The sequence below is a fragment of the Sphaerodactylus townsendi genome, linkage group LG15, assembly GCF_021028975.2.
Source record: "Sphaerodactylus townsendi isolate TG3544 linkage group LG15, MPM_Stown_v2.3, whole genome shotgun sequence".
In the NCBI taxonomy this organism is placed as follows: domain Eukaryota; kingdom Metazoa; phylum Chordata; class Lepidosauria; order Squamata; family Sphaerodactylidae; genus Sphaerodactylus; species Sphaerodactylus townsendi.
Window position 1 is genome coordinate 4635386 of NC_059439.1, and position 111445 is coordinate 4746830.

Below are 111445 nucleotides of genomic sequence, written 5' to 3' on the forward strand. Positions count from 1 at the left end.
GGGGCAATGTTTTTAGCATTTGCCCCTCGCCTTTCTGTACGGCACCACAAGCAACACAAAACAAAACTCCGCAGGCGTCTGAAAGACCAACAACAGTAGCTTTTCCAGCTTCCCCTCCTCTCAAGGCAGGCGGACTCCAGCATCGCCCCTCTTGGCGGACTCAACTTCTCCCTCTCGTTGACTCCCCAAGACGGAAGTGGCCCTTCTGGCTCTCCCCTCTCTCTCCGGAAGTGCTCTACAGTACTTCCGGCCCCCTTCTCTCTTTCTCTCCGTGCCTCTCTTCCCGGCTTGGCGGCCGCGGGTTGCGGCGGTGAGGAAGCAAGATGGCGGCGGCGGGCGGTGATTGCGACGTGATCATGTCTCCCGCGGCGGCCTCCGTGCCGCGCCCCGAAGCGCCGGGAATGTTCAGCGGCGAGGACGAGGACGCGGGCACGCGCAGGTAGAAGTCCCGCCCATCCGTCATAGTGGCTGAGGGGGGAGGGGCTCTTCTGGGGCCACAAAGGGCGGGGGGCTGGGCGGGGGGGAGCGGACCCTAGTTTTAGGACAGACAAAAGTCACTGCGCATGAGTGGCTGTGATTGGTTAGATTGTTCATGGGACTCATGAATGAGGGTATAGAGAGTTGAAGTTCATGAGTGAGAACTGTGTAGAAGAGCCTTCCATGCCAGGGGCAGTGTATCTCTGAAGTAACTTGGCACTGAATATGTTATGGAGGAAAGGGAGCTGTGTTCTGGTGCACTGGACCTCTGAAGTAGCTAGTGTTGCACATGTTGTGGAACAAGGGGAGCTATGTGGAGACTCCATGCTCAGGGGCAATTTATCTAAACTGACACTGAGTATATTGAGGAGGAAGGGAAACTGGAGACGTTGCTCAGGGGCAGTGCACCTGTGAAGTAGCCAGTTCTGCTGGTCACAGAGAAGGGGATCTTGGTGGAGGGTCTGTGTTCAATGGTGGTAGTTTTCTGAAACAGTATATGCTGGGAAGTTACAGCCGAGAAACAGGAGCTGTGTGGAGTCAGCATGCAGGGCAGCATATCTTTGAAGTAACTGGTGCGGAGGCACATATAGCCCAGGAAGCCCTGATTCTGCTGGAGCATCTGTTTTGCACGAGGAAATCCTAGATCCCTGGTATTCCTGATTAAATGAATCATAAGAACAGCCTCAGGCCAAAGGCCCATCACATTCAGCATTCTATTGTCAAAGGCTTTCACGGCCGGAACCGCTGGGGTGCTTTGTGGTTTCCGGGCTGTACGGCCGTGTTCTAGCAGCTTTCTCTCTTTAGAGGATCTTCCGCTGAAGATGCCAGCCACAGATGCAGGCGAAACGTCAGGAGAGAATGCTGCTAGAACACAGCCATACAGCCCGGAAACCACACAGCACCGCAATTCAGCATTCTGATCACACAGTGGTCAACTTGATGCCTCTAGGAAGCAAACAAGCAGCATTATCCTGCTTCTGTTCTACCACAACCAATATAATAGGCATGCTCCTCTGAAACTGGAGAGAATCAATAAGTAAAATCTCAAAAACTGCATTTGTTTCTTGGGCTGGGACAGAAATCTATCCCTTTGATGGGAGGTCATAAGAAGTAGAGCAGTGGTTCTCAACCTTCCTAATGGCATGACCCTTTAATACAGTTCATGTTGTGGTGACCCCCAACCCTAATATTTATCCATTTTACAGATGGAGAACACTGATGCAGAGTCATAGGCAATCCCTGTGAAAGGGTCATTTGACCCACAAAGGGGTCCCGACCCGCAGGTTGAGAACCACTGAAGTAGAGCAAAGGGATGATACAGACATGAGACAGGTTCTTCTTAAGGCCTCTATTGGAAGGACTTGGTCCAGATTTTGATATGGAGTCTCTTATGGTATAGGATTCTTTGCCAGAAACTTGGAATTCATTAGAAGTAGTCTTGACTGGTTTCATCCAAGCTAGATAACTGTTCCCTTTTGCAAGTCGAGAAAATGCTAGCTTTAGGGAACTTTGAGGCAAAACTGAGGCTGATTCACTGTAGTTCAGCTGCAATCTGTTTTCTTCCTTGCCCTCAGGTAGCGGTAAAGGAAGGCCTGGTGATAATAGCTCAGCAGTCAGTGACTTGTCTGGGGGTGTGAACTTCCTTACTTCTGGAAGGCCTGACTGGGTCGGTGGCTGGCTGAAGGAGAAGGGAGGGGGAGCCTTTGGAGTAAGGTGTGGTTTTGTGGTGCTGCTGTTGCTCAAAATAATATTTTGGGTTTCTTGCTTATTGCATTCACTAGCTGTAAATAACAACAACATAGCCATCCTGCCCTTGCTGGTTGGGCTTCTTAACCCTTCAGAAGCTGGTAATGAGAAAGGAGGAGATTATCCTCAAGGAAACTCTGGGGAAATGGAGTTAGGGGTCAAGAGAGTGATTTGCACTCAGAGTGCTCTGCAACTTGGGGTGGAGGTGGATTTGAGTTTCCGTCCTGCAAAGTAGAGCTTATTGTGCTAAAGGAGCAGCAGGCCTAGGTTGATGGCCTCAGGACTGAAGCCTGCCTGCCTGCCTGCCTGCCTTCCTTCCTCATCCCACAAGAATTGCCAGTTTTCCTCCAGGTTGCCAGCACGAGGTAAGGGACATATTTGGGAATAGCGATTCTGAGATATTGGGGTGGGGGGGGAGAGAAATGGGGCCAGAGAGATCTCTATCTCCAGCCGCTGGAAATACAGACTGTTTGATCAGGTATTCGGCTAGCATGGTTGTATATATCAAAGCTCTCTCAATGAGAAGACCAATAAAGATGAGCAAGTTCCCCAGGAAAACAGCGTAACTTGTCTTCCCTTGCTGTATGTCGGCACGGGCTAGTGGCTGGGTTGATGTGATTGCTTATTTTCTTCATTTATGCCCCACCCCTTTCCTCAATGGGAACTGGTAGTAGTTTACCTCATTCTCATCTCCTCCATTTTATCTTCACAAAGAACCTGTAAAGTAGGTTAGGCTGAGAGTGTGTGACTGGTCCAAGGCCTCCCAGAAAGTTTCCATGACACTGTGGGGATTTGAACCTGATCCCAGATCAGGTCTCCGAGATCTTATTCTAACACTCAAATTGCTGTGCCGTGCTGGCTGTCTGCAGTCCTCTGCAACATGTCAGGGTTGCATTGTGGGTGCACATGAAGTCATTAGCAGACCACGCAGTATGGAAAGGATACGCTGAAAAAAGTTAGTTTGAAAACCATACCGGCGAAAATGGCAAAGCTTGACCGAACCTACACTCAGCCCTCAAGTATCACGTACATATTGCTCACCATGTTCACGATAGTTGTGGTCAGTATCTGCCCCTTCAAATTATTTTTTTAGAAGGGCAGACTATGAATAATGTCCATTAATAACTACCATATTTGTCTTTTCTTCTTCTTTTCTCTTACTCTCTCTATTAAGAATCAATATGCTCACTAATATCATTGTTATTTGTTTCTGTATTTTGTGACCTTGTTTCTATATTCAATTCTGTATTTTAAAGTTTGTTTCTTTCTAATAATTTTTTTTTAAAAAATTAAATAACTGCCAGGCTCTCAGAACCCTCAAAACACTCTGCCACTGCTAACAAAACAGATAACAGCATAGGTAAGGTGGGGGGGAAAGAAGACATCTCTGCAGAAAGCGTGAATTTCCCCACACACATACTAATATCACATATCATCATCAATATCATCACACAATTTGCCAGGGTGCCTAGAGCTCCTGGCAGTGCATTGGCCATTGCTAATAAACATAATGAAAGGGAAGAACCAGGAACAGAGCATTCTGCTGTCCTTCCTTAAATATCCTGATCTGGCTGAGCTAGACGGGTTACTTGCTGTGACCCCGTGGCGGGTTTGGTATATCAGTTAGATATTTATTTTATTATATTTATATGCTGCCCTTCCCCTTGTGGGCTCAGGGCAGCTTCCAACATTTATGATGCAGTCAACGTAAAACTATAATAACAACAATTAAAACACAGGTGGCGAATAAGATCAGTTTCCATTAAGATATTCCCACAAATATCAACAGTAGAGAAGAGGGAGTCCATTGAGATGGTTACAGCTGTTGAGGGAGAGTCAGATCCAAAGCAGGGGACTGACAGAGCTGGCTACGACATGGCATCTGGGTACAGCTGATTTGGGCAATAAATAATGAGTGTCAGAGTAGTAGCGCATGTGGGAGGTCAGAGAGCTGGCAAGTCATCTCTGTCACCCTGACTGAGGTCATCCTGAAAAGCAATTTGATCATCAGAAGTCATGAAGCTCTGTGAATACTGAAAAAAACACCCAGTGTCAATCTGAGATGATTTAGGTGTGCCACCAAAAAGGTGGGGGAGTGGAGATCGTATTGTACCTGTACCTGTCTCCCATGCAGCTAGCCCCGAATTATGCTGCTGGGTGGAGAACTGCCCGTCCCCCTTAAGATGGTCTGCTATGCTGCTGTCTCATATGTGTTCTGGTCGCTCCTCTCCCTGCCATCGATCTTTTCTGCATGTTGTGTTTCATCATTTAGTGGTGGTTTCAGGGAGGAGCTAGATGTATGGATCTGAACAGCATCTAGAAGAGGAATATTTTCTTGAATTAGTGTGGACTTCTTGGTAGCATAACATGGAGTTAGAAGCAGCTTTCCACGAGTTGCAGCCCTTATAGCAGCAGAACTGTGTCAGTCACCATTCACAGGGCCATTCAAGACCTAACACGTTCAACTGGAGGTAGTGATAGTTGACAATTGGCTAAGGTGAATCTCTCTCTCTCAAAATTCTCATGTTCTAGACCAGGGGTCTGCAACCTGCGGCTCTCCAGATGTTCATGGGCTACAAATCCCGTCAGCCCCTGCCTAGCCACCTTCAAACATCTGATGAAAGACTGTGAGTCCTGGCACCTTTCTTATGTATGCTGGAACAACAGCCTTCTCCTCCAAAACAATATACATACAGACTTCTAAAGTCTAGAATAGGGGTCTGCAACCTGCGGCTCTCCAGATGTTAATGGACTACAATTCCCATCAGCCCCTGCCAGCATGGCCAATTGGCTGATGGGAATTGTAGTCCATGAACATCTGGAGAGCCGCAGGTTGCAGACCCCTATTCTAGACTTTAGAAGTCTGTATGTATATTGTTTTGGAGGAGAAGGCTGTTGTTCCAGCATACATAAGAAAGGTGCCAGGACTCACAGTCTTTCATCAGATGTTTGAAGGTGGCTAGGCTTACTGTTTGATGATAGGGAAAGTACTTTGTGCATCAGAAATGCAATTAAATGTTCAAAGAATAGCATACTCCAAGACCTCAGGACAACCATTAGAATAACGTACAGGGTTTTTTTTCTGAACTGTTAGTGATCTGAAGCACAATTACTACTTTCTGAGTTCATGAAAGTCAGTGGGCATAGAAGTGCCCAACTCTCTTTAGGATTTCTGTATCACTTCGTATTGCCAGCGTCACCCTGTTTGTGGAATTCACTATGACACAAATAGAAGGTCTGAACAATTTTGGCAGTAAGAGAGACTGTAGTCATGCAGTCATCTGTGTGCTGATTCTGTTACTAGTTTAACACATGACAGAGTTCAGACACTTGCAAAATTAATTTTAGCCATATGCAAGGACATTCCCAACGCCACAGCCTTAGGGGGGTGGGGGTGGTAGAAAGTGCCGTCCAGTCACAACTGGCCTATGGTGACCTTGTTTTCAAGGAAAGAGACCATTTGGAGATGGGTTGCCATTGCCTGCCTCTGCATGGGCTTAGAGAGTTCTGAGAGAACTTGTGACAGGCCCAGGGTCACCCAATAGGCTTCATGTGGAAGAGTAGGGAACCAAACCCAGTTCTCTAGATCAGTGTCTACCACTTTTAACCACTACACAGTCTGGTTTCTGTAGGATAATTCCACCAACATAGCAAGTGTCGTGGGAGATTGAATTAGGACCGCGCCTTGTGTTTAGTCCTACTAAATAACGGATTGGTGCTTTTAATGCAACCTAACATTGTGTGAGAGCAAAACATTCCTATGTGTCTCAGTTTCTGGTATTTACTTTATTATGTCTAATGTTTGATACATGATAACAAATCAAATTGAGTTGTGCACTGAATTTAGTGAACCATTTGGTCAGATTATGTTTGAAAAGCGAGCCCATTGCATAGAATATCAAGAGCCAAGTCTTGAGGTCTAAAGGCACAGGCAGGAACATGGTCTAATTCACTGACACAGATTTGTGTCCTGTATGCTGTTAGGCCATCTGTTTGCACACAAATTAATTTTCCTACCCCTCCCCCAAGGAGCTCAGCATGGCAATGAACACGCAAAACCCTAAGCAGAGGAATGCATGTTATCTCTGGTGCAGGCAAGCAGGTGTACCGAACAGGATCCTTCGGGGGAGGCAGAGTGCTCCAAGATTCCGTTCATTGATTGTAGTTGAGAGAAAATCCTTTCCTGATTGGCGTCAGCCCATCTCTCCAGCCCTTCTGCGTGCCATTTAACATATCACAGGATAAACATGGGCTGCCAGGTTCAGATTGGGAAATTCCTGGGGATTTGGGGAGTGGAGCCTGGGAAGGCCAAGTTTTAGGGAGAAGGACCCCAGCTCGATTTGATGCCATGGAGTCCACCTTCCAAGGCAGTTGTTTTCTTCAGGGGATCTGATATCTGTAATTCTGGGAGATTCGCTGTAATCCTAAAAGTTGATAATCTGGCAACTCCTGCAATGTATGGAGAGGGGAAGTAGGATTCAAAAGCATCTGGTGAGTACAGCCCAAGAGCAGGATCCACTGAGGAGCCCAGATGAAGTAATCTCTTGTCTCTTAGCATAAGGCCATTCTGTCTGGTGTTCTGTCCCTACTTGTGGCAAATTTTGGAGCTCTGGAAACTCACTGAAGTTTGGCTGTGTTGGGAGCCCTTCCTGACCGCAGTAGACCGCCGTGGAAGCTGCTGTTACAGTTAAAAGTAGTAGTAATTTCCACACTCCCAGCTTCCTCTGCACTCCAGCTACCTGGATGGGATCTTTTAACCACTTTTCCCCCAAAGATAGTATGGACTAGGATGGTGGTAAAGAACTGTTCTTTTCCCCAGCTGTTGTACAAAATGCATTTGCTATGCCCTGTTCAGGGTAAAGATGAAAGGAGATTTGTGAATTCATCCACCATTTCCTGGACCGTATTTGTTCTACAATGCTCCACTTGGGTCTTGGCGCCTGCCCAGTTCTGTCCCCAAGGCACTAGGGCCCAAGCTATACAAGGTATAGCTTGACCCCTGCTCCCTGGCAGACAGCTCTAAAGGTGTCTTGAGAGAAGAACCGGGGGAGGGGGAGGGCGTTTGGTGGGAGAATCTAAGCCAAGGAATTCCCCTGGCCAGACTTAATTTAGCTTGGGAATGCACTTCATGGACCTCTAATGGTTTGTTTCCTTGGAAAGGGGAACCAAAATGTACAGAATTTGTGACAGGGCAACAGGCTGCGGCTGAGATTCAATAAAATATCTTGACCTGCTCACAACGGTACCTTTAAGGGCAAGCAGAGTGCCAGGAACGCAGTCTTATTTCTGGTTCCAGTTCTGCAGTCCTTTGTTGTCCTGATGCCGTTGGCTCTTCTGTGCCCTCATTGAACACTGGAGGGCACTATGGGAAAGGTGAATATTTCCCCAGGGTGCCACAATAACTGCATTGTGTGCCATTTGATCTGCTTTGTATAGTTGGGGCTGGAGGAGACATACAGATCATCTCCAGACAGACCGTTCTTACAGGGCCCATTCTCCCGCTTTGCAGCAGTTCATGTCCCTCGCACATTAACTCGTCATTGAACTGTCACTGCAAGGAGGGAGCCAGGCTGCCCCATGCCAGTCGTACATATAACATTCCAGGGGGAAAGTCTGAGAAGCTCAGGAGAAAAAAGAATTCAGAGCTGGAGAGCCAGAGTGAGGTAGTGATTAAGAATGTTAGACTAGGAGCAGCAGTGGCGTAGGAGGTTAAGAGCGCGTGTATCTAATCTGGAGGAACCGGGTTTGATTCCCCGCTCTGCCACTTGAGCTGTGGAGGCTTATCTGGGGAATTCAGATTAGCCTGTGCACTCCCACACACACCAGCTGGGTGACCTTGGGCTAGTCACAGCTTCTCGGCGCTCTCTCAGCCCCACCTACCTCACAGGGTGTTGTGTGGGGGGAAGGGCAAGGAGATTGTAAGCCTCTTTGAGTCTCCTGCAGGAAAGAAAGGGGGGATATAAATCCAAACTCTTCTTCTTCTTCTAGGAACTGGGAGAGAGACGGGTTCAAATTGCCATTGATACCATGGAAGCTTGCTTTGCGATCTTGGGCCAATCATATCTTTTCAGCCTAACTTCACAGAGCTATTTTGAGGATAAAACAGAGGAGAGAGTATGATGTACGCTGCTTTGGGTTCCCACTGGGTAGAAAGATGGGGTACCAATGAATGATAGGCAGTGTGAGGTCCCTGGCATGAAGCATTGTGGGTTCACTGTGGTGTTGTGTGGTTTCCAGGCTGTATGGCCGTGTTCTAGTAGCATTTTCTCCTGACGTTTCGCCTGCATCTGTGGCTGGATCCTCTGAAGACACCAGCCACAGTTGCAGGCAAAACGTCAAGAGTAAATGCTACTAGAACACAGCCATACAGCCCGGAAACCACACAACACCCTTGTGATTCTGGCTGTGAAAGCCTTCGACAACACAGTGTGGGTTCACTTTTACTTGCTCCTCAGCTGGGGTTCAGTCAAGTTTTAGTGGCTTGGAAAGGTTGTGGGCAGCATCAGTGTTCAGGGAACTTTTGTCCGCACTGATTCTTCTGCAGAGGAGCTTTTGTGCGTTGCAGAGGATCCTGGGACGTATTATAGATCACTTGCCGGGTTCATGCAGGGGACTAGCCAGAGCTCTGGGCCTCACAGTTGCCCTCTTGAGCTGAGAATGTGACCTGGAGCACATCCAACACTTCCTGGCAATTTTAAAGGACAGGAAAAGAATCATAGCAGGTGGTCACTAACAGAGCTTCTCCCCTATAACTGGGAGACCCCAGGGTATCTGGAATGCACTTTGGGCTCCTCTGTCTAATTCCATGAGGTCTTAACCTGCGTCTGAGTGTGCACTGTGGTGTGAAAGTCAAAATTCTGCATCAGGAAAATCTTCATTCTGTAAGCTGTATAAAATTAAGCAAAGCAAGCAAGATCCGCTGCTTCTATGGGACACTTTATTGACCACAAATGAGTCCTAATGATCAGACCGCTGGTGATCTTGCCGCACACGGATTTCTCCTGATGGGGACCTGCCTGCAAAGGCCAGTGCATGTTCTCCTGCTTTAACATGTGCAGTGATCTTTCTGATTGACGGGTGTCCAAGAGACCTTGTCAGCCCTTGAGATTGATCTTGAGCTAGAAACTTGCAGGGAAGTCAGCACAGTAGAGTGGCTAAGAGCGGCAGACCCTAATTGGGAGAACTGGGTTCAATTACTCATTCCTCTACATGCAGCCTACTGGGTGACCTCGGGTCAGTCCCAGTTCTCTCCGTACTCTCGGCTCATGGAGAGGCAGGCAATAGCAACCCACCTAAAACATCTTGAAAACCCTGCGGGATCGTCATAAGCCACTTTCCATCACCACAAAAACTTGCAAGCTTTAAGCGTTGAAAAAATGGAGTTCAGCTGGACTGACCTTCATTTCTTTATTTTCCAAACTAGTGTGTATTTTGCTATTAACGGTTTGTGCCTAAGCAGACCCACCCCTTATTCTGTTAAGAGCCAGTCTGTAAGGAGCCAGGTACTGCTTGCAAGCCAAACCTTTGGCCAAAGCTCCTTGGTTGTCTCTGGGCCTTCAAAATGACTTGTAGGAGTTCTGTGTTTGGCTCATTCCGCACATGCAGAATAATGCACTTTCAAACTGCTTTCAGTGCTCTTTGAAGCTGTGCGGAATGGCAAAATCCACTTGCAAACAGTTGTGAAAGTGGTTTGAAAACGCATTATTTTGTGTGTGCGGAAGGGGCCTTTGTATATGCTGGTCCATCTGGCTAGAGAGCAGGGAATGGTGGTTGAGCTTTCCTTGTACCTGCTGCCTTGCTGGTGGTGGATGGAAATGTGTGGCAGACCCAGGGTCCTCCCAAGCTCAGCTGTGCATCATCCTAGAGCTTGGTGGTGGGTGGAGACTGCTTGGGCTCTTCTTGTAATTCTGTCCAGCCCTTCCCCGGGTTCACTGAAGCGGGGCGCCAACTCCTCGCCTGACAAAGGGACTCATTCAGGAAGAGGGCTTGTATTTTTAGCCAAGCCAGATTCTTTCTCCAGCTTCAAAAGTAGCAAGTGGGGAGCGCAGCCTACATCAGCACGGGCCCTATAGAATGACCTCATTCAGGCTGTGGCATCTGTTCGGAGCAGAAACAATCACTCGGGATAACAGGAGATTGCATTTTTCCCCTTGTTGTGGCAATCAGCCCTTAGTAAACAAGTACAGTTCTGGCTTTGAAAACCCCCCTCTGTTGTGTGCCTGTGTGTGTCTTCATACTGATGAAATGCAGCAGACCCGACGCCTGTTCAATTGAGGTGTTTGACCTAAAAGTCTCCAGACCCCCCAATTTACGTTTTCTTGGATCCATGCAAAATGTACTGTGCTTCCCGCGCCCAAAGGAAACTAAAGCCAGGCAGAGCAATGGCAGATGAAAACACATAGCACTGTAGCTTTCAGGTTGTGTTCCTTAGAAACTTGCAAGAGGTTTCCTCAGTGAGGAGATCTGTCAGGATGGGTGAGCCTTCCTGAAAAACAGCTTGTTCATCACTGCTGGCATTGCCCTGTTCTGTAGCATACGCCCAGTTCACATGGGATAACGGTTAGAACCACTGGGGGTGATTTGGAGTTTGCAGAGTTCATCCAGGACATGGTCCAATATCCTCTTCAGCATGCTGGGATTCCTCTGCAAACATCACAGTGCGGACAGTGTTCCCTGTAAATAGGAAGGTTGAGAGCTACTGTTAATTTTCCTTGCTCACAAACTAACCCTTCTGCCTTTCCCCGGCCTACTGATACTTCCAGAAGGGGTTCTTCTCCTGGTCCCTTCAGATAGGCATTGTGGACTTTGTGTAAAGTGGCTGCATCCTGTTTTGTTTTTTCTTCCTTTCTAACTGACAACAAACGACTGACTCCAATTGGTGCTGGCAGGCAGAGAGAAGCAGGCGGGGAAATGCATTCTGGACTTATTTGTGCTACCCTGCATGAGCTTTTTATCTTATGCTTTTAGGGTGGTTTAACGTAGTGGTTATGGAATGAGTTGGAGGCCAGGAAGTTACCAGTTCAGTTGTCAGTGGGTGGGATTAGGTAAGCAGCTAGGTTGTCACACACACACACCCCACCCCACCTTCGTTGTATTGGGCTACTATGGGCTCATAAGAAATCCCAGCAAAGATATTGAATCCCAGTCTCTCTCTGCCACTGGAGTCTTGCTCAGGGACTTATTCTCCCGTTCCTTTAGGTCAGTGATGGAAAACCTATGGCACAGGTGCCAGAGGTGGCACTCAAAGCCCTCTCTGTGGGCACGCACAAACAGAGTTGCCCCCCCCCCACACACACACACACATCTAGGCTGGCCTGGGCCGCTGGGCTCGATTATTAGCATTAAACCTAACACCTAGTTTGGGGAAAGCAGTGTAGGTAACCCTGTTAAGCGCTATTAAACCCCACTGATTTTCATGCGAAGAACTAAAGCGCGATCCTTTACCTGGGAGTAAGCTCGGTTGCTGGCAATGAGGCTCGCTTCTGAGTAAACCCTTCTAGGGTCGTGATTCACCTGTTGGAAGAGTTGCACGGTTACTTCAAAGCAAAGCCATCGACTACCACCAAGTTTACTCACAAGTAACACACACCTCTGAGTCAACCGTTTTTTCTAAACGAAAACCTCAGTATTCAGGTTAAATTGCCGTGTTGGCACTTTGCGATAAATAAGTGGGTTTTGGGTTGCAATTTGGGCACTCGATCTCGGAAAGGTTCGCCATCGCTGCTTTAGGTTCAACCCAGGGCAAAATTTCTGCTTGCATTAGAACTCTTGTGCAAGTAGAAACATAAGAAAAAGACCACTGTAGCTGCTTGTGGTAAATCAAAATTATTGTATCCTTGCTTGTGTTCCTACTTACACAAGATTGTATGCAGTTTCAGAGCACTATAATATGCTCCAGAACCACACTAAATCCATTTCATGTTTCTGCTTGTGCATCGCTGGATCCAAGCTAGTATCCCCCAGTTACTGATTCTAAAAATTCCACCCCTTCTGTTTATTTAGTCCTCTGCATACCGTTTGTGTGCTTTTTCCCTTTTTGGTTCATTTACAAAGTCATGTTTTTTTCTTTGTCTTTGTATCGAGGAGTCTCCCAAGGAGGCAGAGATGCTTGCCTTGTCTTTGCATGACCCCATTGCATCCACAGAAGACCAGGCAGTTTATTGTTAGAGCAGTGGTACAAATGGAGACACATCACATTCTCTCCTATTTCTGGTTTGCACCTAAGCAGCGTGGTGTATTTCTGGTTTGCACCACTTCTCACAGCGTGGGGTAGAGCAGTGGACTTCGATCTGGAGAACCAGGGTTGGTTTCCCCGCTCCTCCACATGAAGCCTGCTGGATGACCTGGGCCAGCCACAGTTTTCTCAGAACTCTCTCAGCCCCACTTTCCTCACAAGGTGTCTGTTGTGGAGAGAGGAATGGAAGGAGTTTCTAAGCTGCGTTGAGACTCTACAGGAGATAAAAGCAGGGTATAAATCCAAACTCTCCTCCTCTTCTTCCACATGTTCCATTCTGAGACACACACACCCCTGCATATTTTTAAGCACAATAAATTGCAGGCACTAAGCTTTGCTTCTTGTTTTTATGTCAGTCTCCTTCCAGATTATGAAAGGTTTGGCAGGGAGTTGTTGCTGTGGGTGCTAACGTCAGACGCTCACAGCTTTTTGCCAAGCTGGGCATATAGAGAGAGGTGTTTAATTTGCAAGAGATTTCCCCGTGGGCCAAAGCCTGGAAGAGCCCCTGGAGGTCACAAGCAAACCAGCCAAGGTCACCAAGCTCTGGTGGTGCTGCAGTGGCTACCCAGTTCAGACCTGGCCAGTAGCACAAAGCGGAAGCCCACTGGCATCTTTTAAAGCAGTGGTGGCGAACCTATGGCACGGGTGCCAGGGGTGGCACTCAGAGCCCTCTCTGTGGGCACACGCAAACAGAGTTGCCCCTCCCCATCTCGGCTGGCCTGGGCCTCTGGGCTTGATTATTAGCATTGAATCTAAGACCTAGTTTTGGGGAGGCAGTGTAGTTAATCCTGTTAAGCGCTGTTAAACCCCACTGATTTTCATGCGAAGAACTAAAGCGCAATCCTTTACCTGGGAGTAAGCTCGGTTGCTGGCAATGGGGCTTGCTTCTGAGTAAACCCTCCTAGGGTTGTGATTCACCTGTTGGAAGAGTTGCACGGTTGCTTCAAAGCAAAGCCGCTGGCTACCACCAAGCTTACTCCCGAGTAACGCACGCCTCCGAGCCAACTGTTTTTTCTAAACTAAAACCTCAGTCTTCACGTTAAATCGCTGTGTTGGCACTTTGCGATAAATGTGTGGGTTTTGGGTTGCAATTTGGGCACTCGGTCTCGAAAAGGTTCGCCATCACTGTTTTAAAGACTAACTACATTCTTCCGAATTAGCTGTCACTCCAGAATAAATGTCATTGCCCTTTATGGTGACACTGGAGTTCTGTTTTGTTTTGCTATGGCTGCACCCCTTCAAGCATCATCCCACCGTGTCCCTTCTGCTCTGCCACTACTATTGGAGGGTTAGGAGGAAGGTTAACCCTACTATTGGAGGGTTTGGAGGAAGCCGAGGAAGCCAGTGCCTGTCGTCAGCGCCACTGGTCAGGGGTGAGCTGAGTGGTCCGTCAAGTGCTGACTTGTAGTCCCTTCGGAGCCGCTTATGCAGACTTTTTCCTAGGCTGTTTTAATTTTGCAGTCTGCCCCATATCTCAGTATGCGAGCCAGCCTGCTCAAACAGTCTCGAGTGACTGGCATCCTTTGCCACAGGAGTTGGCACAGTCCTGTGGAACAGTGTAAAGCCCATCTTGCTCACTGGGAGACCAGGCCCCTCTCTCTTTATAAACCCCGAGAATCTTGTTTGCTTAAGAGGGCCACGTAGTGCAGTGGTTAAGAGCAGGTGAATTCTAATCTGAAGAACCGGGTTTGATTCCCCACTCCTCCACCTCAGTGGCAGAGGCTTCCCTGGTGAACCAGATGTGTTTCCCCACTCCTGCGGTGACCTTGGGCTAGTCACAGTTCTTCAGAACTCTCTCAGCCCCACTTACCTCACAAGGTGTCTGTTGTGGGGAGAGGAAGGGGAAGGAGCTTATAAGCCACATTGAGTCTCCTTTACAGGAGAGAAAGGTGGGGTATAAATCCAAACTACTACTACTACTACTACTACTACTACTACTACTACTCTTCTTAATCTTTCCACCTTATAAAAAGTATAGGCATTTGCTTGTTGGCTTTGGGGGTCAAAGAGGTCTTCAGTTAAACAAAAATCAGTTGGAGAGGAACTAATGAAGAAAAAAAGTAACCAGCATTAGCAGTCTGTGATCTCTAATGATAAAAAGAATTGATTCCAGTGCAGTCACCTGGATTCCCAATACGTTGCTTGTGCATTGCCCCTTAAATTTGAAATCTCTTGAAGGTATGACTAGTGAAACAAACAAGGGTCGGTATCTGTCATTGCACTCCTGTGCTGTTAGATGAGCGTTTCCACCAGACCGTGGTGCTCTTAAACCTCTAGTATTTTAGCTGCGAGGAATGGTTGCCTTCGCAAAGTTACATCATATTTTGCTCTTAGGCTGCCCAGTTGGATCTGTGTATTGCAAGCACATTCTCTCCCCCCACCCCGTCCATTGGATCAAATGTAGGGAAGGGTGATCGTCAGCAGTTGGAGCTCAAGCGGATTGGCTGCCGTCAGCGTGAGCTGCATGTATCATGGTCTTGTCCTCCACGAGCCCCCTCCTTCCCAGAGCAGAAACATTCTTCGGACCCATTGTGTTTGGAGGTGATGAACTGCCCCATTCTAGTGAGAGGAGGCAGAGAGGCGGTGGCCGCCACTGGGGCCGGAATGAGGTTAAAACCATCTTAACACACCCCAACACTGCTCTCTTTTGTGCTGCATTTTCTCGTAAGGGGCTTTCCTAACATAGCTTGTATTGTCTGCTGGACAGTGGCTTCTGCTTAGCTGTTGGCGGGGCGGGGAGGGGCGATGTTCTGTGCCGCATTTTGGCCCCACTGAAGAAACTAGCAGGGAGCCATCTGCTTTGGCTGCCGGGGGCAGGCTTTTGGTTCAGTAGCTGCAAACTGGAGTACCAGCTTAGCCAGAGCATGCTTTAGGCCAGGGGCGTCCAAGTCTGGTGCCCCAGATGTTCGTGGACTATGATTCCCATCAGACAGTTGGCCATTCTGGCGGGGACTGATGGGGATTGTAGTCCATGAACAACTGGGGCGCCAGAGTTGGACACCCCTGCTCTATGGCATCATACCCTGCTGAAGTCCCTCCCCTCCCCAAACCCTGCCCTCCCCAGGTTCCATCTCCAAAATCTCCAGGTATTTCCCAGCTGAATGCCCAGTTCTCGGGAAGGAGTCCTTGCCCTATAGGGGGAAATGGGCAAGACACACAGCTGGGATTTGAAGTGCAGAGGAAAACAAAGAGGCGCAAAGTGAAGAGAGGCAGGAAATGTGTTCAATTGGCCATGCTGGCAGGGGCTGGTGGGAATCGTAGTCCATGAACATCTGGGGCACCAGAGTTGGACACCCCTGCTTTAGGTGTTAAAATGGAAACCTTTCTGGCACTTGAAAGTTGGTTCAGCAACAGACAGCCCTCACAGTATCCTGTGGAAACCCTATAGCCAGCATTCAGTTCCTTTTCCTCTCCCCTACTAATTTAATTTCTTCAAGCAGAGGAAGCAGCCAAACATCTCCTTAATTTGGAGTCCCTCCCATCTCTAGTGGGCTTGTAAGGTATTATTTTGTTAAGAGCATGTAAGCAGGTGACAAATTTCGAAGCGCTCAGTATCCTGGCCTCTCCCCACTTACTGGCCAGCCTGGAATTTTTGCATGTCGAGGGAACTCTCCGCGATACAGAAAAACAGCTTTGCACTTTTTAAAAAGAAAAAGGTGCAGATAGACTGAAAACCACCTGATGAGGACTTGAGCATTTCGTAGGAGGCGCAAAATGCTGAGAGCAGTGGAGTAGATGTTAAAGGAAAGGAGAAGGAAGCGGAGTCGGAGTGGAAGTCCATCTAGAAGAGGCATTTGGGTTTACACCCCGCTTTTCTCAACTGGGAGGAATCTCAGAGCAACTTACAAACGCCTTCCCTTCCTCTCCCCACAACAGACACCTTGTGAAATAGGTGGGGCTGAGAGAGTTTGGAGAGAACGGGGTTAACTCAAGGTCACTCAGCAGTCTTCACATGTAGGAGTGGAGAAATGAACCCAGTTCATCAAATAAGAGTCTACCGCTCCTAACCAGTACAGCACTCCGTCTCTTTTAACAGCTCTTATAACACTTTATGATGTCTTGAAGAGAGATCTGGGTCAAGGGAAGACATGCACTGTTTCTTCTTACGGAAGCTCCTCACAAACCCCCCCCCCCCCGGCTGCCTTTGTTCCATTTTTACTATTGAAATTCATGCTCTGTTAGTAGGACAGTAAAACGGGGCTACCAAAAGAACTGCTTGACTAGGGGGTTCTGCATACTTAGGGGGAATCCTCGGAGCTGTTCAGCTGCCTCGAAGCACATACAAATTCTACTGTGCCAAAGACTTGTGGATTACATGAACAGAGGCTTGGGCTTATGCCCCTGTGTCAGTGTCTGTGTGTACTCCTGCCAGTATGTCACCTGTCAGTGTATTCCTTGGCACGCGTTTACCTGAATCTTGAGGATAAAATCCAGATGGTCTTGAATTGAGCAGGAAAAGGGAAGCGGGCTCTTGGGTTGCTTCCTAGCAGCAGCCTGACTAAAGAAGAATTAAGCTTATCTTGGCCAGGTGTGTCACAGCCCCGTGTCCCTGCTTTGGTCTCTGGGTGTGGCGACCTTCCCCCTCCGGCCGTACAGGTGCAAACCTTCCCCTTTTGGAAATTGGAATCAAACTGCCTCGCTGTCCCAAAGCAAGCAGATTTCCTCCACTTCCTTGATACAGGAAGAGAACCCAAGAACTGTGCAAGGAGTTCTTATTCAGAAGCATCTGCCTTTGATGTAGGAGATTGCTTGTGATAGAGTTGTCTGCTTTTGGAGATTTGTCCTACCTCCATGGCAGCCATTTTGTGACGGCTCCTATTAGGTAAAAGTAGTCTCTTGTGCAAGCACCAGGTCATGACTGACCAATGGGGTGACATCGCATGCGACCATTCCTCAAAATTCCAGCAGCACTTACAGGTAGAGGCCCCCTGTCCTGCGTCATGCAGATCTTACCTTTAATTGCAGGACAGTATGTTTTGTTACAGCAAGCCACATGCAAACCTGGATTAAATCAGTAACTTAAAATTGCCTCTTTCTTGGGGTGGGGGTGGGGGTGATCTAAATTGCCTAGATTTAAAATCAGTCCTCTTGTGCACACTTTACTTTTAAAATCTGGGGCAGCTATTCTTGTCTTTTTCTTTGGGGGATGCAGGCGTCTAGGCCTAGAATAACACTGGCGAAATTTCAGTTCGCAGAGGAAGGAGGTGAGCAATGTTTCCATTTCCTGTGCGTTCAGGGCCACTTCCTCCTCCCCAAAGGGCATCTTGTAAATGTTTTATACAGAAGGGTAAGCATAAAAGTGCACCAAAGACTCTTGAAATGTAAACAGATACTACTCTTCAGCTGGAATGCAAATATTTGGCTGTCTTCCTAATTTTGAGAGAAGCCTGTTTGGGTTTCCCCTCTTACTTGGCAGATCCTTCCAGCAATATCCTGGAAACATTGTATTCAAGATCAGTTCCGCTTTGGTAGGCCTATGTTGGTAATTTCCTTGTATATAACAGATTCAGTGAGATTTCTCAGATTGTTGGTGCCAGAGGAAAGCAACCAAAAGACGTCCCAATTAGGGCAGGTATATGAAGGGTGAAGGGTGGGAGATCTGATTACTAATTCTGCTAAAACCAAAGCATACCTTTATTGTCACAGCTATCTTTATTCATCTGCAAATATACGTGAATTTAATTGACTCAAATCCATTTGATTAACAGACTAAGAAGTTTCCTTAATGTTCTAGGGACGCCTAGCTCACTTCCCTTTCCCTTCCTTTTTCCTTTTCCTATTAATGAATGTATGAATGCTTTGAATTATAGGGGGTTGTAGGTTAATTTGATAACGTTACTCCCCCACAAATGTAGTTTAATGGTGCTCTGGTATGAAGAGGTTTCTTGTGAAGTTATTAGATTGTTTTAATAATTTGTATGCTAATCAGGTGTGGTCAGCCGCCCTGAGCTGGTTATGTGGACAGGCAACCTATAAAATAAAGAAGTAAACCCTTGAGTGACTGCTTATAGGTAAACTGTCCATGCCTTGGTGAGATTTCTGTGTTAGAAATGTATACCAGTTTGTTTGATTTTTGCATGATGTAATAATCACAGATAGGAGCCCTGCCCAAACCTAAAGTTGTCAGTTGCTTAAATGCAAACAGCTCTCTGGAGTCTTGACGTTTTTTCACTGAACAAGGAGGGTGTACATTAAGGATAGCTACAGCCAGGTGGCCTGTATTGGGGTGGGGGTTCCTTTGTCCTTTATAGCTTTTGTGATCATATGTTCCCTGTCCTGTTGATTTCTATGTCTTTGTCCTGGTTTCTGTTACCTGTTACCAGCTGTAATGTCTTCTTTTCTTTCAGAGAGGCAGAGTCCTTCAAGGAGCAGGGAAATGCCTTTTACGCCAAGAAAGACTACAATGAAGCATATAACTATTATACAAAAGCCATAGGTGAGAACCTGGGGGACGGGAGAGTTTGATTGACATTGGTTACATCATCATTTGGCTTTCCTTCATGGACTGTTCAGGGTTCATGGCTCTCCTCTGTGTATCCTCACCACAACTTTGAGACGTAGGTTTGATTGGGAGAATGTGATTGGTCCAAGGTCAGCCATTATCGCAGAGCAAGGATTTGATTCTGGATATCTTCAGGGGTAGTCCAGCACTAACTTTTGTGCCACCCTGGCTGTCCTAGAAGGGGTTCTTTCTCAGGCTGGCTTGGCTCAGTGACAGGAGATTCAGAGCTTTGCCTGAACCCTGGTGTTGGTCACAAAGGCCTTGTTTCATCTTCACTAAGACCTCATGTTTCTACTGTAGCGCACAACATGCTCACACAAAAGCAGTGAAGTTTGTGCATAGCAGCAGGCAGTCCCAACTGAACGGGGCACAGAGAAGCCCATAATGCAGGTGTATTCAGTGCATTCCCCCTTTCAGTCTTTGCTTGTAGTTTGCCTCGCAAGAATCGGGCTATTATATTAATGTGATAGGCTAATATACATACACACATATCTTTGTGGTGCATTTGTGTCGAGCTGTTTTTCAGCTTCCCCAGGGCGCTGCAATTAAATCATGGAGTTGGAATCCCGATGTCATCAGTCTTAAGAACTGAATTGCCAACTCCTTCTTTGGGAGAACACCTTGAAAATGCTTAAGCTGTGTGAGATAACATCTTCTTGCCACCCTGGTGAAGAGAAGGGACTGCAACTTGGATTTACTAAGGGAAAAGGAAATTATTACTTTTGGGGGTTGCTTTGTTTTCTAAACTGATCTATCTTTCCTCTAAACTGATCTATCTTTCTTAAACTGATAATCTTTCTCCTGTTCCATTAAGTCCATCAGGAACAATATTAGCATTAAGATCTGCAAATTAATAATGCTCACAAATATCCAACAGTGCCTTAGTGTGAGCATTGGTCTTTAATTCTCAGTGGCTCTCTCATGTTCCTGGCAGAAAAAGGTTCTTTCCCAAGCCTTGCTGTTTGAAATCATTCAACTGTGGTTGAACCGGGGACCTTCTTCATGCAGATATATGTTCTACAACTAAGTGATGGTCCCTCCTATTTTAAAAAAAAAACCTTCACGTTTCCCCAGGCAGGACTTGACCACCTGTCTCCTGTTTTCTATTTTTCTGCTTTTCTTCTCCTGGGGATTTTTCTGTTAAGTTTTATCCAAAAACCCAAAGGAGTACAGAACAATTTGGGAACCTCTTCCTACTTCCCAAGTCGTCTTCCAGGATCCAGTTTTGCTTTCAGCGGTTGGAGTGGATTAATTCCCTTCCTCAGTCAAAAGTCTACACATGCCTCAGCATTGAAGAGATCTCTTCTCCGCGCAAGTGTGGTCTTAGTTAATTGGCTTCCTGATTGGTAGAAGAGCCAGCCTCTCTACCAATAGATCAAGTGATTGCTGAATAACAATAATTTTTAAATACCCTCTTGGACATAAAGATCTAGGAAAGTGTGGAAAATTGTGAACATATTGACTTTAACAAACAAAAAAATCCTAAAGCAAAACTTTGACACTTTGATGCCAGGGACAGGAGGGCTTTCATTCTTGTTTTACTAACTCCTGTCTTGTTACATGTCCTCAGATACATGTCCCAGCAATGCCAGTTACTATGGAAACCGAGCAGCCACTCTGATGATGCTGGGCAAATTCCGGGAGGCACTTGGGGACGCACAGCAGTCTATCAGGCTGGACGATAGCTTTTTGAGGGTATGTGATCTCCATGTGTGACTCTAGTATTCCACCCCCTGTTTTCAATGCCTCCAGCAAAGGGGTTTTTTTTCTTGTCTCTCCTTCTTGCCTTCTTAGGGACACCTTCGGGAGGGCAAGTGCCACCTCTGTCTGGGCAATGCCATGGCTGCCAGCCGCTGCTTCCAACGAGTTCTAGAACTGGATCACAAAAATGCACAAGCACAGCAAGAGGTAAAGGCTCAGTATGTTTGGAAAGAAATAGACAACCCCCTCCTGGGGACTGTGCCGTGGCAGCAGGATAAAGTTAACAACTCCTGTTTGAACATTACACCGTGTCAAGATGTGATAGTCTGTGATTATGTGAACTTAGTTTGTTAAACGTGTCTGGTTGCCTTTGAATGAATATGAAGTTCAGTGCGAGTTGGATCTTTCCAGCATTTCTGGTGATAAGAAAGGCAACAAGATTCCTTTGCCTTTAGGTGTGTGATGTGCCATCAAATCACCTCTGTCTTACGGCAACCCTATACATTTATGACCTGCAAAACATCCTGTCATGAACAGCCTTGCTCAGATCTTTTAAACAGAGGGTGTGGCTTTCTTGATTGGGTCAGTTCATCTCATGCTGGAGCTTTCTTTTTTCCTTCCGCTGTCTACTTTTCCTAGCACAGGGGTCTGCAACCTGTGGCTCTCCAGATGTTCATGGTCTACAAATCACAATTGGCCATGCTGGCAGGGGCTGATGGGAATTGTAGTCCATGAACATCTGGAGAGCCACAGGTTGCAGACCCCTGTCCTAGCATTATTGTCTTTTCCAGTTATTTTTATCTCCTCATAATGTGACCAAAGTATGATAGCCTTAGTTTGGTCATTTTAGATTCTAGGGAGAATTCAGGCTTGTTTTGATCTAGAACCCATTGATGTGTCATTTTAATAGTCCATGATATCAGTAAAACTCTCCTCCAACATCACATTTCAAATGAATCAGCCTTCTTTCAGAGTTGTTCATTTTCCAGCATTCCCACCCATACATAGGAAAAGGGAATACTATGGCATGAATTAACTTGATCTTGGTTGCCAATAACATATCCTTACATTTAAGAATATTTCCTAGCTCCTTCATGGCTGCCCTTCCTAGTTTCAATCTCTTTCTCATTTCTTAGTTGTCTTCTCTGGTCTTCTCTTTCAGTTGGACAACGCCAGAACTGTCCTGGAGTATGAGAAAATTGCAGAAGTGGACTTTGAGAAGCGAGATTTCCGGAAGGTGTGTATAAAACTGTTTTGCTTTACATTGATGTATAATCTGCCCCACCCAGTATCATCTACTGATTGGCCATGGTTCTCCAAGGGGGAGGCCCTTCATAGCTCTGCCGCCTGACATCCTTTTAACTAGAAATGGTAGGGAATGAGCATGTACCGTACTAGTGCTGAGCTGTGACAATACCCTATAGCTTAAAAAACGAGGTTGGTGACTGCAGATAGTATCCGTAACGATTTAAAGTGTTAAATGAGGAAGTCACGGAAGAAAGAGGGGGATGAGAGAGTGAGGTGATCAGTTGATACTGGAAAGAGACTGTGAAGGGAGAGAGGAGGCTGTCAGTTGGGGTGGAAAAGGGGGCTGAAGGAAGGAGAGAAATAGACAGCAGTATGATGTTAACAGCTTAGATGGGGGAGCAGATTTCTGACTTCCTAATGTTATATGAAGGTATAAACTTGGGGTGGCCAACCTATGGTGCTCCAGATGTTCATGGACTACAACTCCCATCAGCCCCTGCCAGCATGGCCAATTGGCAGAGCCTGATGGGAATTGTAGTCCGTGAACATCTGGAGCACCATAGGTTGGCCACCCCTGTTATAAACAATCAAAAGAAACAATTAGAATACACATAGAAGACATTGGGAGACCAAAAGGGTAGTCAAATTTTAATATGGACACAGAGTTATAAGAGTTAAATGAGTGAAAGAGACCAGTACTTTAAAAATTAGACACGGTAGATATCTGAAGGAAAAAGGTAAATGAAGTCGAGAGTGAGAGCGGGGGGTTGTGTGAAGAGAAAGTGTGGGTCACGACAGCCAGCAGTTAATGCCACCCATTGTAGAGATTGGATATATCACCTGTTATAACTGTTCAGCAGGAAAAAATTATATAAATCAGGTTTTAATTTGTTTAACTTAACCAGGATTCCTACTCCAGTGACATACGAGGGTTTCTTCCTTTGAAACCGCTTTAGAGCTTGGACACAATGCTTTGAGAGAAATTAAAAAGGGGTTTGGAATTAAATTCCTGGTGGCAGCATTAGATACCTTGGAAAGAAAGGAAGGAGTAATCAGTATTTTGCACATATCATATTTATTCACAAAACAAGAAGAGAGTGGTCCTCACAGAGTCTGTGCCTACAAGTGAGGCCAGTAGACCCTTCTCTCCAATGTGAAGTCTCCTCTCCCTACAAATGCTTTTCTAAACGGTGGGAGTAAATCTAAAAGGCCAATCAGAAGTCTGGGTACACAGGCATCCTCCTCGCAAACTCAGGAGTTTCTCATTTTCACATGAAGGAAGGGGGAAGCTCTCCATCCCTCCTTAAATATAAATTGGGTCTGTTCATCTTACGAAGGTTCTTCAGTGGGGGAGGGGGGGAGGACAAGCGGACATCAAGGAGGAGAGGGACTTCATGTGTACCCAAACATCACTACGAGGAGAAGAGGAAGAGTTGGATTTATATCCCCCCTTTCTCTCCTGTAAGGAGACTCAAAGGGGCTTTCCCTTCCCCCCCCCCCCTCAGAACAAACACACTGTGAGGTAGGTGGGGCTGAGAGAGAGCTCCAAAGAACTGTGACTAGCCCAGGGGTAGGGAACCTGCGGCTCTCCAGATGTTCAGGAACTACAATTCCCATCAGCCTCTGTCAGCATGGCCAATTGGCCATGCTGACAGAGGCTGATGGGAATTGTAGTTCCTGAACATCTGGAGAGCCGCAGGTTCCCTACCCCTGGACTAGCCCAAGGTCACCCAGCTGGCATGTGTTGGAGCGCACAAGCTAATCTAGTTCCCCAGATAAGCCTCCACAGCTCAAGTGGGGAATCAAACCTGGTTCTCCAGATTAGAGTGCACCTGCTCTTAACCACTACACCTCTCTGGCTCAAAGGCTTGGGCATGGCCATTCTCCCTCTCCTCACACCCACCACCCTGCCCTCTGTAATGCTCTTGAGCCACGACTGTGGTTTTTGCATCAGAGCCTTCTGGGTTCAGCGTGTTAATGTCAAAGGGCCTCTTGCAGCTGAGACGTTGTTTTCGAAGGCTAGTTTCGAGAAATCCTTTCAGTATGAACTTGTTTGCCAAAGAACCAAAATAAGTTACAGAGGGTGCTGGAGGAGTACTCTTTGGCATGATCTGGGTAGGGCACCAGCCAGTCCAGTTGAGTCTTGTTGTTCTCAACATGAACTGAGAGGGAGACCGGAACGCACCTAGATCTCCCCTGTGACTGCATATTGTAGGAGGGATGTCACTCAAGAGAAAATTGTGGGGGGGGGGGGGGGGAGCTCTTTGGGTTGGCTGCAGAGGATAGGACTCAATAACAAGTATAAATTATGGGTGGAAGGATATTGGCTGAGCACAGGGTGGCCTTCAGCATTTTGTATAGAACAGTAAAATCAATTTGAAAGCTACCTAAAAAGGAACATATAAACCCCATTTAAAACTAAATAAATTGGTGATGGCCGTTCATTAAAATATAATACTAAAACCATGGAAGGAAAGAGGGTGGAAAAGGATGGAAGAGGGGGGGAGGCCTAGTTGGAAAAAAAAACCCCATGACCGTATCAACTGTGTGCCTGGTGGGACACCTCTGACTTACAGGCCCTGCAGAACTGCATGAAGTCCAGAAGTGGAGTCAGCTGCCTACGGAGGTGGTAAGCTTCTCCTCTCTGACTGTCTTCAAGCAGCACCTGAACAAACACTTGTCAGGGATGCTGTAGGCCACATGTGTCAAACTCGTGGCCCTCCAGATGTTATGGACTACAGTTCCCATCATCCCCTGCAGCATCATGCTGGCAGGGGATGATGGGAACTGTAGTCCACAACATCTGGAGGGCCACAAGTTTGACACCTATGCTGTAGGCTGACCAGTGCAGGGAGCTGCACCCGCATGGCCTCTTCCAACTTTGTGATTCTGTCTGTCAGGGAAGCTTCCCTATTGATTTTATTGAGGATATCAGGATAAGCTACTAAGAAATTTTCCTTCAGAAATTAGTGAGCTTAAGGGATTCTGCTTAGGGGAGATGCTACCAGTTACCTTCAGGCCCCTTCTGCACACGCAAAATAATGCATTTTCAAACCACTTTCACAACTGTTTGCAAGTGGATTTTTCGCACAGCTTCAAAGAGCACTGAAAGCAGTTTGAAAGTGCATTATTCTGCAGGTGCGGAATGAGCCTTAGTGTTTTGAGAAAAGTCCAAGTTCTGCAACTGTGACCTGGGTTGTTCTTAAAGGCCATTTCAGTTCCTCCTAAAAATATCCATTTGCAAACACTTACTTGCATTTTATGACCAGTTAGTAAATAGAAAACAGTCATGTGAGATCAAATGCAGCGAGGAATCCCTTTCTTCACAGACAGCATTCCTGTTTTGCAGAGTGGAGAAATGGATTCTCATGAGAGGCAGGGGACATATTTCAACAGTGTACCTGAGGTTAGACAGGACTTCATCTTCCAGGTTTAAAGCCCAAAGCCCAATCCCATATCCACAACAACAAACTTGTTTTTTTCAGTTAATAAAGGTGATTCCTTCCCAGGTCTGAATCTTCTGGGTTTTCCTCTTGTAGCTCCATCGAGGAACAGTGAAGTCTGCCTCAGTGGCTCTTGCTTGTCCTCACTTGCCCTCTGTGCACAGTCAGAATACTTTTCAGCTCCTCAGCCTCCATTTTAGAGCTCCTGGTGAATTCCTGCTTCACTGCCTCCAGATTGCAAAGAGCAGCTGGGTTGCCAGGGACAATCTGAAGTTTGTCTTGAAGGAAGAACCCTGCCTTGTCTGAGGCTCGGGCTGGCTCTCCCCAGCATTCTCCATCCCTTGGGGAGGCATCAAACGTGCCCTTTGTTTCCAAAGAAGCACCTTCTTCCCATGGCCCTCCATCATCTGGAATGTCTCAGTGCTTCCCACAGTGCTCGATGGTGATGTCACCTGAGGGAAAGAGAGGGCTGGGGGAGAGCGGACAACCCAGCTGAGCCTGGAGCCACACAATGGCCCCCTTCTTGTGCAGCTGTCTCTAGCCAGGAGCAGCAAGCTTGGTTGTGAAGTCACCCATTGAGGCCTGCAGTGTGAGCAGCCCATTTGTCATCTATGTTTCATACCCCCTCACACATATACATGCACACTGGCTTGAATACCCTTAGCTTGCTGAATTGTTCTTGCTTCTCTTCATGGTCAGAGTGGGAGACACTTGGGGCAGGGTGCTTCTTCCTGTGGCAAGGGGGCTCCTTCCTGTTACCTCAAAACACACCAAAGCACAGGGTGGGCACACAGTGCCACTCTTGATAAAATCTATGCAGTTAGACCACATTGGCTCAGGTTGTGTAGAATGCGGAAAGAGTTGGGGTCTGATGTAGTGGGAAAAGCTCCCTGGTGATAGGCGCAGAACCTTCCATCTGTGTGTCCCCCCCCCCCCCCCCCCCGCACAACATGGGCCATTTACCTCCCCGCCGCCCCGCATGCCAGGTCCCAAAAAAATTAATTTTGTTAAAAGAAGATTACAGGGGAAAAAAGGAAGTAAGCAGTAAGGATAATAACAACAGTAAGGACAATAAAGCATTTTTTAAAAAAAATCATTAAATGGGAGAAGATAAGAGGGGAGGAAAGGACTAAGGCAGGGGTAGGGAACCTGTGGCTCTCCAGATGTTTAGGAACTACAATTCCCATCAGCCTCTGTCAGCATGGCCAATTGGTCCAGGGGTAGGGAACCTGCGGCTCTCCAGATGTTGGCCAATTGGCCATGCTGGTAGGGGCTGATGGGAATTGTAGTTCCTGAACATCTGGAGAGCCGCAGGTTCCCTACCCCTGGACTAAGGAGAAGACAAAGAAAAAGAAGGGAGAGACTGTTTCCAGGAGCACAGTGGCTCACTCGCACTGCTGATCTGGTTTTACTAAGAACTCGCAGGTCTAACACGCAGACCCTTCCAGTCCACCTTTCAGAGTCCAGGTCCCCACTAATTGGGGAACAGAGAGCTAAGAAAAACTCCGCTCTCGGCTGGCCAAGTAGCCCCCATCCCCATTGTGTAGTCTGGGACCTCTCAGAGGCTCAGTCAGCTTGAAAAGCCATTCCGCTGGAAGTCCTCAATTTTATGCTGCTTTGATGTTTTACCCAACACCTTAACTCCACATTGGAACACTGGATGGTGTGTTTCTTAGAGCCAACCTAGTTGTGACGATGTCCTTGTGACAACTGCAGTCTGAGGCAACCTGTGGAGGCGATACAGGACTGGACCAGTTCATTTATCTGGTGTCTGGAGAAGGGAACCTTGACTCTTGGAAATTCATGCCTCAAAACATCTTGTTGGTGTCTAAGGTGCTACTGGACTTCAGTGTAGCAGCTCACATACATCGTTTAACAAACAAGTAGTCGGCAACCCACAAAGTCTTTAGGAGTGATCATTCTCTGCAAACATGAGACAGCACAAATTCTTTGTCATCATCATCAATTTTATTGAAAGCCATAGGCCATTACAGTATTACAATATTGTTACATTACAACTTCTGAGCCAACTTGTTATTCCAACAGGTAAGAAAAAAAAGAAAAAAAATTCACTAAAAATCCATCATTGAACACTAAATCTTTCACTTTCCCCCCTACAATATGTCTGAATTGTATTCCCACCTAACTTAAACCAGTTTAGGTTTGATCATTTGCTTTATTACGTTGTTGGAGCGAATCTTTGTAGCTGCCAAGGCGAATAGGCCAACCCTATAGGATATATAGGGATCCAAATCCGCAAGGAGAAGGTATAATTTGTCTGAGTCATAATATACCTGGGACAGGGATATAAAACTATTCAAAAACTTAGCCCTAGGCTCTGCGTACAGGGGGCAGTTCAGAACATAATGAGGTAAATCCTCTACTTCCTGTTTGCAGATACAAATTCGTTGTTCAGCTGGTATTTTGGCATATCTGCCTTCTAAATAATTTGTTGGCATTGTTTGAAATCGCAATGCTGTCATAGCGTTCCTTATCTTAAACTGAGTAATGCCAGCAAGATAGGGGGCTCTGTGATGATCCTTTTTAAGGTGACTATACCAGGGAGCAAACTTGGAATGTAAAATTATATCTCTGTCCATACAGTTATCCCCTTTGAATATCCAGTCCCGAAGGTCGTGATTTAAAATTGGTGAAGAGAATAAATGATCTGGAACAGAATAACTGAGCAATATATTATTTAGGGAGGTATTATGTAATTCCGAGGCCTTAAGTAGTATCTGCAAACTTTGATTCCCAAACGAAGTTGGTTTTAGTGAACTCTTTTTAACGTATTTCAAGATTGCCAATTCAGCTCGAGCTTTAATAGAAGGCAAACCGAGTTCTGCCCTGAGGAGGGCCGCTGGCGTTCCTTTGGGAAGTAGCAGAATTCGTTTAAGGAAGAAGTTTTGAATAGTTTCTATTTTATGTAGGACTTGTACATTCCATCCCCAAATCTCTATAGCATAGAGTAGCATAGGTATAACTTTAATTTTAAAAATTTTTAGGGCTGGATCAACTAAATGACCTCCTTTTGTATGATAAAATCTCACTATTGCCCCAACAGATTTTTGAGCAGCTGCTTTGACCACTGCTAAATGGGCATTCCAATTCCAAAAGCATATTCTAGATGCCAATGGGAAGCACTGGCCCAAGCCGTGACCGAGAAAAACGAAGCCCATTTTTGGGCATTGGTCTCATCTGGGATGGGTTCATGCTGCACAGTTTTAAATGCACAGATACCTGGTGACATTTGGTTTAAGCATTTCTCCCAAATTTTCGATTCCTCCTTGATCCCTAAGTTACTCCCAGACTTAACAAGAAAGGGTGCTTTTGATGACCTGCGCCTATCTCCAAATTGGCCTTCAGTAAGGGAGAAAGAAATAGAGAACTTGATCAGTTCTATTAAAACCGGGAAAGCTCCCGGTGAAGATCTGATTCCGAATGATGTGTTCAAAACATTTCCATCCTGGTGGGTACCAATTCTTGCCAAACTTTTCACCCAGATTAACAATACTGGCAATTTCCCTAGTGGATGGAAAACCAGCATAATTGTCCCTATACATAAAAAAGGAGACAAAAATGACCCAAAGAACTATAAGCTAATAAGCCTATTGAACACGGCCTCTAAAATATATGGCAAATATCTCATTGGAAGGGAGTAGAAGATTGGGAGAATTGAAAATCACATAATACACCCACAACAGGCAGGATTTAGGAAGGGACAAGCTACAGTTGATCACTGCCTTGTATTATACCAACTAGCTCGCATTCAATAGCCATAAGAGGCCCAACGAAAGCCTTATATACGGCATTTGTTGATTTGGCCTCTGCTTTTGACTCAGTAATGTAGAGAAAGACTCTGGGTGGAAACTGCTGAACACAAAATATGGATAAGCGCTTACTTTTCCTTATTAGAGAGCTGCACGAGGACACCATGGATCAAAGAATCAGAGGAAATAAATACATCAGGCTCTCTAACAGATGGGTTTAGAGCAGGGAAAGGAGTCAAGCAGGGCTGTTTACTTGCCCCCACCTTATTCAGCAACTTTATATTAATGACATAATTCCCAAACTGACCGACCATGAATTTGTTGCCCCCTCGCTAGGAAAACAGAAAATTTCAATTCTGCTATACGCAGATGATATGGTCCTAGTTTCACTTACAAGGAATGGTTTAAGGAGACTCCTATATGGTTTGGGTGAGTATTGCAGAGAGGAGGCCCTCTCCATAAACTATTCCAAAACTAAGGTAATGGTGTTCAAGAAAAGACCAAGAAAATACAGTTGGAACATCCATAATATTCCTATAGAGCAATGCAAATTCTTTGTCCTCTGTGTGTATGTTGCTGATGTTTGCAGGAACGAGTCTTCTTTTCCCTCCTTGGTGCTAGATTAGAGCGAATATGTGGACGCTTGCATATTTTATACTGGGTTCTATGTTGGCATTTTTTGGCGTGACTCGTTGCAGGATACTGATCTACTGTTACATAAAACAGCATGTAGATCTCTTCCTCTAACCCAGGGGTAGGGAACCTGCGGCTCTCCAGATGTTCAGGAACTACAATTCCCATCAGCCTCTGTCAGCATGGCCAATTGGCCATGCTGGTAGGGGCTGATGGGAATTGTAGTTCCTGAACATCTGGAGAGCCGCAGGTTCCCTACCCCTGCTCTAACCAATCTGTAGTGGTCCAGATGTTCATGGGCTACAATTCCCATCAGCCGCTGATGGGAATTGTAGTCCATGAACATCTGGACCACCATAGTTTGGCCACCCCTGCTCTAACCCATCCAGCTCTGTCTGTCCCCAATATCAGGGCTGGAAGGAAAAAAGTCCCTAATTCTAGCTACAACCAGGCCTGTGTGATTAGCAGCCCTGGACCCATGCCTTCAGCTCTGCCCTCCACCCCACCCCACCCCACCCCACTCCAGGCAGCGTGGCTGTCTTTAACCACAGTTGGACATGTGATGCTTGATGTGTCCTCATGGATGCACAGAAAGGCAGGGAAGGAAAAGTGGTTTCTTTCTCACAGCCTGTAAGGGGGAAGGGGGAGCTCTGCAGCAACTTGAGATGGCGTGTGGGAGGCGGCACCACATCCCCTCCAATGGAGCTCTGGGCGATGGAACAAGCCATGGGGGGGATGAAACTGTTGCTGCCCGGAAAACCCCATTGAGAAAGGTAAGTTATGCCTCTTGTTTAGTGACCTGCACTAGGGGCATTTCTGGCCCAAAAGCCAGGTGGAAGCCAGCTACTGTCAGCTCCACCCTCAGGAACACCCCTACTCTGCCACCAGGCACCCAGGCGTTGTCCTCTACACTGGGGACAGAAGCCTTTTCTGAGTCAGGCACACATTGCTCCACAGCACTTGCTGGCTGCCCTGTGCCTTCTCCCTACCAGCATAGGTGCCACTCATGTGGGTGGGGTGGGCAGCCACGTGGCCGAGGAGCCCATGTTACTTCCACAGCCCGTTCACCTCACCTCCCCCACTCTGAACTGAGCTATTAGTCGCCTGAAATCTGAGATAATTCTCTCCAGAATATTTAAAATGTTTAACTGTTCCACGATCTAGAAGAGTCTCTACGCTGGACAGATTAAATGTGATATCTTCTCAGATGTTGTACGTTCGCTATTAGAAGCTTTTTTGCTCAGATAGAATGTGTTTGTGTCAATTGGGGGCAAACTGACACATGGGTGGGTTGTCTTTTGGAATGTGTGTTTTGCTCAGATGTTAGAGAATTATGGATTTTGTTGCTTCTTCAAGGGAGGGCAGATGTATCTGTTGGAGAAAAACTGAGAGTCCTCCTAGCAGGCATTGTATACAAGGCTGCTCTGACAGTTGCAAAGTTTTTTCCACCCAAGCCACAGCAAAATATAATAATATGAATAAATAAATGAGGCCGAGGCCGGAGTCCAGCTATCAGGATTGTTTTTAACTTATTAGTGTGATGCGGCCCAAGGCCTGTCGAATGAGTAGTTTCAATTAAATGTAAAAAGATACGGTAGAATATAAACGTTTCAAATAAATAAAATGAGTGCCCTTTGCTATCCCAACAGGACTGGGGGTGGCTCCTATATGCCACATCTGGACGTTTCCGTTGTCATTGGCTGCTGCTGTTTCTTTTCCCCCCATCAGGTGGTCTTCTGCATGGATCGTGCACTAGAGTTCGCCCCTGCCTGTCATCGGTTCAAAATCCTTAAAGCAGAATGTTTAGCGTTACTTGGTCGCTACCCTGAAGCACAGTCAGTTGCAAGGTAGGCAGTACAGCCAGTGGGAAGCAGGTATGTGTTTGGGGGAACCTCTACTTAGTAAGTGTGTTTGGCTGATGATTGTGCAGACCAGTAAGAAAGAAGATTTGTGTCAATAACACCTCCGCTGTTTGCATCACTGATTCTGCTCTTGGGGAACTTGCAAAACCCCTTGCTTTAAGGTTTCTTCTCTCTTTCTGATCTGCAGTGAGACCCTGCTGGTCTCTTTTGTCATTTGTGGCCAAAGTGATTTGCAGACTCTGACAATGGGCAGCGTAATTTGCAGACAATGATTGGTTGAGCTGCTGTGCTGTCAGAGAGTGGCAGAATAGGCAGAACCATCTCTAGCTGGCTGAGCTTCTTAAATGCTACAGAAGGGTAATGCAAGTGTACAGTAAAGCCAAGGGGCAGAAGAAGCATGAATCTGAGAAAGGCAGAGTGGGGCCTAGGAGAGTCCTGCCAAACTCCCATTAGGAATGTAAGGGAGAGGAAGAAAGATGGTGATGGGAGAGGGGTCCAGAGAAATGCGGGGAACAGAAGGCTCATTGCAGGAGTCTGGAAGGGGAAGGAAAAGGGGGGGGGGGAGAATGGCAGGCATGGAGGGCTTTTCATGGCCACGGGCTATCAAGTGGAGACATTGCATGTGATAGTGGATGCAAAGTTTGGCTGCCAAGTTCTTGGGCATGTGTGGTCAGTCCCTGCCAACCCCCATCCCTGGTGGGGGTGAAATTCGCTGCTCTTCGCTCCCCCAGTTCTTTGATTCCCCTGCTGTCTCCCATCTGCGTTTCAGTGACATCTTGCGAATAGACTCCACAAATGCCGATGCCCTCTACGTCCGAGGGCTCTGCCTTTACTACGAGGACTGCATTGAGAAGGCGGTGCAGTTCTTTGTCCAGGCCCTTCGGATGGCTCCAGACCACGAGAAGGCCTGTATTGCCTGCCGCGTAAGTACTGGGAGGAGCTGGGAGAAGGAAGGATGCCTCTGGTAGGCCCACAGGGATGTGCTGTGGAGGTACCAAGTTTACACAAGCAAGACTGCTCTGGTGAGGGGAGGGTTCAGGACCAAGAGTCCATGTTATTCAAGGACTGCCACTGAGTACAGATAGTCTGCTTCTTCTCTGGCAAGGAAGTTAGCCTGCTTCTTGTGATGTCATGAGAAAGAGGTTGGGAAGGTCGTAATTAAGGAGGCTTGTTCTTCATGCTAAAGAAAAAAAGCTAACATTGTACATGCAGGCAGTCAGAATCCCACAAAATGGGGCGGAGGGGGGGGATTACTGCTGAGATTGTCTCGCCCATCCCTGCGTCTTCTCTTCCAGAACGCCAAAGCGCTGAAAGCAAAGAAGGATGATGGCAACAAGGCCTTCAAGGAAGGGAATTACAAGCTAGCTTTTGACCTTTATACAGAGGCTCTGGCAATAGATCCAAACAACAGAAAAACCAACGCCAAACTCTACTGCAACCGGGGGACAGTGAACTCCAAAGTAAGGACAGTTCAGAGTGGGGTTTTTTTACTTCCCATCTTTCTCCTCAAATGGACTCAAAGCAGCTAAGAAGGACCTTTCTGAAGATATCTACCCCTCACAGTTTTGTGGTTAAGAAACAAAGAAGGGCCGGGGGCAGGGGGGTCTCCCTCAGTCTCTCCCATCGTGGACTGAAAAAGGACTAAATAATTTTTTGCCTAGAGACAGCCACCTCGGTTTTAAAAACCACAGAGGAGAGTGGACTCTCTCTCTCTTGGAGCCTGTTTTAAAAGGCCCCAGGGGTCAGCCTGCCCAAGTTGTTGTGTGGGTGGTTAGTCTGACCAGGCCCCCAGCCCCTTGGATCACAGAATGTTCCAGAAACATTAATTGTAAAAAATAGACAGGATCAGCACAGAGTTCTGCTGCCTGAGAACGCTCATGAACTGGGCTAATAATCATTCTGACACTGCATAATAACCAATTATGTAGCACTTTTTGAGTGAGTACCGAAAGAATTCGTACAGCAATCTTGTAAGGGGGGCCACTGCTTATCTCCATGTTTTCAGATGGGGAATTGAGGTGTAGAATAAAATTACCTTGGTTTGCATACCTTTGGGAGGGAATGGAGGGTGTGGGCTGAGACCTCCCTTTCTCAAATTGTGCTCATTCCACCCGCATACCTCCCAAGCCTCCAGTTGACTTACTTCAAACAGCTTATAACCCACCTAATTCAGTGTCCAACTACTGTACGTTTCCGTTCCACATCCCACACCCTAGCATTTGATTAACACCAGTGATCAGGGTTTCTGTTTGAAGCCTCATTTCTGGATTTCAACTGAGAGAGAATCTGAGCCTTGGGTTGTGTGTGTTTTAATTATTCATCTGCACTGCTGTCAAGGTCCCTGTCAGGTAATAAAGTAAATTATTCAGGAGCAACTTTTGGGAGCAATAGGATTTAAAATTACTTTCAAGAGAAACCAGGAGGTATGATTTGCACAAAAAGCGAATTCCTAATGAAATAAGCAATCAAGGAAATACCTGTTGATTGTTCTTCATACAAACATATGTCACTTTATAGGCCTAAAAACAAGCCTGCCTTTGAAGTGAGTGTATGTAAGGCATTTGCTGAAGAAACATTAAATTCGGGTTCTTTTAAACTGTAGAACATGGTTCTTGTGCCTGTTGATGTATACAACATCACAGGAGCTGTTCACTGTGAGTTGCTGAAGTTTGGTATGGAAACTTGATTATATGATGAAGATCCTCTTGAAAAGGTTAAGTTAACCATCAGCCTCTTCACTGTTCAAGGGTCCTGTTGAACCTATGAGCTCTTTTTACTCCACTTTAGTCTTACACATTGCCCCCATCTCTTCAATATCTTGTCTTCTGTTTTATGATGTAAATACCTTTGGCTTGTTCTGTCACTCTGTGTATTCTGACCCTTAGCATAGTGCAGTTTCTTGATTAGCTGATTATCCCTGGGAGATCACTGGCCCATTACGCATGGAACGCTTACCACAGGCCTTCTCTGTGCAGTGGGCTTGCAGAGGGTTCTCCTTGCATTTTTCCTCTTACATGCGAGGAGGCACTCCCTTGTTTCCCCAGAGTTTTTTTTTTTTTGGCAGAGAGCGCTCCAGGCCTGGTTCTCTTAACTCTACCCATCAAATGATTCTTAAAGGCATTGATCTCATGACACCCAGTAGGCAAGATTGCTGGCTTAGTCCTTTAAGCTGCACTTTAATGTTCCAAAAGTAATCCTCCCCACCCTCACTCCCCCCCCCCGCCCAAAATGAAAGAGGCAAAACAATTTCCTGGACCACAGGCTGCTAAAGAAGGGGACCATCCTAAAGCAGATATTCTTTCTCTCTCCCCTCCACACAACACTTCCTCTTGCTGCTGCTGCTGGAGGATAGAGGCTTATTATTTCCAAGCTCTCTTTATACTGATATCTTGAAATATCAGAAGGATTAGAGGTTGGTGTTGTGTGTGAGCTTTTTTTCTGTTGTTTGAAGCAGCTGGCAACATGGAAGGGGGGGGCCAAGGGGGAAGGCGTATAAAGCAGCGCAAGGGAGAGGGAAGGCTGACTGTGGGTAGAGGGAAGATCTCCGGGGCAGAACTGTGCACCCTGGCAAATCTCCCTGCTCTGGCAGCTGAGCAAATTAAAAGTCATGCTAAAAGTGGTCTGGCTTGTCCAGAGAGAATGAAAAGTGAAAGCGGGGCTTGAGATGTTGTGATATTGTGATGTGCTGGCACCACATTCTACCTGAGTCCGTAGGGATAGTGGCCTCTAAAGAATAGAATGGAGAAATTAAAAATATATGTTAGTTATTTTCCTGGGAAAAGGGCAAAATACACTGTGTGTAATCCTTGAGTCCCTCTTGAGAATGGCAGACTAGAACTCACATAAATAAACAACTCCAGGGGACCAAGATTGAAGATCTGTTGCCTTCCACCTTTAAAGGCCAAAATGGAAATAAAAAACCAAACCAGCCACAGAGTGGTTCTCTTCCTAATCTCACAGTTTGCCTTACAGCTTAGGAAGCTAGATGAAGCAATCGACGACTGCACAAATGCCATCCGACTGGACGACACATACATCAAAGCCTACCTGAGGAGAGCACAGTGGTGAGAAGATGCTTGTGAGCCCAGCTGGTACTCAAAACGTAGCAGAGGGGTCGCATGCCCACACAGCGGGCAGAATATTCCAGGTCCAGGGGCAGAACCAGGGGAAACTGCACCCAGGACGCAGGGCACCCTGCGTTCCTGTCACAGCACGCCCCCCACCACAGAACGCCCTCGCCACAACCCAGCCACAGCCCCACTACTGCTCCTCCTGGGGTGTTGCCCACCCATCCCTTTGGTGCTACGCCACTGCCCAGGTCCTATCCCTACTGTCACCAGTTAACAATTGTCAGGAAAAAGCCTTGCTTAAGACATTGGGGAAGTGATAGTGGGCTATAACAACACGTAGCCTGACATGGTATATAAGGCATCTTAACATGTTCGTGGGAAGTATGGTGGCGAGGCGGTGCATTTCCAGTCTCATGGTGGCTGCGTTGGTGACCGGTTTATGCCCACTCTGTATCTCTGAACACACAGGCCAAAATGCAGGAAGGTTTGACCCTGATAGTGACCAAAGCAATAGAAGGAAAGAAACCACAAGACGATTTGGGATTGGCATGTGGGTGGTATTGCTTTTGCTACAGATGAATGGGCTACACTAGACAGATGACTGGCTTCCTCCAATCCTGTGGTTCTGTCTTTGCTCCCATTAGATATGTGGCTGTCCCCCTCCAAAAAAATCCTGCCAACACCTCCATTAAAGCAGCAGATGGGAAGAGACCCGGAGATCGTCTGGTCCGGTCTCTGCTGCCCACTGCCAGGTTTCTCCATATGGGAATCCTTTGTCCTGTGGAATCACCTGCCCCCAAAAGTAGCAATATCTGTCTCGGAAGATTAGAGAGGGGGTCAGGTGTTCAAGAGTCAGGAACTTGGCAGCTGAACCCTTGAGGGGAAAACTGATTGTTTCCCCTTCTGTACCTGTGACACCTTCCTCCAGCTTCTGGGCCACCTCCTCTCCCCAGTAAAATCTGTTGATTGTTGTTGAGTGTGATATGTCTGCTTCTCTTTCTTAGTTACAAGGACACAGAGCAATTTGAAGATGCTGTCAGGGATTATGAAAAGGTTTACCAGACCGAGAAGACAAAAGGTAAAACGTAGCACTCAGTCACTGGCTTGGCTGGCATTTTTTTTCTAAATCTGGTTTTGCGCACGTGTCACTGTGTCTTTTGCTTGGATTTAGGACCACTTTTTCTACTCTATCCCATAATCTGGAGCTTTAGCACAAGTCTAAATATTCACAGTCTGAGCTTGTGTTTCTGACCCTCCTGAACTGGTCGAGAAATCCTGTAAGCTTGTGGATGTCTTTGTTTATACTCATGGGCATGTTGGATTTTGAGTTCCTGATATGCACACAACTCCAGCTTCTGCATTTCTGACTTGTTCGCTTATTATCTGACCAAGCGCCTGTCAGAAAGCCAGTGTTAGACTTCAATCTGGCAAACCTGGGTTCGAGTCCCCGCTCTGCCATGGAAACTTGCTGGGTGATCTTGGCCCTGGCTTACAAGAGGCATGATACGGAGGCTGGCAGTGGCAAACCACCTCTGAACGTCTCTTGCCCTGAACACGCCACAGCAGGGGTGGTCAACCTATGGTGCTTCAGATGTTCATGGACTACAATTCCCATCAGCCCCTTCCAATTGGCCATGCTGGCAGGGGCTGATGGGAATTGTAGTCCATGAACATCTGGAGCACCGTAGGTTGGCCACCCCTATCCTACAGGGTCCCATAAGTCAGTTGTCACTTGACAGCAAAATACACACACCCAAGCACCTGTTACTTTTCTAGCTGTATATTTTGGGCTTGTATAGGAAACTGTCAAGAGCAATATTGTCCATTGATGGTGTTTTCTCTTTATTGTACATTGTTGCATTTTAATTTTAAAACATTTAAAGGGGGCAGAGTGTATTCACCTTTCCTTTCTGTTAATGTGAAAGCTACTTTTTGATGCTCTTTCCCCCCTTGTCCTGTATTCCAGAACACAAGCAGCTCCTCAAGAATGCACAGATGGAACTAAAGAAAAGCAAAAGGAAAGATTATTACAAGATTCTGGGCGTGGATAAGAATGCCTCTGAAGACGAGATCAAGAAGGCATATAGGAAGCGGGCCCTGATGCATCACCCAGGTACAGGCATATTCTCTCCCCACCCCAGCTATGTCTTCAGTGGTTCCTAACTGTGAGAAAAGATGTGCTGAAAATTACCCCTCAACACTAATTTTTTTTCTCACACCTGAGCCTACCTCATATGGTTGTTGTAAGAATAAAAATGGAGGAGAGGATAATGATGTCTGTTATCCTTAGTTTTTCCAAAACATGACCTGTAAAGAGTTGTTGAAGGGATTTTGTTCAACTGTATATTGGGTTTATACACTTGATATTTCATTATTTGTGTGTGGGTATATGAATATAGATATGCACACACAAACAATACCATGTTATTCTGAGCCCTCCGGGGGAGGGCAGTCTATAAGCCTAATAATAATAATAATAATAATAATAATAATAATAATAATAATAATAATAATAATAATAATAATAATAATAATAATAATAATAATAATAATAATAATAATAATAATAATAATAATAATAATAATCTGAAGAAAACTCTTCAATGAAAATGCATTTGGTGTACATTTTTTAATCTAAATATTTTCTTATCTTGGATGACATGTTATTTCTGTTTGCTTTTTAACGTACGTCTTGTGTATTTAATAAAGCATAATTATTTTACTAGGCGTTTATTTGTTCTTGCCATAGATTTGTTATCTTTTTGTGGTATGCTGGCTGCCAGTGAATTTATCTTTCCTTCATAACACAGTTGAACTCTCTCACACTTTCTTCCCCCCCCCCCCCCTCGGGGCAGATCGGCACAGCAGCGCAAGTGCTGAAATCCAGAAGGAGGAGGAGAAGAAGTTCAAGGAGGTTGGCGAAGCGTTCACCATCCTCTCTGATCCAAAGAAAAAAGCTCGCTATGACAGTGGGCAAGATCTTGAGGAAGATGGCATGAATATGGGAGGTGAGCAAGCTGGTGGGGTTTGACCTGGGGGGGTGAAGAGAGAGAAAACAGGTGGGGAGTCGAAAGGAAAGCATGAAGTTTTCAGTTTCAAGCGTAAGTCTCGTGGGTTCCATTGGCCTGGCTGGTGGTCAGAGGCTTGGAAGTTAGGCTCACGGGCACGAGAGGAAACTCACGATGGTGTAGTCGTTAAAAGCAGCAAACTCCAAGTCGAGAGAACTGTGCTTGATTCCCCACTTCTCCTCATGAGTATAATCTATAGTAACGGATTTGATTCCCTGCTCTTCCACATAAGCAGTGGATTCTAATGTGGAGAACTGGGTTTGTTTCCCGCTCCTCCGCATGAAGTCTGCTGAGTGACCATGGGCCAGTGCCAGTTCTCTCAGAACTCTCAGCCCCACCTACCTCACGAGGTGTCTGTTGTGGAGAGAGAAAGAGAAGGAGTTTGTAAACCACTTTGAGACTCCTCGAAGGTAGAGAACAGCAGGAGACAGAAACCAACTCTTCTTTGTCTCAGGAGCTGTCAAGACTGGCAGTGCCATCCTAAGCAGAGTTGCACCCTTCCAAGCCCATTGACTGTTTAAGATGGCACCAGGAGGAGCAATGACCGGCTGCCCTGCCCTGACAGCACCACCTTTCTGCCTGTGCCATAAGTTCGTCTTTAACCCAAGCAGCTTATATGGAGTTCTTCTTTAACGGTGCTGTTCTGTTTTCTTTTTCCTGCCCCATCCCCAAAATAGATTTTGATGCTAACAATATCTTCAAGGCTTTCTTTGGAGGACCAGGAGGCTTTAGTTTTGAAGGTAAGTGGTTTGTCTACACACTATCTGTTAAAAAACTAATTTGTGCAGCATCGCACACAAGTTTAGCTCTGGCAGTGCCTAAGTTCCTGAGTGAAACAGAAATCTGTTAAATTCAGGTTGTGGGGACTAAATACTCCGTATTTCCAAAACCTTGTTTCAGTGCTGGTCCTTAAGTCACTAAAGTCACTAGGCCTCCATCCCCTTCAGGATGCCGGAGATTGCATTCTGGGCCACTGGAGACTTAGTGCCCTGGAGCTGGTCCTCAGCCTTGACATTTTTCAAGGGTCTTGACATCCTCTGTCACATTGCCCGACCATCCCCATGCACCAGTGGTTTCCCATCAAAGGAGCAGCTTTTCTGTCCTCCTTCATGCGGTGAGGCTGAACCACCCTGGTCCTCTCCGAGGTTCCTCGGCTTTGCATCTATCACCTTTTGAGATCTGAATGGCAGCAGCCACTCTGGCACTCAATATCTCAGACATGTCATGGATGGAACTTTGCCCTTTGAGGATGTCCCCTTCAGCCATGTGCTTCTTCTGTGTCTTTCAGCTTCCGGACCAGGGAATTTCTTTTTCCAGTTTGGCTAAACCACTGAAGAGGCCAACCTCCCTTTGTAAAGCCCACGTTACCTGACCTGCTTCTTTTAACCTCAACTTACGTTTGCCCTTCATCGCATCTCGCCGTTCCTTAGGGCCGTGGTGTTTTCACCGTTGGAGACCTCAGGTTTTTTGTGTGTGCTTTAGAGTGTGATGAGAAAAACCGGCTCTTGGAGAAAGAGAAGGGAAGCGGGCAGTAAAAGAGGAATATGCTTCCTTTTTTGTTGTTTGTTTAATTGTTTAATTTTATTAAAAAAAATAGCAAAACAAAATCTTTTGGGTCCTCCATGAAAATAACTTTACACTCCAAATCACCAGGATTTAACTGGGGGAACCCTCATCTTCTGAGACAGGGCTACAGTTTTCCTTATGTGCCACTCGGCTGGGACAGTGCTTCTATGTTTACACAAGTAAGGGGAACCTCATTAGCTTTTCCCCTTTGTTTTTCATCAACCCAGCAGTAGCCAAACCAAACCACATACACCAGGACATTTGCTCATTTGAGAAATCCAGGCAAAGAACAAACTTTGTGGCCCACCTCTTGGAGAATTTCACCTTTGTGAACACGAAAGGACTCCTCTTCTCTGCAACCATAAACCTTCAAAAATGCTCCTCTACTTCAGTTCCCCACTGGCAACAGTTTCTTGGGGGTTTTGTTTGCGTTTTTTTTTTTAAAAAGCATTTCAATGGGTTAGTAAGGATTAATTCACACACGCAGGTTTGCCATTTGATGGCTCCCAGCTCAACACAACAGCTGCATCCTGGAAAAAGAATAGGGTTTCTCTGGTGATGGTGATATGAACATTTGTGTTCACTTGGATCTGCAACAGCTGTTTTACACCGGCAGGTCTTTGCCGGCTGTCACAGCCACTGTTCCTTGACACACACATGTAAATTCACCCTAACTGCTGGACTCATCCTGTTTACAAACTAGGGTCTCAAAAAGGCAGTTTTTGTGGGGAAGATTGACTGTTTTCTGCCTCTTAAAAAATACCAAAAATTACAGTGTCTGCCAGGTGGTCCGTTTTATAGCATGCTTCAGAAGTGATTTACAGACTTCCAGTTATAAATCTGTGTGATGAAAGTGAAGTTTTAAAACTTCTGGATACGCTTTTGTGCTTGTCGAGCTTTAGATTGTGGCCAGCAGTAAATTGCTTGTCCTGATCTTTTCCCAGAGGTTGTCTGAAAAGGAATTTGCTGTTGAAAAAGTAGTCCCCCGAGCTTACCAGCTGCTGTGGTGCTTTACCTCTCTCTAGTGCTGATCTTCACATGCGTATGTTGGCCTCACCCAAAACAGCTGCTTCTGCACTATCCCGTTTGCTGCAAAAATAGATTGCTATTTTTGTCAGAGTGGCCAGCTGACCGATGTCACCTTTTACTCTCTTCCCCCCTCATTTGCTAGCCATTTTCACATGTGCTTGCAGTGTTCACTATACTATGAACTCGATCATCAATCTGAATTATCATCAGATGTCAAGACCCAGTTTGACATTCTGGCTCAGTGCAAAGCAGCTGAAGAAAAAGAAGATACCATGATAGATTTCGGACAGCTTTGGGCAACTTGCTGCCTGGCACTGGTCACCTAATGAACGGACCTTTGGTTTCTCACTTATTTTTGTGAAACGCGTCTCCCTCTTTTTGCCTTGTCCCTGGCCAAGGTTCCGCTGAATGTAGGTGGCCTAGAAAACTGCAAAAAAGGTTTGTGTGTTTGACCAACCATGTATGTGAGGTCTTTTGGGAGCTACTTCCCCATGCAGTCTGCAGAATCCTGTTCATGGACATTTTCATCCCTCGTCCAACCTTTTAGGAGATGTACAGGTGGGAGCCTGAGAGTTCTGTACTTCTTTCCTAGCTATTCCATTGTGGTTTCTGGGTTGGTGAAGAAAGAGTTAAAGGTGGGTTTGACTTTTCCCCTTTCCTACCTCCAAGAGCAGCCCAAGGAAGCTGGCGTAGGGGCACAAGTTCAGCCAATAAGGGAGGTGCCCAGATACTGCAGGCTTGACTGAAGTGTGGACTCAGGAAGCCTTAAGACTGAGAATCACCATGGTTCTCCTGACAGGAGCTGTGATGCTTGTTCTGTTGAAGATCTTTTTACAACCTCCTCCACCGATGCCCAGCCAACTTCCACTGCACTGTTGTATTTATTGGCTGGGTCAGGCAGGAGGGGTCAGGCAGGAGGTGCTGGGTTGTGTGCACTTATTCAGTTACAGTGAAACGCAACTGTGATAACTGCAAGTGACAAAAAGTGTCAGAGAGGATTTGGAAGCCATGGTTGCCTTCGAAGAAGGGATCATCCACAAAGGCCTGGTGTTTCCAAGGCATGGAAAAATCTTCTTATCAACTTCCTGGAATGTCTTCAGCGGGTTCAAAATAGCGTTGTCCGTAGATGGTTAAAAGCATGGCTTCCACGAATGTGGTTAATAGTTTAAATGGATCGGTTTTTGGCTTTCTCTGACCACCTGTACAAATGGGAACAGCCTCAAAGTTCCCTTTAAAAATGTCTAGGTGTTTCTCTGTGTCTGAAGCATTTTAAATCTTTGTGATTTGAAAACTAACGGTAGGGAGAAATTTCTAGATGCTTGACTTGACAGTGGGTGTAATTCTGGAAGCTGGGTGCCAATATATTTTTTAAAGGCTAGTAAGTAACATTTTGTCTTTTTACTGTTTTTTTTCTGCTGACTCGAATGTCACCGTCTGTCCTCCGGGCAGCTGCTAAGGAGCTGCTTTCCTTGGGTTAAAGTAGGGCACGTGTTGTAAAGCTTTTGGGATGTTTACCCTTTTCGTCTGATGTGGTGTTTGAAAATGTTGAATTTCATTTTAAGTCACCGGACTTTTCTCTTTGAATTAGCTCGTTATCAGCAGAAAATTATTGGCTTCTTGCTAATATCTCTGGATGATCTTTCCCTTCACCATCGCCCAGTGTTTGCCTGGTAGAACCATGCAGCTGAACGAGGGGGGGAGGTGGAGCATCCCATGTAGGAGGGCTCCCTCTACGCAGACTCCCTGCAAACGGAAAACTACCCCAGCAGATACAGACCTGCTGTATTTATTTTCCCTTTGACATGAAATTTATGCATATATATTTATATGGGAAGGGGTGTTTCCAGCGGTGCATCCCACCTGCAATCTGAATTATACTCAACTCCGCCACCTCATTCTGCTGCATATGGACGGCCAAGCTTGCGGGGGAGGGGGAGGGAAGAGGCTCAGCCGTGGAAGGCAACCTGGCTTCCACAATACTCACGAGCTGTTGGTCCGGGGCAGAAAACCCTAAGAGAAGTCCCTGTTTTGCTTCACAGGCTCCACCTTTTCTCCCTCTTGGCCATCTTTCCACGCATGCACTGAATCCTCTTTGCTGTACATTTATGAGGAGTTGTTGTGAGGAGAACAGACATGCCCTGTTGTGTAAGCTGTTTTGAGAGAGGGGTTGTTTTAGCTTGAAATACTTAACAAAGTTCTGTGTTTAAACCTCCAGTGTGAGAATCTAGCCTTCCTGTTGCGAGGTTTGTTGCATGACCTGTTCTAGAACAGCTAACCCACCTACCCCTCTTCTTCTCTTCCCCCTTTCGGGCCCTCTGTTGCAGATGGCTTCACACAAGAATAAACACACTGTCCAAATTTGAAACCCTTTCACCTTTCTGAGATGAAGGTAATTGGAGGAGAACAAAATTAAAAAAAAATACAATTGGTGACTATTTGTTAGGTGGGATTCATAATGTGTTTATATGCAGAATTTCAAACCAGACAAAAGCAAAAACCGTATGCGATTGGTATTAACTTTATTATCAACTGTATATGATGTACAAAAAATAAACACTCCAGAACTTGCTGGCGACTTTTGCCTTCTTGATTGGGGATGAGAGGTCAAGTGATGCTAAATTTTGGGGGAGTGGCTGAACCATACAAGTCCAAAGAGGCCCCCCGCCCCGCCCCCCACAAAAAACTGTAATGGTCTCTTTGAGATTGACAAGTTTGTGTGCTCAAGTTACAGCATGGATGGGGAGTTCAAACTTACCTCCAAAGAGGCCTGGACAGGGTGGTTCAGATGAGTTTGGGGGGGAATGTTAAAATTTCCAGGGGGAAACCCTAATCATGATGCTTCTTGATAATTTTTTTCCCAATAAGATAAATGTCTCTCTGACTTGTGTGAATGCAAACAGCTTCCCCACAGACTACAAGATGCATCTGGTGGCATTTCAGGTGGAACTAGTTCAAAAGAGATGGGAGCCCAGAAGACATTTCCTACAAGGAGAGATGGAAGGAAATCGTATATTGAGACGAGAAGACTGGGGTGGGGCATAATTGCCCTTTTCAAATCCCCTCAAGGGCTGTCCCATGGAAGAGGGCAGGGGCTTGCTCTCCGCTATTTCAAGGAGCAAAGCTAGATCCCCTTCAGTTACAGGAGAACAGATTTTGGTTGACCTTCATGTGGATAAAAGTGATTTGTGTCAGGGTGGAGTGGGGAATCCTCACTTGGAAATCTTTAAGCACAGGCCAGGCAGCCATTCGGTCTGAGATTCTCTGGTTCTCGAGCAGTCAGTTGGACTGGACACCCTACAAGGCTCCTACCGACTTTGTGGGCCAGTCAAGAGACCAGCCTCTTCTGCACCCAGAGTGACCAGTGTTGGGTTGGAAAATTGCAGGAGATTTTGGGGGTAGAGCTTGGGTAGGGGGTGTTTAGGGGAGGGGCTTCAATGGAGCTTAATGCCATAGAACCCACCTTTCAAAGCATCCATTTTCTCCAAGTGAGCTAGGTCGCTGTCAGCTGGAATTGTCATCCCAGGAGCTCTCTAGCCACCACTTGGAGGTTGGTAACATTATCTGCAGTTCCTTTCCAAGAGGGCAAATCTGTATTATGAAAATCACAAACTTGGGTGCCCAGTTGCAGAAACCTCTGGTTCTATCTGAGCAGGCCTGTGCAGGAAAGAAGGCAACGAGCCCCGTGTATATTTAAGTATCAAGACCAACAAACATTTCTATCTGGGTATTAATAATGGATTTATTTCAAGGTACCTTACAGTAGCTACAAGCTTCTATTTTGCCCTGAATGAGAGTTAAATTGTCTTTTTAAAAAAGATAGTTACAGCTGCAGGCAGAACCACTGTAAAACTTCCTAATAGATAAAAAACAGGCTTTTACCATACTTCAAGACAGACATATTAAAAGAAATTCGACCATTAGACAAACAGCAGGAGACATCAACATCTGGTTCAAGAATTAGGCGTTTACAAGTTAGAATGAAACTGGACTGTGTTTCCTGAGTATTATTATCACGTTAGTGTAACAAACTTCCCCTTTTGTAGCTTAAACGTTCAAGAGAATTAGACTTTGAAGCATGAGCCAAAAAAGAGTTGGATCCCTTTGCACTGGAAAGAAGCCCTATGGCAAGCAGACCAGATCCAATGGATCCAATGACAGTTTAGATTTCGGTCTCGATTCAGCTTGAGTTCATGTTTTCCATTTTAAGTCTAATAATTCTTCATTCCAAACTCCTGTGTTAAATCTCCCTGCTGATGAGGGGTGCGTTTACATGAACAGAGCATTAGCTATTTATATGAGGGTTCTTCCGGAGGGCAGGCCTTATCTGTTTGCTGTTCTCACTGCTTAGGTCTAGAAAACCCTAACCCTAACACACACACACCCCCGCCCCCGAACTGTCATGGTCAGAGAAGGCATATGAGGACATTGCGAGAGAGCTGGAAAATTCAGTGGTGGGATACAGAGTTAGATTCCAGGTATACATTCTGTATAGGTTTGAAACAAGAGTTCAAAACACCAGTTTCTAAGGCTCATTCCGCACATGCAGAATAATGCACTGCTTTCAGTGCTCTTTGAAGCTGTGCGGAATAGCAAAATCCACTTGCAAACAGTTGTGAAAGTGGTTTGAAAAAGCACTATTTTGCGTGTGCGGAAGGGGCCTAAGTGTGCTCCTGAATAGGCTGTTCTCGGTGGATTTCAGGTAAGTAAAGAATAGGTTAAACTAGCCGTACCTACTTTACAGCCATTTCCAAGGTAAGCTGGGGGGGAGGGATTTGCAGTGTTTGTGGTGACTATTCCTTGCTCCAGATGAGTGCATTGAAACAGACTACTGGAGACATTTGCTCAGAAATGTCAGGAACATGTTTTGCAGTCAAGTGGCTGTGAGGTTAATCTGTTTGTGGATCTGAAATGTTGTACCAGACCTGGAGCACAGACTAGCCATAGTTATGTGGGCCCTTGACCCTTCCCCAGCTGGAATCAATGGGATTTAGAGATGCTTCGTTTTCAGTGGATTGTACCCTTCATTTTTAGAGCATGGCTTGGATCCACTACAGTGTTTCTCTGGAGAGAAGGTTTTTTGCCTGCAGGACATGGCTTTCTTGCCTTGTGCTTCCTGTGGCACCCCAAAATGTGCCCCTACTAATGCTTGGCTACAGTGGGAGGATGAGAGAAGCAAGAAATTTGGGCGCCACGGGTAGAAATCTTTCCATCTCAGAAGCACTCTGGTGGATCCAACCCTGGCGTTTATGTGAAGACAAAAACAGGCATGCTATACACCAGAATAAATTACTGTTACTGTGTCAAAAAGGCAAGTACAAACTGTTTCTTTGTTTTATCACCCAAAGAATCCATTGGTGATTTTATATTTTCACCAGGTTCTTTGTGCACAAAAGAGCACAGAAGCATTTAAACAAGCATTTGTTAACTTCTTTGATTTACAATTTGTATTTTCCAAATATAGGCCAGTTCTGAATACTGCTGTTTTTTTCAGCCTTACTACTTTTCTGTGCCATTTTTGTGTATCAAGCACTTCACATACTTTGTCTCAGCAGTTCTTACAACAACCCTGCAAGGTAAGCAAAATCACACGCACATGTATATATAAGAAACAGTACAACCATTGGGTTGGGTTTTTTCTCTTTATCTCAACCAAGTCTCTCGACCCCCAGTTCTGCATTGCTTTTATCCAGGCAGAACTCTAGATCCTGAAATGTAGCTTTTCTGGATGCTCGCATCCTCACTTTTGCATCAGTGGAAAAACTGGTTGGATCAGTGGAAAAACTGGTTGTGAGCTCCCAAAGGCACCTGGTGGGCCACTGCGAGTAGCAGAGAGCTGGACTAGATGGACTTTGGTCTGATCCAGCTGGCTTGTTCTTATGTTCTTATCTAACCCATTCTGAAGGTTCAAACATCCCCAATCTGTTTCAGATACTTTAAGGACCTTGTTCTTCAATGACATATTTTACCGACTGGTTTCCATTGTTCCATGAGCTTCGTTTTATCCTACCCTGAAGGGAGAACATTAACTATCTCTTCCAAGAGTCTGTGTGCTTTGCAGTTTAAATTGCGCCACTAAGCACGTGCGCATTAATGACTCTGCAATTCCGAAGTGCCTAGCGTACTGGCTTTGAGCAGGTGGCCTTGCCCCCCACTTCCACCCTGGCTCCTCCTCCCATAGAAGCACCAGCGTGGGGGTGCAAGTGCCACCCACTCTCCAGAAAAGCTGCACCTGGGATCTCCCATTTTTTTGCATCAACTGCACAGCCCTGCGCAGCGGTGAGATTCGGCGCTTGTGGTTCGGAAGGCTTGTGTTTGTGTGCAGGGGGGTTGAAGAGGCTGCTGTGCGATGCCACGGGAGGGAGAAGGAAGCGAATGAGGAAGATCGCTTTGATAAATGGTGACGAGAAAAGGCAGAAGACTGAAATTGCGGGGGTGGGTTTTACTGCTTGGAATGGGAGGAGTGTGCCCAGAGATTTTTCAGCAGGCTCCTTGATGGTTGGAGAAGGGGCGGGGGGGGGGTTATCCAAAGTATTTTAGTTGTGTTTCCCTGCTTCGAACGCCAAGCTTTCCGAGGATGAAGCAGGGAAGAGCTGACTGGCTGATGTTGGAGGCAGCTGATTGTGGACTGTCTTGCAGCTCAGAATGGATGAAGCTCGATTTCACCAAGATTGCTCAACAAGATCGAAAAAGTCCTCACTGTGTTTCTGAGGTTCAGTCTATTGAACACATTTTGCTTTATTGTCCTAAATCAGTGATGGCGAACCTATGGCCCGGGTGCCAGAGGTGGCACTCAGCGCCCTCTCTGTGGGCACGCACAGAGTGCCCCCCACACACATCTAGGCTGGCCTGGGCCGCTGGGCTCGATTATTAGCATTAAACCTAAGACCTAGTTTTGGGGAAGCAGTGTAGGTAACCCTGTTAAGCGCTGTTAAACCCCAATGATTTTCATGTGAAGAACTAAAGCGCAATCCTTTACCTGGAAGTAAGCTGGGTTGCTGGAAATGGGGCTTGCTTCTGAGTAAACCCTCCTAGGGTCGTGATTCTCCCATTGGAAGAGTTGCACAGTTGCTTCAAAGCAAAGCCGCTGACTACCACCAAGCTTACTCCTGAGTAACACACGCCTCGGAGCCAACCATTTTTTCTAAACAAAAACCTCAGTATTCAGGTTAAATTGCCGTGTTGGCACTTTGCAATAAATAAGTGGGTTTTGGGTTGCAGTTTGGGCACTCAGTCTCAAAAAGGTTTGCTATCACTGTCCTAAATACAAGAGGTCTAGGACCAATATTTTTTCTTTGTTTCCTGTAAGGTTCAACGAATCACAGTAGTGTATTATTTTTGTTAAATTATTTTTGTTAAATAATTCTTCCCCTTTGATTGCAACTTCTGTAGCTAAATTTCTTCTTGACATATTGGAATAATCTATCTTGTATTGGTTTGTCTGGTACAGCAAATAATCAATTTGACTGTTAACGCTGTGGGATTTTTTTTGTTCCTCTTTTTTTCTCTTGTTAATGCCTAATAAAGGTTTGATGAAGATGATTTGTTTTTCAGGGCTGGTAAGTTCACAAAGGCACTCTTCTTTAAAATAATAGCTTTTTTGGTTGTTCAGTAATGGAATGTGTGTGCAGATTTAGATCTGATACCATGTTCCTACAACTGCTTCATAGTTGGGGAACTTTTAGGGGCCACGATCCATTCTGGGGAGAGGCTCAATCCTTGACGCTCCCATGTTGGAGCACCAGTTTTTGGTTAAGACCCTCTTCTACCTCTACACTCCAGAGAAGTACTCCCAGTCAAAGTAAACAGTATTATTTGGATCTCTTGAACTCACTTGGGAATGGGATAAGGCAGTTTTCTATGTTCGTTCTTCTGTTTCCTGAGGATCAAGTTGCAAATCATTAGCAGCTCCATATTGTATTGCATTTGCAACAGTGAAGGCAGCTGTGGTGACATGGAATGTTCAGTTGCTCAGGGCACAAAAGGTTTAGCTGGAGGCTTCTAGCAATGTAATTTCATTCATTCATATATTAGCAGTTCATTACTAATCACTGTATTGGCACATGCTCATTGCTGGAACTTTGGAGGGAGAGAAGAGTGAAGGCATTTTGTCTGGTCTACAAGGTGGCTTGAATTAAGATAGTTACCAACTTTCTCCCCTCCAAAGATGAGTTTAATTAACCTGTAAGCAGCCTAGATAGCAGAGGCACTTGAATTTTACTGAAGGAATGTCACCAATAAGACAGAAATCAGTTCCATCTCGGTGCCTGCCCAAATGAGGAATTCTCCTGTTTTTCAAGTACTTGGCGCAAGATGATCTATAGGTCCTGGATAAAAGATTTACAATCTCTAGAAGGATGAGGAAGATACAAACCCTCACTGTTCTTTTCAACAACTCAGTAGGGAAGCCAATTGAGACAGGTCTGGCTTTTCAAGTCTACTTTTCAAAAATAGAGTAGTAAGAAGAGAGGCCTTGAATCCCTTCAGTGAGTTGGTATCAATCTCAGAATGTCTGAGAACAGAGCTTTTTGCCTTTTGCCAGATTTTCAGTGGGATTCACAGACTAGGGCTGGGGTGGGCAGTGTTGCTTCATGCCAAGTCTTTAAATTCAGCAGAACAAGGGGGTAAAATGGAATGTACCGAGAACTACTACAAGGGAGCATGCTGCTTTTGAAATCCTTGTGTTTAAAAGAAATTCCTCCTTGCAAATAGACAGCTATGGGGGGGGGGGTGTAACCACAGGGAAGCACTTTAAAAAACTGCCCCCCACTCTACCCCCAGTCTGAAATGGTTTTAAAGGTGGTATTGGCTGAGGCACAAGAACTCGCCTTGGGGCTTGGTTGCCAGCTCCAGGTTGGAAAATGCCTGGAGATTTGGGGGGGGGGGGCTTGAGGAGGGTGGGATATGGGGAGAGGAGGGACTTCGACGGACTATAATAGAGTCCCCCTTCCAAAGCGGCCATTTTTCTCCAGGAGAACTGATCTCTGGCAACCATGCTTTTGGGGCTTGGCACTGGCTCAACGTCCCACATAGCTGCTTTGGGCTATGACCCGCCACACAATGAATGACCCCACCGCACAAGTCCCACAGGGGAGAGTCATTTCCTCAACCAGCACCAGCTTTCAAAGTCAGGTCCCGGGCGGTGACGTTGACTGGATGTGAGACATGGGTGCCAGCAGGAAAGATGCTCCTGCACCCCCACCCAATGCTGTGGTTTCTGTTTTTTTTTTTAACTTAAGCTGCCTCTGAATTGAAACATTTAGTTGCATTAAGCTTAACCTTTACATATAAAAAAGTGCTAGTCTTTCTATTAGAGGTGCCCCAATGGCTGGTTTCTTTCCTGAGGGTCAAAGCGGGGAGTGGGTTTGAGGGGGGGAGAGATACGTGTCCCTGCAGAAGGGGCGGGCTGTGCTTTAGTGGGAGGACAAAAATGGTAAGTTTGTTTTGTTTCTTCGTATAAAATGTGGTTTGGGGCAAGAAGGGCCCTTAGATGATCACACAGGCATTGAAAGGCGAGCCCCTTCTGCTGCCCCCTTGAGTGGGCACCAGTTTACCTTTGCCGTAGTACCCTCCAAAGATGGCCCTCACCTCAATCTTTTTAGAAAGCAGGATCATCCACATGCCGTTCCCATAGGACAAAAGCTTCCCCCCTCCAATTTCCCCAATTTCCTCGCCTTTGTTGCCTGCCTTTTCCAGTTTGACAAATTCGAGGAGGTCGAGGCCTGTCTGGACGGCTTCCGTCCCGCTGGCACAGCCCAGGGTGATGTGAGCCCGGCTGCCTTTCGGGAGGCTGCCCGTCGGCGGGAGCACGTCCACGTCCCCCGGCCACAGAAGCATCTGCTGTTCGCTCAGTTCTACTCGCGCCCCGGCCGTCCGCGGTGTGATGAAGAGGGCTGAGATGGTGAGGAAGAAAGCTTTTCCGTAAGATGACTTCACGCCCTGAGGGGGAAATTATTCCTGTAAATCTTAAGGCTGTCAGTACATCAGACTTTGGTCCCTTCCAAACCCACTTTTGGCTTCTGAAGATGAACAGGTTTTTTTTAAAGGCTTCACACATCTTAAAGATAAAAGTGCAATAACAACGATATCTGTATGAAAGCAGATTTTAGGATTAAAGCGTCACTCCCTGCAGAAAGGCAGTTTTATCCTGAAGGAGTGTGAAACATCCTTTTACACATCTGCTTAGTTTCAGAAGTCCAAACGGCGTGAAGAGCCCACATGGTCAGTTTTAACTGGTCAGTTTTCTCTCTCTGTCTTTCCCTCTTTCCTCTCCCTCGTTCTGGAGACTCTTGACAGAGAATGTCTTGATTAAAATAAACAAAACTCTCAGCTTTTCTTTGCTTAAATCAGCTTTACCAGTAAGTTCACAAAAGTTACTAGTCCACAATGGTTTTGGGGGGGTTAGCCTCATTATTCATACTTTGGGTACTAATCTAGGCCAGATCTCTGCATCTTTTCTGCCTGGTGACCTAGAGGAAAAAAATCTCACTCAAATAAGTCCGGCAAATAGCCATTTCCAACCCTGGCTGAAAATGAAGCAGTTTAATGACATACATGCATTTGCAAATATAGAAGCAGTTTAGCCAAATTTGTAAAGAAAGCTTTGGAATTCAACCCTTCTCTTTGGCTCCTAGAAATGACTATTTACTCAGTTCTAGGAACAGAAGGCCCCAAAAGAACATCTTGTTTAAAAAGTAATTCCAAAGCTGAGTATGTTTGGCAACATAGTTTATGAACAGATGTTGGTTATCTAATGCTTGAGAATGTTGAGATCAGTCTGTATAATCTCAGTTAAACAATTTGGGCAACCGGCCTCCAGCTGCCAGTGTGTAGTTTGTCAACAATGCAGTCTGTTCTCTCCTTACAAGGGCTGCCCTCCCTGCCCCTATCAGGACAGTAGAAAGAAGAACTCACCTCTTGCTGGGCATAATCCTCTGATCCCGGGGCCTTCCCAAAGTCGGTGAATTTTGTTGTGCAGTGCAAGACACCCGGAGGCCTTTTCACAAAGTAGCTGGTCAAGTCTAATTTCATTTTGGGATCTTCGATAGCTCCCCCAACTGCAAGCAAAAGGGAATGGGATGAAGCCCAACACACCCATTTTTTCTTCCCGCTGTCTCCTCCATCGTGCCTTCCCTTACCCAGGGGCCTATCTACAGAAAATGGTGCGTAAGGCAAGCACTAAAATTGTGCCCCCCTCCCAAAAGAAATCTGACAGGTCTTCCCTATCTTGATATACCAGCTCTCCAGCGGTCTACCCATTGCTTTCAATCAGAGGTAGATCAACTCTCCAGAGAGCTGGTCTACCCGCCATTAAGAACTAGTAGACCAGTTCTCCAAGCGATGGAGGGAAGCAGAGGCTGGCGAGCCGCAGCCTGGAGGAGATGGCATGGTGGCTTAACTGCCTCGCAAAGGATCAGCCAGTAAGCCCCCGGGCAAGGAGCCCCTTGGCTTGCTTCACCCTACGTACGCCAATGCCTTAACCCACACTCTAATCTTTTTTGTAACTGGCAGGGTTAGTTTACACCTGGAAAATACCTGTTGCCTCAAGTACAGACTGTGACAACCCTGCATTTTCAGAAATCTTCACAGATCCAGTTTGGGATAAGGAGAAGGGATAAGATAACTTCTAAATGTTGGCATTCGGTAGCACTTTGAAGTGCTATGGAACTGTTATAGATGTTTATATGATCTCCTGGTGAAGGGGAGCTTGGACAGCCCTCCACAAAACATTATTCTGAAAGGATGCCTCTTGCGGAGCTTCCGGCAGGTGCTGCACAGGAGAACCTACAGAAAGACTGAAAGGGCACAAGGCTCTGCCATTCTGTCTCTGATGCATTTTGGGGGCCCCTGGTGTGATGTTAACAGAAGCCCCACATCAGCTGCTGAAAGGCCCAACTTTGAACAGGATCCTTGCTCCTAGCAACAGGTTCAACAGTTCCCCATTCCAGTTCTAGGTGCACCTGGGTTTTCCCTACCATTTCAATAAGAGTGGCATGTTGGGAACCAATGGGAGAGGGTGCAGTGTGGTGGAACAGACTGCCCCCTGAGGGTGCAGAGATGGCCAAGGAGGCCGTGCCTCTTTATCAGCAGCAGGATCCTGGTGAGGCATTCCATGCATACGAAATACATTCTTCCATCGCTTGGCAGGGCAGAATTGCAGACACTCCAGGACCTCCAACCATCCTGAGGTGGTCCTCAGTACAGGAACAGCCTTCGCAGTAGGGGACTGCCTAGGGCAGCACATTTGCAGGTGCCCTCCCAGAGGGAATACTGCCTTTGGCACTGTCCTCGTGCATGTGTTTCTGCCACCCAAGAACAGCAGGAAGCAATGCAGGCAGGCCTGGGGCTGGAGACCATAAGGGGGCTAACGGCTAGTGTGGATCAGGCGCTTGGAATGAAATTAATTTACTGTGGGGATAAATGTTGCCTGTAAGTAGAAAGGCAGCTGACTCTCAAATATGCCTAAACTTGTTTTCAGGTTCATAAGTACCCGCTCCTGGTTTTTTTCTTGGCACCAGCATATTTGAGACCCTCTGCCTAGGCTGTTTGAAGGTGGCAGGGAGCAGAAATAGCAGCTCCTAGAAGGCTGGAAATGGTGTGGAAGAAGAAGAAGAGTTGGATTTAAACCCCCCCCCCCTCTCTCTCCTGTAGGAGATTCAAAGGGGCTTAAAAACTCCTTTCCTTTCCCCCCTCACAACAAACACCCTGTGAGGTAGGTGGGGCTGGGAGAGCTCAGAAGAACTGTGACTAACCCAAGGTCACCCAGCTGGTGGAGTGCACAGGCTAATCTTAATTTCCCAGATAAGCCTCCACAGCTCAAGCGGCAGAGTGGGGAATCAAACCCAGTTCCTCCAGATTAGAGTACACCTGCTCTTAACCACTATGCCTGCTGCTTCTCCTGGTGAAGGGGAGCTTGGACATCCCTCAACAAAACGTTATTCTGAAAGGATGCCTTTCCTTTCAGAAGGGAAAGGAGGACTTCTAGAAAAAGAAAAGGAGGAGTTTGGATTTATACCCACCTTTCTCTCCTATAAGAGTCTCAAAGAGTTTACAATCTCTTTCCCTTCCTCTCTTCACAACAGACAAGGGAGACTTCTGAGAGAACTGTGACAAGCCCCAGGTCACCCAGTAGACTTCGTGTAGAGGAGTGGGGAATAAAATCCAGTTCTCCAGATTAGAATCCGCCACTCTTACCCACTAGACCAGTGGTGGCAAACCTTTGGCACTCCAGATGTTATGGACTACAATTCCCATCAGCCCCTGCCAGCATGGCCCATTGGGAATTGTAGTCCATAACATCTGGGGCTGATGGGAATTGTAGTCCATAACATCTGGAGTGCCAAAGGTTCGCCACCACAGCACTAGACCATACTGGCTGTTTAGCAGACCAGAATCTTAGGAGGATTTGTAGACAGTAACTGTGAGGCAAGGATTGAAGTCCTGCGAAGATCTCTGGGGATCCCACTGCTTGTGAGACTGGGGAAGCGATATCCCACTGCTCCACAGACCCAGGCAGGAGAGCAGCCAAAGGTGCAGTGGGCCAGCTCAACAGAAGTTCCAAGAACACAAAACAGGGATCTTCTGAAGAACACACAGCAGGGATCTACTTCTGTCACTTACCTCTTTCTAAGGCAAGAGAAAACTACCCAATTCCAGCAATGTTTTTTTACCTGCAGGATAAACATTCTGAAACCCTCAATGGCCAGAATTCTGTGCTTTCTGCTCTGAAACCCCTCAGAAATTATACAGTCAGGATTGCATACTTTTGAACCCTTGGCTATTTCATTCTACTTTCTCCGCTCCCAGAACAATTTCAGATCCTTTGGGGAAAAAAACAGTGGAATGATGGGGAATTGAATTCCCCCAAGCTCTTCAACTGTCATGAGAACTAGAAAGAAAGAAAGAAAGAAAGAAAGAAAGAAAGAAAGAAAGAAAGAAAGAAAGAAAGAAAGAAAGAAAGAAAGAAAGAAAGAAAGAAAGAAAGAAAGAAAGAAAGAAAGAAAGAAGTGTGTGCTGCAAATCCTCAGACAAGGACACTGCAGTCCTATTCATGTTTACTCAGAAGAAAGTCCCACTTTATTCACTGGGGCTTTCTTCCAGGTAAGTGTGGAAAGGATTGCAACTAAGGATAGACAACTCAGGAGATACCCTGAAGCCGTTCCTCATGCATTAAGTCATAAGAGATGGTTAGTAGAAGCTGGTTTTTATTTATATAAATTTAAAAGCCTTTTGGTACCCACAGTGCTTATTAGACTCCTTTTTGAAGACTTTAATACTGGCAAGCTCATCAAGAAAGGCCTGTCCGGTCTTGCGCAAATTCTCCGAGCTCCTTTTGCTCAAAAACCATCCATAGTACAAAGGAAGGAAGTCCTTTTCTAAGGCAGGCTTCAACTTCTTCAGCTCGTCGGCTGTCAGTTTCCATTGGTTCTTATCTTTGAGCTGCAAGGTGTCCAATTTCCACAGTGTCTTTGGCTCCACTATGATGACTTCATAGCGATACTTGTCAGCGAGGTCGAAGATTTGCTCTAGTCGTTCCCGTTCATGGTGGGTGTCATCCATCACCACCACGCTGACGTCATGCTTGAAATAGTCAACTAGTTCCTCATCCACCTTCCCGTAGTCTTCAGGAACGGCGCTCCTGATAGCAGGTGTGATTTTGTAGTGGTCAGCAGAGACGACTTTGCAAGCATCCTTATACCTGTCGTGGATGGCCTGTGCCAAAGTAGATTTTCCACTGCCTGGCAGACCCCGAAGGATAAAAAGTGTTTTCGATTCCCGGATGGTAGTGATTGTATCGTCGTCATCCAGAAAGGAAAACTGCAAGCTCTCGGGGCGCTCTTTGGGCTGGGAAGCCATTTTTCTAAATATCTTGGGCAGGAATGGGTGGCTCTTCCGGGCGAAGCCTTTGTTCTGAAATTGGGAAGAAAAAAAATAGTTTGTGTGATTGCACTTGAACATTCCAGAAACAGCGAGATACCATCTTTTGGCCATTAATAAAAGATCACTGTTTTCAGTCTGCGGTGGTGAAGGGGGCTGCTGTTGGCTATTCAGATAGCACAAATGGTCCAGTGACAGCTCTAAATTATGCCATTATATCGAACAAGAACTTGGTGCATTCCACACGAGGTAGTTCTGTCAGTCCGTGGTTGCAACAACAGCAGCATCAAGACTAACACATCTCTTAGGACCAACAAAAGAGCAGGCCCCCAAGAAGAAGAAGAGTTTGGATTTATATCCCCCCTTTCTCTCCTGTAGGAGACTCAAAGGGGCTTACAATCTCCTTGCCCTTCCCCCCTCACAACAAACACCCTGTGAGGTAGGTGGGGCTGAGAGAGCTCCCAGAAGCTGTGACTAGCCCAAGGTCACCCAGCTGGCATGTGTGGGAGTGTACAGGCTAATCTGAATTCCCCAGATAAGCCTCCACAGCTCAGGCGGCAGAGCTGGGAATCAAACCTGGTTCCTCCTGTGAATGTCAGCATGGTGGTGATGGATGACACCCACCATGAACGGGCACAGCTAAAGCAACTCTTGCCTTCACACAGCTTGTATGGGACTCTCAGTGGTCCCCAAAGTCCTCATCTCCCCTAGCCCTTGCCAGAAGTTGTGAGTAGATGCTGCTGGCTTGGTCACCACTATAAAAAAGCTCATGGCACGATGTCATGCCTGCTTCCCACAGGTACTGGGCAGTGAGTTGGGGATGGGGAAATGCCTAACAGGATGGCACTTTTTCTTTAAACTAGACATCTGGTTTCAGGCACCATGTTTCCTAGCATCTACTTGCAGACTACTCAGAATCTTACTCAAGTCTATTCAAAATAAGGCTTCCTACCAGGAAAGTGGTCTTAGAATTGCACTGTTAAGTTCCTTAGCTTCATCATAAGATTCTCCCAACCAGTCACTAGGTCTTTTCAGAACCTTCACTCATAGTTAAAAATTTTGGCTGCTCCATTAAATGCATTTTTTTCCTTCAAAACATTTCCATTTACCAGTGGGAGGAAGCAGGGCTGGAGCGAGGGGGAACTGCGCCTGGGGCACACGTGAGCCCCAGAAGGCCCTGCGCCCCCGCCACGCCCCCACACCAGTGCGCACCTGTTGTGTTGCCCACCCCACATCCTTGGCCTTACGTCACTGGGAGGAAGTGAAGTTTCTGGATATATTGTGGTCTCCAGGGAAGAGGAGGGATTGGTTCTGCATTTTTATTGCACGTGATGCTCCTTCATCTTGATGGAGCAATGGAGCAATCTTGATCCTCTTTGATCTGAGATTGCAAATGCCTTAACAGACCAGGTGATCGGGAGCAACAGCTGCAGAAGGCCATTGCTTTCACCTCCTGCATGTGTGCTCCCAATGGCACCTGGTGGGCCACTGCGAGTAGCAAAGAGCTGGACTAGATGGACTCTGGACTAATCCAGCTGGCTTGTTCTTATGTTCTTATGTTCATGTGATGCTGCTGGGATGTTATAAAGGTGGGCCACCAACCGCGATACAGGTAATGAAGAATAGAAATTTAACCTTGGGCTGCTCATGTAAGTTGCTTGGGGCAAGGGCCTGCTCCTTTTGGCTGATGTTAATTTGCAAAACTGCACACAAACCTTGCAAATATGCCTACAGAAGTTGTTGGTTCATTTTTCCATTCATACCTTGTGGCAAAACAGGCGTTTGGGGTCTGGATTTCTGAAGTTTTAATCATCGACCCTGACCAGATTTCCAAGACAAGCAAAAATCCCATCCAGAGATCACTTGTTTGCTGATACTTCACAAATCTACTCTGTGCCAGTTCTTGAACTGAAAAAGCTTCAATCCTTCTACCTTCTTTTCTAAGTTTGGGCATCTGGAAAAGAGGAATTTCTTCCTACCTCCTTGCTTAGTGGCCTAGCAAACACTTGTGTAAAGCAAGGTAACCTAAGCTGCTGAACAAGTATTTGACTCAACAATACTTTCATTAGCATATTGGTTTCAGTTTTGAGGCCATGCGTAGGAAGCAGAGGGAATAGCAGCCACGTGCCTCTTGTCCTCTGTGCATATTGTGCTACTGTGTGGCTTTCTCAATTCTGAAACTCACAAACCAAAAGACTTCTTTTCACCAAATAAATCTGATCTCCCCAGCTAAATATTTTGGAACAAGATCACAGGGAAACCTGTATTCTATTTCGGATGCCTTTTGTTGCTTTTAGAATCATAGACTCATAGAATTGGAAGAGACCACAAGGACCATCGAGTCCAACCCCCTGCCATGCAAGAGTACACAATCAAAGCAACTCCAGAGAGATGGCCATCCACCCTCTGTTTAAAAACCTTCAAAAAAAGGAGACTCCACCACCCTCCGAGGCAGTAGATTCTACTGTCAAACAGCCTGTACTGTCAGAAAATTCTTCTTTTCCTGCATTTTGAATGCATTACTCTGTGTCCTGGTCTCTGGAGCAGTAGGGGGCGCCTCAAAAATCCTACAGTAGGGGGTGTCTCAAAAATCATGCCTCAAAAATTCTATAGTAGGGGGTGGCCAACCTCTGGTGCTCCAGATGCTCATGGACTACAATCTTGATCCTCCTTGATCTGAGATGGCAAATGCCTTAGCAGACCAGATGCTCAGGAGCAGCAACAGCTGCAGACAGCTTTTCTCTGGCTCAAAACACCTTCTCTTTTTCCCATTCTGAAAACCTTCTCAATCCAGAACCCCTCTTTTTTCCTGGACTGTCTGCAATGAGTTTCCATCCGCTCTTACACCTCTAGATGGGCCATCTTCCCTGTGCCACTCTGCCCGTGGTGCCCATTCAATTTAACACTCGGCTGTGTGTGCCCTTCACTCACAATCAAAACCCTTTAACAAGAAAAGCCAAGCTCTGTTATCTGTGTAAAGCATGCAGCCATCATGCAATTTTTGCATGATCTCTTCTCCTAGTTGTGGGAAGGGAGCAAAGCTTTCTATTCCCTGGTCACTGGAAATCCTATTAAGTTTTTCCAATTTCACCAGGTGTCACTCAGATCCCAAATATTATCGAGGGGCATTAGAACTTTCAGCATTTGGATTAACTCATGTTGAACAAAGAGATTTTAGTGACATTTTGAACAGTTCTGAGCCAACTGACTGCAACAGACTTACAAGGATGTAACTCTGCTTAGGACTGCAGCCCCCAAGATTCCCAGCCTCCCTCAGAGACCCAGAGTCTCACTTGACATTTAAGAGAAAGTCAAGCAACTGAAAAGTGTTCAGTATCTGTTGGCAAGACCAATAGATGACTTCCCCACCCCTCTAGTGCAGACTGGAACAGGTATATAGGACCAGTCTGTCCTGACCTCTAACTGTTTGGGATATTGGGTGGTTTCCTGGGGGAGAAAAAAGTGTGTAGTAGCCCACCAAAACTACTGAAGAGAAAAGTAAAGCGATCACCTTTTCTTCGGTTACATAACTGAGGATGGAATTTGCCAGTAACAGAGCTGCAACAATTTATCTTTAGCTGACAGGAATACCTATAATTACCGTTCCTGTAAATCCACTAATCACTACTGACAGTAGTTATTTTCTGTAGTACCTGATTTATCGACCAGATTAATGTGAACATATCTAAAGCAGGTTTATGTATGTGTCAAGTCACAGTTGACTTTTGGCAACCCTATAGAGCAGGGGTGGCCAACCTATGGTGCTCCAGATGTTCGTGGACTACAATTCCCATCAGCCCCTGCCAGCATGGGCATTGCTTTCACATCCTGCATGTGAGCTCCCAAAGGCACCTGGTGGGCCACTGCGAGTAGCAGAGTCCTGGACTAGATAGACTCTGGTCTGATCCAGCAGGCTCTTTTTTATGTTCTTATAGTGACTATAACTTATCTATGGGGAAGAGCTAGCAGCAAAGAGTCCTGTACTTCCATTGGCATAAATAGGCAAGTTTTTGAGTTGTACCAGCTAATGTGCCTGCCAAGCTCCTCCTGCTTTATCTGTTTGGTTTGTGGTGTGTGTTTTTTTTTTTGCAGGCATCTTGCTACAAGGCACAGAGAAGAGGCAGCTTGTATTGGGTCAGGACACCAGGGAATTTAATGGCTGTTACACTATTTTGACACAAACAGCTGCCTGCAGAACAGCGGCTAACAATGGCTTTTTAGAAAAAAAAATACCAGCAAAACAAAAGAACGATAATAGAGGAGGGGGGAAAGCCCACCACTGTGAGCATCAATTGTTTTGCAGCGAATCTGAAATAATAAATGCTTGTGTCAAAATGGGTGGGAGGAGACACAGACAATAGTACCACACAAGACTGTCCTAAAAGGAGAACTTGGATGGAACAATTTGTCCCATTCTACACAGAACAGGCATCCTCCCAATCTTCCTCCCTCCCACCATAAACAAGCGAAAGGGAGGGGCAGAACGACTCAGTTCAGCCTCTCCCTTCTCAATGCTGGAGACATCCAGACGCCTCCATGAGGACTAGAAATCTGCTTTTAAAGACATAATTATATTCAGATGCCCAGCCAACTCTGCCCCTGCACCAAAACTCTTAAGCCAGCCCGATTACTGTGTGCTAGTAAAGGCCTACCTTTCAATTCAGAAGCTTTTGAAAACATACATCCTCCAATTTTACTTTGAATTTTCAAAATCACTTTTCTGTTTCTAAAACCCATGGTCATGTGCAGGTATATAATCAAAGGTGTTATTTTAAAATTATAGGGAAACAGCCGTCCAAATGAATTAGTGTCTGATCCCATAAACCCTTGTTTCAAATGTATATTTGAACGAAATGCAAATGCAATATTCAAACTTTACTAGCTTTGAACTTGTTTACGTGATTTGTTCCAGGCTACAGTGTAGGTTTATCAACAGAGGTGCTTTGGAAGCTATTATCACCCATGGTACTATCCAGAATGAATCCTCTTTTACATACACATACAAAATTTCATTATTTTGGAGTGTGCCTGCTGAGATGCTGACAACAGGTATATAGAGAAAACAGAGAGTTGACCCGGACAGGATGCAGTAGTTATATAACCTTTACTGCCGACCTAGGTAGGATATCTGTGGTGCTTATGGATGTATCTCATGCCTTGATCCAGACAAGGAGTAAAACTTAAAGAGCTGGGTATGTTTAGCTTGGTAAAGAGAAGGTTAAGAGGTGACGTGATAGGAATGTTTAGATATTTGAAGGGATGTCATGTTGGTGAGGGAGCAAGCTTGTTTTCTGCTGCTCCAGACACTAGGACCGAGAGTAATGGGTTCAAGGTGAAGAGATACCACCTGAACATCAGGAAAAACTTCCTGACTGTTCAACAGTGGAACGCACTACCTTGGAGTGTGGTGGAGTCTCCTTCTTTGGAAAGGATGGATGGCCATCTGACAGGAGTGCTTTGATGGTGTGTTCCTGCATTGCAGGGGGTTGGCCTTGATGGCCCTTGGGGTCTCTTCCAACTCTGTGATGCTATGATTCATCCAAAGTTAGCAGTTCAGTCTCTCATGGGAATCAACAGAATGTGAATAATGTCTAGCTCTTGGGCCATTAATTTCAGTGCATGCAACTTTCTCTGGATCTATGTGGCAATTTGACCTCTTATTATGCTGCGTGTGACTACACTTGGTATTGTTCATGGGGTCTTCAAAGCAATTGAGCCTCTGACATATTGTCTCAGCCCTAACCCACTGTTTTTGGGGAACAATTTTTCCCCTTGTTTGGTTTCCTACAGCAAAACAGAGGTGGATGACAATTTACCGTGCCTGACTGAAGAAGTAAAGGGTAAGTGGAAAAATCCCTGGAAAAGAACCATTTGGAGATCAAAACATGTCTTCAGTTGAAGATACCTTAGAAGTGCCCAGCCAATTGTGAGGAAGGAATGCATTTGCTGGTGAATGTGAACATGATTCTTGTAAGAATGACACATATCAACTATACTCTGTCTCACGAAAAGACCTGAGGAGATTTTTTAATTAATCTGCCACCACTTCCTGGACCTTTTTTGTTGCTCCACTTGGGTCCTAGTACCTGGCACCAGCCATCCCAGCCCCCCCCCCTCCAACCCTCCCCAAAGACCAAGCTGGACAGTGGCGTGCCTAACTACAATGGTGCCTGGGGCAAGAACAGAACCTGTACCTGCCTCCATTGAATGCAAGACATTTCCTGTGAAACCACTGGAGCAATTCCCTCATTTGCCTTACACCAATGACAAAACTGTAAAATGGTGAGCCTCAGTTAAGGAGAAAGGAATAAGTGGGGAGGCGGGGGGCGGCAGAAGCTGCAGGGGTGAAGGAAAGGCCTCCCACTGCCCTGTCAGGCCCAGCACCAGCTCTCTAAAACCACCTGCTGCCCCACTGAGACTATTTTCCCAACAAAAGTTCAAAGTACGGTTAGGAATAGTTTCTATTGTGGAAGCACAGTACTTCTGCCTAACAGCTACTGGCTATGCTTAGACCTTTTAGTGAGAGCACCGGGATAGATGGATTCCATGTGGGTATAAAACAGTTGTGGCAGCACATGAGAAGATAGTTTTTGAGCTAGTCCATCTTCACAGCATACGTTTCTACATATCTCATGGCCATGTCCTGGACGGCCCCATCTGGTCTCATCTGATCTCTGAAGCTAAGCAGGGTTAACCCTGGCTAGTATTTATATGGGAGGCCTCCAAGAAATACCAGAGTCATGAAACAGAGGCCGGCAATGGCAAACCACCTCTGAAAGTCCCTTGCCTCGAAACCCCACCATGGGTTGTATAAGTCAGACTTGATAGCAAAACAAACAAACTCAAGAAAGATAAAAATAGGGGACGGGCTTCCATGCCGCAGTTTTAGCCTATTTTCAAAGAAGGAGATTTGATTGTGGAATAAAAAAGATTTGCTAACTGTAGTTGAAAAAGTCCTGGCTGCAAACATTCGTTCTCCACAGAGTTTCTCTGTGCTGGGGAAAATGTGGAGCCCAAAATCCGCCGAATGGACAAAAGCCAGTATTTCTGGTTAAGCAACTTGCAAAACAGCAGAAAGGTTAAAGACCTGCTAAAAGGACTGTGGAACTGTGCTTAAGATTTTGGTGACCTCCTGTGAGGGGTTATCACAAAGGTGATTATTATCAAACCTTCTCATACTGACAGCAGACATGCTCAGAGAGGGACAGAAACTATGCCTAAAGCTTGAAACGCACCCTTGAATACCAGACTTAAGTCATCATTCTTACTTTTCCATCTAATGCAGGTGTGATAATGAAAGCCCTCAGAGGGGAAAGTTCTGCTGTCTTTGTTTTCTGCCTCTGAGACTGAACAGCTGGCAGCTATGTGGACTCTGGGGTTAAAGGATGAATAGTTTTGAGTGAAATAATACACCAGGGTGTGCGACGTGATGATTTGGAACAGACAGGCTCAGTTCAGAAATTGCATTGCTGAGATTCTCTGTTCTCAACTGGAATCTAGGAAGTGCAGAGTTTGACCCAAACAGACTGGTGCTGTTTTAGGAGAAATAATTCTGTGCAGTTACTGCATATTCTGCTACACACTGGATCATTTCCCCGTTTCTTCTTTTACTGATTAAGCATTCTTGAGGAACTAAAAAAATGCTATTTTCATTTATGCTTGCCAGAGTAAATGCCTTTCCTTCTAAAGTTACAATCGGGAGATTTCAAGGCGTTTTATTCGCTGACAGACTATGCCCATGCTCTGTAAATGCCGTGGACACAATACAGCATATACTCCTAGAATGTCAGCTTCACTCTGCATTATGTAGTCACTATATAATCCCTATTATTAAAGCTAAAACAAATTTACCTTCAGCTTATGTAGTGAAGTATTTACTTAGTGATGCATCTTCTGAGATAACCTTTAGGGTCACTACATATCTAGCAGAAGTAATATCTCAAAGACAGTACTAAAATATGCCCCTCGATGTATCAAACCATCTAAATTACATTGATCTAATGTCTGAGGCTCAAGTCATTGTAATAAACATGAGAAGTCATTCAAATCAATTTTAATTAACATATGGATATTACAATAGGTCTCCAGAAAGTTTGTGTATAATTCATCCTAACTTAGTGTACTGGATTCCTCATTGTATTGTTGTTTATCATACAAACATACCGTATGCAGAATTATTTATGCCTAATAAAGGTTTACTGTACTGTACTGCTATTTTGTGCAGTTTTGATTGGTCTTAGTAAAAAGATATTACTGTATACAGGGGTGTTTTTTTTTGAAGTTCAGAATTATTTGAATGCTGCCCTTTTTGCCGTCAAGTCAAGGGGTTTTCAAGGCAGAGAGAGGTTCAGAGGTGGTTTGGCACTGCCTGTCTTTGTGTCACAGTCCCAATATTCCTTGGAGGTTGCCCATTCAAATACCAGCCGGGGCTTACCCAGCTCACCTTCTGAGATCTGATGAGGTCAGGCTAACTGGGGGATATCCAGGTTAGGGTGTTTCGCTTATAATAGATCCAAATGAAAGACACGCCCAGTCCTTCCCGTACAAAATGAATCCACTGATAAGTACATTCTCTGTTGAGGTCTGGAATGTCTGATAAGATGCCAACCTTAGCTATTTTTCTGCCAGCTAAGCTTGCAAACAGCCCTTTGCCTCGACTAATCGGTCTGCCAACCAGGCAGAAAAGCATTTGTGAAAGAAAAGTTTGTGTAATTGTGGTCAGCAGCTTACCAGATACACAGGAGCTTCAAAGCAGCCAATGTTTCGGTTCTTTTTGAGGCAAAAAATTCCAAAAATCGTTAAGATTGTGTGGGCAGTTTATGCAACTTCAGTGGGCAAGTACTGTTCTGTACTAATTTGCAAGACACAGGCTGCTATAATTCTTAAAAAAGAATTTACATGCTGGCAATTCCAGAATGGGGGTTGGGAGACAACTCCTTGTGTGTCTCCATATAACTTATGCCTTGCCCTTGCTGGGGCTGAAGCATTCAGCTGCTCCTGCTGTCTGGAGGCTTCCTGTTGTATCTCTGCATGTGTTACTGTTCTTGTCTGGTTTCCTTTCAATTAAGTGGCAGTTATTCAGGTAGAACAAAAATGGCTGATGGTACTGACAGCATTTCAGTTTTAGCACCACACAGAGAAAGGAAAACTTCTGGGGAAAGGGCTCTCAAACCATGGGCTGGGTCATAAAAACGAGCTGCTACTCTCTTGTAGGTGAATCACAGGGTCAGGAGGGGGAAGAAGAAATGGGGTACAAAAGGAGGGGGTGTGACAGAAAAATTGGGTTTGCTTTTAAATAACACAGTCTGTTGCTTACTTGTGTGATATATTTACTAAGCATGAAAAACAGAACATAAACTTGTTCACTGTGTGAACTGATGTGAGACTCCTCTGTGCTGGAGAAGGGGAAACTAATGTGGAATTATTTTGCAAGTGGCTCTGGTATCAACAAGTTTGAAATCCATTGCTTTAGGGAGCAGAGGTGAAGTCTGGCTCCAATTTTAATGTGAGCTGTCAAAAGTTTGGAAATGGTATATATGAATTAACATTTTCTATAGGCTTCGCCCTGCTCACGATTTGTCACTGACAGAAGGAATCTGGGGTGGGTAAAAGCCTTTGATACTGAAAGGAAAATCAAGTTGGAAATGTATGTGAAAGAATCCCATTAAAATCTGTTTCACCCTTCCACACTAATAAGCTTGCAACAAATGTGAAAATAGGGTAGTGATGTATGGGGAGAGGGGTAAGGTGTTAATATTGTCTTGTAAATAACATCATGAACTGGGCCTTACTTGATACAGAATGCAGCCCCTACCATCTCATGGGAGCTGAGTCCCAAGAAGGAATGGGTGCAATCAACATGGGCCAACCCTGTATTGTGAACAGATACAATCTCATATCTCAACAATATATTTTTAGAGCAGCTTCTAAATGAAGAATGTTAACCACCTACCTGCTTTCTCCACTTCAAAACAAGCTTTCAACACACACCTGTAAAGCCTTGCCCATACGCACAGGAGACTGTCTCTGTCAGTTGCTTGTGTAGTTTTGACAGAACTGATTTAGGAAAGTGAAACTTATTAGTAAGCCTAAATCCAGATCCAACGCTTGGGAAGTTTTACAAAAATCAAAAGAGAAATAAAGGGCAGAGACTACTTTCGGAGTTCAGTTTAGAGCTGTTTTATTTCCTCAAATTGCTTCTACAAGGGCTGCTGAGCTTCCTCGAAGACTACTGAAGGGGGAAGTGATGTTTCACAGGTGCTCGACTACCGTCCCCTGGGAGCCGAGTCCCAAGAAGGAACGGGTGCACCTTACATGGGCCAACCCTATACCATGAACAGATACAGTCTCCTATCTCAACAGTCTCAGGAACAAGAATGACAAAAAGACTCCCACTTTCTCAAAGCCAGGGTTGAAAGTAACTTACATTTCTTACGCAGACTGTCCTCCTTGCAGGGCTTGAGACAGAAACCAAGAGGTACTATTTGGGCTGTTGCCCTAACAGTGTTCTGGGTCAGCTGGCTCCCACTGATGCTCAAAAGTTCTGCTACAGTTTAAGGGAGGGAAATATCTGCCTGCGTAACTCTGCCTTCTGCATTCCTAAGATTGCCAGATCTGCAAGCCCTGTTGGGACTGTTCAAGGAAAGTCTCTCTGCTGCTTCCAGAGAATGGGAAGACGGAATGGGGTGGGGAAATATCCACATGGCAAGGAACATTCCAAGACAACCAGTAAGGGCCTGCCTCTCCAAAAAAGAACACATCATTATAACAAAACAGCTACTTCTCACCATAGTCTTTCATTTCTACTGTCTATTCCTATTTTCCTAGTTCCCATAACTGAATAATGGACAAGAACTTCCCGCTTGGCTGGGTCTGAAGTCCATGTGCTATATCGTGCAAGATGATTTAATTTTGCAGAACAGGTGATTTCTCTACAGTTCTCTACCAAGGGGAAATTCCAAACGGTGATGGTAGTGGTAAATGACTTTCCTTTCTGCATGATTTTTTTCATATATAACTGCATGTGATTTTCAAAGTTTTTTTTAAAAAACGGTGTCAGTTTCCCTATGAAAGAAAATCCCCAATAGCCGAAACCACAGTGAAGATAGGGTTGTGCCATTATCCACCTAGCAAAGTGGTGGCAGTCTGATACGTTTTCTACCAAATCCACATAAGGGTGGATGCTTTGACATTTCGTAGTGTTCATCGCAATGTTGTTGAAGAGTTCCATGTGCTTCACACCCTTTTACCCGCTTCCACCTGCCTAAATTATGCCAAATGGAGAGATAATTTTGTATGTGTTTGAAGTGCTGTGAAGTCTAAGCTGACTTGTGGCAACCCTGTAAGGTCTGAAAGGCACAAGACTAACAGGAGTGGTTAGTTATTGCTTTTTTCTACATAGCAACCCCGTACTTCCTCGGTGGTCTCCCATCCAAAAACTAGCCAGGACCAACCCTGCATAGCTCCTGAAATCTGATGAGATTTGACCTTCAATCTGCAAACCAGGTTAGGATGAAGGGAATTGAACTTACAGCTTTTAGGGGGATGCTGTCAAAGGAAACGGCGCATATTATTCTGCAACATATATGTTGTTTGAGAAAATAACATACCTCATCCTGGCAAAAACCTTCTCCCCTCCTTCAAAGGTGGGAAAGTCAGGTTCTCCTACCATTATTTTTGTGCCACCTAAAAATGTCAGGAATGTAAACTGCAGAGAGCAGCTCTGCCGTGGATCTTCCAGAATATAATTCCCGTCTGTTCCTGCACGCAGAGCCCCATCTTCAAAAAGCCCATGGCCGCCTGCCACATCTATTCCCCCCTGAAATTAGTTTTAGCACAGAGTAGATCGGGGTGCAGGCTGTAGCCCTTTTCTTGCTGAATAATGCACTTTCAATGCCCTGCAATGGTTTGTAAGTGAATTTTACCATTTCACACAATAAAATCCGCAAAGTGCATTTAAAGCGCATTATTCAGCATGTGCGAAAGCATGACCTCCTGGGATGGGAAACAGAGCAGCAAACACTTTTCAACGTTAAACTTCCATGGGGAACAGGACCCCACCCAAGCTCTTCTGACGAGGGCCATGCAGTGTTAGAGTCTTTCCTCCAAGCCTGAGCTCCTGCCCATGACAGCCCCTGAGAACCACCTTCAGATCCCCACCCACACGGTCTGCAATTTGCTCTCTGCCCTTTCCAACAAACAGCCAACCCTGCTTTAGTGCAGCTGAATTCGGAAGCTGCCCTCTCTTCTTGTCCTGCCAGAGGATGCTGTGCTTTGAAACAAAGCACCAACTCTACCTTTTGCTAAAGCAAAGCGGGAGAAAACTTTGCCTGTTGAATTTCTGCCTCTCCTGAAGTGGTTTAAAGACAGAAGAACCTCTGTTATGGGGCAGAGCTTCATCAGCATCACAAGCCCCTCTCCCAAGACAAAGAGGACATCACCGCTGGCCAGCTGTTCTTCTTTCCCAGCCTAGCAAAAAAAGAACATTTTTATAGCCGCCGCCCTGAAGCGTGGTTCTTCTGCCACCGTGAACCCCAATATCAATCCGCACTCACCATGGCAGCGCCACCGAGCGGAGAGGGCGGACGCGGCAGAATCGACGCCTCTGGCAGCGGCAAGCGCGCGGTCAGCCTCGCTTATGTTTACGCTTGGCAGGCGAGAGCCCGCGCGCACCGCCTTTTCATAGGCTCGATGGAGAAGGGAGGGGGAGGCCACGCCCCCTTTCGTCCCTGCCTGGTACAACGGTGGCAGAAGCAGGCGAAGCACCTGCTGGCGCGGCTTTTCCACGCATGCGCTTGAGGATGCGGTAAACTAAAGCATCGGCTGCCCCCTGCAGACCATCGAGGATAGCGCGCGTCTTTCTTGTACAGGGTTTTCCACCGCTTGCCTCTGCAAAGGCGCCCCAGACTTTTCCGGTGGTCTCCACTCCGAATGCTAACCAGGACTCGGATGAGATTGGACTAGCCTGGGTCGTCCGGACAAACAAATGATGCTTGCTACTGCCTGGTTTCCTTGGTAGTTCCCCCATCAGGACCAACCCTACTTAGTTTCATCAGGTTTGACAAGATTAGGGCTATCCTGAGCAAGACATAACAGCACACCTTTCATACTAGAAGTAAAAATATTAGGGTAGGGTTGACAGACCTAGTCTGGAACCTCCTGGGGAATTTTTTTTTTGGGGGGGGAGAGAACCTGGGGAAGGCAGGGACCTCAGTAGGGGATGATGCCATAAATAACCCATTTGTTTTCCCCAGGGGGACTGATCTCTGTAGTCTAGAGATGAGCTATAATCTCAGGGAATTCCTAGGTCACACCTGGAGGCTGGTGTCCTTACCCACCCATGAGGCAGTAAAAAAAAGTACCTCAAGTGAATAAATATGCTCCTCTCCCCACAACTCAGCTAGCGAGGCTGCAATAACTTCCTTGAGGTTGATGGGGTTTGACTTGGCTGCTCAAGACAGGAAGAACTTAACCCAAACACTTGCTTCTAATAGCAACTGTGGCCACTGGGAGGCGGGGGGGGGGGGGGGGGGGGTTCCATTCAGACAGGAGCCAGCTAGAAAGGTGGAGAGACAGTGCCTCAATGGGTTGGCCAAAACATTGTGGTGGGAGGAAGAGTTTCAAGGTGAGAACATGTTTGTCTGAGCTTGCACAGAGAAACCTGGCTCCATTTCTGCTGGCACTTAATATCATATTAATATCACAAGTTGCAGAGCAGTTTTTTAAACTAATACTGAGGGAAAGTTACCTGGAGGGAATCTTCTTTGTAGTGATTAATTCTTGAGAGACGATGGACTGAATAGTCTGGATCCTCTCAATGGGGACAAGTCAAAAACTCACCGTGATAGGAAAGGATGATGGGAAATGACGAAGAAGAAAAGTTGGTTTTTATACCCTGCTTTGCTCTACTTTTAACACGCCTCAAAGCAAATCACCTTCCCTTCCCACAACAGACACCTTTTCATTCATTCATTCATTCATTCATTCATTCATTCATTCATTCATTCATTCGGCATGGGATAAGACAACAGACACCTCATGAGGCAGGTGAGGCTGAGAGTTTGGAAAGAACTGCCCATAGTCATCCAGCAGACTTCAAGTGGAGGAGTCAGGAAAACAGTCGGCTCGCCAGAATAGCCCACCACTCCGGTGGAGGAGAGGGGAATCAAACCTGGTTCTACAGATTAGAGCAGGGGTAGGGAACCTGCGGCTCGAGAGCCGCATGCGGCTCTTCTGCCCTTGCACTGTGGCTCCACAAGCCGAGCCGCCGGCCCCATCCTTGCCCGCCCTGCAGGCAGCAGGGCAGGCGCACCAACTGCCCACGGTCGGCTGGGCCGCGTCGCGGGCTTCCCCTCTCGCCCGCCCCGTTGGAGCAGGGCGGGCGCTTTCCAGGCGGCTGGCAAGACCGAGTCGCCGGCTTCATCCTTGCCCGCCCTGCAGGCAGCAGGGCAGGCGCATCCATGTGCTTCTCAGAATGAGCGGAGTAAAAGGTAAAAAAAAAACCCTATATATAGTGTTATCTTTATTTTAAATGTCAAAAATTATTTGTGGCTCCAAGTGTTTTCTTTTCCTGTGGAAAACGGGTCCAAATGGCTCTTTGAGTGTTAAAGGTTCCCTACCCCTGGATTAGAGTTTGCTGCTCTGGCCATTTAAATGATAGCCATTTAAGGACGCCTAACAGCCCTGGCCTGGATAGCCCCATAGCAACCCGTTTTTGCCAGATTTCAGAAGCTAAGCAGGGTCAGCCCTACAGTGGCTAGTGTTTGGATGGGAGATCTCCAAGGAATATCAGGATCATAACATCGAGGCAGGCAGTGGCAAACCACCTCTGAATATATCTTGTCTTGAAAACCTTACAGGGTCGCCCTAAGGCAGCTGTGACATGGCTGTGACATGGCAACAAAAAGAGGCCACAGGATAAATGTGCACACCAAGTGACTTTGGAGAAGGAAAAAAACATATAGGTATGTATATGCAGGCACTAGAAGCTTGTGAGCTATGATGAGAAAGCAGGTGCAACGATTCTTCAAGAAGATAGCTTTGATGGGCATCTCAGAAACCTGGAGGGGCAGGGGAACAATCAGAGGCATCAGCCATACCAAGATACAAGTGATATAGGAAGGATGTCTTGAGTCAGCGTGGTGGCCCCATCACTCAGAGTTCAATTGGATGAAATACTTCAGGAATAGCAGACATACTCCAATCACCATTGGTGGAGAGTCCAAAACTACAATCTACTATTGCCAACTTATTAAAACTCTGAGAGTGATCTTGAAATTGAGAAAGGAGTACAGGAAGCAACCAGACGGGGGAAAACTTTTTACATGGTAATGAGTAACTTCAACTACCCTCACACTGACAGGTATATGTTCACATCTTGAGGCAGAGACAAAATTCCCAGATGCCATAAATGATTGTGTAACAATTTTAAGGTTGGACTGAAACTGTAGGTCAGTCTTTAAACTGAGTGCTACACAGGAGGGGGGGGGGGTGGCCAGAAAAAAGCAGGTGAGTCGTGATTGTTTTTTGCGAGGAGTGCCTGGATGGCGGCGGCGGCAGCATTGGGGGTGGGGGGTGGGGGAAGGAGGGTAGAGTCAGAGGGAGAGATCTCTGTGTGTATGGGGGAAACTGTGTGAGAGGAATGTTGGCTGTGTTTTTAGAAAGAGAAGGAGAAATTGAAGCTAGTTTTGAGATGTATTAATCTGCGGAATATAGAAATTGTCAAAAGTATGAGTGTCAGAACACTCTCTGAGGAAGAATTGGAGTATGTCAGAAAAGGACAGAAGCTGTATGGGTGACAGTTTCATTTTAGGAGTGAAAGGATTAAATTCTAGTCTGAGAGAACAGCATAAGGGATAGACAGAGAAGATGTGAAAAGGGTCAGAATGCAGTATTTGGTTCTCAGATTTTAATTTTACTTTTGTAAATAATTTGTTTGGAACCTTGACATTATAAATAAAATCCAGTTATAAATAAAATCTTATTTTCAATTCAATATTGGAGCTCCCTCCTGATTTTCCTGAGTACCACAAATGCCATCCGTTTGCCTTGCACCTCGTACACACTACCAAGAAAATACTTTTTAAAAAAGGGGAAATGAAAGCGTTTTTTGAATTTTGTTCCTGGTGGCAGCCCTCGAAATAAAGACAGAGAAATAAACGAAGAAGGGGGAAAAAGAGAAAAAGATACAAAGAAGAGAAAGGGAGGAGGGGGCGCTACAGATTGTGACATGGAGAAGGTGGGGGTGGAACCCACTGGGCTCCATTTCCAGCTTCTCCATGCCCTAATTATTTATGGCATCTGGGAATTTTGTGGGACTTGGCCTGGGTGGGACTTGATCCTGAGCCATGTTGCTTCAGGATTTGAGAATAGTTTTATTTATTTATTAATTCATATCTCATCCTTCTCTTCATAGAATACCCAAGGCAGCTAACAAATATAAGACATTATAATGCAAACACCAAATAATCTATCAATAATAAACAAAATACCAGCTTCCAAGTTGTTTTTTTACAGGAAGCAGGAGGGCAGCCAGCTCTGGAACAGTAAAATCCTGGAGAATTGGGGATGAAAACTGGGGAAGAGAGGGATCTCAGCAGGGCATAATGCCATAGAGTTTATCCCCCAAAGCAGGGGAATGGATCTTGATCATCTGAAGATCAACTGCAATTCTGGGAGATCTCCCGGTCCTTACCTGGAGGTTGGCAACCCTAGGTAGCAGTTGAGATGGGGCTGAGTAGGTGGAAAAGCTAAGCCCTCACTGGCAGGTTATCACCAAGCAAAATATTTTATGCAAACCACAAACTTGCCGGAAATGCAATGTGATCATTTCAGAAAAGGATGCTTCACACACAGAGAGGATGAAAAGGAAATTGAAGCTTTTTGACTCCATCTTACCCAATGCCTCTCCACACTATAGCCCCTGTCCCTCCTAGAGGCATATCTATAGAAAATGGCTTCCAGGGCAAGCTCTCAAACTGCATCCCCCCCACCCCCAGCCTCTTGCGATCTGGATGTTATGCCTCTATTGATACACCCCAAGATCGCATTAGCTTTTGTTGTTGTTGCTGCATCACACTGAGTGCTTGTATTTAACTTACTGTCTACCCATGCCCCAAGATCTTGTTCTCCCACTACTGCTGAGTAGCATATCCACCATCCAGAGAGAAAGGGAGGGGGGAGAGAGTTTGAAGAGTTGGATTTATATCCCCCCCTTTCTCTCCTGTGGGAGACTCAAAGTGGTTTACAATCTCCTTGCCCTTCCCCCCTCACAACAAACACCTTGTGAGGTGGGTGGGGCTGAGAGAGCTCCGAAAAGCTGTGACTAGCCCAAGGTCACCCAGCTGGCATGTGTGGGAGTGCACAGGCTAATCTGAATTCCCCAGATAAGCCTCCACAACTCAAGCGGCAGAGCAGGGAATCAAACCCGGTTCCTCCAGATCAGAGTGCCCCTGCTCTTAGCCACTACACCACTGAGAGAGGGTGAAGAGAGAGAAAGGGGGGGGGAGAAGAAGCTTTGGCAGCAAGGGAGCGGGGAGAAATGTTGCCCACATTCCCCCCTGCTGTCCCCACCACTTTCACAAAAGGGGTTGCTTTAAGCTTAACCAACTCTTAGCTGCGTGGCACTGTGGCTGGGACAAAATTGGGAGTGGGGACAGGCCAGGGAGGGCATTCTTTCCCTGGCCTTCTCCCTGTGCTAAGTCTCTTCCTGGCCGCAGCTTGCCTAGAAATAAACTAATCTTAATTTTAAAGCAACAAGACTTTTTTTGTGGCAGTGGGGGAGGAGCCACTCCCCACACTCACCCACTGCTGGAAAAAAAAATCCCAGTTTTTATTACAGTCCCTTCAAATTCCAGTTCTTATTCTTATCTCTTCTGTGTACAAGTGGGCCAGTGTGTACGGACCACGTATGAAAGAGGAGAACTTATCTGCCAGTTGTATCCTTACCACAACGCACATTAAGTATCTTGCTCATATGACCAGGATTCTGAAATCTATTATCCCGGGAGTGAAAATGGGCTGGGTTAAAAAGAATCCCCAAACAAATGAATGAAATCCTAAAATGAAAATGGTGTGCTGTATTCCAAGGCCAATTCATGCACGCAATTTCCCCCATTCTTGCATTCTATGGTGATCCAATTATTCTGCTCACACCCACAAAGTAACACATTTGACAAAAAGTAAACCTGAACTTATTTGTATGTATGTGTATTTGCATATACACACATACACCATCACTGAGATCTTACAGGCCTTTTTTGTCTGCTTTTATTCACCTGTTGGTTTTTCCACAAGGGCAAGAGAAAGCTTGACTGTGTCCTAACTGGATCACTCTTTTGCTACAGGGAAACTCATGTTCTGAAATTTAAATTTAGTAATTAACGCTACACAAAGCCCTTGCTGAGTTGTGGCAAAACAAAAGTTACATATTTTCCATCATTAAATGAAAGAATGCATTGACAGGTTACTCTTGCACCCCAAGGAAAGAACAAAAGGGAGTCCATTGCTCCTCTGATCTAAATCAAAGCATGTAACCGATTTGGAAATCCTTTTCATCCACTCGCTTGGCTGGCAAGTAAGTGCAATCTTAATAGATCTGGCTGGTCAGTGAGGAAAAAGGACATCTTAAAATATATCGAGAAGAATCTTTAATTATTCCTTTTATCCGATTGCCAAAACATCTTACCTAAATGACAGAATTTCCTACATTCTTGGAATCTAAGAATATATCAAAAAAGCAAAATGGTTGCTTGTTGGAATGGCTCCTGTTATTGGAGCAACCTGGCTGACTCCGGAATGAAGACTCATACAAGCCCAGCGCGTCCAAAGCACCTTATCCTGGAATGTCCTTGCTTAAGTTTTCTGGGATGTCCTTGCTTAAGTTTTCTGGGTCTTCCTCCTTCTCTGAGTCTTCTGTCCTTTCAGGCTGTCCCCCAGTTTCTCCTACCTCCTGCCCAGCTTCTCTTGGCCCCTCCTCAGAGCCACCCTGCTCTGCTCCCTCGGTGCCTGCTACCTCATTTTCGGTGCCTGCTACCTCATTTTCTCCCTCAGCTATTGCAGTCTTCTCAGCCGCCTCCTCTTCCTGTTTTTCTACTGTGGCCTCCTGCTCTTGGACAGCTACTTTTCTTTCAGCATCTCGGTCAAGGTTTTCCTCCTCCTCCTCTTCATCCTCGAACTCTGGGAAAGAAAGGGAAGGGTGATTCCGCACAGACCAAATAGAACGAGTGCAGGATGCCATAAAACCCATTTTGGGGAGGGGGGTCTTCGCACAGGTCCCATCCCCCAAATGAGACTACCCTGTTTTACTTCGAGCCCAGGCTTTTCGAAAGTCACTCAACCAGCGATCCTTTTGAAAAATCCTGGGTTGGAGCCACTGCTGTGGGAACGGCCAGACAGGAGGCACTTTATTTCACTCCCTTCTACTATGCCGTCTATGGTCAGAGAACTCGTCCACCATTGTGCGGCTGTTTCTGGGAGACCCTTTTTTTTTTTTGCGGGTTGCATCTGCATAGCAACGCAGGTACAGCCAGTCATATCGTGGGATGATCTGTGGGGGTTCATTTCTGCATGCCTGCATAGCTACGCATGTGTTGCCAGAAATTTTTTTTTTAAGAGAAGCGTCTCTGTGCAAAGGCACAAAAGCAACCCAGAAGTTCAGAGCCTCTTTAAAGCCTCATCTTAATTTCTTTAAAGCCTCATCTTCATTTCTGGACCCACTCAAGCTGAGAGGGAAAGAAGCTTGCCCAAGGCATAGGGGTTAAACTTCCCATTAGAAGCTCTCTGCAGAAGTGTGGCTAGAAGGAGGAGGAGGAGGAGGAGTTTGGATTTATATCCCCCCTTTCTCTCCTGCAGGAGACTCAAAGGGGCTTACAATCTCCTTGCCCTTCCCCCCTCACAACAAACACCCTGTGAGGTGGGTGGGGCTGAGAGAGCTCTGAGAAGCTGTGACTAGCCCAAGGTCACCCAGCTGGCGTGTGTGGGAGTGTACAGGCTAATCTGAATTCCCCAGAGAAGCCTCCACAGCTCAGGCGGCAGAGCTGGGAATCAAACCCGGTTCCTCCAGATTAGATACATGAGCTCTTAACCTCCTACGCCACTGCTGCTGAAGCCATCTTCTCTGTCCTGTGTAATACAAGTGCTCTCTGGAAGTGCTCGTGGAGGGAGGGGAAGGTGCAGAATTGAAATGTTTGGGTTTTGGGCTCAAAGATAAAGATTCTGCTTGAGACATCTGAGGCACTAAAACCTGCACCTCCCACCTCCACAGGGATTTCAAGCTTCCATTCTGAAGCCACAAAACTCATTAAAAAAAGCAAAGGGCAAAACCAGCAGAGGTGGCCCTCAGACAACATATGCCAGACTCTAAGCAGCACAACCAGAAAAAAACTGCTGTCCACTCTTTGTATTTGTTTGAATTTTGTGACATTCGGCCTCATGAAGAGCTCTGGCAAGTGTGAAAACCAGCATAATGTTTTGTGTTGATGTGGTTAATGCTAATTTTTTAAAAGTATTAATGCTGGTTCTTGGATCGCTCGACTGACCGCCTCAAGAATGACAGGAAAACCAGAAGAATGCTGCCCCCTACAGGCAAATCTTGACTCAGCACTTCAAGATACCGTCCTGTAGATGTTTCAGATTTTGCAGCCTTCCAGTGCCAACTGCAGGAAGTGTCCTGTCAGGAAAATTAGGATGCATTTCCTGATTGTTTGGAGCAGTAGTTTTCCTGCTTCGTTAATGGCTGCAACCAATCCCACTGGTGGGACATCCAAGAAACAGCAAGGAGATAGGTCTTTGCAAATTGGGCTACAGTGAATTCCAAAAGCCACCAATTTAGCAGTTGTCTTCAGATTTTGGAGCAATAGATTACATAAATGAATAGTAGAACACAGAAAACAAGTATTTTCGTTTGATTTTCTTCAACCTTATCATCAAGTGGATTTGGACCACTCAGAATTGAGGAATTAATAATCTTTCTCTCTGCCCTCACTCTGTACATATCTTTCCTTTTTTTTTTAAAGTTACATACAAAGCAATAGTTTCTTCAAATTAGCTTTAAGGAACAACTGTCTACTTTTTCTACTGCGAAATCACAGTATGAGAATCTACCTGCCCAAACAGGAAAACAAAGTCCCACAGAGTAAAAGAGGGCTGTCAAAGGGACACTTGCCACGCGGACAGAAATAATCTGTTCTGCATTTGCCACACAGCTGCTGGCTTTTCATCCTGAGAACTTTGTGGGATAGCCTTGGATTACGAGACATCTCTCTTCATGGTAGCTCCGGTGAATTTATAAATTTGGCTTACTAAAACAGTTCCTTTGTACAAGCTCCGCAAAGGGGTAAGAAAGCACAAGAGGGGCCTCCAATTGCATCCCCCCCCCCCTATGCTCAACCAGAACCAGTTGTTAAATTATTTGAATGCCACCACTGCCCCCTCCACACATTCTTTAGACAATCTGTTCACCCCACACACCAAATCTGCTGCTCAAGGAAGACCCAATTACACATCATTTCAGTAAGTGGGCAATGGAACGAGCTAACCTTCCCATCCCCTGCCCGCTTAGCAAGTTTTCTTGCTTGCACCTTGCAGAGAAAGGCAGGCATCGGGACTTTCTGGGCACCACTCAGGGGCATCAACCAACCTCTCATTTCACGCAGCCTCTCGAGACGCCGTTCTTCCTTCAGCTCCTTGATGAATCCTTTGTTGGCTTCATCCAGGGCCTGCAAACAATCGGAAGAGCCCAAAGTTGGAAACCTCAGTCAAGCCTTGCTAGCCGGACACCAAGATCAGGATGTTGAAACAGGCCTGGAAGAAGCTGAGGCCCACCAGTTAAAAAACTTGCATTTGCAGTGTGGTTTGCACAGGGTTATACAGCCATGCACCCTCTTAAGAGAGGACTACCTGGTATATGTGCCTGGGGGAGGGGGCCAAATCCTTCCTGTTTGTTTGTTCTGAGAAGCACAGAAAAGGGAAAAGTCTGGTGAAGCAAACCTGGCTGCCTGAGACTTTTCAGCAGGTGACTGAAAACTGGCAATCCACACAGTGTGGCAATCCACACAGTTTGTTGGTGGGCCGAGGAGAGCGACGTTGCCAAGTGACGGGGGCTAGAAGGGTGTCGTGGCTGCTGCAGCCTGGATGGCTGAAGGGAGAACCAATACACTGAAACCAGGGAGGTCTGCATGGGTCTGTTATTTAATCATACTCCTGGAAAAAGAAAAAGAAGAGAGCCAGTATGGTGTACTGGTTAAAATAAATAAGAGCAGTGGACTCTAACCTGGAGAACCGGGTTTGATTCTCCACGCCTTCACATGAGCAGCAGGCTCTTATCTGGTGAACTGGATTGTTTCCCCCATTCCTCCAGATGCAGCCAGCTGGGTGACCCTGGGCTAGTCACGGTTCTCTTAGAACTCCCTCAGCCCCACCTACCTCACAAGGTGTTTGTTGTGGGGAGAGGAAGGGAAAAGGAGTTTTAAGTACCCTTGAGTGTCATTACAGGAGAGAAAGGAGGGATATAAATCCAAACTCCCCCTTCTTCTTTTATACCCTGCTTTTCTCTACTGTAAGCAATTTACAAACACCTCCACCACCACTACACCAAAAAAGCAGGCACTTTGTGAAGTAGGAGGGGCTGAGGGTGTTCTGCAAGACCTGTGCTTGACCTAAGGTCACCTAGCAGGCTGCACATGGAGGAGTAGGGAATCAAACCCAGTTCTCCAGATTAGAGTCTACCACTCTTAACACAACACTATGCTGCAGAGGCGTAGTGCCAACAGGACGTGGTGGGGCGTGCCACCCCGGGCAGAGTACCGCAGTGGAGGTATGGCCAGGCTGCGGGGGGCGTGGCATGCCGGGGCAGGGGCTGCTGTGGCAGGGGTGCAGGCATCCCGGGCAGAGTTTCCCCTCGCTCTGCCTCTGCTGGCTTTTGAAGTGAGGAGCAGCAGAGGACTGTGGGGCCCTTAGTAGTCGGAAGACCCAATGCAAATGCAATGGTTGGAATGGAAGAAGGCTTCGACAGGCCTGAACCGGTTCTATCTAGTACAGCATCCTGTTTCCACTGCTTTGGAGAGGGGCACAAAGAAGGCATGAAGTCTTGAGCAAACACCCTCTCCGATTGTTTGTCCCTGTGCCCACCACTCCGGGTGTTGTTTGATCTGAGTGGCCTGAACTTACAGCAGATAGGGGAATTCTGACCCAACATCTCAGCCAGTCCACAGGAGTTGCAAACCTTGCTTTGGGCTCGCATGAAGATGGTTACCCAAAGGCGCTTTGATGGTTTTGCATCCCATACCTCTCTACAGTTCCTTTGCTCTCCCACCATATCACCCTCCCCTTCCTGGTTTCAGCCAATAAAATCGCTTACAATGATGATTGCTTGCTGAGCCGCATCGTTGTGGATGCGCTTTGCCTTCTCCAAAGCCTTCTCAAAGTGCATGACCGCCGACTGGAAATCCTCCAATTTCACTGTGAGTCAATTGTTGTCAAGTTAAAACAAAATGTACAAAAAACAACACTTTAAACCCAGATACAGCTGCCAGAGAAAAACCTCCATCTATAGGATCGTGTGTGTGTGTGTGTGTGTGTGTGTGTGTGTGTGTGTGTGTATAAAGTGCCAACAAGTCACAGTTGACTTACAGTGACCTCATAGAGTTTTTAAAGCAAGTGACGTGGAAGGTTCAAATCAACCCCCATCCCATGGGTCCTATTGTACCCTCAGCAGCGTAAAAAGGACATCAAAAGTTGACTAGGATATTAATTTTTTCCATTTATATTACCTGTGACCTCTTTACTTCTTCCTCTTTACAATTTGGTCTATGCTCTGGACCAGTATAAGGCTCTTTCAGCCTTATACTGCAGCTCCACGTGGCCTGGAGGTCAGAGGGTAGCGTGGGCGTGTCCCTCTAGCCCTCCAGAGCAGTGCAGGAAGGAAAGGTGAGTGAAGGGGCCGAACCAGAGGCAGCGTTGTGCGGAGCCGTCTCTCGGCTCGGTAGATCTTCGGGGCCATGGAAAACGGGTCCAAATGGCTCTTTGGGTGGTAAAGGTTGCCGACCGCTGCTCTGGACTGACTGGTAGAGATCAGAGGCTTTGGATTGTGTCCCAGGGAATGGAGAGGGTAGCTCAATAATTAACAAGTTGCTATGCCACGTTCTTCCCTCTCTCAAAAACATCTGCATGTTTCTACCTCAGGGGTTCAGTCCTATCTGCATTTGCAAGTGAAAGCACACAATATGATTGTAACCTCTTTCCTCACAGAGGCCCCCGTGCTGAACAGACAGCAGTTCAACAGGTGCACAGCAGCTCTGTAAGGGGCGATCCAGCCTTTGTGGGCTGTCTCTATCCTGCAGTCATCAAGGGCACACAAATATCTGTACGTTAAGATGATGCCTCCCAACTATCAATGCAGGACAATCAGAACCTTCTAAAGAAGAAAGCTATCTAGGCCGAAAGCCGTCCACCTTGTGTTTGTGCCACTAAAACGCCGGCATTCAGTTGCCACTCGACATCCCCTTCCTCCTCTGCACAGGCCAAGGATTTCTCCCCATAGTCCCGAGCCTCAGCGGCTTTGTTGATCTCTAGGTAGCACCTGCCGATTTCATGGAACAGCCAAATCTTCTCCAGGTTGCTCTTCACAAGCGGAATCTTCTGTTCCCACCTTTGCAATGGAAAATCAGAACTCTTAAAATAGTTTTCTTTTGGGGTGGGGGATTCCCCTAGACCCTTTAGGACTGCTATTACCCTTTAGGACTGCTATTACTAAGGATTACTTTAGCAAACATTTTTATTACATTTTTACTTCATCTTTATTACATTTCATGTGTCTGTATTTGTAGGAAAGCCTTTTGAGGAAAATATACATATTGATTCTCTGGAACAATCGTAAGTTAATTGGATCATTCCACTCTGCTGATGTTTGGTTACAAAATTTGAGGCTGGATCTTTGATCTGTATTCATGTCTTTAAAGGGGCGGGCCTGTTGAAGTTGCTCACAAAATCATCCCATTACCGGTGAATGACAGCTGGGGTTATTCTGTCTAGCCATTCGGCATGATTCTTTATTGTGGGTCTAATTAATTGTTTTTTCAGGTTTTGTGAGCCCAGGTTTGGGCAATTTTTTGAATGATAAAAATTGGATAATTTAGACTCATACATAAAAGTTTTGGTAAATTTATTTAAAGCTACAGGCACTGATGTACTGGGAGCCATTAAGTGTATGTATATATATTTGACTGACTTGTGGGCACCTACCCCACCCTCATAGTATTGGGGGGGGGGGGGGAGAATCAGGCTGTTCTCTGGCTATGGTTGCAAACAAGTCTGTTCCTGGCTGCATCACACAGAAAGTTTAAGCCAGTTTCCTCATGAGGGCTCGTCCCAAGAGCACCATGAGCGGCAAATCTGAGATAGTGCTGACAATTTACCACTTGAGAAGGCAAGAGCTCTCTCAAGTGACAACTCCCAGGGCCCTTTGGGAGGAGGCCAAAACAGATAAACCAGTTTCAGTTTATCAGAAGGAGGGGGATGGTTTGCCAGCTATGGGTTTGGAAATATCTGGAGATGGGGGTGGGGGGAGCCTGAGGAGGGAGGGATTTGCGGAGAGGAAGGGTGTCAGTGGGCTATAATGCCATAGGGTCCATCTGCCAAAGCAGCCTTTTTCTCTGTGTCACAAGGAGATCTATTGTAATCCCAGGAGATCTCCAGCTAGCATGAGAAGGTTGGCAACCCTGGGGGATCTAGAAAAGTACCCTTCCCCAAACCTTCCCTCAAAGATTTTCTAAACTCTCAGAAACTTATGCAGACTAAAAAACCCTTAAACACACACTTTCCCCCTTTACTGAGTCAGTCAGTCAGTCAGTCAGGTATTTATTGTTTGAGCCATTGGCTATAACAATACAGAGATACATGCAGTTAAAACAGTAACTTAGTTAAAACAATAATTTAAATTACTGAGTCTCACTTCGAGTATGCTTCAGCTTTATCAGGGATGTTTTTCTTTCAATTTATTTCCAAAGTTGCATTTTTCTAGAGAGTCTATGTCAAGCTGCCTATTTTGTTTGTGATGGGCTTTTGCTATTGTGATGGGCTTTTTGCATATTGTGATGGGTTTTGCTATTTCCCCGACTGGTACCAGAGTCAGCCAGTTTACTAGGAGATGCAGCAATGCCGCTTAAGAAAAGACAAAAGGGCTGGCTTCAGACTATCCTCACAGAAGAAAGCAAGAGGGCCTTTGCTAGGGGCCGGGAGGGGGGGGGGATTCCTTGCTGCCAAGGCTTTTACCTACGTGTCAATAGCTTCCTGGAAATGGCCTGTGCGGGCGTACACTCTGCCGATATTGTCCAGGGCCCTGGAGATGGCGTCAGTCAGGTCGCTAGAACAGAAATACAATCCAGACGTTTAGAAGTTGGATTGCCAGATTCAACTGCCCTGGCAGGCCTTTCCCATGCCTGCCCACCCCTCCTTCCCAGCTCCTGCACATCACCCACATTGACTGACTGATTTCTGTAACCCTGTCAAAATGCAGGGTGCTACAGAGTCAAGGCAACATGCCCAGCGGCATTCAGTTGAAAATTCAGCCAGGGATGAGAGTCGCATGCTGCCTTTAAAAAAAAAACCCATGTTGCTCTCTGGGGCAGGAAGGTGAGAGCACAATCATGAGAAGCCACATGACACCTGTCACAGGATTTGAACCCAAGGTCTCACAATTCCTAAAGAAAACGGTCCCTAAAGTAGCCTCAGGGGCCTTCTAACCCCTTGCCGATGGACCATGAAAGGACAGCCAAGAAACGCCCCTTGAGAACTGGAGAACAAAATAAACTCCTTGAAAATGGTACAGATTTCTCAATCTCCCCACCCCTACCCCATTTCAACCACTGGTTTCTCTGAGCATAGTTCCATTCTTACTTTTCCCTGGCAACGTCCAGATCCAGCTGGTGGCTCTGCAGAGCTGCCCCCATGTTCCCCATCTCAATGTGAGCATTTCCGATGCAGCTGTAGAGATTTCCCAGCAGCTCACTTCTATTTGGGATCTCGTCGTCAGACCAGCCATGGATCTTTTTCAGCATTTGTTCAGCCTTCTGGCAGCTTCGTTCAGGACAGCCACTTGTCAGCACTGAAAAAGAGAACAGTTGTTACATGTCCGTATTAGACAGAACTGTAATTCTCAAGTGCCTCGAAAGCAGGGGTGGCCAACCTTATGGCGCTCCAGATATTCATGGACTACAATTCCCTCCAGCCCCTGCCAGCATGGCCAACTGGCAGGGGCTGATGGGCCAATTCTTCATAGTCCATGAGGCCCTTATCTGGAGCGCCATTAATTAACCACCCCTTCTAAAGGGAAAGGGCTTCCCCACAGAAGCAATAACAAGAGATTTCCTATACTAATGCAATTCCTCAGTACTCTCACTGTTGGAAGCAACCAAAAGCCCTGTTTCAGGACATCTGCTGAGCCACTACGGGAGATCAAACTGTAGACTTCAGTAGGCCCTTAGCAGTTAGATAGGAGAAGTCATCACTTCTAGCAACAGCCCTCTGGGGTCTCAGTCACAAGTCTTTTCCAGCCTTAACACCCAAGATCTTTTGAACTGGAAATGCTAAAGATGGAACCTGAAACCTTCAGTGTGCAACACAAGGAGAACACTGCTTTTTGTCATGGTCAGTGGACAACAATTTGCCATCCCACCCACCCTCTTCTCTCCCTCCCAGGAGCACAGAGCACATTAGAGCACCTTTTTAGCCTCCCAACAACCTTTCAAGGTCAGGATTCAGGTAATCTTTTCCAGCCTTCTTTGCTCCCAGTGCTACAGTTTTTGGATTCCAAAAGATTGCCTCTTGCCCCAAGCATCAGTTGGTGTTATTATTTTAGCCTACCCTTCCTCCAAGTTAGGTTACACCATTTCCCTCTCCAGTCCACCTTTTATCCTCACAACACCCCTGGAAGTCTGAGATAAGAGAGTGTCTGGTACAAGGATGTCAGGCAAAGTCAGGATTTCAATTTGGCTTTCCCTGGTCAAAATTTGATGCTTCCTCATGTTTGTGTGCTTGTGTTAAGAAGTCACGTACCTCTTTTCCGATACAAAGCACAACTGTAGAGCCCTGAAGCTCTTTGAACAGATGTAATTCGTACAAGCTCAGTTCCCCACAAAGCAACATACCCAACTCTCCATAAAATATCCATTTCCTGTACTGGGGTGCTAGGAGTCCTACTGCCTCCCTGCAATATTCAGGAGAGTATCTAAAGAAGCATGCATGCGCATGAAAGCTTAAATTAAGAAAAAAATATTGCTGGTCTTTAAAGGTGTCACTGATCTCAAATGCATTTCCCTGCAAAATTGTTCATCCTCCCTCCCCTTCTCAAAATCTACATAGCAATTCAGAGGCCCCGGTCAGATTCTTTGATTTCAAGCCCTGCTGGAAAACACCAGCCCCCTTCCATCAGCTTGCAGCCAAAGAAGGAAGCAATCCCATAACAAATGAAGGATATCAAAAAAACTCCATGGGCAACTTCTCCAGAGGACTGTGGAGCCGACCAATTACAGCTCCTACCTAAAAGCAAGTCCCAAAGTTACCTCTCTTTTTGAACTATGAAAGTGATCTGGCCAGAGAGAAAGAAGATACACACACCCTGGATGGAGACCAAATTGGGGGTCATTTTCTTTTGGTATGTATCCCATTCAGTGGCGTAGTGGTTAAGAGCAGGTGCACTCTAAGCTGGAGGAACTGGGTTTGATTCCCTGTCTGCCGCTTGAGCTGTGGAGGCTTATCTGGGGAATTCAGATTAGCCTGTGCATTCCCACACACGCCAGCTGGGTGACCTTGGACTAGTCACAGTTCTTCTGAGCTCTCTCAGCCCCACCTGCCTCACAGGGTATTTGCTGTGAGGGGGAAAGGGAGAGGAGACCCCTTGAGTCACCTTACAGGAGAGAAAGGGGGGATATAAATCCAACTCTTCTTCTTCCCTAGAGACTACAGGCCCATCTTTCAGAGAGCTGCAACTTGGGGCTGACAATTAGGTCTTTCAGCAAGAATGGCAAATGCAGATACCACTATCTCCCACATTCAGGGACTGAGCCTCAAAGATGCAAAGGTCATCCTATATCTATAGGACTATGTAGCTTTGTTCAGTATAGGGTGGAAGTGGGAAGAGATTGTTTTCTCTTGTTCAATGCACCCCCTACTCTGCCTCCAATGATACAACTCATGGTTGTTGGGAGGATAAAAATGGAGGAGAGAAAGACATGAGCCGCTTTAGGTCCTCCTTGGGGATAAAGGGAGGGCCATAGTGAAGGGCCATTAATTCATTTGGACAGGTAAACATATCCAACTGTACTCTGGCAGCTCAAGTACCCACACATATCAATATCCTCCATGCTCTTGAGGATGTATCTGGCCACCTCCGAGGGTTTCCGCTTTTGATCTCGAGTCCATCTTTTCAGCACAAGCTTGCGATCTCTGATCCGGGCATAGATGGGTTTCTGCTGCTGCCAAAAGTCTGTGCGGGTGTCCAGGTAGGAAAGGCCTTCCTGAATCAAGTCTCCAACGGTGATCCCGTGCTTGGTTGTACTTTTGATCAAGTCTGCAGAGAGGACAGATGCCAAAAGAAAAGAAAAAGGTGAGGTCACCTGTTGACAGATGTGGCTCATCTATGATTCGCCTATGTAGAAGAAGAGGAGGAATTGGAGTTTGGATTTATACCCCACTTTTCTCTAACTCAAGGAGTGTCAAAGTGGCTTACAAACACCTTTGCTACCCCTCCTCACAATAGGCACCTGGTTAACTTAGATAACAATCTGCATGTGGAGGATCGGGGAAGCAAACCGAATTCACCAGATTACAGTCCACCACTCTAAACCGCTACACCAGGGGTCGGGAACCTTTAAGACCCAAAGAGCCATTTGGACCCAGTTTCCACGGAAAAGAAAACACTTGGAGCCACAAGGGAGTGGGTGGGGACAAGCGACTGGGCTCCGAGGACGCATCAGTGGCAAGGCCCCTTGCGAGGGGAGAGGCATGGCTTGGGCTGTCAGGATGCTGAGCAGTGCTGCCACAGGTGGGGGAACTGTAGTGCAGCTTGCTGCGCGTCGGGGCTTTGGAGCGTGTTCAAGAGCCCCGCGGAGTCCAACAAGGGCAGATGCCGCGGAGCTTGGCCAAAAGCCCCCCCCCCCCACCCGTTAGCTCCACACTTCTTCTCGAGGCACCAGCAGGGCTGCAAGCATTGCCTCGGGCTGTCTCTCAGATGTGGCACCACCTTTCTCTCGCCTCAACCCACATCTGCTTGGAACCCTGCAAGTGATCCCGAGGCGCACTCATCCGTCCTTGCTGGGAGGTCGGCGGGAAGGGCTGAGCAGGGATAGAGGCTGCCTGTGCCTCCTGCTGCGGCCAGTGGGGCTTCCGCAGGGGGAGGAGGGGGAACCTGCGGAGGAAACGGCGGGTGCCGGCCAGCCTCTTTCCCTTCCCTCCGGGCGCACGCGCACAGGTGCTGGAGGTTGCCTGCTTGGCTGGCTTCTCCTCCCTGCTCTGGCCCCCTCCCCTCTTAGATCTGGAGTACTGCCAGGTCGCTGAGGAGTGGGCTGGTGGTGGAGGAGAGGAGGTGCCCCAGAAGTAGCGGCGGCGGCGGCAGCAGCACTTTGCCATGTGAAGGACCAGGCTGGGCCGAGGCGTCTCCGCCTGCCAGCCTGCCCACCCCTACCTTTGCTGCCTCGCCTCCCCTCGGCCAGAGCTCCAGAGCGCGGAGCAGACCCGCCAGGAACCTCTCTTTTCCTGCCCGCCCCCTCGGCGGCATGCTGAGGGAGCAGTGTCTTTCCCCTCCCTTCCTTCTGCACAACTGGGCACTGCTCTCCACGCCGCCCCAGGAGCCAGTTGTGAGGCTCGGCGTTGGCCATGCTGGGGACGCGTGGCCGCCTCTCTCCCTGGCCCCCTCGCGTTGAGCGGCTAGCCGCTAGCAGCTAGGGTCCCAAGGAGCCATAGAACAAGAACAAAAGAGCCGCATGCGGCTCGAGAGCCGCACGTTCCCAACCCCTGCGCTACACCATGTGGCTCAGATGCCTCCACTCTGTAGTAAAATACAAAGTTCTCTCTGCTTTAGTCTGTTTTTTTATTTTGAGTGTTGTAACACTTCTGATTCATCAGTAGGGGTTGCTACAGTGCTGCTTGGACTACTAACATCATATTAGCAAGGATTTGCTCAAAGAAAACAGGCTCCCAGGCAAGTCACTTGGCCACAGAGCCAAACAAGACATGGCATCCTTGCCTTTTCAAATGCTGAAACAGGATCAGGGGAGGTCCTGAAAAAGACAATGCTGCTAGAAAAAGTTGAAGACAGCAAGAAAAGAGGAAGAGCCACCATGAGATGGACTGACTCATTAAAGAAAGCCATAGCCTTCAATTCACAAAATGTGGGTAAGGCTGCTAAAAATAGGACATTTTGGAGGTCTTTAATTCCCAGCGTCATCATAAGACAGAAGTTACTTGATGATGCATAACACTCACATAAAGTTGAGTGGCCTTCAACCTAAGGTAGGATCCCAGATTTCACCTTACAAGAGTGCCTTATCAACCTTCTACCTCTGTGCATCTCCACTGCTTGCAGTTGTCGGGAAGGAGGTGGACATGGTTGGTTTTGAGTGTCTGAATCTCAACCCTCACCCCCCACCCCCACCCCGGTCAAAGCAGGAAACAAACCTTCATCCTTGAGCAGTTTCTCCAGGAAAGCTTTGTCAACGTAGAGCTCCCCGAGGAGCTGCCGTTCTGTCTTCTCATTCCGCACGGTCTCCTGCTGCCGACTTCCGTATCTTACGTCCTTTGGGGGGAACTTGACCTGAAGCTTCTGTTTGGCTTTTTTGCTCTGCTGCCAAGAAAAGTAGAAAAGCAAATTTACAGTGATGACAAAAAGCTTCACAATTCCACTACAGTGGCAGTATTCCTTTCAGGGGCGGGGATGGCGAGAGAGATCTGGTTTGGCAGAAGGCTGCAAACCAGACTGGGCCTGGCTGTGCAAACAATGGATCACAGACCAAATTCGGCAATGTGGATTAAAGTCAGAAACCCTGCAGTACCTTCAACGCTATTTCTATTGTGGTAGGAACTTGTAGGAGCTACACCCCTTTTTATCAGTGGTATGGAGTGGGCTTTGGCTAATAAATTTGTGTAGCTTTGAAAGGACCAAAAAGTGCTGCACCAAGCAAAATGAAGGCAAAGTAAGGGAAAAAACCAATGGTGCTTGAGGGAAAATATTTGTCTACACACCCCAACATATTTTTCATGAACTTCACCAGGGGGATGTAACTTGAAAGACTATAATGCAATGTTCTCCCGCTCTTCTAAAAAACACAACGCCAATAAATATTTTCCCTAGAGCGCCATTGTGGTTTGGGTTTTTTTGCTTTGCCTTTAAAGTGCTAAAATAACGACATATACATTTAATTATATGCTTACACCAGTAATCCCAGTTACAAGTGACCCAAAGGGGATGAGGTCACAGGAGCGCAATCTAATCTGAGAAGCTCGTTATCAGCCACGATTTGCAATTCACCCAAAGATAAAACAATGACATCCGATGCAGGCTCGTTTCACATAGAAAAAAATACTTCCTCAGAACTTCTCTAATGCTCTTAGATTTAAATACCATCCATAATCTGAATGTTGCCCAAAAGGCTCCCTGCGATCCAAAATTATCTGCCAAAGGTCCTGTCCAGCTAAGACTAACAAACTAACACAGCAGTCTCTATGTTGGGGGAGGGGGAGCAGGGAGGTCAGGATTTCTTCATCCAAAACCAATCCCTCCTCTAGAGACTACATTAGACATGATAGCACCCTTGGGCCACCACAACTATGACAACACCAATCAAAAATGCTGCAAGGGCCTGATCGTTATCAGGTTCACAGCGCTGTACTTCCCTCGCCCTCCCACCACCCTTTTCAATTGCTGAAACAGTGTGGGGAAGGGAGAAGAGCTCTTAGCCCACTGCACTGTGGTTTGTGGCATTATTTAAATGACTCTAAAATGGCTGCTATAAGGATATCATTAGGTCTAATTCGGCTCTCCATATAGCAGTGGCAAGTACCCTTATATAAGTAACTTCCAGGACGCCTCTGTCCTAAGAAGATGATAACAATACTTGCCTAACACTCCAGATGATTGCAAAGATTAGTGACGTGATGTACGTCACTTAAGGCATTTTAGAAAAGTCTGCAATCTAGACAAAGCTAAGCACTTTCAGGTCCTACAGATTTCAAAGAGTTCAGAATGGGTTACCAGTCTGCTGAAATCAGTGAGGAGTTCTTAACTTTAGTTGGGTTGTGCTATTTTCACAAATACTTTTGTTGATTCTCACTCTTTTGTTGATTCTCATGAACAAATAGGAATCTGGGACACCTTCTTCAGATGCAATCTAGCAGCTAGCTCCTGACTACACAGTTATTTGATGTATGAGTATTTAAAAAACAAAACACTCAGCACAGTATGGATGCCAAGAACAGTAACTGTAAGCATAACCCTAAACATGAAAACCCACAGACACCACCCACTAGTTTTTCTAAGTTAAATAATTTCTGTAAAAGAACGGGGAGGCCCAGCTTTTCAGAAAATGAAGAGCCACTCACTGCATCAGAAGAAACAGGCTTGACACCACAAAAAGTTTTTGCTAGAATAAAACTGTTCATTTTTGCTGCAGCAGACTGTGAAATCAGAGGGAGCGGGGACCCAACTGAGAGAGGGTTTTCCTGCTTATCCCACCAACTATGAGATCCTGCCATTCCCTGCTTGTCGTGGTTTCTAGTCCTCCCAAGAAGATCTGTTACAGTCAGGCCTGAGCCATACTTGGCCTGGCAGTTCGCACGAAGGCAGCCTGTATCATCGCCCAAGGCCTCTTTCTTTCGCTCACAAAGTAACTAGCAATAGTGCCTGTTTCTCCTTATCTGTCTTCCTGAAGGAGTAAACTGCCTTTCACATGCTGATATTATGGGAATGCGAGGGTGGGGGGAGAATGGGTTGAGTCAAACTGTAACTTTCAGGTATATACTGGGGGCCAGAGAGCCAAATCCCAGAGAGCTATCTGGCCAACAGGCTAACACAGTTCTACAATAAAGCTCTTGAACCTTCCTTGAGTCTTATTACTGACTGGAGTACCAGACCCTTACAGTTACCCACTTTGGGAAAATCTGGTCAAACCATACCTCTGCCTGGCGGCTCAAAAAGCCTCCTCTATCCTTCAGTTTCACAGAAGCAGGGCCTACAGAGAGAGAAGGTACCAGCCAAGAGGTCAAGAAAGCCTTACAAAGATCCCGCCACAAACAGAAACAGGCATTCATTTTTGGAGATACCAAAGTAAGGGAATATGCTTCCACCCTCTGGTTATTTTGGATGTCCCCTTTCTGTATATTTTCCAGGTTGATTTTTCCCCCTTAAAATAAAGAAGAGATAAACCACAGTCTTCTATAAAGGAAACTACAGTGATTTTATTTTCAACCTTTGCCAGATAATTATTAAAGCTGGGTTTACTTTTTCCAGTGCTTTAGCTTCTTCCCATTTCCAAAAAGAATAAAGAGGCAGAGTGTCATTCAGGAAGGAGTTTGTTAAGACAGTGGCCACCACGGGAAATAGCACTGAAGGGGACGTTCCCAGGGGGAGGGACAACTTTGATCAGCTTCCTGAGCCCTTTCAGCCAAGAAATGCCCCCATTTGCCAGAAGAAGAAGAGTTGGATTTACATCCCCCCTTTCTCTCCTATAGGAGACAAACTCCTTTCCCTTCCACCCTCACAACAAACACCCTGTGAGGTAGGTGGGGCTGAGAGAGCTCAGAAGAATGGAGACTAGTCCAAGGTCACCCAACTGGCATGTGTGGGAGTGCACAGGCTAATCTGAATTTCCCAGAGAAGTCTCCACAGCTCAGGTGACAGAGCGGGGAATCAAACCCGGTTCCTCCAGATAAGAGTACACTTGCTCTTCACCATTATGCCACTGCTGCTCCCAGCGCAGACTTATGCTGGCAAGAAGGTAAGCATCCCACGGAGCTGCATAAAGCAGTTCCACAGGGATTCAGAGGAGCTTCTTTGATGACTTGCTGGCCATGGTGCAGCAAGGTTCTTTGGGGGTGGCATGGCAGTGGCGTGGTTGTGCAGTTCCTGGCTGCAGCACAACTTTTTCCCTCCCCCGTTACGATTGCACTGCCCCACACAAAAGACTTCCTCCTGGAATACTTGTAAAGTTTACATCCAAATATTATTTTGCCCTCTGATTCATTAAGCAAAAAACAACAGCACTGAATAAAAAAGCAATACAAATGACTGGTTGGTTGTGATTTGTTTTTACAAAAGTGAAGTCCAGGTTTTCAAATCTTCTGTAAAGGCCCTCACTCTCCACTGCATTCTATCCAAGAATATGTCAAGCCTACACTCCTGCTGTTGACATTCTCTCTTACGTGGTCTCTTCCAGCCAAGTTGAAAGCACGGCAACACTGAAAACCAACCCTCACCCTCTGTGAAAATCACATCACTTACTACCAACTGAATTTTCAATGGCCTCTTGACATTTCTGAATGCCCAGCTTGAATTTCTGCAACCTCTGAAGCTTGTACCCTCGATGGTAAAAGACCAAGGCAAATTCAAAGTCTCCCATGGTGTACAATGCTTCTGCTTTCTGGTAAAGGCCCTGTAACAGAAAAAGAAATATATTGTACAAAGAGAATTTATTTTGTTAAAATAGTTTCCCCTCATACTCTGTTTGGCAGACCACAAAGTATAAAACCTTGGAAAATCCACATAATAAAGCCTAATCAATAGGTCAAAGCCAATAGTTTGTAACAGAGCAACAATACCAATAAATCTAAACCAGTAAAGGTACAAAAAGACCAAAAGGAACAACTACTAAATCAGACAATATGGACTTGAGAGGAAACTTTCCCCAAATGCCTCAAACACAATAATTTCTTGACCAGCCTTCAGAAAGCCAGAAGAGACTGGGCGAGGCAGACTACCCTGGGAAGAGAAACCCAAAATATTGGGGTCACCACAGAGAACACCCTGTCCAATAAAACCACACCTGGAATAACAAGGCTACAATTAATGGGGCACATCCTAATGAGCAGCATGTGGGAAGGCTCCAGCAGGTCTCTGAAGAGGCAGCCTACAAACTTCATAATAAATTAACAACAACATTCAGAGGAACTGTGTTGCCTGACAATTTCGAGAGAATATTCATGCTACTACCAGTCTGTGAAGAAAGCTATTCCAAAAAAGTGTGCAAATGCTTAAAGAAATTGCACAGGTGTACACTAAAGCCACACATTGTACAAACAGGTACAGAAAACGTGTTTAACCCCCCACTATTCCACTCCCCAACACCATACTTTACCAGTCACAATTCTCCAGTCCTATCCTTCATCTTTTCTCACGGACAAGTGTATCCTGATTAGCAACAGTGTTTGCTGACTTAGCCAACATGCCAGATATCACACAGAAAGGTTGTAGCAGGGATGTCACAAGGACTGGGTCCCTTGATTGAACTCAGTCTGGCCCTCTCCCATTTTGAGGTGGGGGGATTCTATAACTCTCCTCCATCAGCAAACAAGGCAGCCTGCCATAAGTCTGGGAAGTGAGCCCTTAAAGGTTGGGAGCAGACCTCTTTCCCTTCCAGTTACTCACCTTAGTAAACTCTTTGTCATTTTCCAGGGATGCCTCTGCATCCTTCAGAGCATTTTCTGTATCTCCGAGTCTCAGGTAGCATTTTGAACGGGCAACAAGACAGTTCCTGTCCGCTGCCTGGAGCTGCAAGGCCTAAAGAACAAAAGTACACAATCCCTTCTCAGGGGTATGAAGTGACCTTTTATTCCTGCAGTTCAAAAAAGTCAGACCTTCAAAAAGAAAGAGCCATAATTTTAGCAGGCCAGCATCAGGGAGATCTGGACAGAAAGATGTTTGGAGGAAAGTCTAGAGAAAGATCAACCTCCACTCCATTTTCTTGAATGGCTATAAATAAATGCAAAGATCAGCTTGGGATAAACACCTCACCTGGTGGAACATAGGCTGATTCTGCAGAGGCAGCACTGGTTGATGTAACTCGTGCCGCTGCTTGCACTGTGGGTGCAGGGGCCAGCTAGGATTGCTGGGATCCCAGTGGCAGGAGGCAGCACGGTTCACTGTGTTTCTGTGCAAACCACACAGTCAAGAATCCCCCATCCAAGAATTCACTTGGAGTCCCCCCTCACCTGCACAACATGGTGGCCACCTATTAGAGAATTCACTCTAATGGCAGCCACCTGGGGAATTCACCATAATGGTGGATGAAAGGGGCGGGGATTGAACACTTCCTGTTTGCCTGAGTTCGCATGGGCAAGCAGTAAGCATTTGAAACATTTAGCGGCTTTCATTTAACCCAGATTCAGGCAAACAGAACAGATCGGAAGCGTGGGGGGGCAAGTTCTGTGGGAACTCCCCCCCCCCGCCCATGAAAAAATGCTTTAAAAAAGGGCCTGAACCCATTCTATTTGGAGTAATGGATTCAAGGTGCAGGAAAAGAGATTCCACCTAAACATTAGGAAGAACTTCCTGACCATCAGGGCTGTTCAACAGTGGAATTCACTGCCTAGGACAGTGATGGCAAACCTATGGCACGGGTGCCAGAGGTGGCACTCAGAGCCCTCTCTGTGGGCACGTGCAGACAGAGTTGCCCCCACCCCCCCACACATACGGCTGACCTGGGCTGCTGGGCTCGATTATTAGCATTAAACCTAAGACCTAGTTTTGGGGAAGCAGTGTAGGTAACCCTGTTAAGTGCTGTTAAACCCCACTGGTTTTCATGCGAAGAACTAAAGCGTGATCCTTTACCTGGGAGTAAGGTCGGTTGCTGGCAATGGGGCTTGCTTCTGAGTAAACCCTCCTAGGGTCGTGATTCACCCGTTGGAAGAGTTGCACGGTTGTTTCAAAGCAAAGCCACCGACTACCACCAAGCTTACTCCCGAGTAACACAAGCCTCAGAGCCAACCGTTTTTCCTAAACGAAAACCTCAGTATTCAGGTTAAATTGCCATGTTGGCACTTTACGATAAATAAGTGGGTTTGGGGTTGCAGTTTGGGCACTCGGTCTCGAAAAGGTTCGCCATCACTGGCTAGGAAAGTGGTGGAATCTCCTTCCTTGGAGGTTATTAAATAGAGGCTGGATGAACATATGTCGAGAGTGCTGTGATTGTGTGTTCTACATTGCAGGGGGTTGGACTTGATGGCTCTTGCGGTCTCTTCCAAGTCTATGATCACAAGGGGTCTCTCCTCCAGCCCAACAACAGCCCTGTGAGATAGAACAGGCTAAGTGAACGTTACTAGCCCGAAGTTACTCCACAAGCGTCCTCATCCTGTGGGGATTGGGATCCTCTACATGCCTGATCTGACACTCCCTTCCCATTGCCTGGGTCCTGGGTCCCCGCCCCCGCCCCCGCCCCCGAACTCCCACAGTTCCTCTCCGTCTCTAGGCCCCCTTTTCCCGCTTATTCCGGGCCGGATACCCACATAACTATAGCAGGACACAGCTTTGGCCAGCTCCCCGCGCCGGCTCAGCATCAGTCCTTCGGCCATGAGACTGGGGAACGATCCCCGCAGACTCTCGCCCTCCGAATCGCCCATTCTCGGAGCCTGCGAGGCCGGGGAAGACGCGAAGCCATTTCCTAGCAACGGTAGCTTAACAACCAGAGCACTTCCGGAAACCGTACGGGGCGCGGGAAGGGCCACACAGCCAGGCCAACGGGAGGTGATTGCGGCTTCGCCTTCTGCTTTTGTGAAATGTGTTGGTAGCCAGCAGGTGCCCTTTTTCTCTCCCCTCCTCACCAAAAAAACCAGACTACCCGTAAAGAGAAATACCCCAAGTGTCTGTCAAACCAGAGATAATAGTTTATGCAGAGTTTTTTTCAGAGCAATTAGTTTATTACAGCATAAACAGGAGTTTTGTTCCATCTTTTAAATAAAATTAATATTCATTGTTTCAAATAAAAACATGTGAATCTTCCTTAACGTCTATACATCTATCTTGTACACTTTTGGTACATTATTTGGCAAAATGTTTAATAACATACTTTTCAGATCTAGTACCAATTTAACTTTCTCTTGCATTTCATCATGAATTATAATCCAATATTTCCCTGCTTTTGGGCACATCCACACCATATGATAAAAAGTAGAATCGTTTTTCTGACATCTCCAACACTGTATTGTCGAAGGCTTTCACGGCCGGAATCACTGGGGTGCTGTGTGGTTTCTGGCCTGTATGGCCGTGTTCTAGCAGCATTCTCTCCTGACGTTTCGCCTGAAGATGCCAGCCACAGATGCAGGCGAAACGTCAGGAGAGAATGCTGCTAGAACACGGCCATACAGCCCAGAAACCACACAGCATCTCCAACATTTTGCATTATAATCATTATTAACTTTAACTGTATCGTTAGGTGAATTTTCCATCTAAAAACATTTTATACCAGTTTTCTCTTAACATTTGGCATTCCACACATTTGATTTCTTTGCTAAAGACTTTCCCTTGATTCATGCATTTTCTCCAAAATCTTGCATCTCTTTTACCATTTTACTTGTCCTGTTTCTGTATCATATTGCAATACCAATATGTAAATTTCCCCTAAAATGTCTAACACCTCCAGTAATAAATTGTTCAAAAGTCATTTTTCCCCTCATTTGTCCACCTCCTTCCATTAATTGTTCTCTCAATATTCCATACATTTGATAATATAGTAACCATGGAATAATCTCTCCTTTTCCCTTGATTGTTTGCCAAGACTGTTTTTCCTTGTCTGTCCATCATATTCTCATAAATTGTCCGTTTTCATATTTGCCCTATTATGCACATGTAATCTGCCCCGCAGTGAGCATGCCTTTCCTTCAAGGATGTTTTCAAGTTGCACACAGTTTTTAGCTGCCCCCACAGTCAAGAAGTACAGATCTCAAAAGCCCTGCTTTTCTGAAGAGCGGGGAAAACTTGAATTGAAAATAGTTACTATTTCTGGGCTGTGTGGCCATGTTCTAGTAGCATTTTCTCCTGACGTCCCTGCACTGTGATTGGCTGTCGTGTTGTGAGTGGCAGCTTGAATGAGCAGTCAGGCAAGCAGGGCAGGAAAAATAACCCAATTGGTCTCCCCACGATCCTCAAAAAACACCACCTTTGAAAAACCCAGGATGAGGGGCATAGCCCGAGACAGAGATGGAACAGAGGTGATTTAGGGGTGGAAACTATGGGGGGACCTTGCCCAAACCGGGATTTTGCAGGTGACAATCCTGGGATATCTTACCCATGGGGATTCAGCCAGGGGATTGCAACCAGTAATTAATGACCTCTTGGAGGGAGGACTGTTGGAACCTTACATGTCTCCCGATAATACTCCCATTTTACCTGTTATAAAGCCGGATGGGAGTTTCAAATTGATACAAGATTTAAACGAAATAAATAAAATTGTTAAGGTAAGGTATCCTATTGTTTGTAATCTATACACATTGCTTAGTTTTATTTCCCCAGAACATGGGTGACTTACACTCATTCATGCCCCCCCACAAACAACAGCCAGCGAGGGGGGAAAAGAACCAGGAGCGGGATTTTATGGAACTAGGGCAAAACAGGTATATTTTCAATGTGGGAGTTCACCCTCTGTCTTCCCTTCTTGGGGTATAGGATACTGTTTAATTTGTACCACTTCTCCTGGCAGGCAAAGGCCAGGTGGAAGTTGGTTCAACTCCTAGCCACGCATCATGAATGCTCCCACTATGCCAGCGGAGGTGGTAGAAAAACAGGAGCACTGCGCAGCATCTGAAGGGCCACGGTGACTGCCCACCAGTAGATTTCCCCCTCCGCTGGTGTTAGTGCCCTGGGGAGGGCAAATCCGCTGGCACAGCCCCATGCCATCTCCATAGGTGGGTACGCCATCGCCACCACCCCAGATTGGAATGTCACAATCGGAGTTGACTGGAGTTTTGTTCTAGTGTGAGCTTTCATTATCTTCTTTAGATTTGCCAACAGCCTGGGAAAAAAGTCCTGTCCCTGGGGTTGCCTGCCCTGGCTTAGGAAATAGCTGGAGATTTTGCGGATGGAGTCGAGGGGGGTGGTGGCACCTCAGCAGGGTATAGTGCCATGGTGGCGAACCTTTGGCACTCCAGATGTTATGGACTACAATTCCCATCAGCCCCTGCCAGCATGACCAAATGGGAATTGTAGTCCATAACATCTGGCGTGCCAAAGGTTCGCCACCACTGGTATAGTGTCTCACAGTCCACCTCCAGCTCAACCATTTTCCCCAGGGGGACTGATCTCAGTTTTCTGAAAATCAAGTGTAATAGTGGGAGATCTTCAGGGTCGAATCCCCCCAGGGAAATTCTATCTAGATCAAACCAAGTTTGAAAATAAACTGCACCTTTTTATCGAGGTTTCAACTCCCCACTGCAGCACATTTTCACTGAAGACATCTAGGCCTATCTCGTATTCAGGAAATGTAACAATCCCCACTACTGTGTGAGTGCCTTGGCGGGTCTCTCCTGATTGGCTGGTGTGCCATTTTGGGGGTGGGACCTTCTTTTCCCCCACAAAAAACTGTAGCTGTGAAGTTCGCTCAGTTGCAAGGGTGAATGTTTAAGCATTTGCAAGGGTGAACGTTTAAGCATTTAAACATCTAAGTCTCCTCTGCAAAATCAAAACCAAGAAGAGGCTGCGTGTGCATCGCACATAGCCCACAGCACGCTGATTGGTTAGAAGACATTTGCGTCATGCTCAATGGTGGGAATTTGGAAACCAGATTAGTCCTCCAATCCTCCCCACCAAACAGGTTTGGAGACGTGATTTTGGAAAAAGTTGTATTTGCAACCAGGTACTGCAAAGACACAGGATAAGAGGGAGAATGAGCAACAGAACCAGGATGAAGCCTTGTTAGTCGCTTAGTCCATGGGGAGTTCGGGCAGAATCCGTGATATTTCGCATGAGTATCACGCGATTAATTGACCGTGGGGAATTGGCCCAGGTGACAACCCTACCTTTTCAAGAGAAAAGATCTTCAAAACAGATTTGCACCTGTATTGCGAGCCTCGGTAGTCTCCCATCCAAATACCAACCTCTGCCAACTCAATTTAGCTTCTGAGAGCTGACCATACATACATACATAGCCTTTATTGGCATATACTGTACATTAATCATAACGTTACAGCACGAAATATAATAACACGAACAACCAATAAACTTATTTAAAATCATCAGTTTTCTCAGAGACTGATCAGATCAAGCCAGCCTGTCCCGTCCTATTCAGAGCTCTAACAGAGGCTTGAAGGAATTTTGTTTAGTAGGTGATATTATTTACCTCCATGCTTTTAGGGTGCAAGACTCAGTGTGGTCTGGAGATCTCCTACAACAGTGATGGCAAACCTTTTTGAGACCGAGTGCCCAAATTGCAACCCAAACCCCACTTATTTATCGCAAAGTGCTAACCCGGCAATTTAACCTGAATGCTGAGGTTTTAGTTTAGAGAAAAACAGTTGGCTCCCTTTTCCTCCGCCCCACCCGCTCAAGCAGGGGCCAGCCTGCTCTAGCCTCCAGCAAGTCCTGCGTGCACTGCTCTGTGCCTCTCCAGCATCTCTGCCTCCTCTGCACACACACCCCGCCCCCCAGGCAGCAGCCACCCGGAGCACAGGCACCAGGCCCGCCAGCCGAGTCCTCCTTGTTCACCGCGGTGCGTGCACATCGTGCTCAGTGGCCCAGGCCAGCCTAGATGTGTGTGTGAGGGGGAGTGATTTTCCGCCCCCCACATGACGAATTCTCTGTGTGTGTGTCCACAGAGAGGGCTCCAAGTGCCACCTCTGGCACTTGTGTCATAGGTTCGCCATCACTGTCCTAGAATTACAACAGGTTTTACCACAACCCCAGATCTCCAGGGATTCCCCAAATCTCCAGGGATTCCCTAATTGGCAACCCTAGACTACAGAGAAGGAGGTACTGGAATTACTATTTTAAATTATAATTTGTAAGCTAACTTAGCCACAAGAAAGGAGGGGTTTAAGACATGCTGCATTTAAACAACCAACAAATAAATAAATAAATTCACTGCAATTATAAAAAGAATTACACCCTTCTTTGTCTACTGAAGGCTTAGCAAAGTGTAATTCACATCTTGTACTATTAGGGTTGCCAACTGCCTGGAGAGAACATGTCCTGCCCAGAGGTGGGATCCAGCAGGTTCTCACCAGTTCCCAAGAGTGGGTTACTGATTATTTGTGTGTGCTGAGAGGGGGTTACTCATTGGGTCTGCTTTTCCGTTAGAAATTCCATTAGGTCCAAAAATCATAAAGTCTTGTTGCTTCCTATGTAGCTGGTTAGCGAAGGTAGAAAACAGGATAATTCTCCCTGTTGGGCTGTTTTAAAAACATGTTTTAGAAATATGGTAAAGTTCCTTGTTTAAGAAAGGTATCCTTCTTTTGATTTCTAGAAACAAAATTAAGTATTTGAAAGTATTAAGTATTTGACAGGCAGTCAATTAGAGGAGAAGTAGTTGTTTCTGTTGGCAGTAGATGATAGGACTTGCTACATTGAGTTTAATTTATGGACAGAAAGATACCAGCTGGAAATTAGGAACTTTTTTTTACAGTAAGAGTTTTTTACAGTAACAGAGAAATTATTAATGCTCCACCCCCGGAATGCCCAGCCACGCCCCCGTCATGCCCCGCCCAGCCCCATTGGCGCTACGCCACTGTTTGAATCCCACCACCATGGGAACCTGTTACTAAAATTTTTGGATCCCACCACTGGTCCTGCCCCTTTAACGGATGATTGAGAGACTGGTATTTACCAGGTGATCTTCCTTTACCTCCCTTGCCATTAAAAACAGGACATTTCTCATTAGATCTATTGGAAACCCAACCACTCTCATCTTGAAAGATAAAATGGCTTGTTTGATTGATGGGTTGATTATTTTAGTTGGCTGATTTAATTTGAAACTTGAAACAAAGCGTTAAAAGGACAAATTGGAAAACAAAACCTTGGCTTGAGCAAAGAAGAATCCAGAATGGCATGTGTACCACTGGTCTCTGTGACCCAATCAAATTCCAAGGCTCCTGGAAGAACCAGTTGGGGGACAATAATCACAGTGAGCATTTCACTTTCCCAAACCCTGCAGAAGAGCAAGTCCAACTGGTTCTGCAGCTATATCATGAATGCAGGCCCAGGATGAAGTCAAGTGCATCAGTGGCTTACAGGCTTACAGCCAACAGCACTGCAGGTTGCTGAAGAAAGTTGCTGTGATGTCAGTATTGTATGAATGGTCGATTCCGCACAGGGCAAATATAACAAGTGTCACACGCAATAAAAACTGTTACTGAGGGGGCGGGGTGTGTGCACAGGTTTTGTTCCCAAAATGAGTCTAGGCCTCTTTAGATCTCTCAACTTGGGATATTAGAAAATCGCTAAGCTAGCATTCTTTAAAAAAATCCTGGGTGTGAGCTGCTCCCAAGCAAACGCCCAGGCAGCAGACATTTTTGTCCCTCCTGCCCCCTGCACTGGAGCTTCCACTGGTGGCGGCCATTACAAGAGGGAGAATCTGCTCGGCAGCCATGTTAAGTAGTTCACCTGGGCTGTTTCGCACTGCCCCTCCACCTGGGTCCCAGTGCTTCAGTCCCCCAAGGACATTTCCCCCCTGGCTGTGCGGACGTTCAAACTGTAGCCAGAGACATAGTATTACCGCCAGGAAAATATGAAAAATATTTTCCTAAGCCTATCGCTAAACTACACTGGCTAGAGACCAGAGCAAAGAGACCAGTGTTACCCAGAAGTCTCCATAGGGTCTGGAAAGGATGTGTATAGGTTGTGCCAATGTTTCACATGGTTTTCTTCCTGCTTTTATTTCTTTTAAGACTTCGTGTAAGCCCCTCATTAGATTTATTGTTTGCCTAATGTTTATGCTTTTGTCAATCATACATCTTAACTAGGTTTTCCAGCTGATTCAAGGTTTATTAATGTTAGTTTAGGATATTCTTGTTCACACACACACACACACATATATATAGGTGCTCTTTATTATACTGTAAGTTCTTTAGGATTGCATCGAATGTTTAAATTAGGAATGTTACTTTAGATATTTGCATCTGTTAGTAAAAGCAATAGCTAGTAACAGTTGATATTAGAACTCAAGGAAGTCAGTCCTGGAATGTGGCAGAAGCCAACATCCAGATAATCCCATTTTCACCAACAAAAGGGCCTTTTGACTTACAAAGGATGGACTCAGGGTGTGGACTGACTGTTGGAAGATGTCACTCTGTTTTGCTATTGGACTGTTTGAAGTTTTACTCTCAGGATCCAGAAGCTCATTGGACTGTTCACATTCTTACTTTCAGGATCCAAGAATTCATTGGATCATTCAAACTTCTGTTTGTCTAACACTCCAAAGAAACCACCTCAGGCAAGAAGGTGCAACCTTTTATTCTGGGATTTGATCTCATCAGCATTTACAAAATGATTGTTTTCTCCCTAGGATATTTTCTCTGTATTAGATGGAAAGAGGACGCCCCCTTCCTGGTTTTTGCACTATGGGGGTGGGACTGCCCTACACCCCCTTGTCTGGGTCACTGGGAAAATGTATAAAAGGGGCTGATGCACAGCCATGTGTGCGATCCTTTTGCTGAGCTGTGCCAAGAAATCACTTGCCAATAAGGAACCTCCCTGCTTTTGAAGAATCTCTGGTCTCCTGCGCCTTTCCTCCTTGCCTTGCTGTCACGAGCTGAAACCACTCCTAGAAATCACTTTATGTTACCGGGGCAGCGGTAACAATAGCAGCACATTCTGCACTGGCTGGCAACAGCCAGATGGTCCCTTTGTTTATTTTGTTTTTATTTTACGTGGTGTGCCTGCATAGCTACACACATGCAACCGACAAAACAAAAAAACTCGCAAAGCGCCTTCATGCAAAGGTGGGAGAGGAGCCAAATTGCTCCCTGAATGCAGGACAGGCACTCATGCTAACAGAAAATTATAGATTTTTTAAATTTAATTTTTCTGTTGGTTTAATTACGTCACTGTTTATTGCCTAATACTGTAATCCAGTTTTATTGCATTGTTAATTGTGTGTATGATACTAGTCAATATTGCATGGGTGGTTCTCCCCCCTATAATTCTGTAGTTTGCTTGAGTCACAGCAAGAAACCTGAGATGATAAATAAAGTCAGTCTATAATTTTCTGTTTCTTTTGCTGAAACATCTCTCATACCCAGTTTATACACCAAACTTGAGGTTGCTGTCATCCCCTGAGACACACAAATATGGTTTATCACAAATTCATGCTCTCAGAAGGCAGGATTTGTGGTGATGTGTTTGAATTGATGGGCAGAGTTAAAAGACCAGAAAAAGTAGTTGGAACTGAGACCTTGAAGAGTTAAGACTGAGAGCTTCTGGTTAGCTATTAACAGTTCTTATAGTTCCTTTTGTTAGCTGTAAATAAACCTGTTTAAACCACTATGGTCTGATAGGATTAATCTCTTTCTGAAATACTGATCTGCTTGCAACACTTCCATAGTAATCCTGTGAAGAGTTACTGGAGTGTTTCTGCCCACTTAAACCAATCAACTGAAGTACCTGGGCCTACGATTGCGCTGTTAGTGAAATGACCTTGTTTCTCTACCTCCTGAAATGGGAGAAGCACAAGCAGGCCCCTGAGGGCAAATAGTTCTGCTGACTAATGCTCTACTATGATGTGGAATTCTCGATGAGTTGGAATTCTCTGTCTCCATCATAAGCTGACTGGAAGTAGGTGTAGTAATGCACTGCTGACCCAGCAGCACCGTGGTAGAACGTTGGGACGCCAACGGACCTACGGCCTTCTGGTCGCACCGCACCCCCACTCCTCATCCCCCTATGAGTCACGGGTCATGAACTACCTGGCTCAATCACCGGGCGCAGGGACAATGGTCTTGGCCCCAGGTGAGGATTAGGCTCAGACGCTTACGCTCCTCTCCGCACGTAGCCAGGTGAGATCATGCATCACATGGCGATCTCCCGACCTCGCCTCCCGCTCTCCCGGAACTCCCCGATCCTCCCTCCTACACGCCCCCGATAGAATAACAATAAAGGTGCCAGGAACCAGCACGCGGGAGACTCGCTAGGAACACGGACCTCCGGGCTCCCGCTGCTGGCGATCTCCACCAGATGTTATCTCCGCGTCTCGTCTCGTTCTTACGCTGACCACGTGGAGTCGACTACAAGCTGGTGCGAAACCGGGAATCCTCGAACCTCCACCCTGCTCACCGTCAGCCTGGGGAAGGGCAGCGATATCGAAGTCCGCTGGATCGGCGCATCCAGGGACCACCGTTTTGGTATCGCCTGTCCTCTGGATCGGCGCATCCAGAGACACGCGTCCTAGGACACTCTCTCGTCCGGCGGAACACCGGTGAGTATGGGAGCTTGCAAAAGCAGGGCTTATGACAAGCACGTTGACGAACTGAAAGCGTTAGCGAAATGCGGCAGGGTCCCCGTAAAGAGAAGGGAGCTGCGCAAATTGGTTGAGGAGATTGAAGCTCAGTGTCCATGGTACCCAGAGGGGGGGACATTGAATCTTAAGGACTGGGAAAACATCGGGCGCACTCTTAGCACAGAGCCTCGCGCGCCGATGTCGCTGCTACTGACGATGGAGACAATGTTTTGTCGCCATCAGCCTGCAGACCTATGGCTCCTTGCTGTAGGCAGCCCTCCTTTCGATCTTTCACCTTCAATTTCAACCCCGGAATTTTCTCTATCCACTAAATTGGACGCTTGTCCTCCTTCTGCCCCCCTTGCTCCTTCACCCATTTCAAACTCTCCCGCGGCTCAGCCGCCCCCTCCCCTCGCTCCGCCTTCATTTTCCGAAGCCACTGCACCTCCGTCAGCGCCACGTAATGGCGCGGGTTTCAAAACTCTCGCAGAACGTATTAGCCACGATCTGCAGAAGAAAGAAACCCTGACGGAAGACGATGCCGATATTCTTGCATTGTGCCCCGTCCATTTCACAGATACTGAGGGGGAGGGTGGCGTCATTCGGCCGGTTTTCGAGTACGGCCCTTTAAACTACAACATCCCCACTGAACTCCGCAACGCGATGAGAGGCGTAGGAATCACTAGCCCCTACGCGGAGAGGCATGCTGGAGGCAATCGCGAGGAATCACCTAATGGTTCGGATGACTGGAAAACCACCTTCGCATGCTCCTGAGCCCAGCACAATTTGTGATCTGGGAAAGCGAGTTCCGCCAGCAATGCATCAGCAGGGGAGCGCCTCGGCGGCCTACACAGCCGCTCAGCTTTACGGTTTCGATGCTTTCGCCAACCCCAACGATCAGATTGTCCTGCCTGAGGCCACCCTTACGGTCGCCTCTGAGTGCGCCTATAAGGCATTTATCAAAGTCCCCAATGCCGGCCAGCCAACCCAGAGTTTCTCCTCCATCCGGCAAAAACCCCAAGAGCCCTATGCCGAGTTTGTGAACAGGCTCCAGGAAGCGCTCAAGAGGCAGGTAGATAGCAAAGAGGCCCAAAACGAGCTCCTCATGCGCCTCGCAAAAGAGAACGCCTCCACGGAGTGCCGCAGGGCAATCACGGGCCTGGGCAAAAAATCCTGAACTGGCCGACATGCTTAAGGCTTGCCAGGACATCGGATCCTCCGCCCACCAAGCTAGCCTCCTCGCCGCAGCACTCTCCACCGGCGGGAGGCAGCCTCAGGATGACTGCTTTAACTGCGGCAGACCCGGACACTTCCGAAGGGAGTGTAGGCAGCCCGATGGGGGGGCCTACAACCCCGATGGAGGAGGGTCCTCCCCAGGAGGAGACGGCCACACAAACCCCGGTGCCCCCGTTGCCACAAGGGCTTCCATTGGAGAAACGACTGCCCGCCGGGAAACTCCCGCCCGGGCGCCTCCACAGCCCAGGACCAAGGAGGAGAATACTAGAGCAGACCCAAACACCAAGGCCCTGCCAAAACCACCCCCTCTCGTGGCATCTCGCTCGCATGCACCCAGCCCATCTCCTTTAAGTTCCCCCACGAGGTTCTTGTCGCCCCAACCCAGTATGGCGAGGCCCATCCCTACCGGGACTATTGGGCTGGTGCTGCCATAGGCGTATGCCGCTGAACAGGGACTGTTCATCGTCCCCGGAGTGATCGACTCCACGCACCAAGGACCCATCCATCTCCAAGTCTGGACAAACATCCCACAGGAGTTGCCTGCCGGAGCCAGCTGCGCTACGTTGATTCTCTTGCCCCATGCGCTGCCCGCTGCCGACCCAATAAAGGCTACAAGCCCCAGCAGCCAACATGGCGCAGCCTACACCACCGTCGCAGCGGTGGAGACGCCTATCGGGAGCTCCCGCCCATACCTGGAGCTCGCCATAGAAGGATGTAAGTTCAAGGGCCTGGTGGACACCGGCGCTGATGTTACCGTCATCAGAGCAGCCGAGTGGCCCGACCAGTGGCCGACCCGAGGCTTGCCAGCACATGTGGGGGGGAGACAGACCGCGAGACGGAGCATCCGCCCGCTCACGGTCAACAGCCCAGGACTTGAGCGGCAGCTCACAGTCCGCCCCATCGTTTTAGACATCCATGTCAATCTCTGGGGAAGGGACCTCATGAGTCAGGTCAAAACGACTTTGGTCTGGGATGGGTAAAGCCATCACAGATCATTGATCCCAACTGTGACTTCAGAAATTCACTCTCTATTTCCGTAAGGAAACTGTTTCCCTCTCCCTTTCTCTTCTCCTTCTGTTTCTCGACCAGTAAAGGCGGGAGGGCCAATTGGCTGACTGGCCCTCCCTGGATTAAAATCTGGGCCCGTCCTGGTACCGCAGCACTGCCAGGACAGGCCCCAGTTTAAAAAAGGAGGCTGCCGCACCAAATTCACCCACAAACCAGTTTGGGCGCCTCCAGTGGTGATGGCATTATAGCACTATCATCACTTCTAAGATGCTTGGCCGAGTGGTTTCGGCGGGCGGCATCTCCCAAAGATAATTCGATCACAAATTTCGCGCCACTCCAGCCTTCCTGCATTATTTTATTTATTTATTTATTTTTTCAATTTATATACCGCCCGATCCCCGAAGGGCTCCGGGCGGTGAACAACAGGAGCAATCACACAATAGAAACACATAGGCTCCATCTCATAAAATGGCTTAAAACTCATAAAAACAGCGAATAACCAGAATACATAATAAATAGATAGAAGGCGTCTGGCCCCAATTTAAAACCTACCTCCCTGAGGGGGGGCCAGTGGGGCCCCTCATATGAGGGGACCCTGATGTAACTGCCCCAGGCACAGAGCAGTGGGGGGGCACCATATTAGCAGCTGGACACTCCAAAGGCCCGGTGGAACAACACGGTCTTACAGGCCCTGCGGAACTCACCCAGGTCCCGCAGGGCCCGGACAGCTGGAGGAAGGGTGTTCCACCAGGCTGGGGCCAGTGCCGTAAAGGCCCTGGCCCGCGTGGAGGCCAGCCGCATCATAGAGGGGCCGGGGACCACCAAGGTCACGGTAAGTGCAACTCCCTTGCAAAGAACCCCCCCCCCTTTTTTCCTTTGTGTGTGCGAGGAATCTGCCTCTAATCGCCTGATTGCTTCATTCCCCGGATGCACCCATCCCCCCAAAAGGCGCTTCCAAAGCCCCCTTTGTGTTGCTGATTAAGCATGCATACCCACAATCCCCCCAGGACCCGCCTGTTCCCTCCCCCCTCGAGGCTCGGACCCTCGCCTTGACGCACCCTGATGACGCTCTGAAGCCAATTCCCACCAGGGTCGCCTACCTCCTGCCCTCCCTGTCAAACAACTAAAGAAAGAGGAGTAGGCGGCCCCCAGGAGGATTGCATTAAAAGCAACCTTCACAGGCTGCAAAACAAGCCTTCTTATATTAAACTCCAAACTCTAACCCCAACTCAAACAAAAACCCGATCCCGATCTCCCGCCATCCGCTCTAGAACTGAGCCTGGCGGGACCCGGCCCCCCCCATAACCTGGGAAAAGGGGGTGTGTTTCAGTCCCTCTTCCTACAGGTCCCTGTGGACTCCGATTCGCCATGACAGGCCAACCCATGGAATGGCGCCAGGAGGAAACCAACCCCATCCCGGAGATGGAACACATCTCTCTAAAGGATCCCGCCCAGCGGTCTCAACAGGAACGCCGTCGCCAACGCCCAAAGACCCGAATGACCTGGGGAGACGTCAAGGCGACCACCAGCCAAGCCCTAGAGCTGCTGCGCCAGCAAGACCACCCCGAGACACCCGAGAACCTCTGTGCCGCTCTCTTTGCGATCATCACCGCCAACTCGGCGACCACCATCCTTTGCCTGCTCTGCTGCCTCCTGCCGATGGCGATCGGCCACCCCCTGACGAGCTTTCACCAGACCAACATCTGGGAGCAGTTTGCTGCCGCTGCCAGCGTCTCATCTTTCTGCCGGGGCCAGTACCTAGGAGGCGGGCCTGCTAAGCTCCTGCCTGCTCCCCGTCTGCAAAGCACCCGGAGACTTCCTAGCGGAGTCTGGGCTAAGCCCCTTCATGAATGCCTCATCCATCAGATACTCTATGAGCGCCGACTGGGGACCCGTCGTCCAAACCCTCCCGGCTGGCGCTCTCTCCCTTGTCACCAAGACTGTCGCTAACCACGAATCTAACACCTGCGCCATCACCGGGCGCAGCCAAGCGGGGAACCGGCCCGGGCCCATTCGTCGGCTCGGCCAATTGGAACTGCACACACATGGAGGACATTCCCCGTGTTGGAAACATCCTGCTCCCCAGGGGCTGGTTCTGGACCTGCGGGGAGAGAACGTTTAATTACATTCCCGCCCGACTCCCTGCCGGAACTCTTTGTTGCCTCAGTCGCCTCACCATCGTCCTACCCCAGGCTCCACCCCGGGAGCCCGGACGCCACCGCCGCCGCTCCGCTCTGCCTTTCGACCCCTCCTGTCGGAGCGACGCGGTCGCCCTCTCCGGCGGAGTTCGTCTCCCTCGCGAACTTCCCTAGTGGGAGTCGGACTCGCTTCTTACAATGCTAAGACTATTGGCCGGCTGGCCTGTGCCCTTGCGAAGTCCATCAACTCTACCTCCACCGCTCTGGATGCCCTGGCCTCCGAGCAGCAGGAACTTCGTCAAGCGACCTTAGACAATCGTGCCGCTATTGATTACTTATTGTTATTACATCACCAAGGTTGTGAGAATGTACATAATATGTGTTGTTTTAATCTTTCTGATAATTCCCAACTGATTCATATGAAAGTACGTGAGCTGCAAGAAGTTGTATCTAATCTGAAATATGATGTTTTGCCCCATTGGTGGTCAGCCCTCTGGAGCTGGCTGCCGGGAGGATGGTTGAGTGCTATTGTACAGCTCTGCATTGGTTTAATTGTGTGCCTCGTTATCGGATCTTGTTTCGTTCAATGTGTCTAATATTGCCTGTAACGTGTGTAAGAAGCCCCTCGAATTTCCCTTTACCCCGCAACCAAGTTCTAATGTTACACAAAGCAGCTCGGTCAGCTTGACCAGGCGGCGGAGGAGACAAGCGTCCCTTTAAATCACCCCTTAGCATTTCGGTCCCCCTTCTAAAATGTAAAGGAGGAGATGTAGTAATGCACTGCTGACCCAGCAGCACCGTGGTAGAACGTTGGGACGCCAACGGACCTACGGCCTTCTGGTCGCACCGCACCCCCCACTCCTCATCCCCCTATGAGTCACGGGTCATGAACTACCTGGCTCAATCACCGGGCGCAGGGACAATGGTCTTGGCCCCAGGTGAGGATTAGGCTCAGACGCTTACGCTCCTCTCCGCACGTAGCCAGGTGAGATCATGCATCACATGACGATCTCCCGACCTCCCACCTCCCGCTCTCCCGGAACTCCCCCCGGTCCTCCCTCCTACACGCCCCCGATAGAATAACAATAAAAGGTGCCAGGAACCAGCACGCGGGAGACTCGCTAGGAACACGGACCTCCGGGCTCCCGCTGCTGGCGATCTCCACCAGATGTTATCTCCGTGTCTCGTCTCGTTCTTACGCTGACCACGTGGGTCGACTACAAGTAGGCAGACTGTATCATAAAGAGACACAACAGGCAGCCTCCTCCACACCTGGGTGCTTTTACAAACATTAAAGAATCACATCTTACTGACAATGAGCTGAAAACACGATACACCAGAAACTGATACTGAGTGCACCAAAGTCAGCAAAAGCAATGTATCCTTGTAAACAAACTGAAAATAAAAGATTTTTTTCAAATAAATAAAGTTGTAATGATAAATTTGAAAGGAAAGGGGGGGGGGAGCAAGTGAATTAAAAAAAAAAACAGTCTGTTGCCCAGTTTTATACTATTAATGTTGTTATAGTTCTTAACATTGTTATAGTTCTTATACAGATTTTTCAGTTTACATTAATCAAATGTTTTGGTAAATATATTTACATTCACAAGAACTGCTGATAATTTGCCAGGATATGAACTTTGCTCATAATGGATGCTTCGCTTTACAGTCTTGTTATGTTTGCCATTTTGATACTAGCAGAGTTTTAAGGACCCACATGTTTTTCTTTTTATAGATTTCCACAAACTCAAAAAGTATACCAATGTACGTAATATACATGTCAACAACAGTTAGTATGTGGTTAGCTTTGTTGTTTCCTGCACACCTGTTATTGCCAGGATGTAAGTCTGTTTTAAACATCTGTCTAATTTTTTCTCAATAAAGCTTTAATTTGCTTTTTTTAAGTTAAAGTTTGCTGGCCAAATCCAGAGTGCTTGGTTATATGACTGACAGTGGCATGGACCAGACATATGCTGTCAATCTAGCCTACCTCACAAGGTTGTTGAGAGGATAAAACAGAGGAGAATGATGTAAGCCACTTTGGGAGTTCCCATTGGGGAGAAGACCGGAATACAGATAAGTAAATGTTTTTTTCCCCTCTCAGTTCTCTACATCTTACCCCTTCAAAATCCTCTACAAAGGTCCCTGCCAGTCGTGAATGTAATTCAAAATGACCTGGACAAATTAGAGACCTGGGCCAAAACTAACAAAATGAATTTCAACAGAGATAAATGTAAGATACTGCACTTAGGAAGAAAATGAAATACACAGATCTAGGATGGGTGACACCTGGCTTGACAACACTACATAAGAAAGGGATCTGGGAGTCTTAGTAGATCACAAACTGAACATGAGTCAGCAGTGTGATGTGGCAGCCAAGAAAGCAAATGCAATTCTGGCCTGTATCAATAGGAATATAGTGATCGAGGGATGTAATTGTACCTCTGCATTGTGCTTTGGTCAGACCTCACCTAGAGTACTGTGTTCAGTTCTGGGCACCGCTATTCAAGAATGATATTGATAAGCTGGAACAGGTCCAGAGAAGGGCAACCAAAATGGTAAAAGGTCTGGGATCCATGCCCTACGAGGAGAGACCTAGGGAGGTGGGTATGTTTAGTTTGGTGAAGAGAAGGTTAAGAGGTGACATGATAGCCATGTTTAGATGTTTGAAGGGATGTCATGTTGGCAAAGGAGCAAACTTGTTTTCTGCTGCTTTAGAGACTAGGACAAGGAGTAATGGGTTCAAGGTGAAGGAAAAGAGATTCCACTTAAACATCAGGAAAAACTTCCTGACAGTAAAGGGCTGTTCAACAGTGGAATGCACTACCTCGGAATGTGGTGGAGTCTCCTTCTTTGGAGGTTTTTAAAAAGAGGCTGGATGGAGTGCTTTGATTATGTGTTCCTGCCATGCAGGAGGTTGGACTTGATGGCCCTTGGGGTCTCTTCCAACTCTATGATTCTATGTTAGTCTGTTGTGGCTAAAATCATTGAGGTGCTACAAGACTCCAGCTTATTTTTTATTCCAGCAGAAGCATTCCTGAACTACAAGCCCTCCCCCCCCCCACAACTGCATCTGGCCAAGTGAATCCAAAACATCTGCCAGAGTAAAACGTCATTTGTTTTTAAAGGTCCACCAGACTCCAGTTTATTCTGGCAGTGTGCTCAAGACACACAGAACGTTCTCCAGGCCAGCATGCATTTGGGAATTATCCTGGGTAGTTCCTGAATACATGTCAACCACTGACGATAGCATGAGATGATTTGATGTCTGCTCATGTTTTTTTCTTCCAGTTGGTTTAATCAAAAATGGTGATGCACTCTTTTGGCATAATAGGAAAACATTGGTTGGCAAATGCTGCCGTTCTTGCGGAGACATCCTTGTTCTCTCTCTGCTTTACTATGACACACAGATTTCATTGTGTGAAAGAAAGAGGGGTGTGGGCT

At 46.7% G+C, this 111445-nt stretch overlaps 3 protein-coding genes across 10 annotated transcripts; 1 reads left to right on the top strand and 2 right to left on the bottom strand.

The window, feature by feature from the left end:
* Window positions 1-231: 231 nt before the first annotated feature.
* DNAJC7 (DnaJ heat shock protein family (Hsp40) member C7) lies at window positions 232-43917 on the top strand. 2 transcript variants are annotated; one of them, XM_048517262.1, is made up of 14 exons: window positions 232-439; window positions 18805-18893; window positions 20530-20654; window positions 20754-20867; window positions 21823-21897; window positions 31483-31601; window positions 32386-32539; window positions 32912-33076; window positions 35577-35680; window positions 36691-36764; window positions 37653-37799; window positions 38542-38694; window positions 39432-39494; window positions 40043-43917. In XM_048517262.1, the coding sequence occupies exons 1-14, from the start codon at window positions 324-326 to the stop codon at window positions 40078-40080; spliced, it is 1536 nt and encodes a 511-aa protein (XP_048373219.1). In that variant the 5' UTR covers window positions 232-323; the 3' UTR covers window positions 40081-43917. The 2 variants fall into 2 exon arrangements, with proteins under 2 accessions (XP_048373219.1, XP_048373220.1); XM_048517263.1 differs by having other exon boundaries at window positions 233-439; window positions 35589-35680.
* Window positions 43918-49871: 5954 nt separating this feature from the next.
* Window positions 49872-69660, bottom strand: LOC125444688 (2',3'-cyclic nucleotide 3' phosphodiesterase). 4 transcript variants are annotated; one of them, XM_048517266.1, is made up of 4 exons: window positions 69585-69660; window positions 55587-56256; window positions 52261-52403; window positions 49872-51285 (listed from the first exon to the last, which is right to left on the bottom strand). In XM_048517266.1, exons 2-4 carry the CDS (start codon window positions 56200-56202, stop codon window positions 50833-50835), a joined length of 1212 nt encoding a protein of 403 aa, XP_048373223.1. In that variant the 5' UTR covers window positions 56203-56256; window positions 69585-69660; the 3' UTR covers window positions 49872-50832. The 4 variants fall into 4 exon arrangements, with proteins under 4 accessions (XP_048373223.1, XP_048373221.1, XP_048373224.1 ...); XM_048517264.1 differs by lacking the exon at window positions 69585-69660 and adding an exon at window positions 68778-68905; XM_048517267.1 differs by lacking the exon at window positions 69585-69660 and adding an exon at window positions 68520-68673.
* Window positions 69661-74853: 5193 nt separating this feature from the next.
* ODAD4 (outer dynein arm docking complex subunit 4) lies at window positions 74854-94876 on the bottom strand. 4 transcript variants are annotated; one of them, XM_048518241.1, is made up of 12 exons: window positions 94708-94876; window positions 92852-92983; window positions 91709-91859; window positions 90385-90440; window positions 87892-88054; window positions 85562-85786; window positions 83116-83323; window positions 82496-82582; window positions 80673-80869; window positions 79580-79680; window positions 77861-77939; window positions 74854-75399 (listed from the first exon to the last, which is right to left on the bottom strand). In XM_048518241.1, exons 1-12 carry the CDS (start codon window positions 94819-94821, stop codon window positions 75056-75058), a joined length of 1857 nt encoding a protein of 618 aa, XP_048374198.1. In that variant the 5' UTR covers window positions 94822-94876; the 3' UTR covers window positions 74854-75055. The 4 variants fall into 4 exon arrangements, with proteins under 4 accessions (XP_048374198.1, XP_048374196.1, XP_048374199.1 ...); XM_048518239.1 differs by having other exon boundaries at window positions 87892-88057; XM_048518242.1 differs by lacking the exon at window positions 90385-90440 and having other exon boundaries at window positions 87892-88057; window positions 94708-94845.
* Between the last annotated feature and the right edge of the window lie 16569 nt (window positions 94877-111445).

Bases quoted from the DNA above. Each gene is read 5' to 3' on its own strand.
- ODAD4 (XM_048518239.1), bottom strand. From the start codon at position 94,821: ATGGGCGATTCGGAGGGCGAGAGTCTGCGGGGATCGTTCCCCAGTCTC. The intron at 85,787-87,891 runs GTTTGTTTCCTG...TCCTCTCTGCAG, and splicing joins GAAACTGCTCAAGGATGAAG to ACTTGATCAAAAGTACAACC. The intron at 75,400-77,860 runs GTTGGTTGATGC...TTTCTTTCCCAG, and splicing joins GAGGCTGCGTGAAATGAGAG to AGTTCGAGGATGAAGAGGAG.
- DNAJC7 (XM_048517262.1), top strand. From the start codon at position 324: ATGGCGGCGGCGGGCGGTGATTGCGACGTGATCATGTCTCCCGCGGCG. The intron at 31,602-32,385 runs GTAGGCAGTACA...TCTGCGTTTCAG, and splicing joins GAAGCACAGTCAGTTGCAAG to TGACATCTTGCGAATAGACT. The intron at 32,540-32,911 runs GTAAGTACTGGG...CTTCTCTTCCAG, and splicing joins AGGCCTGTATTGCCTGCCGC to AACGCCAAAGCGCTGAAAGC.
- LOC125444688 (XM_048517264.1), bottom strand. The intron at 52,404-55,586 runs GTGGGTACCAAA...TTTTGCTTGCAG, and splicing joins AAAGGAGTCTAATAAGCACT to TTGGGGGAGCTATCGAAGAT. The intron at 51,286-52,260 runs GTGAGTTCTTCT...TTTCCCCCTCAG, and splicing joins AGGATTATGCCCAGCAAGAG to GGCGTGAAGTCATCTTACGG.